At 39.7% G+C, this 123,871-nt stretch overlaps 9 protein-coding genes across 10 annotated transcripts; 4 read left to right on the top strand and 5 right to left on the bottom strand.

The window, feature by feature from the left end:
• Positions 1 to 48,313: 48,313 nt before the first annotated feature.
• On the top strand, positions 48,314 to 53,283 carry LOC105391416. Of its 2 annotated transcripts, none has more exons than XM_011562891.3 (6): positions 48,314 to 48,630; positions 48,723 to 48,852; positions 49,019 to 49,471; positions 49,561 to 49,617; positions 50,612 to 50,736; positions 51,509 to 53,283. In XM_011562891.3, the coding sequence occupies exons 2-6, from the start codon at positions 48,798 to 48,800 to the stop codon at positions 51,776 to 51,778; spliced, it is 960 nt and encodes a 319-aa protein (XP_011561193.3). In that variant the 5' UTR covers positions 48,314 to 48,630; positions 48,723 to 48,797; the 3' UTR covers positions 51,779 to 53,283. The 2 variants fall into 2 exon arrangements, with proteins under 2 accessions (XP_011561193.3, XP_011561187.3); XM_011562885.3 differs by having other exon boundaries at positions 48,317 to 48,630; positions 48,723 to 48,933.
• A 790-nt stretch (positions 53,284 to 54,073) lies between these two features.
• Positions 54,074 to 57,217, top strand: LOC105391394 (28S ribosomal protein S31, mitochondrial). Its single transcript, XM_011562863.3, has 6 exons — positions 54,074 to 54,233; positions 54,307 to 54,599; positions 55,013 to 55,136; positions 55,492 to 55,683; positions 55,988 to 56,208; positions 56,886 to 57,217. Exons 1-6 carry the CDS (start codon positions 54,220 to 54,222, stop codon positions 57,149 to 57,151), a joined length of 1,110 nt encoding a protein of 369 aa, XP_011561165.3. The 5' UTR covers positions 54,074 to 54,219; the 3' UTR covers positions 57,152 to 57,217.
• On the bottom strand, positions 57,214 to 77,055 carry LOC105391405 (glucose-6-phosphate 1-epimerase). The gene is made up of 8 exons (XM_011562873.3): positions 76,934 to 77,055; positions 76,304 to 76,355; positions 64,605 to 64,663; positions 62,305 to 62,461; positions 61,181 to 61,361; positions 60,526 to 60,682; positions 59,932 to 60,083; positions 57,214 to 59,365 (listed from the first exon to the last, which is right to left on the bottom strand). The coding sequence occupies exons 1-8, from the start codon at positions 76,998 to 77,000 to the stop codon at positions 59,357 to 59,359; spliced, it is 834 nt and encodes a 277-aa protein (XP_011561175.1). The 5' UTR covers positions 77,001 to 77,055; the 3' UTR covers positions 57,214 to 59,356.
• A 267-nt stretch (positions 77,056 to 77,322) lies between these two features.
• Positions 77,323 to 84,064, top strand: LOC105391385 (protein disulfide-isomerase A3). Its single transcript, XM_038112893.2, has 9 exons — positions 77,323 to 77,575; positions 77,656 to 77,864; positions 78,118 to 78,346; positions 79,941 to 80,057; positions 80,413 to 80,545; positions 81,065 to 81,225; positions 82,434 to 82,665; positions 83,127 to 83,261; positions 83,621 to 84,064. Exons 1-9 carry the CDS (start codon positions 77,427 to 77,429, stop codon positions 83,720 to 83,722), a joined length of 1,467 nt encoding a protein of 488 aa, XP_037968821.2. The 5' UTR covers positions 77,323 to 77,426; the 3' UTR covers positions 83,723 to 84,064.
• A 180-nt stretch (positions 84,065 to 84,244) lies between these two features.
• Positions 84,245 to 85,427, bottom strand: LOC105392005 (adenylate kinase isoenzyme 6 homolog). The gene is made up of 4 exons (XM_048633264.1): positions 85,243 to 85,427; positions 84,957 to 85,108; positions 84,644 to 84,789; positions 84,245 to 84,452 (listed from the first exon to the last, which is right to left on the bottom strand). Exons 1-4 carry the CDS (start codon positions 85,283 to 85,285, stop codon positions 84,263 to 84,265), a joined length of 531 nt encoding a protein of 176 aa, XP_048489221.1. The 5' UTR covers positions 85,286 to 85,427; the 3' UTR covers positions 84,245 to 84,262.
• Positions 85,428 to 89,373: 3,946 nt separating this feature from the next.
• On the bottom strand, positions 89,374 to 92,329 carry LOC105391374 (elongation factor 1-alpha). Its single transcript, XM_011562844.3, has 2 exons — positions 92,172 to 92,329; positions 89,374 to 91,005 (listed from the first exon to the last, which is right to left on the bottom strand). The coding sequence occupies exon 2, from the start codon at positions 90,993 to 90,995 to the stop codon at positions 89,604 to 89,606; it is 1,392 nt and encodes a 463-aa protein (XP_011561146.1). The 5' UTR covers positions 90,996 to 91,005; positions 92,172 to 92,329; the 3' UTR covers positions 89,374 to 89,603.
• Positions 92,330 to 94,977: 2,648 nt separating this feature from the next.
• On the top strand, positions 94,978 to 108,561 carry LOC105391995 (FERM domain-containing protein 5). The gene is made up of 12 exons (XM_048633262.1): positions 94,978 to 95,266; positions 95,379 to 95,483; positions 95,975 to 96,017; positions 96,798 to 96,974; positions 97,353 to 97,453; positions 97,827 to 97,967; positions 99,205 to 99,357; positions 100,558 to 100,646; positions 101,137 to 101,272; positions 101,633 to 101,714; positions 102,424 to 102,591; positions 105,273 to 108,561. The coding sequence occupies exons 1-12, from the start codon at positions 95,183 to 95,185 to the stop codon at positions 105,647 to 105,649; spliced, it is 1,656 nt and encodes a 551-aa protein (XP_048489219.1). The 5' UTR covers positions 94,978 to 95,182; the 3' UTR covers positions 105,650 to 108,561.
• A 62-nt stretch (positions 108,562 to 108,623) lies between these two features.
• LOC119692424 (STE20/SPS1-related proline-alanine-rich protein kinase-like) lies at positions 108,624 to 110,723 on the bottom strand. The gene has a single exon (XM_048633260.1). It carries the CDS (start codon positions 110,721 to 110,723, stop codon positions 109,242 to 109,244), a length of 1,482 nt encoding a protein of 493 aa, XP_048489217.1. The 3' UTR covers positions 108,624 to 109,241.
• A 99-nt stretch (positions 110,724 to 110,822) lies between these two features.
• On the bottom strand, positions 110,823 to 113,539 carry LOC105391365 (acyl-coenzyme A diphosphatase NUDT19). Its single transcript, XM_048633261.1, has 5 exons — positions 113,174 to 113,539; positions 112,861 to 113,005; positions 112,403 to 112,600; positions 111,310 to 111,517; positions 110,823 to 111,031 (listed from the first exon to the last, which is right to left on the bottom strand). The coding sequence occupies exons 1-5, from the start codon at positions 113,470 to 113,472 to the stop codon at positions 110,823 to 110,825; spliced, it is 1,059 nt and encodes a 352-aa protein (XP_048489218.1). The 5' UTR covers positions 113,473 to 113,539.
• Positions 113,540 to 123,871: the final 10,332 nt, after the last annotated feature.

Raw genomic sequence — 123,871 nt, 5'->3', positions numbered from 1 at the left:
TGCGATAATTTCGCGAAGAGATCACTTTTCAACAGGGAAATGAACGAAAATATAATTTATCACGAAGCCCGCCAAACAAATTATATGAAAAGTAAAATGTCACTTAACCTCAGTCAACACCAGCGCCCCTAGCGGCAAATTCACACGCGTTAGCCCCCATTTAATCAGTAGTCTGTGGATCAACAAAAAAAAAAAAACAAAACAATTGTGGATAACTTCACTCATGTTATGACGAAAACAAAACAATTCAATGTCAAAGTCAAAAATTGAATCGGAATCGGAGAAATTTGAAACTGAAGAAGAGAGTAAAGACTCAAGGATTGAACAAGTGAAAGCAGGCAAACGCAGTTTTATTTACAAATGTTCTAAACAAGAATTAGAACAGATTTGCAAAGAGGAAAAATTGGATTTCTCGGGTCTCAATGTCGATGGGCTGCGCGGCATCCTAAGCGAGCATTATAAGAAAAAGCAAGTGTGTGCAAAAGGTCAGGAAATCCGTATCATGACTAACTACGGCGAATTAAAGCCATTTGATGGGGAGAAGTTTGAGGTTTTCCATCAACAACTCGATTCATTTATAAATTTGAATGACATTAAGGGCGGATTCGGCCAACGTCGAGTAACTGTTTACTCACGTGTAAAGTACCAGTTACTCGCGAGTAAGCAGATTTTGCATTCTACCAAACCTGAAACCAAGATAACTAGCTTATCCCAAGAATAAAATGTTATACCGCCAAAATTGACCGTGTAACGAGCTTATCCGAGAGTAATTTTGTAATGGCGGCAGCACATCAGCTGATTAGAAAACCGTCATAATGACATATAAACACATCTGTCAAAACATAAACAAAAGTACGTTAAAAGGCAAAGTCTCAGAATAACAACAGCGAACAAAATTTTAAAACATAAACAATTTCATACTTTTATAATCCATTCAAACTAAGTTGGCATGTCATTTCTATTGCATGCTTTGAAACGCAGCTATTTTTATTTTAGTTGCATTACAGTTTCGTTCCTCGTTCATTCAATTTAATCATGGTATAACTTGGTAGAATGCAAATGTACTTATCCTAGATATCTACTCGCGTATAATTTTAATCCCGGTATAGTTATTCTCGTGTAACGTGATGTTTGGACGAATTCACTCTAAAGAAGACAAAAAAGTATCCCTGTTAATAACAAAGTTATCACCACGGACATTTGAAACACTTACGCATTTGTGTGCTCCGGCGAAACCTAATACCCTATCTTATCAAGAGCTGTGTGACAAATTAGAAAACAACATCAACTGTTTTGGAAAGAGCAAAGTTTCGACAAAGAAATCAACAGCAAAATGAATCAGTAGAAGACTATATTTTGGAACTTAAAAAGTTAGCTGAAAAATGCCAGTTCAAAGACGTTGATGATCAAATAATGGAAAAGTTCATTGACGGAGTATCTTCGAAGATGATCAAATTCGAGCTTATGAAAACAGGAGAGCTGAAATTAGAAACCTGTATTCAGGTGGCACAGGCGGTGGAGGCTGCATTAGTACAATGTGGAAGTGTGGAAACACAGCCAGTCACAGACATCTTTTACAATCAGGATAACAGGAAAGCTTGGAAAAATAAGAAACCTACAAATAAACCTTCAATTAATAATAACAATAAGCAGAATGGTAGCCAATGCTTTTGCTGCGGGAAATCAAACCATTTAAAACATGAATGTACTTTAAGGAAGAAGTACTGCTCCGAATGCGGACAACAAGGCCATATATTCAGAATGTGCCCAAGGAGGCAGAGACAAACTAATGTAGTTGAAACCGAAACTGTTGAAGATCAGAGAAATGATGTGGAGTTGGAACCAAATCCTTATAATGAATATGAAACTTATTCATTCAGAAGTGTAAGTAGGATACCACCTCACTATATGTCAATAAACATGAACAATCATGATGTACCATTTCAGTTAGATACAGGGTCAGAAGTGACTGTAATATCGCTAAAAGACAAACAAACATACTTGCATTCATTTCAATTGGAAAATTGTAATGTAGTGTTTAGAAACTTTGACCAAACTTTAACTCATCCTTTAGGGGTGATATCAAATGTTACTGTAAAACATAATGATGTTTCAAAAAACTTGAATGTCTTTGTAGTAAATAATGATTCTCCTCGTGTCATAGGTAGGGACTGGCTTAAGGCATTAAATTTATGGCCCCCATACTTCCAAAATAATGTCAATGTAGCAACTAATCAATTGCAAACTGTTTCAGATGCCCGACAAGAAACGACGAAATTATAATAATGGACCTAATTATAATTATTTTTGAAATCATTATATTTAATTAATTATTTGTTTCTGCATGACTGCATGATAGATATAATGAAGTACTTACTATACTTATAATATTTGTATGCCATGTTGGCTGATTTTCGGTGAAACAATATTTTTGTAATTTTACACCTTACTTCTGACCTGTGAATCACAAATAAATGACTTTGAACTTTGAACTTTGAAATAAAAAACCAGTTCGCAGATGTATTCACCCCAGGGTGGGGTAATTTTAAAGGAGACCAAATAGCACTCAAATTAAAACCAGACGCAAAACCGAAGTGTCTACCTGTACGACGGGTCCCATTCGCGCTGCGAGACAAGGTAAATAATGAGGTACAAAGATTATTAAAAAATGGCAGAATATCAGTAGTTGAGCAGAGTGAATGGGGAACCCCTGTGGTACCAATCCTAAAACCAGATGGTTCAGTGAGGCTTTGTGGTGATTATAAATTAACAGTAAATAATTGTTTAGAAGTGGATCACTTTCCCCTACCGCATGTGGAGGATATTCTAAATACATTACAAAAGGGTGAATACTACTGCGAACTAGATTTAAAAGGGGCATACTTACAAGCACCGCTTAGTCCTGAAAGTCAGGATTGTACAACTATTATCACAGAAGTAGGGACATATAAATATAACTATCTTCCGTATGGTGTGAGTTCTGGGCCTGGAGCTTTCCAGCGGTTAATGTTTAAAAAACTAAAAGACATACCAAATACTGTTGTATTTATAGATAATATTTATATAAAAGGCGATAATTTACAAGACACTCGAGAAACATTATGCAAAGTGCTAAAAAAATTAAGAGAATGTGAATTTAAATTAAAGCCAGAAAAATGTAAATTATTTGTAACAAGCTTAGAAGTTTTTGGATACTGTGTTGATAAAAATGGTGTTAGTATTATTCCATCAAATATTGAACCACTCTTAAATACCAAAACTCCTACTAACTTAACTTTGCTGAAGTCCTTTTTAGGCAAGATAAATTATTATAACCGTTTCTTAAAAGATATGGCGAAAATAATAACACCATTGTATGAATGTACTAAAAAAAATAGATTTAATTGGACAACTGAGTGTGAAGAGGCTTTTCAGCTAATAAAAAAGAGGTTGGCATCGGCGGAAAATTTGAGACATTATAACCCAGATTTGCCGCTGATCCTGACCTGTGATGCCTCCGACACAGGGTTAGGTGCTGTGTTATCTAATAGAGATGAGAATGGTACTGTAAAACCAATTGCATATGCCAGTAAAAAATTAAGTGAGGCAGAACAAAGATATTCCACTATAGATAAAGAAGCTATGGCAGTTATTTTTGGTATTACCAAATTTTATAATTATATATATGGAAGGTCATTTGAGCTAGAGACAGATAACGCAGCCTTGGTTAGGATTTTCGGTCCCACCAAAAGCATACCAAAAATGGCTGCCAAAAGACTGCAGCATTATGCCATATTTTTGTCAGCTTTCAAATATAAGGTGAGGCACATTAAATCTTCGGTTAATCCCGCAGATTATTTATCGAGAACTGTAAATGAGTCGGTTTGTGAGGATAAAAATGTACATTCATTATTAACTGATAGTGACTCATGTAGTTTCTTGCATATCAATACCTCTGAAATGGAAATATTAGATTGGAAACTTATTCAGGCTGAAACAAAAAAAGATGTAACATTAACAAAAATTATTAGATGTTTAGCTGATGGTTGGCCAGAGAAAAAATATGTATCTGAAGATCTTTTACCATTCCATTCCAGAATGCAAGAGTTAACAGTCGATAGAGGATGCTTGTTCTGGGGATACCGTATAATAGTACCTACCTCAATCCGAGAAACTTTACTAAAGGAGCTACACAAGAGCCATTTTGGAATTGTTAGAATGAAGGAAATAGCTCGGTCTTACTTTTGGTGACCAAAATTAGATGCAAATATAGAAAATATAGTTAAGAACTGTATTGTTTGTTTAGAGAATAGTAAAAGCCCTGGTAAAATTCAAAAACCATGGCCCGTGCCACCTTCAGCATGGTATAGGATACATGCAGACTTTTTAGGGCCGTTCTATAATAAAATGTATCTGGTCATAGTAGATAGCTATACAAAATGGCCAGAAGTATTTGAAATGAATAATATAACATCTACAAGAACTATTGAGATATTGAAAAGGTTATTTACAATATTTGGTATACCAGTACATTTAGTAACAGATAATGGGCGATCGTTTACAAGCATAGAGTTTCAGGAATTCTGTAAATCAGCACAAATTAAACATACATTCTCACCACCTTACCACCCAGCCACTAACGGGGCAGCTGAACGCTTTGTTCAAACATTTAAATCGACTATAACAAAAATTGTAGAAAGTGGTCACAGTATGTCATATGCTATAAATTTATTTCTGATGGACTATAGGAACACACCTCAAAGGACAACTGGTATCACCCCAGCTCGGTTAATGTTAGGTAGAGAACTTAGGAATAGATTCAATTTGATGCGTCCACCACCCTTAAGGGAGGAAGTAGAGAGAAAAGTACAGAATAGGGAGCAAGGACATAGAAATGTAAATTTTGAAATAGGCCAAAAGGTCATGGTTAAGGATTATAGGCAAGGAAGTAGGCCATGGGTTCAAGGTGTAATAGTGGACGAATCTATACCTGGTGTAACATATCTGGTGGATGTAGGAGGTTGTCAGTGGAAAAGGCATGTAAACCAAATGTTATGTTGTGCGAATAATTTATTAGAATAAATTTAAGAATGTACTATTTAACCTACCTGTTACTTTTAAATTTGTTAAGTACAAACTAGATTAAGCATAAAAATACATTTAAGATTGTACAATATAACCTACCTGTTACATTTAAATTTGTTAAGTACAAACTAGATTAAGCATAAAAATACATTTAAGATTGTACAATATAACCTACCTGTTACATTTAAAACTTGTTACAAAAGTAGATGCCCTAAGCATAAAATGTAATCCATTTATACTACCTAAGTTAATTTCTGGTGTTGTGGGATAGAATTGGTGCGGGAGAGTGTGGTATACTGATATTGCAACGCACTCCTCGTATCGTGTACTGATATTGGAACGCACCCCCATCTCTGCCTCTTTCCGTTTGGACTGTTAATAACCATGTGTGTGCGCGATAATAAAATCTTGATTTAATTAATTTCAAAGATTTTTACTAAGTATATTTTATGTTAAAAATGACGCTATTCGCTTTAGGTTTAGACTTTCGGATAGGATCAATTTTTTAAATTAACTATTTAAAATAATTGACATCTACCCTATACCTATCTGTTGAGGACAGCAAGTGGACTGAGCGGTGAATAAAAATACCGTTTCGATTCTACTCTCCTCAACAAGAGGAATTTATTTACACAATCACATACACGGAACACAAAGGTTAACACAAATACATAAAACAGGCGTAAAAGGTTCACTGAAGGACGGGTGTCCATATCACTGTTCGTAAACACTTTCACTTAGTCACTGTTCTCTATACTGGTGTCACGGGGAGGGCGGGATGCCGGCTCGACCCGTGCCGTGGATTCGTGAGGGGCTGCGGGGAGCGGCGGTGGTTACCGGCTCGACCCGCAGCAGCGGCGTCGGGGCGACGGGCGTCGCGATTGTCAACGACGGGCGTCGCGGTAGCAGCGACGGTCGTCGCTGCTGGGCCAGACGGGTGTCTGGACGGTGGTCTGCGGGGAGCGGCGGTGGTTACCGGCTCGACCCGCAGCGGGCGTCACGGTGGTGGCGACGGGCGTCGCAGTAGCAGCGACGGGCGTCGCTGCTGGGCCAGACGGGTGTCTGGAGTAGCGGATGCTACCTCCCGCGCGAAGTCTGCTCCCTGGCTCGGACTTCGGCGGGGTGACTCAGGGAATCGAGGATTCGCCTTCGTCGGGGTTCCTTCCTTGCGGTCGGAGTCACGCAACCATGTGCGGAAAAGGGGAACACGGAGGTTCGACCCTTTTGGGTGCCTTCCTTGCGGTCGGCTGAGGTGAGAACCGCTAGCTTGCGCTGAGCAGAACTCCGAGTCGAAGCGAGGCTAAGACTGCCGTAGCAGGTAAAATGGGCATCTATTTATACCCGAGAACAATGGGCCTCCATTGTTCTCGTCTCGGGAGAGGCGCGCTCATTGGTCGAGCGCGCCGTGCGTGGGTGCGAGGGAGCGCTGTGCGTGCGAGCAGGATGGATAGCTCGCTGTCCGCAACAGTCTCCCCCCGGCGTATATGAAATGAGCCTTCTTTGGAGGACAGCGAGGAACTATTCGTCCGGTTTGGACTCCTTGTCCAGGGTAGATGCTGTCTCCCGCATTCTTGGTGCGGCTGGGGGTAGTGTGGATAGCCCCTCTGGATTGACGGCCGGTGCGGGCGTCAATGGGCTCGATGAAGCTTCCGTTCTTGGCTGGTTCTTCCTGAAGCGAGTAACGCAGCCGCGTCGGGGCCACCTCGGTGGCGGTCTCTGCACCATAGCTGGGCTGCTGGTTGCAGTCGGCGGAAGCCCGGGAAAGGCTGCGGTTGCAGCGGAGACCCCGCGCTGGCTCAGAGCAGCGGGGTAGCGTGACGGGGAGCCGCGCGCACTGATCGTCAGTGGCACAGGCTGCGTAGACGTCGGCTCTGGAGTTGGCTCGGTCGAGCCAATGGAGACCCCGCGCTGTGTAAATGCAGCGGGGAAATTGCGGCTCGGCGAAGGGCGGCGCGCAGGAAAGTTGCACGGCAAGGGGCAGTGCGTATGGCGTGCCATCGCAGCGGTCTTGCTGACAGGCCTCGGTGCTGGCTGGGGGCAGCCAGTGGAAGTCCCACACTGTACGAGGTGCACAGTGGGACGGTGCCGCAGGGTGCGGCGCTCAGCGGTTGCGAGCGGTGTGGTAACTGGCAGGGTGCCAGTTGGAGTCTCACGGCGCACGGGATGTGCGGCTGGACGGGTCTTGCGCGGCTGGGGGCGCTTAGGACGGGACGCTGGTGTCCCAGGTGATGGCTGTCTGTAGCCAGGAGAGTCCCCACGCTGTTTCATAGCGGTGGGGTGGCACGGCGGGGTGCGGTGCCAAACGAGCACAATTGGTTTGCTAACAGGTGCTGACGGAGGGAAGTCAGCGGAGTAGTCCCCGCGCTGTGAGGAAGCAGCGGGGTGATGCCACGTGGGGCGGCACGAAGGGTGTAGCGGTGCAGGCTTGCACGCTTTCTTCATGGAAGGCTGTTGATAGCCTGTGGTTCGTCTGGGTCCAGACTCGATGAAGCGGCCACCGGTGGAAGAGGGAGGGCTCCCCCCGTCGACGACTCGTGCAAAGGGTCGTCTTGACGTGGTGACGGCGAGGCTGCTCATGGAGGCAGCAGGGCGGCGCGTTCGGGAGCGCGCAGTGGGCCTCAGTACGGCTGGTGTCAGTGGGGCTGCTTGGATGCAGTCCTTGGAGACCCCGTGCTGTCTGTAAGCTACGGGGTGGCGGCGCGATGGAGATCGGCGCTCTGTGGTCATCAGCGGAGTAGGTTTACTTGCTGATCCTTTGGATGACTGGGAGTAGCCAGCGGGTCTGCTGGCGGACTCAGGGTTGTGGTCTCGGCGACCTCTTCGGCCTTGGTGACCTCGGCGGCCTCGGCGGCCGGGGTGGTCTCGGTCGGAGCTTGAGGGGAGGCTCCCCCCGTCGACGACTCGTGACACGGCGAGGAATCGTCGTGCGGGTTCTGCGGCGGCATGGTGCGGCAGAGTGGCAGACACAGGCAGGAGGTCTCCCGCCTTTGTCACTGCAGTGGAGATCCCGCGCTGTATGGTAGCAGCGGGAAGGTGGATGCACGTCGAAGGATGACGTGCGGTTATAGTGGAGACCCCGCGCTGGGTCAAAGCAGCGGGGATGCGGTTGCACGGTGAGGAGTCACGTGCGGTGAACACCAGCGTAGCAGGCTTGCTTGCTGGTGCAACTGGAACTTGTGGCGTGCGTCCAGTGGAGATCCCGCGCTGTGTAGCAGCGGGACGTTGCGGTCGCCGGCGGCGCACTCGGGACGCCTGCGGCGCAGGGTCGGCATTGGAGTACCCGCGCTGTTTCGTAGCAGCGGGCTGGCGCGGCAGGGAGCAGCGCCAAGTGGGCATCAGCGGCGTAGTTGTATCCGCTGATGTAGCTGGAGTTGGCCTGGGGTGGCCATTGGAGTCCCCGCGCTTTTTCATAGCAGCGGGGCGGCGCGGCACTGGGCGACGGTCGTCGTGATTGTCAACGACGAGCGTCGGGCGCCGAGTAGGCTTCAGCGGCGTGGCTGTACCCGGTGATGTAGTTGGAGCTGGCCTGGGGTGGCCAGTGGGACCGCGTGTTGCGTGTCCAGGTTGGTGGCCACGACTCGACGAGGAGGGGCTCCCTCCGTCGTGGATCCACGTCTCGACGAGTGGACGTCTCGGGGCTTTCGTGGCTCGGCTGCTGGATGTAGCAGCGGGATGGTGCCGCTGGGTGCGGCCTTCGGAGAAATTCAGTGAAGCGGGCTGTCTCACTGTCTTTGCAGGAGGTGACACTCTTGTGTCAGTGGAGGCCCCGCGCTGTCTGGAAGCAGCGGGGAAAGGGCAGCGTCTTGGGGACTGACGTGCAGCGGAGAGTAGCGGCGCGGTTCGGCTCGCTACTGTTGGTGGGGCCACGTCATCGGAGGTCCCGCGCTCAGTGGCAGCAGCGGGAAGATGACGCAGCGGAATAACACACAACGGGGGAGGAAGGGCTCCCCCCGTAAGCAACTCACGTGGCTGCGCGGAGACGTCTCGTGCTGTTGGCTGGACAGCTGGTAGCGGCACAGAGACGGAATCCGCAGGCTGCGGCAGGATTGCGGCAGCGGCGGGAGTAGATGGGGGAGTGGATGACGTCGTCCATTGGAAGGCAGCGTCGGTCTTGACGTGTAGCTCATGTGTGGAGACGTCACGGCCGACATCGTGTGTGTCGGCATGGTATCGTGTGTCGGGTACTCGACACACGAGGACAGGTGTAGGCAGCTCAGCGTCGAGGCTTCGGCGCTCGGGATACGATGCAGTCAGCGGTTGCTGACTCAGCAAGATGATCGTGGAATGGTCATCAGGCTGTAGGACGGTGATGTCCCACTCGGGAACAGCGCCGGCATCTTGGCGCTCACCACGAGCGTCGAGGTTTCGGCGCTCGGGAAACGGTGGAGTCAGCGGACGCTGACTCAGCGAGACAGCCGTGGGTTGGCCGTCCATCGACGGGACGAGTGTGTCTCGCTCAGGTACATTGTCAGGGTTGACATGCATGTGGCGAGCGTCGGGGATTCGGCGCTCGGGAAACGGTGGAGTCAGCGGACGCTGACTCAGCGAGACAGCCGTGGGTTGGCCGTCAATCGGCGGGACGGATGTGTCCCACTCAGGAACAGCGGCGGCGTCGTGGCGCTCATAGTGAGCGTCAACGTCACACCGTTGTTGGAAAATGGGCAGAGGTCGACTCACCGCATCGGTAGTAGTTTGGCCGTCATTTGGTTGGACGGCCGGGTCTCGTGCCTCGAGCGTGGCGTCAGGATTGACGACCTCGATGTATGTGTCATCATCACAGCGGTTGGAGTTGTGGCACACATACACTGGCACTTTTTCGCTTGCACTGCACACACTATCACAGGTGGCGGTGTCGGCCCGGTCGGGCGGGTCTCTATCCAGTAGAGACGGAATGGAATGCACAATAGCACACTCATTGTCTGGCACTATGTCAACACTCGCAACACATTCATTGAAAGACACTTTTATCACTGTAGCGGTGTTTATGGCTGAGTGTGAAGGGTACTCGTTCCAGGTAGTCAATGGGTGACTCACAGGGTTGGCGGCGGTTCGGTCGTCGGCGGGCGGAACAGGTTTCAGGTAGTCTGGGCCTGCGGCGGTTCTACCGTCGGAGGGTGAAACCGGTTCCAGGTAGCCCGTGACTGTGCCGCGGCACACAGATGACACATAGTCACTCACATGTTCATTTTCACCATTTTCATTTTCACTGATATAGCAGTAAATTTCACTGTCACTACACTGACGAACAGGAAAGAAATGCCGTCGGTCGACGGTATGCACGTAACTGGGAACGTCACTTTGCTTGCTTGGGAAGTCTGCTTCGTAGCAGATCTCATGCTCGGTGTAGTGGGGCTGGGCCTCTAGCTCACTGCAGCGGAGCTGGGCTTCGTTCTCTCTCTGCCAACATGACAGTGTCTCTCGGGGCAGGGTGGTCTGCCCGGCATGGGACATAGGCGCCGGGATGGCGGCATGTGGATGAGCGTCGAGGCTTCGACGTTCGGAGAAAGATGAAGTCGGATGACTCATCGGTACGGCCGCGGTGGGGCCGTATATTGATTCATTTTCGAAGATTGACTCGGCTTCATAAGCAAGGCGGCGTTGCATGTGAGCCTCTTCTAGCTCGATCAACTCTTTGTCGATTTGCAGCTTAGCTCGCGCAAGCTTGGCGAGCTGCTCTTCAGCCTTCAGCTGAACCTGGCGGATGCGCAGGGAAATCGAGGATCGCTCTGAGTCGGCGATGGAGGTCCCTCGCGGCTCCGTCTCGCGACCGACTACCATAGGGCGGTAGGTCGGCCGAGCTATCCATCCTGCTCGCACGCACAGCGCTCCCTCGCACCCACGCACGGCGCGCTCGACCAATGAGCGCGCCTCTCCCGAGACGAGAACAATGGAGGCCCATTGTTCTCGGGTATAAATAGATGCCCATTTTACCTGCTACGGCAGTCTTAGCCTCGCTTCGACTCGGAGTTCTGCTCAGCGCAAGCTAGCGGTTCTCACCTCAGCCGACCGCAAGCTTGCGCTGAGCAGAACTCCGAGTCGAAGCGAGGCTAAGACTGCCGTAGCAGGTAAAATGGGCATCTATTTATACCCGAGAACAATGGGCCTCCATTGTTCTCGTCTCGGGAGAGGCGCGCTCATTGGTCGAGCGCGCCGTGCGTGGGTGCGAGGGAGCGCTGTGCGTGCGAGCAGGATGGATAGCTCGCTGTCCGCAACACCTATCCCTTGTTTTAAATTTATTGACTTAAAATCGTTAACTTTCTTTTATAATTGTACCCTCACTTTAGAATATTTTCTTCATGAATAATGATTCTGCTTGAGTTAGCAAATTATTATATTTGCTGCCTCTTTGAATGAAAGGTGGCCTTATTATTCTCTAAATCTATGATAAGGCTTATTATGATTAAAAGTATGAAAGATTTTTGCAACAGAAGTATGAATGTGTATGTTGTTTCTTTTAGTTATGAAGAAGTATTAGTTAAGCTGCGGATTTTGACTTTTAGGAGGTCAAAATCCTTGGGCAGAAAGGGGGGTAATGTAACGTTATTTATTTCTTCAAAATAAATAACTTACATATTAGTAAATTACCTTCATAGTTTATTAATTTAAAGTATCGACTTTATCGATAACTTAATCTTCGGCGTCGATAATTCTTCAAATTATCGACGCGTTCCCATCCCTAGACAGCGAAGCGGTCTTTTGTTCTTGTCCCCACCTATCGCGGCAGCCCCACTCGGTGACCGCTGGCTCTCGATCATTCGGCCACGGGCTACGGCATCGACTGCGCGTGACCCTACCTCACGGCAGTCCTCTAGGTGCCTAGCCCGCTCTAAAGTGTCGAATGACCTAGACATTACCAGTGGTATCGTGTGTGTGTCTTCCCCAATATTGGGTAAGTGTGATCAGACTTGCTTAGCTCATTTTAGGAACCTATTTGTGCTTTAAACGTTTACTTATTGTGTTTTAAACTGTTAATTTAAATGTGTCTAACTTAGCTTCCATTTTATTTTATTCGCTGCTTACGCCGCTTACGAGTTAGCAAATAGCTAACGTAACTACTTACTAACTGCGCACTTATAGCAGCCAAGATGGCGGACATGCAATTACGCATTATCATTTAGACTATTTTAGACATTCCATCATCATCAGCTTTTATATTTCTTTTATTTTAATTACGCTAGCTTGCCTAAATGCATTAACGTAGTTTTATCCAAATTATGCTGCAGCTAGTGTACCGCTTTCGGCCTTTCCTAATTGTTTCTATTTTTATTTAATTTATGTTAGGTATTCCGTTCTGGTTTCCACTGCCGCCTCAATCAAGCTAGATTAGGTACTCTGCTGTAGGTCTTGATGACGGTATGTGGAACCTAGACGATAACGGTGTACTGATGCGTTGGATTTCCATCTTTTCCAGGGTCCAAGGTCCACGCTTACATCCACGGTACGGTTTACCGACTACACGGATCTGCTACGTGGCTTCTACGGCTCGCCCTCTCCGTGCTGGTTCGGCAACCCCCTACCTCCGTGTTGCTGTCCACGCCGCGCAGCCGAGCTACACGCCACGCGCACGCAACGGCCACGTGACCTGCCTGCCTACCTACCTGGCCACTGGAGAAGAGGACTTCCACGCCGGTCGCGTTATCGGGATTCCACGCCGATACTCTTCGACTCAGGGGAGTCCCTATCCGTGCCAACTGAAAACTGACTGATCGTGTAGTGTAGGCCTAACCCACGTTGACCTATAAATAAATTTGTGTCAAGCTGAACCCTGGCTTCTCATTTCTACCTCTTCGATAGCTAGCCATTTTTATAAGCGCGACACCTGTATGTATATCTGCAACAAATGTAATTTGACACAAAACATGATCTAAATCTAACCACCTATGAAAAAGTATTGGCTGCAGATCAAAATAATTCTGTAGGTACAGCCTGTCAAAGAAGAGCAGAAAACGAAAATGGGAACTCGATATATTGATTAAACCTATTTTTTATTGATTAGAGAAACCCTTATTTTTGCACAAATCTATTAAATAGAGGTTATCAATCAGAAGTATCATATTTTATATTATCTTAAACCATAACATGGTAAATATCACACAATGATAAAAGAGTCTTTGCAAAATTTCCAAGTTCATTATTTTTAGGGGTCCGTAAGCCTACTAGGAACCCTTATTAGTTTCGTCATTGATTTGTAAATCAATAAAAATGTAGTTTTACCTACCTATTTCACACTAAAGTATCAGAATGGTCTGTTAGATTTTCGTCATGGGACTCATCCAGTTAACAAGGGTATTAATTAATCCTTAAACGATTCTTCAGCAAATCCGTGATTTAGACTGCTGTAACTAACAGAATAATGAGAAACCAGGTCTTAGCATGGTGGGACATTCACAAACCTTAACAGTCCATCATGTAAACAAACCGAGGTGTTTATGGCCTAACCGAATAATGAGAAACTGGGCCTAAGTGAGAAACGTGAAACATACCTATACATAATATGATTAATAACTATGTTTTGATACTCTAGTGTGAAATAGGTAGGTAACTACATTTTGATTGATTTATAAATCAATTATTCATCTTAATCGAATTGAAATTATATGCATCGTTTTTTAAATTCAATTTTCATCCTAAACCACCATTATAAAAGAACACGTTGACATACTGGCTGAACCCCTAAGTATCTTCTATAATAACTGCCTCTTAAATATTTTTTCCCCGAAGATTTTTGTCGTGCCCATCCATAAATCATGATCTCGTACTGATTCAAAAAAATACAGACCAATCTCTTTGCTACCAGCATTGTCAAAAATATTAGAAAAACTTATTAAAAAACAACTCAGTGTACATCTTAACTGTTATAATGTTATACCTACATAATAGGCAATTTGGTTATCAATGGAATATTGGTACAATCGACGCGGTTGACCTGTTAGTTGATGACGTAATTACTAAGTTAAATAAAAAACTAAAAGTGGCAAGTATATTCCTTGACCTTACCGCTGCTTTTGATATTGTTGATCATGCTATTTTGGTAAAAAAAACTGGAATATTATGGCATTCGAGGAGATTCTCTAGAACTCTTAACATCCTACCTTAAAAATAGATAACAGTTCGTATACATATAGATAGACAGCTGAGATGAAGACCGTGAAGATACATTTAAATCAAAGCTGGTTAGTCGAAAGAGAAATTCCACATAGATCAATTCTAGGTGCACTATTATTTATTGTGTTCACAAACGATTAAATAGGTTTTATCGAATAGTCCTTCCCAGATACTAGTGTTGTAGTGTTTGCCGATGACACTAATGTGTCCTCATAGCCGAATTTCGACCACGGCGGCCAATCTCATTTGAGATCAGCCATCTACGCAGGACTAGATTATAGTGCCCAAGTGTGTGCGCAGAACACAGGAGCACTCTCTGGAGAGAGACAGACACGACTGGAGAGAGCTAGGCGCAGGACCGACTGCTTTACATGCCCATCCGACAGCATGGATCGTTTCACTGTTTCGGACATCAGGTGATCAGCCTTCTATGTCCTAACCAAACTTAGAACCACAATTTAGAAACACAAATTGATGGTCCCACCCGGGAATCGAACCCGGGACCTCTGGGTCATGAAGCGAAGCTTCTACCACTAGACCACAGAGGCAGGTAATGGTCAGCATAGTTGCCTTCCGATGACACTAACACACTAACGCTATAGTTAACTCAAATAATATAGAATTACTTAGAATTAAGACTAATGATTTAATAATGACATTTGACAATTGGTTTAGGATTAATAATTTGATATTAAATGTTGATAAGACAAATGCAATGCTGTTTAAAACTACAAGTAGTACTTTTTATTCGTTAATTTTTATTTAAAAATCTATGGATGAGTTTTAGAGCACATGAGCACAGTGTCCATAGTAACGTAAGAACTATTTCTGTATAGAACCATACAATAACAAGTACAGTACTAGTACTTGTTATTCTATGATAGAACCCTAAAAACAGTAAGTAGAAACGCAGAACAAATTCACAAACTACAAAAAGGCAGGTTTGCAGTCGCTACCATGACACTTTCAACACCCAATCCTCGAAAAGTGTATTAAATGTCACAGACATGTTAAAGTCACTCGTTATTTTTCAAACCATCGTGATCGTGGCTTTGGCAAAACCGAACTATGGAAGAGGAGCTACCGTTTCAGACCGTTGCCCAACGGGAACGGTGAGGGTATTGGGGAAGTGCGTTTTGTTGATTAAATATAAGTAAATTATTTAATGTTGATTAATAAAATTATAGCTATTAATTTTTATCCCCGAGTTTTATTCTGCTACCATGGTCTTCTTGGCTTGTCGATGGCAGACACTACATGACTGTCGATAAAATTACGATAAAGTTCCCATCACTATTTTTGAGAAATTAGTTGCAATTACCAGACCCACGGCTAAACAGTAGTTTCATGTGAAATTGGTCGTAGTTACAAGGAGATAAGTGTGACAATCCTATGAATATTCTCTTAGTCTTTGTGTTTCAAATACACAATATACACCACACATAGAAAAATATGGAGATAAAACGATTAGTTGCAATTACCCGCCAGGAGGGGTAATTGCAACTATTTCTGCCTTTGCCGGAACTTTTGGCAATAGCTCTTTATTCTTCAGAGTTTTTCTTTGTCATGATAGTAGAATAAAATCGACATAAAATTTTGACTTTGGCATGATTTTACAGTAATACTATTTCCTTATACAGGGTGTCCCAAAAGTCAACGTCATCTCTTAAAGGGCTGATAGGTCAGCTCATGAGAGGCCAGAATATCACAATATGACCTTAGTAAAAACTCGATAATTTTCGAGATATTGACACTTTTATAAATTTGCTGAAAATCGACACCTTGGATCAGTTTTTTGCGTGCCGCCGGTACAAAAATCCATATTGTTAGAATTTGTTTGGTGTTGCATCACCCTGTATAGCCCTGCTATTGATCGCAGTCAAAAAAAATATCGAGTAATGCTGTATGTTTAAAAAAAACACGGTTTTCAAAGTCATAAAAGGTAATCGTATTTTTTTATAAACAACTTTGACTCTACATACTGTAAAAAAAATATACGACGCAAACCTGGCACCTTATTTGAAAAGATTGCTCATTTAATGCAGTTTCCAAAATAGTATGAAACGTTGCTATTGTTTCAATTAACAAAAAAGTTATTGCTATTTTAGTACAAAACGACCTCGATGTAAAATTGTTTGAAGGAAATTTATCTGACTGAATTTATTAAGGGTAAGTCATGTTGGAATGAGTAAAAGTAAAATAGGTGGTGTGGCCGGGAGTGGGAAAAGAGACAACGTTGTCACAGAATTAAAAAAACGCATTTTGAGTATGTTTCTCGAAAAAAGTGGACTATAGCAACTCCACATTCCCACAGTAGTGCTAATGTGTGATATTGCACAAGTAAAACGCTTACACATGTACATTTGTACATTGTACACCCACAGTATCCAAAAAAGGGACAGATCAGTTTGTCATTAACATTACCTCTAATTACTTGTTATTTATTTTAAAGTTATTGTTAAACAAAACCAAACTCTCAAAATTATGACCATTACTGAGTATTATTTTTTGCTGATTATGTACTTAATATAATAATGTGGTGTTATAATTTTGTGAAATAAAAATAAAAGTCAATAAATGTTTGTTTTTTTTAAATAAGGTGTAAAAAACGCAAAATATGTTTTATAAGAGTTTGGTAAGTTTTTTCTTAGCTATTTTTGCGTCATCTATGTTGCCACGGCTGACCCCACCACCTATTTTACTTTTACTCATTCCAACATGACTTACCCTTAATAAATTCAGTCAGATAAATGTGGGATGTGAGAATGGAACGTTATGATTTGAGTAGAAAGGAACGTAAGGTGAGTGAGTGAAAGGACCGGAAGAGCGAGACAGAATGAAGAGACGAAAAAAAGATGGAAGACTGATTAGGCGCGTTGCTATTTAATAACATTTTAAAAAGAGTTTAAAATAAAGCTTCGGTACTTAAACTGTATCCAAAAGTGTTTGTTCTTGACCACCAATCCCACAAATTTTGGGGGCTCGTCCGGGATTTGGTCAAAAACAGAAAAACGACGGACGACGCAACGACGAAGCACGTGCCCTAACCAACAAGACGAAGACGAAAATTTTTCATTTTGTGTTTTTACGACGACAAAACCAAAATGACCGGCAGAGAAAGGACGACCACGACGACGACCACCACGGATCCGACGGCTACGTACCTCGACGGGATGTTGAGTCTGAATAAATTCGACGGCGAAGACGACACCTACTCGTCAACAAAATGGGCCGAGGACATCGAAGACAACTCTGAAATATTCAGTTGGACGCCGCAACAAAAACTTATTATAGCCCGAAGATCACTATCAGGTACCGCAGCACTGTGGCTGAAGACAGAGAAAGTTTTCAAGACGTTTGAGGAACTGAAGACGGCCCTCCAAAAGGAATTCCCCGACAGCATCAACACCAAAGAAATGCACGAGTTAATGTCAGCTCGTAAGAAGCAGCCCAGTGAGACCTATCACCAGTACATGCTCGTCATGAAAGAGATGGGTAAGAGAGCAAAGTTCCCTGATTATGTATCAATACAATACATAATAGAAGGCATCAAAGACGCGGAGGTGAATAAAACAATCTTGTACGGCTCTACGACGTATCCCGTCCTGAAAGAAAAACTTAAACTATACGAGCAGATGAAAGAAAAGGCGGCAACAACGGCAGCATCTTCAAGAGAGACGACGACGAGCGAGCGGACAAGGAGGCAGCCTGCAGCAGTCCAGCCATCCCAGAGAAGTCCTGCTATAAGATGCTTCAACTGTGGAGAAATGAACCATGCATCGCGAGAGTGTCCATATAAGAATCGTGGCATGAAGTGCTTCAAGTGCAATGAGTTCGGCCATATTTCGTCGGCGTGCGGTCATTCAACATGGCATCAAACTCAACCGAACTTCCGGCGGCGGGAATCACAATTTCCAGCGCAAGTTGGTCAAGTTGGCAGCACTGGAGGCGAGAGACCCGAGCGACATCTGGCGGCGTCACAGGACATACGGAAACGCGCCATGTTTACGAAAGAAGCGGACATGACATTGACAGATTTGACAGATGAAGACCAAAGACTACAATTTCAAGACGTAAACAAACAAGCATGGAAGTCGAACGACAACAAACCGACGAAAAAGTTGAAAATAAACGATGAATGGTTCGAAGTATTAATCGACACGGGTGCAGAAGTAAATCTCATGACGGAAGACGCATACAAGAAGATAGGAAGCCCGGAATTAACCTGCGAAAAGTTATTGTTGTGTGGACTTGGACTTGTAAACATTCAAAGTCGTGGAAAAGTTTTAATCAATGTTTCTATGGATGGACAGTATTATAGTGTTACTTTTCATGTTATGCCGAATGAAAGTATGCCGTATGATGTGATAATTGGGCAAGAGTTTTTGAAAGATGTGACTTTGGTGATGAATGAGGGAAGTGTGTTTTTCTGTTCGAAAGGAGAAGAATGGTTGGGTAAAATAATGTGTGTTTCTCCTGTTATAGATACAATTGGCTGCCATGAGTATGAACAAGAGTTGTTGGACATAGTGGACCAGTATAACCCTAAACAAATCAAGGATGTGCCACTACAACTTAAAATTGTTTTGAAGGATGACATTCCAGTATCTCAACGACCAAGGAGATTGTCATTGGCCGAGCAGAAACTAGTGGAACAACAGGTAACAGAATGGTTACAAGACGGTATCATTCAGGTGAGTTTTTCAGACTATTCCAGTCCAGTAGTGTTGGTAAAGAGGAAAGACGGACGTTTAAGACTATGTGTTGACTACAGGCTGATTAACAGGAAGATTGTTAGAGACGAGTATCCTCTACCGATCATAGAAGACTTGATAGACAAGCTGCAGCCGGCAAGAGTATACAGTGTGATTGACTTAAAGGATGGATTTTTTCATTTAAAGGTCGAGCCATCATCGGTGAAGTACACAGCCTTTGTAACTCATCAAGGACAGTATGAATTCTTACGTGCTCCCTTTGGATTGTCAATATGCCCAAAGTATTTCATGCGATTTGTGTCAATCATCTTCATGAAACTGATAGCCGAGAATAAAGTTGTGATATTCATTGACGATTTGTTAATTCCAGCTGCTGATGAGAAAGAGGGTATCGAAAGACTTAAAGAAGTACTAGCTGTAGCCGAGGAGTATGGACTCCAAATCAACTGGAAGAAGGCAAAGCTGTTATGCCGTGAAGTGGAGTATCTCGGTCATGTGATTGGAAATGGAGAAGTGCGACCTTCACCTGACAAGACTGATGCTGTTATGAAGTATCCAGAACCTCAAACCGTAAAGCAGTTGCATAGCTTTGTGGGACTGACGTCGTATTTCCGCAAGTACATAGAAAACTATGCTCAGATTGCCATGCCGCTAACAGAGTTGTTAAAGAAGGACAAAGAATTTAAATTTGGTGAAGAGCAGAGAGTGGCATTCAACGTGCTGAAGGGAAAACTGAGTAGCCAACCAGTTCTAAAGATATTTAACCCAACATTACCAATAGAACTGCACACGGACGCTTCTTGTATTGCATACTCAGCAATTCTTCTGCAAAGATATGACGATGGACTTCACCCAGTTCACTATATGAGCAAAAAGACGAATGACGCAGAGAAGAAATACTCAAGCTATGAGTTGGAGGCTCTAGCCATAGTAGAAGGAGTAAAGAAGTTCAGGCACTACTTGTATGGATCACACTTTAAGATTGCTACAGATTGTCAGGCGTTCGAACTAACCTTAAAGAAGAAGGATTTGACAACCAGAGTGGCAAGATGGGTCTTGCTATTGGATGAATATGATTATGAGATTGAGCACCGACCAGGCAGCAAGATGAGGCACACAGATGCATTGAGCCGCATAGCATGTGTGACAAATGTCAGCGAACAGATAAGACAAGCACAGCAACAAGACAATGGACTGAATGCAATCATGAACATTCTGAAAGAAAAACCATACGAGGACTACATGTTAGATAATGGTATGCTGTATAAAGGAGAAGATAAATGTTTAGTAATACCCAGAAGTATGGAGCATGACATCATTAAGAAAATACATGAGCGAGGACATTTTGGGAAGAGGAAAATGCTAGAGTTGCTAAATAAAGACTATTACATGAAGAATGTTAACAAGAAGATTGAGGATTTCATTGTGAGTTGTATTCCCTGCCTTTTAGCAACAAAGAAGGAAGGTAAACAGGAAGGATTTCTGAACAGCATTGAAAAAGGCGGTCTACCATTGGACACTCTGCACTGTGACCATATTGGACCATTCCTGGAGACTAAGAAGAAGTATAACTACATATTAACTGTCATAGATGGTTTCACCAAGTTTGTATGGCTATTTCCAACCAAAGGAACAACAAGTGCTGAGACGATTGATAAGCTACTCATTCTGCAGCAGACATTTGGAAATCCACGTCGTTATATTACAGACAGAGGATCCTGCTTCACCAGTCATGACTTCAAAGAATACTGTGAAAGAGAAGAGATACAGCATGTGTTGATAACCACTGGAGTTCCACGGGCGAACGGACAAGTCGAGAGAGTTCACCGAACTCTGATAGCTGTTCTTACAAAGATGTCTATTGCAGAGCCAGGACTATGGTATAAGCATGTAAGCCGTGTACAGATGGCTCTGAACAGCACATTCCAAAGAAGTATCAATACCAGCCCATTTGAATTGCTTGTTGGCACAAAGATGAGATGCAAAGAAGATATAGAAATCTACGACTTAATATTGCAAGAAGAAAGAGAAAATTTTAACCAAGAAAGAGAAGACCTCCGGCAGCAAGCGAAACAGCAAATATTAAAGGTTCAACAAGAAAACCAACAACAGTATAATAAGAAAAGGAAAGAAAGTAATAAATATAAGGAAGGTGACATTGTGGCCATAAAGAGGACACAATTTGGTACCAGTATGAAGCTCAAGCCGAAGTATCTAGGACCATATCGAGTAACAAAAGTGAAACGAAACGACCGTTACAATGTGGAAAAGATAGATTTATCAAAAGAGGGTCCAATAAATACTAGTAGTAGTAGTGACTACATGAAACCATGGCCTACTAATGACTCGGAGGAAGGTCTAGGTGAGTAAGGTTGTTTTACAGAGATGAATGAAAGAAGTAAAGATTTAAGTATGCAAGTAAAGTATAAGTTGAGTTGATGTATGATAGGATAGTATTATTAGAATAAGAATAGGATGTGTAACTTTAAGGTTTACAAGTTCAAGGTATGTTCAAGTAACTGTTATGTTGTAACTTTTATGTTCAAGTGTAACTTATATTACACGAAGTTAATTTTGTTTTCTTTTATTAAGAGTAAAATATGTTTTAACATGTTATGTTTAAAGGTATCATTGTTTTTGTTATTGTAAAAGACTGTTTTCTATTACTGTATAAGACTGTGTTCTATAAATTTATAAGACTGTTTTCTGTAACGGTATATGACTGTTAAAGTATGAAAGGCTGAGGGCAGCCTTTGCTTCAGGATAGCCGAGTGTGGGATGTGAGAATGGAACGTTATGATTTGAGTAGAAAGGAACGTAAGGTGAGTGAGTGAAAGGACCGGAAGAGCGAGACAGAATGAAGAGACGAAAAAAAGATGGAAGACTGATTAGGCGCGTTGCTATTTAATAACATTTTAAAAAGAGTTTAAAATAAAGCTTCGGTACTTAAACTGTATCCAAAAGTGTTTGTTCTTGACCACCAATCCCACATAAATATCCTTCAAACAATTTTACATCGAGGTCGTTTTGTACTAAAATAGCAATAACTTTTTTGTTAATTGAATCAATAGCAACGTTTCATACCATTTTGGAAACTGCATTAAATGAGCAATCTTTTCAAATAAGGTGCCAGGTTTGCGTGGTATATTTTTTTTACAGTAGGTATGTAGAGTCAAAGTTGTTTATAAAAAAATACGATTACCTTTTATGACTTTGAAAACCGTGTTTTTTTTAAACATACATCATTACTCGATATTTTTTTTGACTGCGATCAATAGCAGGACTATACAGGGTGATGCAACACCAAACAAATTCTAATAATATGGATTTTTGTACCGGCGGCACACAAAAAACTGATCCAAGGTGTCGATATTCAGCAAATTTATAAAAGTGTCAATATCTCGAAAATTATCGAGTTTTTACTAAGGTCATATTGTGATATTCTGGCCTCTCATGAGCTGACCTATCAGCCCTTTAAGGGATGACGTTGACTTTTGGGACACCCTGTATATAAAGAATTATCAGATGATGAAGTTACGACTTCAATATTTTTAGTTGCAATTACCGCACTTCACCTTACGTCTCTCAGACGTAACCTCGTTGTTAGTGGCGCGTTTAGGCCACGTCGGCAGTTAAAGGTTAACGGACAATGACATGAGATTTTATCATAGTACTCGAAAACATAATAGTGAAGACAGGACATTTTGTTAAAAATATACCTACTATGTAATATTGTTTTGTACGTGATACGAAAATATGTAGGTATTTTAAATTGTTAGTAGGTACCTACTTTAAATATTTAATAATCAATTATTTTAGGTCATGCCCGTGCCGCTATTTATATAGGGTGTTGCAAAAAGGGTATACTAAGCCGAAACCTATACTATACATGTGCAGCATGTTATGACTTTATGACTAAGCACAAAAATTAAATCAGAATTTCAAAATTCGTGAAAACATTATTTTTTTCGCGAAATAAGTATAAGTACTTATACCTCACATGGAGTTTAATAGTACAAGGTGCTGTATTAAACTCTGCTCCCATATGAGGTATAATCATCCTAACTAATATTATAAATTCGAAAGTAACTGTGTCTATCTGTCTGTCTGTCTGTCTGTCTGTTACTCTTTCACGCCAAAACTACTGTTGCCCGAGCACAGGATTCGAAACCTCCGTTTACGTTGCGTATTGGTTGCGTATCGTCAAATGTCACTGTCAAAATGTAAGGCAAATTTGTTAGTTCCAATAGTGGCATTTGTTTTTTCCATGTTAGGTGGAATTTCACCAAACGCTAAACGTATTTAGTAACCTGTCATACGTCTGTCAGGTAGTACAAAATGTATTTAAAGTTTGATTTAAATACGTTTAGCGTTTGGTAAAAGCGACCCTTCGTGTAGATTCGAAAATAGTATCGAATCCTATGCTCGCGCCTCTGATCAGATTTGAATGAAATTTGGTATACAGATAGTCTAGACCCTGAGAAAGAACATAGGCTACTTTTTATCCCGGAATTCCCACGGGAATTTAAGGGTAGTGTAGGGTACGGTAGTGTAGGGTAGTGTAGGGTAGTATAGGTTAGTGTCGAGTAGTGTAGGGTAGTGTAGGGTAGTGTAGGATAGTGCAGGGTAGTGTAGGGTAGTGTAGGGTAGTGTAAAGTTCAGTTGTGTTTAAAGTTCATACGTACACAGTGGTTCGCGAGCCACTGTGTTCTTCTCGGAAACGAGCAGTTGCCGCCGACCCTGACGCCATTTTGGAATCAAGATCAAACGCATAGACCTAGATTGAAGACCTAGACCGCGTTGAATTATCAGTGAATACTAAGTATATTAGACACAATTTTAAAAGAAAACAACAGTCATAAAGAATCTCAGACCAGTTTAGTTAAAAAACGAAGTTAAACATACGTGAAAATGTAAATTCAGCCGGGTAAGAAACGCGTCATGACACAACTACACGGCACCTGAGCGGCTCGCGGACTAGTTCATACATATTCACATGTCGAACGCTTTTCGTTCACGTAGAGAACAGATCTAAAGCTCTTTCCATTTCCAGTACAGTGCATTTGAGCAACTGTTCCCTCCGAGCTGCTCTGTACAACTGTACCCTCCCTGACCCTAGACTTACGGAACCCTAAAAATAATGAACTTGGAAATTTCGCAAAGACTCTTTTATCATTGTCTGATATTTACCATGTTAAGGTTTAAGATAATATAAAATAAGATTTTGATTATTAACTTCTATTTAATGATTTGTGCAAAAATAAGGGTTTCCCTGATTCAAAGTTATTCAGAGTGACCCCCTGCGTAACGCCCTTTCGGCTTACTATACTTTTTTTATTTACTACTAGCTGTTCCCGCGAGCTTCGCTTCGCCTTAAAAAGTGTTCCCGTGGGAATTCCGGGATAAAAAGTAGCCTATGTTCTTTCTCAGGGTCTAGACTATCTGTATACCAAATTTCATTCAAATCTGATCAGAGGCGCGAGCATAGGATTCGATACTATTTTCGAATCTACACGAAGGGTCGCTTTTACCAAACGCTAAACGTATTTAAATCAAACTTTAAATACATTTTGTACTACCTGACAGACGTATGACAGGTTACTAAATACGTTTAGCGTTTGGTGAAATTCCACCTAACATGGAAAAAACAAATGCCACTTTTGGAACTAACAAATTTGCCTTACATTTTGACAGTGACATTTGACGATACGCAACCAATACGCAACGTAAACGGAGGTTTCGAATCCTGTGCTCGGGCAACAGTAGTTTTGGCGTGAAAGAGTAACAGACAGACAGACAGACAGACAGATAGACACAGTTACTTTCGAATTTATAATATTAGTTAGGATGATTATACCTCATATGGGAGCAGAGTTTAATACAGCACCTTGTACTATTAAACTCCATGTGAGGTATAAGTACTTATACTTATTTCGCGAAAAAAATAATGTTTTCACGAATTTTGAAATTCTGATTTAATTTTTGTGCTTAGTCATAACATGCTGCACATGTATAGTATAGGTTTCGGCTTAGTATACCCTTTTTGCAACACCCTATATAAATAGCGGCACGGGCATGACCTAAAATAATTGATTATTAAATATTTAAAGTAGGTACCTACTAACAATTTAAAATACCTACATATTTTCGTATCACGTACAAAACAATATTACATAGTAGGTATATTTTTAACAAAATGTCCTGTCTTCACTATTAATTATGTTTTCGAGTACTATGATAAAATCTCATGTCATTGTCCGTTAACCTTTAACTGCCGACGTGGCCTAAACGCGCCACTAACAACGAGGTTACGTCTGAGAGACGTAAGGTGAAGTGCGGTAATTGCAACTAAAAATATTGAAGTCGTAACTTCATCATCTGATAACTCTTTATATATAAGGAAATAGTATTACTGTAAAATCATGCCAAAGTCAAAATTTTATGTCGATTTTATTCTACTATCATGACAAAGAAAAACTCTGAAGAATAAAGAGCTATTGCCAAAAGTTCCGGCAAAGGCAGAAATAGTTGCAATTACCCCTCCTGGCGGGTAATTGCAACTAATCGTTTTATCTCCATATTTTTCTATGTGTGGTGTATATTGTGTATTTGAAACACAAAGACTAAGAGAATATTCATAGGATTGTCACACTTATCTCCTTGTAACTACGACCAATTTCACATGAAACTACTGTTTAGCCGTGGGTCTGGTAATTGCAACTAATTTCTCAAAAATAGTGATGGGAACTTTATCGTAATTTTATCGACAGTCATGTAGTGTCTGCCATCGACAAGCCAAGAAGACCATGGTAGCAGAATAAAACTCGGGGATAAAAATTAATAGCTATATTTTTATTAATCAACATTAAATATTTTACTTATATTTAATCAAACAGCCTTTTTACAATTTTTTTGTAAAGTTTTCGGAATTTACCGCAGGCAGGATGCCGGGTGGAATTTTGCAGGTTTTCTAAAAAAAATTATGCTTAACAGATATGTTTAAAATTTGGTATTCAGCCTTTTATTCTTATTTGTGTGTTATATTATTAGTGATTGTATGATTTATCACATTTGTTGAGATAAGTATATGCTTCAATTAGTATAGCCATTAATAGGCAGATCCAAAAATTGTTACTTACAAGACGTATTACTTACACTATTTATACTTAACTGAGGAAGATTTGAACTAAACCGATTTGGCTGATTTGTATGGACGTAGCTATATTTGAACTAGGAGAAGAACATAATTATGACCTTATGATATAATGATTTATCCTGAATTCGAAAAATATCCGGGAACTTTTTAAGTCGAAGCGTAGCTCGCGGGTACACAGCTTATACAGGGTGTTGCAAAAAGGGTATACTAAGCCGAAATATACATGTGGAGCATGGTATATCTAAGCCCGAAATTGAAATCAGAATTTCAAATTTCGCAAAAAAAATATTCATTCTCCGTAATAAGAAGTCAAGTGACCAACTAAATTTCTATGAAAAATGATTTTTTTTTCACGAATTTTGAAATTCTGATTTCAGTTTCGGGATTCTAGATATACCATGGTGCACATGTAGCTTTCGGCTTAGTATACCCTTTTTGCAACACCCTGTATATACATAAAAACAAATGATCACAATCAGGAATTTATTGTATATAATCATGACAATTGGTCACAGATGTGTCTTTATGTGTTTCTTTTTGTCGGGAACCACACAATCCTCAATAATACGTAATCGCCTTTAGTGACAATTTAGCCATTGACCACGACTTTCAATGCGTCAGGCCACACACACTTATGCAATACCCTCACCATTCCAGTTGGACAACGGCGCCCAATCCAGCTCAAGACATCTCGCCTTAATCTGTCAAGCCACACGCACCTCCCCAATTCCCTCACCATTCCATTTGGGCACCGATCAACAACGATATTGCCTGGTCCATAGGCATCATCTCCTTGCCTTAATCTGTCAGGCCACAAGCACTGCCCCGATACCTTCACCATTCCCGTTGGGCAACGGTCTGCAACGGTAACTCCTCTTCCATAGTTCGGTTTTGCCAAAGCCACGATCACGATGGTTTGAAAAATAACGAGTGACTTTAACATGTCTGAGACATTAATACACTTTTTGAGGAGTTTGTGTTGAAAGAGTGATGGTAGCGACTGCAAACCTGCCTTTTTGTAGTCTAAGAATTTGTTCTGCGTTTCTACTCAGTGTTTTTAGGGTTCTATACAGAAATAGTTCCTACGCTACAGTATTATTAGCCCGCGCCACTCCACTGTGCCTGTACTATGGACACTGTGCTCATGTGCTCTAAAACTCATTCATACATTTTTATAATCCAAATAAACGAATTAAAAGGTTTTTACGGATGAATCTCATAAATTGTGAGCATTAGGACACGCTTCAAGAGGTTTTAAGCTAGAAGCTGGCTGGCTATCAGTCGGTTCCCTGATACGAGGGCGATACCGAAATGATCGGGAATAGAAAAAAGTACAAAGATATCATAATATTATTTACTTTTAATGCACTTTTTCATTCGATTAAACCAATCATTGAAACAGTAATTCCAGTCTGAAGTGGATACTGTCAAAACAGCTGATTTGTAAGCTTCGACCGCCTCTTCTGGGCCGCTAAACCGTTGACCACGTAGCATATCTTTAATTCTTGGGAATGTAAAATAATCATTGGGGCTCAGATCAGGGCTATACGGAGGATGGTCCATCAACTCCACGTTTTCCATATTTAAAAACGTTCTTGTTTTGCGAGCGGCATGAGAGCTTGCATTATCGTGGTGAAGGATTATACGACGATTCGGGTTAGTTTTACGAAGTTCTCTTACGACTTCCGGCAAACAAACTGTTGTGTACCAATCAGCAGTAACCGTCCTTTGTTCTTGTAATGGAATCGTAGCCACATGGCCAGTTTTCGATACAAACGAAGCGACCATTTTTTTCGACACGCTGCGTGAGCGAATAACTTTTGTTGGCTTGACCTCACCTTCGAAGACCCAAACTGCCGATTGATGTTTTCTTTCGGGCTCATATGAATAAATCCACGATTCATCACCAGAGACGATATTGTAGACAGCATTTGAACTGCCTCCATTGAACCGTTGCAGAGCAGATCGACACCAATTAACACGAGCCGACTTTTGTTCCTCGGTCAAACGGTGGGGCACCCAGCGCGAAACTAACTTCTTGACACCCAGTTCTTCATGTAAAATGGTTTGAATGGCTGTCATACCAATGCTGAGAGAAGCCCGAATCTGCTCGTATGTCACATGTCTATCTTCTTTTATTAACTGGCGTACAGCATCGATGTTATCTTGTGTTACCGCTGTTTTTGGCCGACCAGTAGAAGGGACTGTGGTAAGAGAGGAACGTCCACGGCGAAACTCAGAATACCAACGATATATAGTCGTTTTACTTGGTGCTTCAAGTTTATAGATAGAAACAAGCTCGGCGAGACATTGTTCTTGAGATAAACCTCGACGAAAGTTGTGAAAAATTATTGCACGGAAATGTTCCCGCATAAGCTCCATTTTTTACACCGACTTGTCAAATTCAAATGGTCAATACTCTTTTATTTTTAACTTTTTTAAAAATTCGAAAATGGAATTATGTTTGAAAAAACACTACATTTGATACACCAAAAAGGTTTCACTCTAATTTATTCCTAAGTATTCTATTCCCGATCTTTTCGGTGTAGCCCTCGTACACCTATTATGTGCGAATTTTCCAAGCTTAGGAAGGAACGTGGCAGTTTTGGGAAAAACGCTTTTAAACGGAAGTTATGTTTTCTTTCAAGTGGCGGCGCTAGCTCTGCCTGCTACAAAAGTACCTCTGGCCTCTGCCTCATTCACAATATGGCGTTCTCGCCTCGCCCGCGACATGACTCGTATCGTGGACGCGGCCTAAAAGAAGACTTCAGTTTCCTTTGAAATAAATTAAAAGTAATACAATTTAACCGATAAAGACTACCTACGACAATTTTTGGATATTGCAAATGATAGGTGATAGAGGAGATCAGGGGAAGTATTTCCTTCTGAGACCTAAGACAAAGACCCAAAAGTTATTCAGTTAGGTATATTTTTTTCTACTTTATCAATAATAAGGTACCCGAATTTTCATATTGTACGAGTCATAAACTCACGCGCACTGAAAAGGTTTATGAGGACAAAGCAAACCTTGTTTTTATTTTGTATTATCTCAAAAGTATTCTGGGCATAATTTTCTCAAAAATTAACTACTTAGCCACGGAAAAAAACGGTGTTTCGGATTCCTAACCATAAGCTATATGTTAAGTTTTGCATTGGTATACTGTGTACTAGACATCCTGTATAACCGTACCACACACATTATAATACCAGCTTTAAAAATATAAAATTTGTAAATTAAGGATAAGGTATACTTAGTTCTTCATATTATTATTATTATTTTTTGTAACTATCTTTTCATACCAAAATAAAATGTGTAATGCTTAGTTTTATATTTCATGGGAAGTGTAATTATTACTAATTAAATATAAAATTTGCCATCTTAAATTTATAAATTTTAAGAGTAGATATCTTTAGTCTTTTTAGTTTAATTTTGTTATTGTTCATTTTGTAACCCGTGCTGGTAGTGGGGCGGAGTACCCAGTAATACAGGTTTTTAACCTAGCACAGGGGCTCTGGCTATTTTATTGTACTGTAATGTTTTTGAACAATAAACTATTTTTCATTTTTCATTTTTTTTCATTTTTCAAAATAACTTTTTTCTTCTTAATTTTTTAAATAGAGAACCCATATATAATATTCTATAATTTTCCAGAGAGGTAAGTAATCAATTTAATAGGTATTTCAAATTGAATTATAGAAAATACATGATAATTAAATTATAATCGTTAAATTAAATATGGTATCGTTTAGGATGAATATTTAATTTCAAAAACGATGTATTATATGTCACAGTCATCTGGTTGAATCTCCTTTTTGATTGAATCACTAGCTCGTTGGCCCCAGCCAAGTCTCGAGCAAAACGGGCACAGCCCCCGGCCGTAACCATCTTTTCTCGAAGCGATTCGCGGCTGTTTCGCCCCCCCTATGTATATCTTCGATATGGACAAAGCTAGGAGTTTATGTTTAACGTGAATAATAGTAGGTAGGCATTATTACAAGCTTAAGTTCGAAATGACATGCCAATTGAATTAATGGTTTAGGAGTTACGGTCAATCAACACCATTTTGTCACTCACTGACTAAATGATACATCATTAAAAAAATTAAGATACTTCTAGCAGACATAGAAACTTCAAATTTTTGCATCAAGATAGGTCATTAGCCACATAGCCACATATAAAGAAAAAAAAATGTACTATTAAATGTACCTACCAATTTTCTTGGTAAAAATTCCACAATCATAACGGATTCTTATATCTTTTAATCCTTATGACAAATGAATCGAACAAGTTACATTCAGTCAGGAGTCACACTCTTCCCATTAATGCGCTGTTCCGGTGGGGCACTGGCTCGCCTCGAATGCAACTTTAGTTCTACGACTTTTAAATAAAAACACTTTTACATTAAAGTAAATAAAACAGACAGCTAGTGAGGTTTGAAGTATAAAATTAAAAAGAATGAACTTGGAAATTTTGCAAAGACTCTATTATCATTGTCTGATATTTACCCATGTTATGATTTTAGATAATAGAAAATATGGTTCTGATTGGTAACCTATATTTAATAGATTTGTGCAAAAATAGGGGTTTCTCTAATTAATCAATAAAATATACCTAAATATGAGTTTCCATTTAAATTTTCTGCTCTTCTTTGACAGGCTGTACCTACAGAATTATTCGGAGCTGCGGGTAACGGGCCAATACTTTTTCATAGTTAGATTTATCATATTTTGTGTCAATATACATGTGATTCAAATATTATTTTTAATAAACTTTGTTATTTCTAAATTATGCCTCCATCAATATTTTTGATTACGTAATTATTTATTTTTGAGCTAGTAAATACCTAATTGTTGCAAAGTGGAAAAAAAACTGCGGTACTTAAATACAAACTTTAGAAACGTCACTCATTTTCTTAAGGCAGATGTGACGTAAAACATAAGTACTTATATGTCAATCTCAGAATAATCTGTCCTCATATAAATGAGCGTAGCCGCGACTGGCTAGAGTCATTATTCTGAGCCGTGAAACGAAAGTGTGACGTCACACTTAGTGCGCCATCATGACGGGCGTTTACAGTGGTCGGGTCGTGTCGGTTGTAAATTTTTAACTTTATTTAAAATACCTTAAATTCCTTTCCTAATAAGCAGATGTAAAAATGGTTACTTACAAGACGTGTTACTTACACTATTTATAACTGAAGAAGGTCTACATTGATCTGGCTGAAAATTTGTATGAGCTAAGAATAAGAACTAGGAGAAGGACATATTATTTTTATCCCGGAATTACGGGAAATTTTTAAGTCGAAGCGTAGCTTGCGCGTAAACCGCTCATGTATACATAAAAACATAGAATAACAATAAAAACAAGTGATCATAATCACGAATTTATTCTATAGAATCATGACAATTGGTCACAGATGTGTCTTTATGTGTTTCTTTTTGTCTGGAACCCCACAATACTCAATAATAGGAAATCGCCCTTAGTGCCAATTTAGCTACGGATCAAGAATCTCAATCTGTCAGGGTACACACACTTATGCAATACCCTCACCATTCCTTTTGGGCAACGGCCCGCAGAAAAATTCCCTCGGCGAGATGGCAAATCCCCAACGCCTGGTTCATAGGCATTGCTTTTCCATAAATTGTTAACCCACTCGCACCTCCCCAATACCTTCACCATTCCAGTTGGGCAACGATCAACATCCCCAACGATATTGCCTGGTTCATAGGCATTGCCTTTCCATAATCTGTCAGAGTCAGGCCACACGCACCTCCCCAATTCCTTCACCATTCCAGTTGGGCAACTCTCTGCAACGATAACTCCTCTTCCATAGTTCGGTTTTGCCAAAGCCACGATCACGATGGTTTGAAAAATAACGAGTGACTTTAACATGTCTGAGACAAATAGGTACACTTTTTGAAGAGTGTGTGTTGAAAGTGTCATGGTAGCGACTGCAAACCTGCCTTTTTGTAGTTTAAGAATTTGTTCTGCGTTTCTACTTACTGTTTTTACGGTTCTATCATAGAATAACAAGCACTTGTTTTCCGGAGAGCTAAACCTAATTTTCCGGAGCGGTAATCAATTATATATTTAAAATTGAATTATAGAAAATACATGAAAATTAAATTATACTCGTAAAATAAAATATGGTATCGTTTAGGATGAATATTTAATTTAAAAAACGATGTATTTATAATTACCTATAATTCGATTACGATGAATGATTTATAAATGAATGAAAATGTAGGTAACTACCTATTTCATAATAAAGTATAAAAAAAATAATTATTTTAATCATATTATGTATTGTATAGGTATCTATTCTATCTATGTTTCACGTCTCACCTTATAGTCAGCCGAAACGGGGTGACTTAGGATGAGACTTTATTTTATGACTTTAAAAAATACGTTAAGTTTTTTGCAAGCAGTTATTTTGGCGAATATTTAAGGTGACTAGGTTGTGACTAGTCGTTTCACACTTTGGTAGTGTATGGGTTGTGACTAGTCGTGCCAAAGCATCTCCACACTGGGCTCGCTAGGTTGTGACTAGTCGTTCCGCACCATTTCCACACTGGGCTCGCTGGGCTGTGACTAGTCGTGCCACACCATTTCCACACTGTGCTCACTGGGCACTCACGTCCGCACTGCTGGGGCACGGGTCTTCTTCCAATGAAGAGCAACTTGTATCATGTTCATGTCATATACTTACAATGCAAATTTAACTTTATTGTGTTGCAATATGGAGCATATTTGAGTGGTTCGTTGACTAGCGAATGGACGTTTACGCGCCTAGTCACAACCTAGCGAGCCCAGTGTGGAGATGCTTTGGCACGACTAGTCACAACCCATACACTAGCAAAGCGTGGAACGACTAGTCACAGGCTAGACACTTCGAATATTTAAAAGTCACACTACAAAGTCTTTAAGTCTCCTCTTTTCGTCTTACTATGCCACTTTTGCAATACCTTGTATTAGCTAAGATCCTACAATGACGAACGGTAAATCAGGTAAACGCCCGCTTCTCACGCCAGAGATGCGGGTTCGAATCTCCCGACGCTGAGATGTACCAATGATTTCTTTGGAATTTAAGTACAATGTTGACCGTCGCTCTTATTAGGTCGAACTTAGTTTAAATTTCGTGAAATGGTATGTGGTGCAATACAGGGTGTTGCAAAAATGTTAAAAGTACTAAGGCGAAACAAAACCTTCGCGAAAAAAAACAATCTCCATTCCAATTAAAAACGTGACCGTTTACGTTTACGTGACCAACAAAATTTATATGGGAAGAGTTATTTTTTCGCGACTTTTGACATTTTCGTTTTATTCCCGGGCTTAGTATGCTCTTCTTGCTACACCTGTATAGTATAGTAATATTAATAATGGAAGCTAAGTTACTTGTCTGTGCCAAAGTGCTATTTTAAAGCTGCAGGCACTTGACAGAGTTGCAAGTTGTAAAGAAAATAAATACCTACCTACTTTACATGTACTAACAAAACACACACACACTCACGCCTTGCGGGGTAGGCAGAGGTGCATTGCTGCACCCACTTTTCGCCAGAGTGTTATGTTAGTCCCAAAGTAATAGGGGGCGGGCCTATTGCCATTTTACGGGCACAACCAAGACCCGAGAACAAATATCTGTGTTTAAACAAATATCTGCCCCAGCCAGGAATCGAACCCGGGACCTTCGGCTCAGTAGTCAGGGTCACTAACCACTACGCCATTCGGTCGTCTAACACTTATGTACTTATCGGGCTTACCCTGAGGGTGGTCCAATTTGAATTTCAAAAATAATCTCCACCTCCAAGATGAAATACTATACTATACAATACTAATATAGAAGACCAAAGGAGTTGAATGAGTGGGTCGTTTTGAAAAACTTTAGTTCAGACTTTTAAATAAAACAACTTTTACATTAAATTCAAAAAAACAGATAGCCAGATTAGCCAGTGAGGTTTGAAATAGAAAATAAAAAATCGGCCAAGAGCGTGTCGGACCTGAAGCCATGATGGGCCGACGACGGCTTGACACAAAAATAATCAATACATTACCATTGTTGGTCGAGTTGTATAAAAAAAAACTATGTATGATGATACAGAGTCGGCTATAGTTTTCGTCGAAAGTACTTACGTGGAGGTACACAGCACATTTTTTTCAGAATTATAGTAATAGTATTTCAAAAGTGAAGGGGGGGGGGGTCTAATTTTAACTTTGTATTAATATCTCGAGGCTGGGGGGTTTGATCCACATGGTTTCAAGGCAATTTTTGTTTTTCGAAATAACTTTTCCCTTTATGGGAGGGGGGTAAAAAAATACAATACAATACAATAATCTTTATTTGCACACCATAAAAAAAACTTACATCTAACTTAAATAAGAGTTTTGCACAATGGCGGTCTTATCGCTAAAAGCGATCTCTTCCAGACAACCGTAGAAAAAATATTATTGTTCGATAATTTTAAAAATCAATTTTTGCATTCTTTGTATACATTTCTCCGCCAATTTTCGTGGCAATCGGTGCAGAAACGGCGGAGAACGAGCCAGAACAGACAGACGGACAGACATGACGAAACTATAAGGGTTCCTAGTAGGTACATAGGTGCACACGTTAGAATTACCCAGCTAAGTACGAGGAATCCGTTCCGTTACCGCCGTGGGTAGCCATCTCTCAGCTTCGAAACCCTAAAAAGTCGGAACGCAGAACGAGTTATATTATTAACAAAAAAGGCAAGTTGTGAATCTGCGTCAAGGCAACAACGAACGGTAACAATAATATTATCCTCGAAAAGTGTACAAAAAGTCTCAGCCGTGTCGGAAATACACACAGAAATAGTTCGTCGTCATCACATGGCGTGGCGATCTCGTCATGATTGCCTCTATAATTACAAGGAAACTATAAAAACCGGCAGTTGCCTCGGAGACCTCCGTAAACTATGTTTAAGTCACTCATTATTGTTCACTGCATCGCGATTGTGGCTCTGGGAAATACGCAGAGAATCCAGCGTGATCACGTGGCTCCGGGCACCCTCGCGCGTGCTGCAGGGTATCCCGGCGCTCAGAAGAATGACGGTGGCCAGCCAGCGCCGGCCCGCGGGTCCGACGGCGCCCCACCGACCTCCGTAGAGGCGTCCACCGCGCGCCTCTACATCTCCAGAGTTGTGCCGGAGCGATACCGCGCCTCGTACCCTTACGTCATAGACGTGGACAACAAGGAGCAGAGCGGCCAGAACAACAGCGTCCATGACTACGCAGATTTCGCCAAGGATACCGGGACAGAAACAAGAAATCCAAGTGTGTTCGTCAGGGATGAAGATGTTCGAACGTATCCGGGGCCAGAGATTGAGGGCAAAACGCCAGGTGCAGCGTGGAGTGACGTAGGCAGTGCAAGTGTAGTGCCGGTGAGCCATCTGGACCGGGGCAATGCGGGTGCAGCGCCGACGGGGACCCAACTGGACCGAGATAATGTGGGTGCAGTGCCGGCATCTGGGGAGGTGACCCTGCAGGACCGGGGGGCATTTGAAGCGAGTCAGTGCCCCACCGGAACAGTGCGCATTAAAGGGAAGTGTGTGACTCCTGACTGAATGTAACTACTTGTTCGATGCATTTCTCATAAGCATTAAAAGATATAAGAATCCGCTGTGATTGTGGAATTTTGGGCTACTTACCTTCTTAAACCAGCTTTGTTTGCTTTAGCCTGTGAGCTCTTTTTGCCCGGCTACTTACGATACATTTATAACGTATGTTACCGATTCTAATAATTGAATTTATTTCACATTATACTAACGAAGAACCCACCAAACTGGTTCAATTAATCATTTGGGATTGAACCTGCGACCTCGGCACCGCCGCCGCCGCCGCCACTTCCGACTTGAATGCGCTAAAAATAAAGGTCGTACTCCGATGTAACCTTTACAGTTTTAATTATTAAGGAAATTAATTATCTTTTGTATAAGTAATAAAGAAATTATGAAAACTGTAAGTTTATCATTATCACTAAAATTACGGTGGTGAATAATAGAATAGAATATTACTTCAATAAAAAACATACTTTAATTGACTAGAACCAAGTACAATAGGCGCCCTTATCGCTGAGCGTGATCTCTTACAGGCAACCTTACTTAATCCTAATATGAGACAGCTTAATAAAAATGAATGTCGTTCTATTTTATTCTATTCCATTATCTCAATCAAAACCTTTGTCCATATAAATATCCGTTATAATGTCTTAACTTACTTGAACTTCTAAACTGCCTATATTAATGATTACTTATCCAATTAGTCACCACATCAGTACTTTCGAGGTTTCAGGACACTTTCGGGTACTTACATTTATTATCCTGTTCGACATTTGACGATTCAATTTCTATGAATTGATGGGGACGTCAAGGTTACATAATTAAAATGTGTTTTATAGTAAATATTGTTTAGTAAGTATAAACAGTAGATACGCTTACTATGTAAAATCGGTCTGTTTACCATAATACGAGTATTACATAGCGATAGCACATGTTACATGCGTGCTGGCTGATCAACTGAAACAAGTGTAGTGTCAGTTTCACACCTAAGAATGTCAAGTTAAGCTGAACTTGATTATGAAATGCAGCGCTGTGATTGTCCAAAATAGTCTTAGGTGAGAAACTGGGCGTAAACAATCTAAACATAAGTACTGTTACTAACATTATTACTTACTAATTCCTATTTTAATGTCCTAGATTGTAGCACTTCCACTTAATTCATGAGCATGAAAAAAGTAGGACTTACATACATATTTATAACTTTAATATATTTAATTAAAACATGACCTTGTCGCAGCCAAATGGGGATTGAATGCGCTAAAAATAAACTTATGATATAATCATTACTCCACGTCCACAGATAAGCTATGGGAATCAGAGCTCGCGCTAAATAAATTGCAAAGTTGCTAAACTCCATTTAGGTTGCGAATCGAATTATTTATTTATCTTCTTCGCTACGTCATCTGTTTTTGTTTGAACTTATTGATGTAGGCCAAAACGCATATTTACCAAAGACCGAAAATTTATATGGCGTCAGGATTCTTCCTTGTTGACATCTACTTTACATTGTCCTTGCTAATTATAGTATAGGTAATTAGGTAGTTAGTTACGTTAATGTTTAGTCTAAGAATTATATAACACTAGCTGTTCCCGCGCGCTTCGCTTCGCCTTAAAAAGTTTTCCCGTGGGAATTCCGGGATAAAAAGTAGCCTATGTTCTTTCCCAGGGTCTAGACCGTATGTATACCAAATTTCATTCAAATCCGTTCAGTAGTTTTGGCGTGAAAGAGTAACAGACAGACAGACACAGTTACTTTCGCATTTATAATATTAGTTAGGATTAGTTAGGATAAGGTACACTCACGAGCAATGAAAAAGGTCCACCTGCCAGTCTATGAATCTTCACCATTGCTCGTGACTCTCGTGAGTATCTATACAGGGCGTCCCGTAAGATAACGTCAAGCCGGCACGGCAGGAGGTTATATAAATCATCATTCTATTCTAAGCAACTTTTGTACTTAGGAAAATTATTAAATTCGCAAAAAAAGTCTCCCATAATAAAAACCGTCTGAAGTACTTTTTAAGTGTTATTTTTACTTAATCGTCGATATAATCGCCATAATAAGTCGAATGGTGTAGTGGTTAGTGACCCTGACTGCTATGCTGAAGGTCCCGGGTTCAATTCCCAGATGGGGCAGATATTTGTTTAAAGACAGATATTTGCACTCGGGTCTTGGGTGTTCATATTTATATTTAATATGTATCTATATCTATAAATTTGTGTAGATATTTTAAATCAGCTGTCCGATACCAATATTACAGGCTATGCCTAGTTTGGAGTTGGATGGCCGTGTGTGAGATGTCCCCACATATTATTATTAATATGTAACTTAAAACCAACCAACTTAATTTATAAAGAGAATCCAAAACAATAATCGCGTTTTTTTATATTTTATTATAAAATTACGAGTTAGGTAGGTACCTACAGTGAAACTATAAAGTCCTGAAATTAATGTTTGAGGAACTAAAATTTTCAGGAGCCTGGCACCATTAGAAAAGAAACATAAAAGTCATAACAATTGTTTATGTCAATAGGCGGTTGGCTGTTTTTTTGAATTTTCTTATTAATTATAAGGATAAACTAGATAAAAGCAACAATTTACGCTTGGTTGCAATTAGGAAGATGAAAAAAAATATTCGTAGTCAAGCTAGTGAAGTTATTTATCGAGTTTTAATACAATGTTTAGCGGAACATCAAGCTGGACACATTTTGTCGAATTTGGAGGATGTTTACGCTCGTACAGCGTCTATGACGGTTATGTAGCATTGTACAAATTGTAATAACTCATTTTTTATTAGTACCAACGCTTCATTTATCGATAAACCTTGGTTTAGAGCCCAATTCGAACATTGTTTACATACCACTGATTGTAGGTTTCATCTGGTTTCAGTTGAGTCAAACTTTAACATTTTGATACTTGATATATTTTTTGTTTACTTACTAAATTCACATTGTGTGAATTTGGGGGGCATTGTGTAAATCAAAAAAAAAAAAAAAAATATTTTATAGTTATATCGGACCAGCGTGTCAAAGAGGGCAAAATATGGAATATTTCTAACTCCTGGAAGAAACAGAACTGGCCGTCCAAAAAGAGAAATTGATGTCTTTACTATGTGTGCCCTTCGTCAACAGATCCAGTTTTTTTATACAGTTGTAATAACGTTATCTAAATAAATATTTATTGGTTTCACTATTAGCCTTCATATTAACACCTTCTAGCTTGTATAAGAGCTTTTTTGTGGATGGTAAGTTGTTTTTAAAATACATAAATAGGTAGGAAGTTAACAGGCAAAATTTCAAGTATCAAAGTCAGTTATGTTTCGCTATATAGGGTTGCTACATGAAAGATAGCAGTGCCCTCATTTAATTTCAGGACTTTATAGTTTCACTGTATATAACTTTCTGCCGGCTTTACGTTAACTTACGGGACACCCTGTATATCATTATCATCACGACCCATCACGTCCCCACTGCTGGGGCACGGGTCACCTTCTAATGAAGGAAGTCAAGTAAGGGTTTAGGTATAGTCCACCACGCTGGCCTAGTGCGGGTTAGTGGACCCCAACACACGCAAGCTTGTGCTGAGAGAGTTATCGGGTAAGTGGGCAACCCGACTGTCAGATGTTTTCAAGCCGCTCGAAGGCCTCTGACTAGGCTTAACGACTGCTGCCGTAGCAGCAACCGGGACCCACGGCTTAACGTGCCGTGCCGTAAGCACGGAAGCATCCAGAAAATAATAATAATAATAAAGTTCTTTATTTACAGGTAAGACCCATTAGAATACAAATACAATAGTAAAATTAAATTAAATTATACATAATATGTTGCCTATGATAACTAATCTATAAAGCTAAGATTAGTTAAAATTTGCCATTCTCAGCACGGTGCACGGCCAACCAGTGTCTAACAAATCCGTTATCAAGGTTGGAACTAATCGTTTCTAGGATCCGGTTGTTAGAGTTCCTAATCCTCTCCCAAAAAGCAGCTGAACGAAACCGAAGGACAGCATAGAAGTCCGGGACCCTGGCGTCCGCGAACATGCCACTCGCGCTGCAGTACCTGGGTAACTTCATTATAATACGGAAGGCGTCATTGTATTGCACTCTTAAGACATTGTAAAAGCGTTTGGTGAAGTTAACCCAGAGCTGACAGGTATAAAAAGTTTGGCAGTACGCTTTGAACAATGTTATTTTGACTTCACGGGAGCAGCGCGCGAATCGCCTGGCGAGCATGTTGCAGCGCACGGCCAGCGCGCGCCGCTCCCGCTCCATGTCCTGTTCGTCGTTCAGCTGCTCGTTCAGGAGGTGACCCAAGTACTTGAAGCTCCTCACTACCCGAACTGGTGAACCCAGCAAGTACACCGGCGGCACCGTCTCCGGACCCCCACCTGCACGAAATACGAGCATCTCGGTTTTCGCCACATTATACTTTAAGCCGTGTCTTTCAGCAAAGGCTTCACAGACTGAAAGCAGCTTCCTTAATCCGTTAATCGAGGGGCTGAGAAGCACCATATCGTCAGCGTAGCTCAAGTTGTTAACACACACGTTATCAACATGGCAACCGATCCTGGTGCTTCTCAGCTCCACGATTAGATCGTTAACATACAGGTTGAAGAGGTCCGGAGAGGTGAGCCCCCCCTGTCGTACGCCACAGTCTAATCTAAAATCATTAGATAGTGCGTCGCCCCATTTCACATTGTTAGTCTGGTTCTCGTACCAATATCTCAACAGGTTCACAACAATAGTCGGTACGTTGGAATCAGTAAGCTTCTGCCAAAGAGTCTTATAGTTTACTAGATCGAAGGCGCGGCTAAGATCTAAGAAACATGCATAGACAGAAGTGTTACGATTGAGGTAGTATTTTACAGTATGTTTGAGCGCGACTATTGCTGAATCCGTCGAGAGACCGGCACGAAACCCAAACTGCGCGTCATCAATCTTTATATTGTTCACCAGTTCGGGCTGCAGGAGCCTCTCGAAGATTTTTCCTATAACCGTACCTAGCGAAATAGGCCTATAGTTGTTCGGGCTCGAGAGGTCACCAGTTTTGTTCTTGACAATCGGTACCACCACCGTCTTCATCATGTCGCTCGGCATGAAACAAAAACGGATGCACTGATTGTATAGGATGCTCAGAAGTCTGAACACCCCATCCCCAGCATACAGGATGTGCTCAAGACTGAGAAAAGAACCACTTGAAATCGGTCACCCATCCAATGGCTGCTGACCGTGCCAGTTGTTGCTTAACCTCAGTGATCAGTTACGAACACTGAAGCCCGCTCGACTACGGACGCCTCTCAAGGCTGTAGGTATATTATTATATCATAAGTACATTAGATTATTTTAGTTAACATTATAATAAGTATATGAGTATGAGTATAATAAGTTAATAAATTATAATAAGTAGTACTTATTATAAGTTGGTAGCCCCAACCTTTTTCAGTGTCAGTAGGTACATACTTATCATGATCAAATAAAATACGGTATCCGTTAATCATAACGATAATAATTGATAATAATTACTTATGATAACTTTCTAGGCGACCCACATTCGTGACCTTATTTACCTTCTTGGCTTAATATTTTATTTGCAATATTGTGTGTTTTCCATCCATGATTATGATACGATAGTAAACATAGCATACATTTTATACCTATTTAATGATATTGATAAGAGATCGAGTTGTGGTTTACCCGACAACTCTCAGCACAAGCTTGCTAGGGTTCACCATCCCGCACTAGGCCAGCGTGGTGGACTAGGCCTAAAACCCTTCCTTCATTGACCCTTACCCCAGCAGTGGTGGGGACGTGATGGGTTGTTGTGATGATGATATTGATAACACCCTATCTGCGGTCCTCGCTATAAACCTGCTATGCTATAAACACATATTATACTTACCTATGTGTATCTTATCAAAGTATCATCTGAAACTGGCAATACTTTCGGAAATAATTTAAGTCTCTGTCCTCGGGCTTCCTCATCCAGCCGCTACAGGCTATCTGTATGAACGTCGGTCCGGCAGGATGGAGGGAGTATCGTCCCATGCCCATGCCAACGACAGTGCGTCGAAGACTCGCAAGATCTCTCAACGATATAATTTAGTAAGCTAAGTCCAACACTCCACTTAAGAACTTTCTGATTTTCTAATCTGACACGAAGTTCATCACTCAGTTTTTTTAGCTCAGGTTATTCCAATGGCTACAATGCAGTATGCAAACAGTGTAAACAAGTATAAAATGGAAAGCGTTCCTATATACACTCACGGGCAATGAAAAGTTCCCACTGAGAAAAGCACCAAATTATTCGTAAACGGAAATGGCAAGCTTAATAACGCCTTGTGCAAAATTAAAGTACATTTAACAGAGCATCAAGTTATTGCCATCATTGAAAAAATTGGGGTCGTTTGGCGCTTTGGCGTCGGAATTTTGTAAGTGGAACTATTTCATTGCCCGTCAGTGTAGTAGGCAAACTGTTTGCCGTCGACTGAGTTAGGAGGGTTTAGTGTGCCGAGTGTTCACAATTTGCTAACTTTGATCTCACTGTCACCTATAGGTATGAATGAGCAGTTTGTGTACTGTGAAGGCAGCCTAAAGAGGCTAAAAGAGTCGTTTGTTATGACTTATGATCTAGTAAACAGGAATCAAACTCAAGTAAGTACCTTGAAAATCTAGCGCAAACTCCTCATATTGACAAAAATGCGTTTTACTACGCAAGGTGTTTAATAAATTGAACTTCTAATTATAAACAATGTATCGATTTACAAAACTCAAATTACACTAATATTAACTACAAATAATCGATAAATTTTCAATAATAGGTAGTTAAAACGCTGATTGAGATTTTACTATGTTGTTTACGAGACAAATGATGCAATATTTTATTTATTATGATCAATCTCCAAAATTGAAAATTTTATCACTTCTATTATTTTTACAGGAACCAAACCAAACTTGTATTGTGTATACCTCTTCAAACGATTTAAGGGTACTTAAATATACTTTCTTAGTTAGTTAAGTAATATAATTATGTAGGTACTTATAGGTACCTAATTACTGCCTACACTACCTACATAGTTACGTGCATTATGAGACTGAAAATGAGATCAACCATGTAAGAACTTACTTACATACTTAGTACTCATGTCATGTATCAGTTGTGTGAGGTGATAGTAAGTAAGTATTCTTACTCTCACTTTGAATAACGGGTAAGGTAGGTTTTCGATGTTATTTCAGGGTTCCGTCGCGTCGTGGTATTATATTGTATCATTTATTTCTTCAATCTAGAGGTAACTCAGGTAAGTACTTACTTATATTTATTTTGGCACTAAAACTGATGATCCCAGTCTCACGACCGTACCAAGTGATGGAATCTAATTTATTGCCAATCAATAATACTAAAATAAATCGATAAGGTTTATTATAATAAGCAAGTATTATAAGTACTTAATTGGAGGTATTAATATACACACTGTCCACACATTGGTACTCAACAATTTTTTATTAAGGGTCACAAACACGTTTAAGTCATGGTGTCGCGGGCCACAAGCAAAATTTACCGTGGAAGAGCCACGCTCCGGCATGAAGGGCCCGTCCGCCGGAGTAATACCAGAATACCACGGCCTCACAGAAAACCGACGTGAAGGAGTGAAATTAGGCCGTCTCTTGCGCTCACTGGAACGCACCGACCCACCCTATTCGCAATTGTTTTACTAATGAATAAGTTAAATAAATGTTTGGATCGATTGTATGATAGAATTAAAAATACACATTTAAAAAATACATAAGTACCTACAGACGAATCGAGAACCTTTTTAGAAATCGGTAAAATTGTAAGTATTTACTAACTATTAGTTGATAGGTAGACTTAGCCGTAGCTACTACGGAACCACTCATCAAAGCAGAAGGCAATACATTTTGCTCAATTTTAAAATCCTTCGATTCATCATCTGACCTACTAACCAGAGTGTAAACTGAGCAGAATAACGGTGAAGGAGTTATTGGAGGTAGCTGACCTCCTTGCTGTACCGTAACAATGACACTGGCCGGTTGGCCACCGATGAATTTGGTGAAATTTAAAAACAAAGCAAGACCGGAGAAAATTTAAACTTTTTCGTTCTGCTTAATTAAATTAAGTAATAACCAGTGAGTGGTAGGTACAACGGTGCAAGTACATACTTAGTTGTATTACAGTTACCGCTTTTGAACGAGTGTAAAAGGAGTAGGAGTAATAAGTAATATAATAGACACCTACTAAAGAAAACCTGGGCCAACTAATTTTAGCATTTGTTAACTTTGTGTAGGACCGGCAAATAGTTATAAACACCAATAAATTATATTGTCAGTTGGTTTTTTCAAATTCATAATTTTCCGCTGAAATGGTCTCTTCTAAACCACTCATGGGTGTTTTCGGTTAAATATTTTCGCTTAAAATAGTCTACGAGAAAGACTACTTTAAACTTATGTAATTTTATTTTAAAATATAAGTACTTATACGAGAACATTAGTTATTGCTGGATCATCTATAAAAACCTTCTCAGCTGTCGAATATGCCTGCCCCATATGGGCAAGGTCCGCGCATGCTAGAGAAGTAGATGTTGCTCTTAACGACACAGTTCGTATAGTTACGGGATGCCTCAAACCGACACCGCTCCACAAACTCTACTCTCTGGCTGGGATAGCACCCCCTAGCATACGGCGTAAAGTGGCATGTTCTGTTGAGAAAGCCAAACAAGAATGCGACTCCAGACATCCACTTTACTCACATAATGCCGCACCTTCCCGCCTTAAGAGCCGCAAAGCGTTTCTAAATAGTGAGATGTCCTTAACGGATGAAAACCCACAAAACGCAAGGCTAAGGCTCTGGGAGGAAAAGCAGCCCCAGGATCCTTTCCTACCTCTTGAGGAAAAACTTGCTCCCGGTAACAGTCTTCCCTGGCACATCTGGAAGACTCTAAATCGGTTGCGAGCAGAGGTAGGCTGCTGCAAGGACAATCTCTGTAAGTGGGGCTATACCGTTGGTACCAACCTATGCGACTGTGGTACCGCCCCCCAGACTATGGAGCATTTATTCTCCTGTCCCCTGTGCCCTTCCACCTGCACACGGGAAGACTTACTCCAGGCCAACCAGAATGCTATCAAAGTTGCTTCTTTTTGGTCTGGACAAATATAAAAAATCGCATTTCACTGACACGAAAGAAGAAGAATCTATAAAAAATAAATCTTTCAAGACTTAGAATTTCCACGTTATGCGGCTCAATTTACATTGCGTGTATGACTAACTCACATACTTACCTATGTAGATTGCTACCTACTGAAGTATTAAATACACACAATTACACATTAATAAAAAATGTAGGTACCTAATTAAAGTATTGTCTGCCGTGCATATGACTCAGTCCAAGAGATTTCTTAGTAGAGTTTCAGTTAGGTAAGCCCGAACATGCGATTTGGGTAGAATTTGCGAAGTTGCAAAATATATTTTTTCTGAGTAAAAGGCTGAACGCTCATCTAGTCACATAGGCACATGGTAATCTAGGAATTTTAATATTTCTCTGAATGCTAACTTTTTTTTTCAATAACCTACATTTGATTATAGAAAACAATGCTTGTTACCAACGACGTAACATTTCAATAATACTGAAATATTCAAAGAATATCTAAAAAATAAAAATAACTCATTTCAAAACGAGTAAGTAGGTACCATACCCTATCTTATTGTTAGTCGACCACCTAGGGTCCAGGATAACTACCGTTTTAACGAAGGTCGCTGAATCACCATCCTAAAACTTTCAACAGCCTCTCTCGCAGGTGAAATTATTTCACAATAATAAATTTATTTGCACGTGTTTGTTCCTTCCGGGTCACAGCGCTCAGCTGTCTCAGATGAGTGAGATGACACATGAATCACACGATGTAAAGGCGCCTGGGGGGTCACTCACTAAAGCCGCCCTAAATCGACAAACGAATGAACCAGAATGATCACGCAATCGATACGGTTAATGCAATCGAATAGAGTCGTAGTTAGCGCAGTCGTTTTGTTGTCCCTATAAGCTTTGGAATTAAGCTTAGCTGTCAAAATATGCAAGCTGAAGTGGCAGTAGGCTGGTTATATCTGCTGAAGAACCGATAACCGTTGGAGTAGACGCGATCTCGAGTGGAGACCACTAACGCAGCGTGGGACGCCCTCCTGCCCGCTGGACTGACGACCTTAGGCGAGTAGCCGGTAGTGGTTGGATGAGGAAGGCCGAGGACCGAGTATTGTGGCGCTCCTTGGGAGAGACCTATGTCCAGCAGTCAGAGTTGATGATTATTGGCTGATGATGAAGCTTTGGAATGCAGTGCTAACCAGAACCCTATCGCGTTGTTTTTGGATTGCATGACCGCTCTCGTTCGTTAGTTCGTTCGACTTTGGTAACCCCCCTGTTACTGTAGGTAGGCATAGCACACATGGGCGTTGTCATATAAAAATAAAAGACCCAGTTACTGTAAACACTACCATATGGAGAAAGTGGAGCAATGGCACGAGCCAATTGTAAAGAAATTAGTCGTAGGCACTTAGTAAGTTTGTACCGTTACTTTGAAACCTGAATCGTTTCTATTATGATTTTTCAAGGTCTTTGTCAAATGCTTTATGATGTTATAACTTATTAACGATATATAACTAGTTATGCTGCTACTGCGTAAGAAATCTAAAAAAACATAGATAGGTTACCTATTTTTTTTATTGTATTTGCTTTTATAGTCCGCCTAGGATCGTCTTAGATGCCATGATGGTGAAAAAATAACTATGGCTCAGGGGCTCAGCACTCATCAGCCCGAATCTAAACTGCTCGACATAGGCCTTTTACAAAGAGACTCGTCTACTTCATCGGTCATCATCGGCTCTTCAGCAGCTTACGGAATTTATAACATCACTAGCTGTTCCCGCGCGCTTCGCTTCGCCTTAAAAAGTTTTCCCGTGGGAATTCCGGGATAAAAAGTAGCCTATGTTATTTCCCAGAGTCTAGAGTTTAGACCATCCATACCAAATTTCATTTTAATCCGTTCAGTACTTTTTTCGTGAAAGCGTAACAGCAGGCAGACAGACACAGTTACTTTCGCACTTATAATATTAGTTAAGATTCCTACTGAGTATAATGGTCGGCGCTTATCATCCTTCACTCTCATCCTATCACTCACTACCATTATCACTTTCTATGAACACATATCTTTGCATTTTCTACGTTGCCGTACCGCATTCCTTTGCTGTAAACTTTTGGTACCTAGTTCGGGAAGGTAACTTTAGTTTAAGTTTGCTTACTTAGTGATATCATTATGGATCGAATGGTTGAACTTTAGGCCCCTATCGGTACCTATCATATTTACGCAGTAGGTATTTGATGGATTTTGTTATTGATTCTGTTACCTGGAACTACGAACGCATTTTCTCTGTCATGACTCATGTTCATGATTCAGTATGTCCCATATTTGGGTAGAATTTCACTACACTTCTACACTCATAAGTACATTTAAACAAAATCCACCCTTTGCACGATTCAGCCAACATGAAAAAAAGTTATTCCAAGGGAACCTTTTTATAGTTTTAAGTACCTACTTACTACGTTTTGCTATTGTAGGACAAAACAATACAAGTTCACAAAGAACCTTGAAAATTATTATGAAAACTTGTGTTCAGTTATCTATAAACTGAATATGCTTGGATTGTGTAGCTTCCGTTTAGGTACCTACTTACCTACTGAAATTCGGAGGCTATAAGTAACTATATAAATGTAGGTTGGTAACTCTGCCTCTACTTTACATAATGGTACTTAGGTGATTATTTAATGATAATTACATAAGTATTGAAAGTAATAAAAGCCTAAGTGATAATTATTTCCTATTTATATTTATACATAGGTATATTACACAGCCATAAAACATAACATAATGTTTCCTTTTGCCAATCTCTTCCAGAAGATTGCAGTCGCATTCATAGTCGAAGCTATGCATATTGCATACCAAACTTCGCAAATGTAATCTCTGGAAGCGCGGGCTACTGCTTCGTAAATAGCATGAGGCTAAATTAGTCCTTCGCATATACCATGATCCTGCGAGCAGCTGGCACACATAACACATACCACGAACACATCGTCTCTCAAACTTTGTCATCCTTTGAAATATTATGGGACTATGTACTACGCAGAGGTAGAACTTCAATTGTTATTTAGGTGAAGATAGATCACGTTGCAAACATCAAATTTAACGGACACCGTATCTTTTAATCGCGGTGCTACCGTGTTATGGCTTTTAGGAACTGTAGAAGTAAATGGATAGTATGATAGTAGGTAGATTTATGTAGGTACTAGGTATGGTACTTTCGAAATGTCCAATCAAGTTTAGTAAAATCTATTTCACAACTTATTGAAAATCAATAATCTCACCTTTATAAAAAAAAATATAATGTTTTATCATAGAAGATAGAAAAGAGGGGTGATACCTAGTTAGCATTTTAAGAATCGTCGTTACGAAGAATAAAAGATAAGTAGATATACTTACTTATTTTTTCAAACATAGCATGTGTTAATATTTGCTTAGCAAAATTCCTAGTACTTTAGGTAATAGGCAATCAAGCAACCTATTTCGAGCCTATTTCTTAGATACTTACTTGAAAGATAATTAATTTATAACTGAAAAGTGTGATGCGCATCGCTTCAGTTAGGAGCAGAAGTTATCGAAAGTTTGACACAGCTCGGCCGGACTTCGCGCCACTCGCCCGCCTCCCTCACACCGACAAAGTTTTGAATTTGCCGCGGCAGTGCTCCCGCGCCCGCGTCTTGAAACGAACGAATCGATAAACTTTACTTTTCCGCAGCACTGACTGGAGGCTGTATGGCGCGTGTTGTTTTGTTTTGTTTTGATTCTCGTTTTTATTTTAGTGTTGATTTAAAACTGGATTTTGAAGAACTATAGCTTTGTTAGTGGTGCGAATCTATTTCTATTTATTTAGTTTAAATGGCCTAGTGTTCAGTTATTGCCGGTATGTATAAAATTTACATATTTCCGTCAGGAATTTGCGGTTATCTGGTGGTTGTGTTAACTTTACTTTATAACATTGTTTCCTTTGTTTAGGGACGTCGACGCCCACGCCGCATGTAGCATATAGTACTACGTTATCGTAGTATAGATTACGTTGTATCATAAACTATGGATGGGGACAGAAAAATAAACATAAGCGAGGGTGTTCCCCTCAATGCTTCAGGTGCGGCCAAAATTTATATGAATACCGGTAACAATACCAAAGTTAACTCTCCAAATGGTACTGTTATTCATCTACAAACAGGTGATTATCAGTTACTCAATCTTACTTTATTTACATAATTAAAAACGCGACAATCAGCATATTCATTGAGTTGTATTTATTATAGAGAAGCGTTCGCCGGCCGATGTGGACCTGCACATCAACACCACCTTCTCCATCGCGTCGTCCAGGAAGATCAAGCTCCTGTTTGTGCTGAACTTCCTGCTGAGCATCCTGTGCATGGCCATGAGCTGCTCCGTGGCCTTCTACTACTGGAGCGAGCTGTCCGCCATCCGCGCGCAGCTCGACGCCGTCAAGGACCAGCTCATCATGTACAACCTGCAGGGCCTCGGCCCCAGGCAAGACCCCGTCCAGGCTGATGCCCTGGTGTCCTTCCCCCGCCCGCAGCTCCGCCCCAGGGACAGGGAGGCCAGAATGGATGGAGATAAAATACCAAATACTAAGAAGTTTTATGTTGAAGATCTTGGAGATGACATGCTCTTTGTGGACTCCAGGAAAAAGAGCCCGGACTCTAACAGAGTGCCCGATGACAAGTTACCATTTGTACCGCCCCAAAGAGGTACAGCCCAGAACTTTATCTATTGTATTTATGTTCACTATATTTTTATGTTAAATAGAGTTAAACCATGTATTTATTTACATTTCCAGATTTGCTAGTTGCACACTTCAATGGTGCTATGAATGAAGTGAACCTGGGAACCAAAGGTGAGATTAATACCTACAGTAGCTATTAATAGCAAATTAATATTTTAAAATCATACAACAATATCAGTTTACAGTTTGTATCATCACTTCTATGATAAAGCACTTGTTGGAAGTGGCTGCATTTATTGTTTACTCAAGCACTTGTTCTACATTTTTATATAATTTACAATCACCTGCATTCCCACTCCATATGGCTTCAAGTATGCGAACTATACCTACACAGTAATGTCTGACAGGATATACTTTATTATTATGCCGCACAATGCATAACTATTTACATAAAATGTGCTTGCCAACTATCAGACTTGAATAGAACATTGTTTACAAACAATTATCAATCTTAAATCTGTGTCATAAAGATGTTAATGTTTCGCCACATGGCAATTACATTTTAGCTCAGCTGACTTGGGACTTTATAGAATTGTTTAGTAATTTACTAACTGGACTATGTTTCTTGGAGTCTCAAGGGGTAATTAAAGTCCAGACATTCAGACAATATCCTTTTTTTGTTAAATTCCAATGGGGAAAGAAAGGGGGTTATTTTCAGCATGTTGATTCAAACAAGTAACTGTGTCGCAACACTCGCAAAATGGAAGGGTATGCACTTCTAAACTGATTGCTAAATAATTATGCCAGTGCCTGGCTAGATTAGAACTTGATTAGAACAAAGAAAGTCAGATTACTTTCAAGTATTTAAACCTATTTGTTACAAACCTACTTAACTTTCTTGTCTGATCAATTATTATTATCTAAGTGTGTCTAATGAACATTTATATCATTAAGATTATATGAGATAAGATTAGGTAGTTGTGAGTAAACACCATAGGTACAGTTGGCCAAATGTAAACTTTTATGTATAATTATTATACTTTTAAATAAATATGTATCAAGTCAGAGCAAAACTAACATAAAACTTACACGAAATCTACAATTCAGTCATTGGGTGCTCTGGGTAGAAAAACTATATTAAAAACTATTTTATTTTTTATTTCAGCCATAGTGGGACCATGGTACCGGGATGCCGACATCTCCTCCAAACACAGTGAAGACAAGATAGAGCTGACTAACTATGAATATGTCACCATCAAGGAAGATGGCCTTTATTTAATTTATGCCCAAGTAAGTAAAACATTCTTATATTCTAAAAACAGTCAGTTATGACTTTTTACTTTGCCTAATCTTGTATATCTCTTCATGACATATTCTATCCTTTAGGTATTCAGTCAAAAAATAGGTAGTCATTTTGCTAGCTATGTTTTTTATAAAATAATTTTGGAAGTTTACATTTAGTAGAGGGCTTGTGTGTACAGACTGATAGTCGTCGATAATATGTATAATAATAATACATACTATCACAAAGAGGATAATGTATTATTATTATACATACCTATAATACACATATCTATCATAAACAATGTAATCGGTTACCTCAATGCTTCACTACTTATGAATCACAAATTAAATGCAATAACAGTAAAAACAGAGTCATACTCACTACGCGTCGGATTGGAAACAGACACTTCAGCATTGTACTTGACCCCATAACATGTCCGCTGGTCGCGATAAACAACCATAGCCTTGAGGCGGCCGTCCTCATGGCATAGACAACAGACAACACTGTCCAATCTTGCGCATGTTTGTCTTCGAAGTTCGAAGGCTCAAGACTGCAAGGTTTTTCTACACATACAGTCCATCGAAAATTAATGGATTGGAGAGCTATGTTAAATACCTTACATAATAACATTTTGGTCAGTGGACATCTTAGCCGTTTGGATTAGACGCATTCCAAATCGACATGAAAATTATGCGATTCCAAAGCAACATACAAATCCACCACCCCTTTTAAGACTGTTTCTGCCAGGTACCTCACAATACCGTTCCAACATTCCAGGTAGTCTACCTCAGCCACGCGCCAAACTCCTACTTCATATTCGCGCGGCAAAACCAGTCCAACGACAAATCCCGCCTTCTGACGTCATGCGCCACTGGAGACGACTCCAGTAAACGACCACTCATCAACTCTCAGCTATCCTGCTCGGTGCAGACCGTGGCTAGGCTTTACAAGGGAGATATAGTTAATATAGCACAGAGAGAACAAAACAGAACACTCTGGTTAAGGCCCGGCTACACATACTTCGGCTTTATCAAACTTAGTTCCTAATATGGCTGTGTTATTACTTTAAGTGGACTTTGAGTTTGGATCTGTTGCGCGATCGGTTTGGAAGGTTTGCTGTGAAGGGAACTTTGTTTATATTGTTAAGATCTACTTTTTGAAAATACGTTTTCAGAATATGTGGTCTTACGATGTAGTTAAACAAAACAGTAAAGATATCTGTGACTATATTATGTAGGTTTGTGTGGAATGTATGAAAGTAAAGTAGAGACGATGCTACTTAATTTGGTACACTACGTACCCATGTATTTTTAAATGAGTATTTGTGAAATGTAATTGAAATTATTACGCAATTGGATGTTGTGTTAAATGTGCCATAAATAAATAATTGAATAAGAGCTGAATGGATTACCTAATAACAAATATGTATCGCGATTTTAATGTGGTATTTGGAGATTATCATTGCAAAACAAATTAATCTCGTTCAGATTGACGGTATTTCATAATAATTTACATGCCTAAGATATTGGGTTTGATACTTGTATATTTTGAGAACTTTGATAATATTTTTTGATATTAGTCTATTTATAAGTTTGTGATCTCCTCATTGGTTACGGAATCCCACTCAAAAAGTACCAAATTAGATGTATGATGATGTTATTGCAATATCTTGTTAATTACGTAGTACAACCTTATTATGCATCTCTCATGACTCTTTAAGCCAGGCATGAGCTTAACCTCTCTTGGGCCACCCTGCCCTTGTTTGGCTACGTTCATGCATGTAGATGTCTGATAGATATATGAGATAGTTTGCGTGGCAGTAAATTAAGTGTTAAGTTGCTCAAAAACGCATTTGCTACTAGTACTTCCATTTTACTATATTGGTACACTTTTATTATTTTTAAGTAATTAAGATCATAGATCTTCGTAATTATTGTTAAGTTTGGCGTAAAATGAATGTCCTTGTGATTAATAATAACAGTCTATTTGTAATAATGGTGCTGATTTGTATAAATAATATGTTATTGTTCGTTTTGTCTGTACTATACTAATGCAAGGAAATATATGCCTTATTTTTAAAATACTTGGTAGCTGTGTTTTGTTAACAATAATTTTGTTATGATCATGGAGTTAAAATGGCACCCTAAGACTTGAGTTTGAGAGATTAGCTAGTGCTATTAGTCCAGTTTTATATGTACCTATTATATCCTCTCATTATTTGATAGATATTATATTCTACTTGAATAGGTGCATAGAATGAGGTGCAATAAAATTAAGCTTCAAGTATTTATGTAGGTATTGCCATATCACATCCAGAAATTAGTCGTAAGTTTTTTATGTGATTTAGGGTTAGCAATCGTAGTTTCGTCTACATAATAATGCTAAGAATTCATATGCATATCAGTCAATATATGTAGATTTGTAATTATAATTGTACAGTCTTCTAGCTTGAAGTCTGTAATTGTATCGTGGATAATGTTAAATATGTAATTGTATTGAAAGTTGTCAACTTGTTATTCAACACCCGTCCACGAATAAAGCGACTTTTCTTATTCTTGTGTTTTTTATGTACTTATTAGATTGTGACTGACCTGACATTCCGTACCAACTTAGTTGTTAATTATAATCTTGTTATAATAAAAGAGCAGGTACTACGCGCATTATACTTAATGCAATGAAAACTAAATTGGTAATTCTTTTAGCTTATGTGATGCTAAATAAATAACCTAAGTGGACATCGTGGTGAAAGGATACGAACCTAGAATGTAGAAAATGCTAAAAACGGCCGTTTCTGGCGGAAAACGCAATTATATTATGTGAAACGTGGCAGTTTTAGGAAATAAAGTAGATGTAAGATGTTCATCAATCTATTGGCTATTTTAGAATCTAAATACTCTGATGATGTGGTATATCTCCACATCCAATACTGCTAAATTGTTCTATCGTGGAAATAAATAAAAACGTACCTACCTACTACCTACAGTGCGACAAACTTATCTGTTCCAGTGACAGCGAACTTAATTGATCCATTTCTCATTACTTACTAATGAATTATATATTGTAAAAGATTAAATGGGTTTAGTAACACTGCGAGAGCGAATTAACAATACGAGCAAACTTAAAATCTTATAGAATTAAGAGATATTAGACATTTATGTGAGCTGTCACCGGAACAGATAAGTTTGTGGCACTGTATGTATCTGTAAACCATTTTTTTTTTTAATTTCACCGCTATTTTTTAGTAAAACTTACAAAGCGGAAACGGATACAACACGGCCACCATAGAGAAAAGAACAAGAAGATCCTTATCATTGGTTGCGCGGGGTCCGTTCATTTTTACATTATCTGTGTTTTTGATAGTGACAGAAACCGTCGTGTCAATCTGTGATCACATAACCTTAAAAACTTTGATTTCGTGTTTACGGAAATAAGTTTATTTTTATTCAATAAAATTTTCAATAATTCATATTAAAAGCACATAAATAAACATGTTATCTACGAGGTAAGATCTTTGCTAACCGTAGTTTCGTAGGGTAAAATTGCAAAGATTATAATACCGATGTTTCGAATTTCAGGCTGGCCCTGCGTCGGGACTTCAGGATATTTACGAGATGTTTGTCAGACAAATCTTCGGATGCTGATGGAAAACTCCCTGATGTTAAGAAAGGAAAAAAAGCTTTAGAGAACAGCGACAAAAATGACGATTCCATCGCGAAGACGGAGAAAATTCAAAATTTACTTAAAAATATGATGGTTGAGAATAAACTTAAAGAGAATGAGTACAGAGAAATGTTTGCCACGGCACCAGAAGTTCGTAAAAAACGACAACAGAAACCTGATGAAATTGAAGTTAAAACAGAGCAAATAGGTAAGTTAAGCTGTAGTTCACCAAGTTTGCACAGTCCATTTGCCAAGACTACCTAGTTAGTTAACCTTTAGCTACTCTTCAGGTAGTAAAGTCGGTGTGCAGTTGATTCAACTTTTATGTCCATGAAGTATAAATTATGCTCACACTTGTATGCAACAGCTAAGAATGTGAGGAACTATGCAACCAGGCTAACCTGCGGTCTTCTGCTCATTGCAGCAGATAGCATAGCAGTTCTAGCCTAAGTCTCAGAGATAATCATATTGTATACACATGTGGAAGTAATTAAAGTACATAGGGTTACATTTGGAATAGATTAGTGCAGATTTCTTCCCAATTTTTCCTTTAAAGTATTGTACTTTTAATGAATTTGATTCCTATATGGGTAATGTATATTGGTATTTCTGTGATTACAGAGGAAAGCCTGACAGAAGCTGCAGGACAAGTGGCGCAGGCCATCGGAGGAGATGTGAAGCAGACAGAAGCTGAACTCCTGTCTAAGGTTCTGGGGAAAATCAACCAATCATCAACAAGCTTGAGGTACCCATCATTACTTTCTCTACATAATATTTCTTGCAGCAGGAATAAATAATAACTGACAGTTTCACATAAAGTTCTGGTTGACCGAATGGTAGCTGAGTAGGTATTAACTTCATGCTTATCTAAAATTACCCAAATGTGAAACTGGGTATATGTGATCAGCATAGTTTAAAAGTGGAACTACATACTATATTTTACTGTGCTAGCTGTAAAACTAGGGGCTAATTACTCTACCACTCAACAATCAACATTACCTACCTAGGTATTTACATTTATTTCAAAGTTGATGCAACATAGGTGTAAATAAAAAAAAATTGTTCAGAAGAGAATTTAATTTTCATGGTTTATTTTACAGTGACTTGATTCTTGGCATGAAAGTGGATCGATCAAAGGACACAGATGGAAGTATGGAACCAGAGACAAGAGGCCAGCAAGTGAAGAGATTTGTTTCTAAAGCCAAGGTGCAAAGGGAGGACAACCAGAACCAACGATACAGCAAGGACTCTGTAAGGCCCAGATCCAAACCTACTACTAGAGAACCAAGAAGGTATGATATTTTTGTTTTATAAAAATAAATTACTATTAAGTGGTATGTCCATGCTGCAATTATTATTATGCTTCAGGAGTGTTTTTTTTAATAGTCAACTACTAATGTTACTCTTTAAATAAAAGCCAGATAAATTCTTTCATACTAATAGTGACCAATTTATCTGATACTCACATGTAACACAATCACAACTTCACACTATTCTGTGGTCTTACATTTTGACTCCATTCCTGAAAACTATAACCATTATGGATACTCCATCCTCAATGATACAGTTATAAAAACCCTTACTTATTATTTCCAGTGCATCACAACCAACCAAAGTAGACATATTCAGCGGAGAGCCCCTCGGCATCTTCACCACCAAGTCTGAGAACTACGGGACCACCCTGGAGGTGTGGGAGGCGCTGAAACAGCGGGAGCTGACGCTGGCGACCGCGCAGCCGCCGGCCAACTACTTCCAGAAGATGGCTCTGTGGACCAAGCAGGGGAAAGTGTGGAAGTTCCCTATTGATAATGAACAAGGTATGTTTAAGCCATCCAGCGCTATAATTATCAGGTAGCAATTAGATAGATAGATAAGTTATTCATTACTAATTACCCATTCTAAGATAAACTTGGACACATTGTGTGACGTTAGGGCCAAAATAAAGTATTTTATGTTTACCTATTTACAACAGTCATAGGTATATACCATACCTACTGCACAAAACAGTCCTGCATTATTACAAGGCGTGAGTGCATTTATATTCCATTTAATACCCATGGACGACCGAATGGCGTAGTGGTTAGTGACCCTGACTACTGAGCCGATGGTCCCGGGTTCGATTCCCGGCTGGGGCAGATATTTGTTTAAACACAGATATTTGTTCTCGGGTCTTGGATGTGCCCGTAAAATGGCAATAGGCCCGCCCCCTATTACATTGGGACTAACATAACACTCTGGCGAAAAGTGGGTGCAGCAATGCACCTCTGCCAACCCCGCAAGGGAGTACATTAGTACAAGGCGTGAGTGCGTGTTTTTTTTTTTTAATACCCATGTCGGTGGTCGATTCATTCAAGCTTATTATGGCCTACCTAACCCTATTAGCCACCATAGTGCATAAGAAGCGCTCGCTCTTGAGGCTGCGCGATGCAAAACTTTTGTCACATCTTAATTGCGCCCTGTGCTACATCTCCTTACATTTCGAATTACCTTTTAGGTTTAGAAGAAGAGAACGATGTCCACTTCTCGGAGCACATATTCCTGGACGCACACCTCGACGGCTGGTGCCCCAGCAAGGGACCCATCCGTCACTTCATGGAGCTGGTCTGCGTAGGACTCTCCAAGAACCCATTCTACACCGTCAAGGAAAAGAGAGACCATATCCTGTGGTACAAGGAATATTTTGAATCCAAGAAGGCCGTTTTGACTGAAGTGGGCGCATGGCCGATGAGCCAAGATAACAAAGAAACACAGACGCCGTAAATTATTATGAATTAGTTGTATTTTAGTAAGTATTACAGAGTATAGAAATAAAAATTCATGAATTGATTTATTATTTCTGTTTATTGCACCTATGGAAGTACACTTCGTTGTCGATTTTCGATGCTGCGTTACATACGTGTTAGTTTACATTGAGTTTGTCCTTTCCTTCTTACATATAACTACCTGTTTAAAGTGGAGATTATACATAAAAATACAAAGAATCACATCTTTGCAACTTACAATTGTAAAATACAAATACAACATGCATCTTCGATGTCTGAAACTACCTAAATTATATAAAATACCCAATTATATCATATTGAAAGAAGGAACTCGTTATATCTAAGTACATATTCTTACATTAGTCATCGTATACTTCATAAGCCTCCAAAATGTTTCACATCAAAAGTCGATACAAAATAAAAACAAAATTATGTTTAAAAAAATCACTTAAATTTGTACAAAGTTGTGACGGCATTTCATGATGCTGATTATCTACAAAACTTTACTTTCGTATGTGATACTTAAATATACAGTCTACGGTACAAAAATGAGTTACGGTGGCCGGCCTCACGCCACTACAATATTGTCAGGGCAATGACATTACATACATAGGTACTGAGAAAGATCATATAAGTAGGTACCTAGAAAATCTTCAATCCGAATTAATATTGCAATCCATTGCATTGCAACACATTGGACTATGTGCAACTTTTTCTTACGGACAGTTTCTATATCTCTATCTATCCATAACTGGCAGTTACTTTCATACGATTTTGACATAATCAAAAGTAACAATCTGTCAAAATCGTATGAAAGTAACTACCAGTTATAGATAGATAGTTATAGAAACTGGCAGTTAGATATTTCTAAGAGCAGATCTAGGGATAAACTAACACATAGTCACAGGTTATATAAAATACCTACATTATTATGTTATAGTGAGCAAATCTTTATCAGTTTATTTTTGGAAATAACGAATGAAGTGTATATAATTTCAAAAGCAGTGCCGAATTAAAAACAACAAGGAAATAACAGAATAATAAGAACAAGATTCAATTTTGGAAGACAGAAAATAGTAGGTACCTTAAAAGTACTCCGACCAAATATAAAAACACGATTAAAGTATCACTCCACTGAATTGGCACCGTTTGCAAAATTTGTTGGCTTTTCACGTGATAGTGATTGGTATAAAGAGTAAAACAACTTTTGTCGCTCACTATAAATACAACCGAAGCCAAAATAATCAACTTATGAAATAATTTGTGCATGAGCATTATCGTAATAATTATAAAACATAATAATGGAAAGAATGTAAACGTACAACTGGCAAGATTAGTGTCAGAATAAAGTAAGAATACCACAGTACAGACAGTAGCAGTGAGAAATATTGAGACTGTTTTGGGTCATGGATTTAAAACGATTTCTCACTATTACTGAATGTGATTAAATTAACAACCGTTTATAAAATAAATTGGTGTTCTAGCTGCCTTCAGTGTAGAATTGTACAAAGCAGCCTAACTCTTACTACCACTATTACCCATTAATCGAACTAATTGTTGATATTATCAATAACAGATCTTCAAAAAATGTTTCCTTATTCTGCGACCATTTATTGATACAGGATTAGGTATTAGTTTTTGTGGTCTTATTGTTTTCTTTTTCCTAGATTATTCTTCAGTTTGTCTAAATTTCTAAAATAGACATTTTTCATTTAAAATTATGATATCTAGGATTAATTGCCTACTTTCTGATGAAGAACCGGTCTAAATCGGATCATGTTTTTAAGTGCTTACACTTTTGAAGATCTGCCTTTTATTATAAAAAAAATCTATCCTACTCATAGCATTGTAATTAGTTATGTACTAATTATATTATTATTATACAACAACGGAATGATATAGTCAGGTTGCGACCGGAGCCCATTAAAAAAAAAAAGTACTGTAATATGCTAAAAGTAATATAGTCGTCTGTATTGAATTGAGCGAGTACTATAATTAGTCTTAACGTTTGTATTCAAAATGCTTACTTTGTAAATATCGTGGCAATTATTCAATTAAACTGGAGAGTAATATGGTTATTATTATGGATACTTTTAAAGATTGCTTTGCAGTAGGCTCCTGCCAACATATTGTCTTGGAATGGATGTTGAATTGACATCGCATCTGTGGACGGCTGTTTACGTTTCTTGGCGCCCATTTCAACTTACATCACCTGAAATTATATAAACATTATGTTTATATCAATTAGGTATATTAGGATATTTCACGGGCTTGTGTCGAAATATAAATAGGTGCAATCATTGACAAACAGACTTGACTCGATAGAGTATTAGAGACTAGTTATATTCATTGGACTTCACGTCGCCATAATAGCGCCAAAAATAATCGCGGCACAGTCGAAACGTCCCCCAAGGAGGCTCCTTTCGTGCGACGTAGTCCTTGGTAAAGCGGATGATAGATGTAGGATCAACCCGGGATGGTAGTCTATAGTTTTCTCTGAAGAAGTAGGGTCAACTCGGGGCAACAGTATCTATGCTACCAATAAGGAAAGAATACGGGGCATTGGTCCGGACGTAAGGAATGACGATTGTTGTCAAAAGCTGTGAGGTCAACTCGGGGTGCAAGTATATTATCGTCAACCGAAGTAGGGTCAACCCGGGGTGGTTTTCTATAGTTTTGTCTGAAGAAGTTCAGGTCAACTCGGAGCAATAGTTGTGTGAAGAAGTAGGGTCAACCAGGGATGGTAGTCTATAGGGTCAACCAGGGGCAACTACTCACCTGCAGTATCTGGCTGGCCTCGAAGGCGGTGCCGGGCAGCAGCACGATGGGCGCGGCCACGCGGCCCGCCTCCACACACACCATGTTGGGGAACTCGTCGTCTCCGAAGTCGGGGATCTCTTTCGCGAACTCGGACCACGGGTTCCAGATCACTGTCACAGGTGAGGTAGATATTTGATTTATTAAAAATATAGAAATTTCATTCTAAATCAAATTCACAATTGAAGTGGGTAATAATTGATAATATTGCTTCCGACTGCAAAATTACCTTACATAAATAGTAAATATGTTTAATTATGACTGTAATCCTCGAAGAGTTAGTCAGTGGTACTTGGAGTATAGATGGTCACAACCCGTATCGCCGTTTTCGGAATGAATACATCTATGACAGAAGTTTAGTATCCAGAGCTATTGTGACTACTTATCAATTTAAATGAATATAAACCCACAGCAGATCATTTTAACAGTTTTTCCATGCAAACGTTACCTGCTAGAGATTGTTTTAAGCAATAAGGTCGCCTGTATACAGTAAGTACTGTTTTTAAGTATAACTTTTGTATTATTCTACTTCTAGTGCAAATGTAATCCACATACCGGTATCCGGAAAGTTGTACTTCTGTATCCGCATCTTCCTGCCGCTCACTACATTAGTGATGATGTGCTCCTGCATCGTGTTCTGGTAGATGCGGTCCGTCCACTCGTTGATGGTGACCACCTCGCGCGTCTCCTGGTACACGGCGCCGTCGCGCGTCTGGAATTATGGGGGGGTTGGGGTGAGTTGTGGGGTGTGTTTAGGGGTTTTTTGGGGCGTTTGGAAGGTGGAAATTTGGATTGAGTGTGAAGGTAATGGTTTGATTAAGCTGGCTAAGTATGTATAATGTAGAATATGATTGTATATTGCAGAAATTACAAGAAAGTTTCGTTAAATGACAGTTCATGGTATATTTGCTTGACGAAATACATTACCTAAATATATGATTTATATTTGTATATATTTGTAGAGCTGTCATACAATCGGTACGATCAATGCAACAATATAGTGTCGGAGTGCAATAGGTACCTTACTTCGTGTTTCGTCAAACTAGAGAGGAGCGTCAAACCTACTATTAGGTAGTTTTGTCAGTAAACTTCATAATTATATGAAGTTTTTAGTCTCAAGAATGAACTCTAAGGGTGCGCCCCTAAGCGTTTTTTTTTTTATGGTGACATTCCGTTTCAGGGATTTTCACCCACAAACAGCAACACCCACCTTATCAATGAACATGCAGCCGTGCATGCCGGTGAGCTGGCAGCGGCGCACGTCCGGCACCTTGAAGTACGTGTGCAGCAGCAGCTGGCACGAGAACGGCAGCTCCTTGCTCGGGTTGTACACGCCGATGTTGAAGTGCAGCTCCTTCTCGCGGAGAATTAGTCGGTAGGTCAGGCGGAATCTGCGGGGGGAGAACATGTACTGTGTTGGTACCATCAAGAATCCATGCAGAATAGATAAATATTGTAACAACTCGTGTTTGCCTTCATTGGCAACGACGGATTCCCCGATAGTACTTGGTTTATGCTTTTTTATAAAAGGATACATAAGACATTCTAAACAACTTTTGCTCTACAACTGGAGGTACATTCGAGGAAAATTAAGTAAATGATATGTAAGTATATCTAAAATTTATAAATTAAATTCCAAGCATTTTATATACACCCAGTATACCTATATTTACATCCGGTGCAAGTGCAGTATTCAACTCCAGCTTCTGTTTACTTTGTAAGTGGCCATATAGTTATTAAAAACTTGCAAAGCTATTTTTAAAGGCAGCTCCTCAAAGGAGGTTTTCATTATAACCAGTTTGACGCGTTTGTTCTGAGACGTCAGCAGCGGGTGTCCAGCGAGTAGGTGGAAGAGATATGTACAAGAAATGTAATGTAGGCTTGAGGATATACCGGATGTACTTTTGTTAGTTACATAAAAGGCCCTTAGGCTGTTTTCTACATCAAGTGATGTGATTAATATCTATAAGTCAAATCAATAACGAATCTCTACAAACCATTACGATCTATGCAATAAATGCGGACATGAATGACAATTACCAGAGCTGGACTAGCTCTCGTAGCCGTGGTTAGGCACAAGAGACCAGACAAAAATTACTCACATCAGATTAGACTGGAAATGGAAGATTTCAATCTCATTCCTGTAGCAAGCAGTTTTGCCCTTCCGAAAGAAGCATTCCGATATTCATGAATAAGGGGGTAAGTTTATACATGTTAAACTCACGAACAGCGATTGTTTGCTGCCAAGAAGCGACTACAGAAATATGTGGTGTGGACTTAACATGAGGAAGCTTCTACCTCAAAGCTATATTATATTATGAATCCTCTACTCACTGGAAGTGCCACATGGACCTGGTGAAGTCGCTGTCCATGAGGCTGAAGACGGCCTCCACGTCGCCGCTGGGCAGCCGCTCGGGCATCTTCTCCACGTTCCAGCGAGCGATGCGCGCGAACCCGTGCTGGGGGCCGAACGCCCATTGCCCGAACTGAGCTGTGGGGACATAAGGTATTAGAGTAGAGGTTCTCGAACTGGGCTGTGGGGAACAAAAGGATTAGAATGTGCATTGACGACCGAATTGTGGTTAGTGATGCTGACTGCTAGGTATGCCGAAGGTCCCGGGTTGGAACCCGCGATCGGATGGCAGTATGTGTCGCTGTAAGTGTCCCCACATACCTACTATTGTTGTTTATTACTGTGTCTGTGGTCTTCGTCTTGTAGAGACCTCTTAAACTAATAATAAAAGTTTGTTTTCACCATACTATTTTATTTAATGTAATAAGTATTATCAGGGTGTCCACTCAGAATCCTCCAAAAAATTCCCTGACTTTTCCCTGACTTTCCCTGACCATTTCAAAAATTTTCCCTGACCAGAGATCAAAATAAACAAAAGTTTGATTTGAAAGTTTTTAGTGAAGTAAAATATTAAGCCGAAAGAGACAAGAGTGACTCGGGCAGATCATTTTGAACAACATGAAATTCTAAAAAAAAAAAAGATTTTCCACACAAACTTTGCTAGACAGGTGAAGTTATATGAGAAAAAAACGCGCGTTTCAAAAACACGTAAAACAAAAGTTGTTTAGAGTGATCACCTGAGTCACTCTATTTCGGCTATGTACATCTACCACTATTGCAACATTATGTATAGAAAGCAATGATAAATAAGTACCTACTTATTTTTTTTGTACAACAAAGTTATAATACCTACTTTTATTTTGCCATAACGTGTAATTTTTTTTTGTATTTGCAAAATTGAGAATATGTATATATAAATATATACCTATTTCTCATACAAGGCTAACTAATAAGTTTAGCTCAACTATTTATGATTAGTAGTAACATTATTTACTTAACTGTTATTTTATGTAATACTCATAGCATATTGTAGGTTGTATAAATAATATTTTATTTAGCTTAGTTTAGTTTCGTGTTTCCAGTTAGGTTAGTATGTTTGCATACATAGGAATCATTTGTGTTATACTCTGTTACCAATTAGTGAAAACTATTAATTGGCTTTCAACTGTTTATATTTAGTGTAAAACTGTTAAATTTTAGCTGTAAGTTTTCCATAAAATAAAATAACCAAAAATAAAATATATATTTTTTTTCTATTTTCAAAATGTCATTTTACTTTTGAAAAACGTCATTTAAAGTTTGGAAACTCAAGCTGGATACACTGATTATTATTGCAAAAGAAGTTAGTTAGACCTAGTTAATTTTATTTAAGCACACTAATTGATGGTAGGATTAGTACAGGGTGCTTTGAAGAAATACGCCTCCTCATATATTTTTTTTCAAATGAGAGTTTGGAATCAGCTTGTACTAGCACCTTGTAAAGTAATGTTAGGACTTTCAAACCCGAAATAACTCGAGTAAAGAGTGTTAAGCTTTGTAAATACCGTAATTAATTAAAATAAAACAAAACCAAAATCAAATATTTCCGTATGGGCGCGATGTTTAAAAAAAAAAACATTAGGTGCCGCGTGGAGGAAACGCTTCTGCATGCGCTCCTGCTGCCGTGGCAAATTATGAGAATTGATGAGTGAAATGAGCGCCGATACAGCGCGTCTGCACCAACACGTTATGTGGGGACTTATTTTTCATCACGAACTCTTAAAACAAAAGTTGTTCAGACTGGCAAGCAGAGTCACACTCTTTTGAAAAAAAAAATATTAAGGAAACATCATTTAACTATTTAACAAACTATGAACTGAGTCTGGAATCTCGCCTACGAGATTTTATTTTATAATTTACGTCTTTTACGTTTAAAATAGAAGAAGAAAAATAATAATTAGTAAAGGAAAGAGCTACAATTTTGCAAAAATATATGCTTTACTAGTCATTTTTCCCTGACTTTCCAGGTGTCCCATCAATTTCCCTGACTTTCCATGACCACCTTGAGCTTCCCTGACTTTTCCCTGACTATCCCTGACTTTCCAGAAAGTGGACACCCTGATTATAAGGTGTACGTTTTTCAGAAAGTTGCAAATTACCTAAATCATGGCATAGTGTTAATACTGCTGGACGGACGAATATAGTATTGCAATTTTAAAAGGACAAAATATATTTATTTTTATTAGTTACTGAAATAATATATTTCACAATAACTTTTTAAAAGTTGGGGTAGAATACTTACGAAATACAAACGGTATTCCTCCCCGTATCGCTCTTTTGCCATCAAAGACGGCTTGTTTACTGAAACCAAAAGAAAAACAAGAATTAGATTTAAAACATTTAAAGAAACCCTTTAACCGACGACATAAAAAGAAAACCAAAAGAGGAAAAATATTTCATAACGAAGAAATGTACAAAGTTTAAGAAAATGAAAAACTTCGAAGGTTTTTTGCAAAGAAACTGCGCAGACAACGGGCAAGTTTCTAACTAATTCGTAATGAAAAACTCGTAATTAAAAAGGGAGTTTGGCGTGGAAGTTGGTCGCTATTCGCACTTCGCATTCCCTGCCGCGTCGCAGCTCGGTGCATGGAGATGTATAAAATTCATTCATAGAAGCAATAAAAGGTAATGGCAGAAAAAGCTCCGTGTCCATCAGACGTGCATATTGCTGCACAGTATGCGGCGCACGTCCCGACGCCGCGCCGGCCCGCGGTGGCGTCCACTATGCGACCATCAGCATTAAGCTTCGCCTCACGTGGAAACAAGATCAATTTTAGCGGTTGCATTCCAATGCGGCCGGGAGACACCGCAAAAAGCACCCTTATATTATAAATGCATCAGTGGACAGCCCGGCCCGAACAAAAACGGACGTCAACCGAGCCGAGTATAAATTATTTATGCCATTTTTAGCATTTCGGCTGCGACGGGCGCAGTTGGACGTCGCGGAGACGCGTAGATTCGTATCGGGACACCGGTAGCTCATCGCTCACAGGCAGCACGGTCACGACGCCATCCATCAACAAGCCATCCCCATTCATCCACGTGATGCTCAGAATAACTACCAGCTTCCAATCTTCGCAACTTAACAGGTTCCTATGTAATTAATCGGCCTTTAATCTCCACTCGGCGACGTAAACAAAAGCAACAGCCAATTAAAACGCCTATATTAGAAACAAATGACCGGTAATGTCTGGGTGTAATCATAAATAACAGTAATAAGACAATGGCACATCGCACCGAGAAATGACGAAAATGGCGATGCAATTTCCATTACTCATGCTGAATAGCCATCAACGTCGCAGCATGCCAGAAGAAATTATCCATGATCTTTATGACCATCCCTGTATAATGAGTTTGATGACACCTCGTTAAAGATGTTAAACAAAACAAATTACAAACTAAGGAAAATACATTCAAATGAGGAGTTCTAGATTGCTTCTGTTCCTGTCCTAAGTCGTCCGTAGACAATCGACATTTCTTTTTGAGCGGGACTAGACAAAGTTTTAATTACGGATTCCAAACTGGATTCCTGGCCGTGCACTCTTTGCCGAACATTCTTGATTCGGCCGAGCTACTTTTTGCCGCTCAAAATGTTGGTTTAGCAAACCGGAGACACCGCGTCGGCCGCATCCTGTCCAGTTTCTGAAGGAATTTCGGGACATTTGCGAAGTTAATTAAAGATTGTCGATTCGCGCCGAATATAGATAGTTGTTAATTGAATAATTGCAGTCGCAAAAGATCCATCCATTATGGTCAAGTAATTTGATATAATGAGTGTGGTTCTGATAACTCCATCAATGGGTTAACTGGTGAAGATTAGAGACAATAAACAATTAGCTGTGTGTAATTAAGTTTGAACCGCGGCGCTAATCCGTTCACTATTGACAGGGCCCGCTTGTCGTTGATCACAATATTGTACAAAAACCGGCACCGTTGTTCCCGCGGTGCACTCCCAGCCTTATTGTTCGTGTCGTTCATAAAAATACATAATATACTTAATACATTATTAATTTTATCTTATTCTGGGGTACAACGCGTCTCTACTCCGATTCTAGTAGATGACGCCTCAAGAAAGATCATCTTCGAAGTTTTGCACCATAGAACAAGGCGGACTCGGTGTACTTTTTCACGGATCGTGTTCGATACACACTATGAAGATAGCATCATCAGCAGGCAATGCCAACATGATGTAGAGTTTATGTATACAGTAGTTTACATGCAAAAAATAAGTGACAATCGTATGGCATCTTCCCTGAACCTTGCAGTAGAATAGTTCAACTACATCAGAATAAGCGTTTAAGATATGAAGCTGCTCATAATTCCCAACATTGTTGCTGTTTTCTGTGAACCGCTGTGGGATGCGCGGGCGCACCACGACGCGCGATAAGCTACCTTATAATTACTACACAGAGTAATTTACAAACCATTGCAACCTGTTCTGCCCATGAATGGAGCTCATACATATTGATTGAACGGTTTCTGTCGATTTGTTCAGCGGAGAAAAATGGAAGCTCAGTGCAAATTATAATCCTTAATTAACTCTGCATTTTCTAATTATTTGAATTAATAGACTGCAGGGAAAAACTTGATTAGATATGGTATTTAAAGTTCATGTTAGTATCTACATAATTGTTTAGAAGTAGGTAGGCAAAGCAAACCGAACCGCCGCGCCGACGGAACCTATTGACAACGACCACGACGACGTGAAAGAATCAAATTGACTAGAAAACGTGTAGAGTTTTCTCTCAGATCAAAAAAGTTCAGCTCATTTTCCCAGGCAATATTTTCAGTTTGATAATGTTAAAATTAAATTTGAGCCTTTAGAATCGACATCAGTAATTAATTTCCATAAAGGCTTCTAATAGATCTAGTGATACTCGTAGTCCGTAGAATTAGATAGGCATTCCAGAAGTATGCGTTTACAAGTGTTCATGATAATTGAACAGCAAAATATCGTTATCAGGCTATAAAATACTTCAAAGGACAAGTAACTCGTCAAGTTAGTGTCTGAGCCTCATTTGTTACAGTTATAATTTTATCTCGATATCGCATCGCAGGCAACAAGGTATTTAATTAAACATTTCAGATGCTCCCTAATACAATAATTGGATTAACTTCTCACGCGACAGCAGCGCAATAAGTTTAATAAACATTATAATATTAAAAAGTGTATAAGGGTTCTAATTATTTTAACCATCGGACACTCGGGAAGGAAAAAAAGAGGTATGAATAATGCAACAAGAATAGAGGAGCTACTGTAGGCGATGGGAGTTAATGACTCGGAGCGTGTTACTTTGACATATTAAGAGAAGACCTCAAACTGGTTTCTAGAAAAAACTGAAGGGATGACTGCGATAAAGGCTGCCTACTTGTATTGTAAGGCTCGCGACAAACCAGCGATGTTTGTGTAGCAACTATTTTTCTCGGTCGGGTCGCTAACAGAGAGTAGCACCAACCCCTTGGCCACAGAAAGTGACAATACATAAGGCGACCTTCTGCCCTCTGTTGGCCAGAAAATAGAACGTAGCGCTTTGGTAACCTAGGTGCTTGGAGTGGTTGCTGAGATTTGCATCCCGGCTGCGAACATTGAAATGTGCCAACTAATCCAAATATTGAGCATATTCGTCGCTGAATTTTTAACAGATGTAAAAATCGCAAAGTTTTTTTTTCTTTATTTACGTACATTATAATAAAGGAATATTGCATAGGGATTATTATTATATATGATTATTATTATTATAGGGATTATAGATAGGTACTATTAGAGATCATAGAAATGAAATTAATTTAATGCAATTTGTATGCATGTATATGTCGCAGGCAACTGGTTTAATCTCCTGTTTGATTGAACCACTAGCCCGTTCATTGGATGGCGCTATTCAGTTGTATGACTAAAGGACAACTCGTCAAGTCGTTGATTGTAACGTTCGACGTCTTGACTGAACGTCATTCAGCGAAGTCGTTGAATGGGATATAGTTTAGCCACTTTGTAATGTCTGGTTAGGGTGAACATCACCAGACAAGAGTCAACAAAAAGACTATGTTACAAAGCTCTTACTCGTATCTCACAAATTAACTAATAACAACAATAACAATAAACGTACCTTCATATTGTTGTTCATAATTATCCAGATTCGCCACTTTTTTTCTTTGAAACTATTCGCCCGCGGCGTAATAATAGGTAAATCCATGTTGTCACACTATTTTAACACAAATAACGCACTTTAAAGCTAATTTATTTGCAAAAAACTAACAATATAGGTGCTTTTTGTGTCAGCTGTTAGCTGTTAGACGCCATATTTGTTTTATTCACCACCTGACTGATTTTAAGTCAGCTAACTAGTTGGACGTTTTGTGACGCTTGTACAATCAACGTTCGGCCTAGTCATACAACTGAACAGCGCCATCCAATGAACGGGCTAGTGGTTCAATCAAACAGGAGATTAAACCAGTTGCCTGCGACATATATAAACTTAAATACATACCGTATTTCCGTTGCAACAAGGGACCGTATCTGTCGCTAAGTTGCTCAATAAAGTTGCGCGTGTGCCGCCCGCCCGATACAAATTAAAGGTCGCGTTATTGATGGGGACTTTATGCGACAAGTCTATAAACTAGCAATTAATGCGAGCCAACACGCAGCTGAGGGTATCAAGGTATACATGGTACCAAGTATATTTGATGAAAAAACCCAATAAAAGTGAGCTGAACTAGTCCGGCCCGTTAGAACAATTGACATTACAAGCATGCGCGCACATCCATTATTAGATTGACATTCAGTAACGTTAGTTCTCAGAGAAACAATTGAAGTTTAATTAGTGTAATTAAGATACCAAAATACTAAGTGCGACACGTGTAATAGTTTTTCGAGAGACTTGCATAATAAGGTTAACAGGATATGCTGTTAATTTTGTGACTTAGCTTATTTTGTTTTAGTAAAGAGATTTTTAATTTTTATTATATTTGTATTACATTTTGTGTTTCCGACATAATTATCCTGTCTACCATTATAATTTGGTGATAAAATATTGGAAACTATGAAATTCTCCTGACGGTTGAGTGATCGTCTATCGATCCATCGAGAGTCGATCGTCTCGTTAACCAATCTCATAACCAAGTCGAGTTTCTTTAGTAACCTTCGGAGTCGCCAGGGCCAATGAAAGTCATTTAGGCCAGTAGTCTCAGTACGCCTACTTGTCTATTATATTATAACAAAGGAACGAGTGAGTACTATGTAAGTACCATGGATACGAGGATAAGCTAAAGAAGAAGACTTCATAGCAATTTTTACTAAGTAAAATATTCGCTTAATACAAGCAATACAAGATCCGGTATGTTACTAAAATTACCAAAACTCTACTAGACCCGCATCGCTTTGAAATGAATTTTGAGTAACAATAGCTGATGCTAAATTTCTGCTTCAGCCATCTTGTGGTCTGTTGTGTGCATTGATAGATCAATCACGTTTGCCTTTTTTAAATAAAGGCTTATTCATATTATTTTTATGACCTTACTTTATACGCTGAGTTTTTTGCGGATATCGGCCCCGGTACTTATAGTAGTTCATTAGCAATAAGAACATACATGACACTCGATAAATTTCATACAAAAATCACCAAAATAATCGCCAAACTGTAATCGCTAATGTAATCTGTACTTTTTTGAGTCCACACTGCGTTGTTTGCACAAATCTTTTACCGCATGTGCAACGAGTATCATGTGTATTGTGGAAGAGTGTACATCGAATACATTTATCTGAATGATACATACAAACCGTCACTCTTGACTCTAGCATTACGAAAACGATACACATTTTCTGGACTAAAGATTCACCACTCTATCGCTATTCTCTCATGTCATATGTCATGATATTTAAAAATATAGTAATCATTACCTAGAGTGACCCTCCGGAGACAAGACCGCGTGGGCGGCGCACGTGCCACCACATTTGAAGGGAGCTTCACTGTTCAATTGAATTTCCGTTTTGTGTTTGGAAATCATTTTTCTCTATTATATAGTTTAGGACTCTGTACTTTTGTATTTAGGCACCCAAAGCCTGATGGATTATAGCGAAACATGAATTCAATTTTAGCGTGGGACGCCCTTTGTACGTTCTGGGCTAGACAGACGAATTTGGAAAGTAGGTGGTAGTGGCAGGATGAAAAAATTCGAAGATAGGGCATGTTCTTGCTATAAAATTATAATTTCTACAAAAAACTTTTATTTTATTTAATCCTATAGAACCATAAGGTATCTGTAAGATCTACAAGAGTATTTAGAGTGGAAAACATTTTAAATACGACCTTAGAGATTGAATTTAATTACTCAGTACATTTGATATATTATACTTGCATTTAAATTAAAACCAGCCATAGATAAAGTGGTTGAAATACCACGGTGTGAAGTCGATTCTGTACGGATAAACATCACGCAACGCATTTTATCTTGTGTGTGAACAAAAACATAGTAATACATAACCTAAAGCTGGGTATACAGTATACACTATGTAATGCTCTGACCTGCCAACGATTATGGAAAATGGTCGCATTATCGCATAACTTTCGCTGAATCGATTTTCATGAAACATGACAATTAGACCAATTATAACGACCGATCAGTGTGCTGAAACTGATGACTTTTCAATTCCCATTCAGGCAGACTATATTTGTTTAAAGACTGATATTTTCAGTCGAGGATTGTAAGATTTGTAAGTGCTTGAAGGGTTGCAAAATATTTCCCTCCTATAAGGAAAGCAATAACAAAAGGCGCAAGTGAGAGCAGAGATAAAAAAACCTAACCCCTTAATTACTATCAAGTGTGTGTTAAAGGTGAAGTTATGGATTATTATTTCGGTACCTAATTAATCATATTCATGAGATACATAAAGCTGTACTCCTTATCGAGCCCCGTGTACTTATTGATACGAGCAGATCTGAATCATACATATATAATACCAACTTCCTCATACATACATAAGTACGAGTACCTACATAACATTAATAATATTGTGGCAACGTCAATACGTGTATGTAATTACATAACTTATTTTAGTCAGTAATGGCAGGTCGAGATGTTAATGTTGCTAAGCAATCAGAGGTGAATGAAAAAACTTATAAAATTTTTCAAGAGTCGTTAAATTTTTCGAGAATATTGTTGGTAGATAAGTATATCTTTAGACCATTGTAGTTATAGCCTAGATCACAGTCTGTAAACTTAGGTAGTGTGCGATAAGTCTACAAACAAGCAAACGAATCGGAACGGTAGGATATGAAAACACTTGAAATGGCTTTCAGTGTAACAGTTCCGGATTAGCATTTTTCCAGCAGAGTAGAAAGAGAGTGCCCACATTTGGCTACCTCAGACAGGCTATACAGATACTTAACGAAAAATGCACAAAAAAGCGTTATCTTGTCCAGCAAAGCTAAACAAAGCAGACGCAATCACCCTAAATAAATGTGAGCTAGCAAAGACAAGTGAGTCGCTAGCCGAGGCTGGGTCCAAGCGGCCGGCGGGGGCCGGGGCGGGTCGAGGGGCGGGGGTCACTGCGGCCGCAGATGCTCCCGACAGCCGATTAATGAGGCACCCACCCCCCTCGGCCCAGCACCACCATTTAACAACACCAGATAAGCCGATTACACCTCAACTTACGGACAAGACTAATGTCAACCTCTTTGTCCGAACTGTTAGGAAGCTGTAGCGTGTACCGGATGTTAAAATCCCAAGTCGGCCATTTTAGGTAATGCGGCGCGAACTCACGCTAAATTATACAATCCGTCAGCTGTTCCCGAGCTCTCGCGATAGATCATACGCGCGCCTTGTACGGAGCGCGCGATGATGTCATCGCGTGCGCCGCGAGACGAACGCAATTAGCGAGCGCCCAAACAAAAGCTATCACGAACTGACGAAAATTATAACCAGGTAACAGCGTGGGACGCCCATGATGAACACATTATGTGTTAAATAATTTAGATCTAGATAACACCAACAATCGGAATTAATTTAAAACATACGTGCGTCAATCGTGGATCCACCAGATCCCGAAACAGATAGGATAATACCATAGGATAAGCATATTTGGGTATAAAATTAAAATACAATGTTTAAAGTCTGCTAATTTACCAGGAAATTGCGTCAAACCGTGTAAAGAAGACACTTAATTAAGATGAATTATTTTCCAGGCAATAATTACGCGACCCGGTACGGTTAGACGACGGCGACGCTCAGATAAATCATGTCTGAGTTAGCGAGCCTGGATGATAATTGTACTAAATCACTGCAATCAGACAATGAATATTTCAAGTGGGCGTTGCTTGGATTATACTAAATTACAAATTGGTCCAAAGCCGAGGTGGGAATAGATAAATCTGCGAGATTTACGGAATCGACTTGTTCAAAGTTTATTCCGTAAGCTAAAAGGTCCACTTGAATATGCGGCATATGTTTCGGACAATCGGTGTTAGATGTCACTGGAGAGGGGCAAAAAATAGACCCACATGTGTTGGTAGTTCGGGCGGTAATGAGGCAGCACATGCAGACTTGTGGACGCTCTCAAACGGAAGAAATTCGTGCGAACTACGTCTGTTTCAATCACTTTAGATTTTAAGAGGCTGTGATTCGTCTGTCTCGCTGTGAGGAGGCTATTGAGAGGAATCAATGGCGTGTGACCGGCGGATGACGAGGTCGCCGGGCCGTGGGTGACGACGGCATTCTTTACCGGTAGTCTTGTTTCATTTTGTTCAACGTTTCGACACGAATCATCTCGACGCCATCTGATGCAAATGACGGAGCGATCGACGAGCCAATATGCGGAAGATTCAACTCACTGTAAGAGGATGTTTTACAAGGAATATGTGCTGAAAAGTTGTAGAGATATGAAAATGGGCCATAATCAAAATATTACAAATGAAACTTAAGATAGATATTTGTCTTTGTACACAAAAACAAGGACACGTAACAAAAAACATCATCAACAGTTATGCTCAAATGCCGGGCTTATCGCTTAAAGCGTTTTCTGCCATACAACCTTTGGGTAGAAAGATATAATAATATAATCCATGTCAAGTGCGACAATCTCATTGAACGCAGGGATCAACGGGCGACTGTTGGCTGGCATTGTACAGCAGCAGCATAAAATTATCTGAGCATTAGCGGGTTGCGGGCGAGCGGCCGGCCATTTGTCATCGCGGGGGGACGGCGGCAGACGCGCTCACAAAAACAAGACGCGGAGAAGAGGGGCGGACCGCAGACCTTAGGGATGGGCACGGAGCTACCGAATGTATGTTTCACAAACGGGTTCCGAGGCGAGAGAGCTTTCGCAACGATATTGCGGTTTAGCTTCCTATGCCAAAGCAAATAGACATTATGCTTTTTATAGCTTAGCTTAATGAGAGTCATAAGGCGAGGTAAGAAACAATTTGAGCGCGGAATACGGTGTTGTGCTCAAAAATGAGCAGACAGACAAGGGTCACGTCACCACAGAAAAGGCGCAAAAAGCACAACTACAAACTATATCTGATATTAGAGGAGCAGCCAGCGCGTGCCGCCGTTTTTGTGAGACCGAGGACCGACGACGCGATGCGAAATTAATCTACGGACTCTCATTCAGACTGAGAGCGGGTTATCACACTCGGTGACCGGCCGAGCATTAGCTGGCATAAAATCGGCCCCATCATTCTTTTCATCAACCCGACTCGGGCATTTTAAACATTCACCATTACACAAGAGAAAAGTTACGAAACAGGGGCGTGAAAACCGACATACCGATGTTTTCAATCTGTATCATTAATCAGCACAAAATTAGGAGGGTCTCGAAAAGATTGTAGGCCGCAGCTTCCGTGGATCTTGTGTGCCGTATAATAAAAACAAGCTATTGGCACACTACTTATTAAGTTAAACTGTACACGACCTAAAATTGCCGACATTAAAAGTGAGGAGTTAGATTAGAAACATGATTGCAGTTTTCGACAATTAATTCTGAAAACGATGTTCGCACAGCGTTAGCGTGTGGATAATTTAATTTCCAGTCCCTTTATTAGACGTGTGGTCCGTGTAGGAGGCAGGGGCTGGCAGGGGGGCACTCTGTCTGTGTGGAGTCATTAGCAGCAGTCGTTTGTTAGAGCCAGCGCAACCCGGAGACGAGTTTTTGTCTCCGCCAAATTGCATTTGCCCAATACGCGGCTACCAAATTGATTCCGCATTAATTGAAATAAAATTTCTGCGCGGGATTGGATGTTCTAATTATCAGCAGTAATTGCTGAGAAGTGTAGCTATAGGTGGGGTAGTTTATCAGGGGTCGAGGTATAGCCGCCTTTATCAAGACGATAAAATATTATCTAGATTCAGATATGTATACGTCACATCAATCAATCTATCCTATCTTAGTTTACTGCTGGATAGGCATATGGCCGCAGCCAGGCCTAAACTATGTTTACCGGCGGTGTCTCTAATGCATTTCACCTCAATTTAACTTTATCCCAACGGACTTAAGCTATGAAAGAAATTCATGCTTAATAAGTCTTACAAAAGAATTCAGGGGTAAAGTGCAAGTCAGCTTTATTTTTCTTTTAAAAATCACGATGTAGAATGATATGATAGATGTACTTATGATAAACTGATTAAACCTAGTGGTGAATCATTGCGCGTATTTAAATGAAACAGCATCTGATTTAGCATAATTGAACAGATGATCGTAAATTTGGATTGAGCAAGGCTTTCAGTCAGAATTTTGAACGCGGTTCCTTTACAAGAAACTAGTGGGAAGTACAGACAATATCTTGCTGTTTAACTTTGCTCCATAAGTTTCTATTTAACTTTGAACCATGTATCTTTGTAAATTCGTTTAATATTTAATGTATTTTATGCCAAATGCAAGTCTGTACATCATTGAACCCTTCAAAGGGTTTGCAAGCAAAAGGGCACCTCTATTGTATCGTATGCAGAACGGATATTATAGATTCACGGTCAAATGCGATACATTACATTGTCTTACGAGTAGATGTTTATCAGCAGGATATCTGTTGCGGTAATGAAATTTCGATTAGGCGTTGTTGTTGGCTACTTGGTTCACAGTAGGTATTATATCGTATATTAACTTCAGAGTTTTTCTTTTGAGGGTTTATTATTTGATATAGGATTCACTTTGGGGCCATAAAAAGATATTTTATTTTACATTAGAACCCAATAGTTTGGGGCGTTTAGTTTCAGTGTGCTAATAAAAGACAAATAAGTAATTTCTGAGAAATATTGTTAGCTGTAGGCAAATTTTAGTTAATTTTACGTAAATCTACTTTTTTACGTTTAGTTTACGAACACATGTGACTTTAGACTTTTAAGAAAATAGTAGGTAATCATTATGATTATTCTTTACTATTTTATATTATGCAAAAAACTTTTTATAAATTTCCACAATAGCATTTACTACTAACTATTTCAGTTTTTTCAGGTAAAGTTAGGAGACTTGTATGTATGTACTATGGAGTGCCAGTGCCATAGTGTGGTAGGAATCTACATTTATTTCAATCTTGACACTGTTGCTGTTACCTTATGAAGTATGTGCTGTAAGCATTTTCTACCGGTCAACCCACATGAGGTGCAAGATTATATCTTAAATAATTATTGTAATTTAATTTGTGGAAAAAAATCTGAGTTCATTATATCAAAATAAATATAAGAGAGTAAACCATGTGTTGCATCAATGTATGTTGCCTCTCTAACCATCTTTTACATTCAACACTATTTAAAAAACAATATTTTTGAAGCAGCATGGGGATGATGGGATGAATCTAGGAAAATCCCTCAAATTCTGCGGTGGCTAATATGGGTAAGACACAACAAAAAATTTAAGGAAGCAATGATTAAATTGATTCACAAGAACTGTAGTAGTACACTCATTAAGGAGGAAGGAATGTACCCTTTCAGGAAGTAAATAAATTAGATTCTTACCTTACAAATAACTGTTCTTGATTATTAACTCTCCATGATACTACCGTAGCTCCTAAAAAAGAAAATCAACCTTTTAATATTATTATAATGAAAAATTTAGGTTTTCGGTCCAAAATCCTGAAGCGAATGTTCATTATCTAGCTAGTACACTGGCTACTAGTAGTGAAGTATGTTCATATAAGTTTAAATTCTGATGAATTAATTAACTGTATGATGGAGTTATATACCTATGGATATTTTTTGTGTGTTTTTCAAATAGCAACCTACAATTTAAAAGTAAGTACAGCATTACTTCCTGCAATCGAATAGTCAAGGTCAGTAAGTCTCTCATACAACTTTTGGTACTTCACAAGTTGAATGAAAAAAATACTTAAGTGTAAAATAAAAGTTAAATGAGTTTAGATACTTAAATAACGTCAGTAGTTAACGATGGCTGGAGTAAAGGTTAATTACACCGAGTAATAACAAATTCAAATATTCCGCGCATCTTCAACTTAAATAAATAATAATAAAACTTGAGGTTATGGAGATGTTTGGGTTTTTTCTTGACACACAGGGACATAATTAAATTAAATTAGCAAGCCGATTATATGATTGCTATGGTTTTATTAAAGTGGTGCAGGTACTTACCGAAAAGATTTACGGTACAAGTTGTATTGTTGCCCCTATCAAGAACGACAACACTCGTCGCTGCCATTTTCCGTTTGACAGAAATTGACAGGCCGAAACACAAACGAAGCCTACTACTAGTGAGGGGAAAATGCTTGATGTTTCAAGAACCTTCGATTATGATTATGATTAGACTATGTGAATCAGTCGACGTGAGAGTGAATAGTTTCTTATACCTGTACCATTAAAAAAAATCATTTAATATTAGGAAATGAACATAATATGCAATAAATGAGCATCAGTTAACGTTAAGATATTTTATAAATTAAACCGGTTTTACCATTTTCTATGAACGCAGCCATTATCAGCCAATCACAAAGAGCCAACGCTGTGCCGGCAAGTGTCATTTTCGGCATCCTACGTGTATTTTTCCGGTTCTTGTTCTTTCATTTTCTTAGCTTCAGTTGGATAGGAAATACGCTGAGATTTACAAGAAATACCAGCGATATTCATAATGTTTAATTCAATTAAATTAGTTTTACTATTAAGTGTAGTTTACCTATGTAGGGCGGCTGAAGAAGATGTATTAGATCTCACGGATTCTGATTTCTCATCAGTTTTATCTCAGCATGACACCGCTTTGGTGATGTTTTACGCACCATGGTAAGTCTCATCCCTTTATCTCCATATATTAACGTCCTGTATATTATAGTTTCGTATATTAAACTAGTGTTAATTCATAGGTGCGGCCACTGTAAGAGATTGAAGCCGGAATACGCGCTGGCCGCGGGGATATTGAAGGGCGATGACCCGCCGGTGACGCTGGCTAAGGTGGACTGCACGGAGGGCGGCAAGAGCACCTGCGAGCAGTACTCCGTGTCCGGCTACCCCACGCTCAAGATCTTCCGCAAGGGAGAGAACTCTCAGGAGTACAATGGACCCAGGGAGTCCAGTAAGTTGTATAGCTAATGGGAATGATGACAGTCAAATTTACAGAGTTGAATGACCTTTCACTTTTGAACTAAAACTTTATAACTACCCACTTATGTTATGATTGAATGAGTAAATACTTAAGTAACTTCTTTTTATGATTGCAACAAACAATAGGCACTAATAAGATTAAAAAATATATATATTACCCACTGCATCAAAATTTCAAACAAGTTTTAAAACAATCAAAACTAACTCAATCTGTCACCCTCTAGATGGCATTGTCAAGTTCATGCGTGCTCAAGTGGGGCCGAGCTCCAAGGAGCTCAACTCTGTGGCCGACTACGAAGCCATCCTCAACAAGGACGATGTGGTGCTCGTTGGCTTCTTTGAGAAGGAGTCGGACCTGAAGGGAGAGTTCCTGAAGGCGGCCGACAAGCTCCGGGAGCAGGTCAACTTCGCACACACTTCCGCCAAGGATGTCCTGGACAAGGCTGGATACAAGTAAGTATATTTTATTGTCTAATCTATTAAGTAATATTATTCTAACTTGAAAGTATATTCTTGGATGAAATAGAGCCATAGTGGTGTAATGGATAAGATTTTGTCTGTAAGACGATTCAAATCATGACATGATGTTTTGTCTAAGAAAGACATGTATAATGTAGCAGCCATAACTTGGGCATGAAATTTTTATGTATACCCTTTATGATAGTCACAATACATGTGATCATGATCAGCTTTGAAATACTCAAAACTTATTTTATAGCCCTACTAGCCTTCCTATACTCATGCAAATCCTATACAATGCTAAGTTATTCAGTTTCTTAGAAAGTAAGTAGGTAATTACTTTTTATTTGTACAAAACTTTATTTATATTGGACAAATAAAGATGATGTAAAATTATGTTTGCTATCAAATTAACAGAATGTGTTCAATGTTTATTTAATAAACTTACAGCTGTTCAAACCATGCAAAGAAAAAACTATTGTCATCTAGCTACCTAGCTAGTGTAACTTTTCGGCTAAGGTGACTTCATAACCTTGCTAATTTGTAGTAATATACAGGATGCCCCACGGCGATGCCACATGAGGCATGTGAGCCGTATAGTAATATAGTTATGACAAAAATGTTTGTTGGGACATGAAGGGGAAGACCTACCTTAAATACTTATGATGAATCATTTTACCGAAAGCAGACTTCACATGGGACAGGTATAAAATAAAATAAATTCATAGTAATGTAATTATATAGGATTCTCTATTTTTTTTACTTATAAAAGTTCATAAGTTTTGCAGTCCTGATAAAATGCATGTAGCTATAGCTACTAATACCCTGACAATAAGGTCTCGCCGTTCGTGAGTCGTGACTTGTATGCAATATAAAAAAATTAATACAGTAGAAGTTAACAAATCCTAGACACGCATACGTAAAACAACCTACTACTACCTAGAAAACGAACTTTTTATATCAGATTGATATCACAAACTTTGTATTGTCACTACTTAAGTACTCATAAATCATACTCTCTTTTCACTCTGTGGTGATAATTAATGAAAGATTATTATAATGATAAGGGCCTAAAACCAGCCTATCTTTTACAAACCTGTGCACCTGCTTTTTATCTCACCAACATGGAATAACTATAAATAAATCAAGTGTGATAATACCGGACACAGTTACTTGCCTGAGCGACATGAATGTGTAGGTGTAGGTAGGGAAAGGGCAACAGAAAGGGGACACATAGGTACATAAAATTGTGTCTGTACACATACACTTAACGAACTATTCATTGCAAGCTTTCTGTTGAAGTCTGCAAGCATTTGAGACTCATGTTCGATTTTACATACATACATAATGCATGAGTAATTCGTGATGGACGCAAGTGAGCCCCCTGTTCAGTTCTCGATTATAGCCGTATCGCCATTCGATTTTACAGCTCTACATAACCGATAGGAGCTTACTCCGTTACACGTGTAACAAGTAGCAACCCTTACAGGCACGAGTGTAGGGCTGTCACTCGCTTCTATGACTTGCCTTCCTGCCACTGCTGACGAAATGTTGTTATTGCAAGTGCTGACGTCATGTGGTTTTCCAGGAACGACGTGGTGCTGTACAGGCCCAAGCGGCTGCACAACAAGTTCGAGGAATCCTCCGTCAAGTACGAGGGAGAGCCCGCCTCATACTCCTTCAAGGCCTTCATCCAGGAGCACTCGTGAGTATACTGTTTAGTACTGCTAGAGATACTCTTCTTTTGTTTTTAAGGCACCTCAATGCCTTTTCACATGGCCAGCATACCAATCATACGTGCAATAAAACGTGACGCGATTCAGACCTTTAGTCTGAATCGCGCTTACTCATATCGTCCGGCGACGGCGAGAGCGAGCGCAACGGACAACTTTTGTCATTCTTATCGTGCGCGCTTGCGCCCAATGCTAGGTATGCAGATTTACGCTGATCGTGTATCGCGCCCTGTAAAACCAGCCTTTCTTTTATAAATCATTTTACCTCAACACAATAATCTTCTAACTACAGCAGTATAGCAACTAAGCATGTACCTCCCGCCACAGGCACGGTCTGGTCGGCGTGCGTCAGAAGGACAACGTGCAGGACTTCACGGGGCCGCTGGTGGTCGCCTTCTACGACGTGGACTACGTCAAGAACCCCAAGGGGACCAACTACTGGAGGAACCGCGTGCTCAAGGTGAGGGAACTGTTGGTTTAGGTGGAGTTGAATAAAGGCGTAACTAGTCTAGGCTAAGTAGACCCATTCCACTGGGACATCTGATACAAACAAAAACTACCCTTACTTATTCAAATGTAATAAGGGTTCTGTCAGATATCTTTTCCCGTGGAATGGGATATAGGAGTAAGTAACTAGTTTTGGTAAAAAACTGGTTTACTCGATTTTCGACCTTATGAAGCATTACATCCGGCACGGACATTTTGTGATAGGAGTACAGAAACATATTTTAGTCACTCAATCGTTAGTAAACCGTTTAACTATGAACAAAGCTTATTTCAAAATACTTGTGTTATGATGGCACCATACTTGGCTATTCGTATTTGATCTTTGCTGTGTTTGCCATATACCAAAAATATAGGCAAATTCGGCAATAATTTTGGAGAATACACCGACTTATTTCACGATTTCAAAATACGAATAGCCAAGTGGGGTGGTAACATAAACTATCCAATCATGAACCCTAAATCCTCCCCACAGGTCGCCAAAGACAACAACGAGGTGACCTTCGCAGTCAGCGACAAGAACGAGTTCACGCACGAGCTGAACGAGTACGGCATCGACTTCGGCAAGCGCGACAAGCCCGTGGTCGCCGGCAAGGACGCCGACGGTAACAAGTTCGTCATGGAGAAGGAGTTCAGGTGATTAATGATTTTATTTACTATACTCGTCGAAATATAATAGGCTCGTTTGGACAGCTCCAAAATGTATGGGATGACAGCTGGTGTCAAACCTAAATCATAATAAATCTAAACAATAAGTAACTTTTGGTGCTTTAAAAGTTCTTTTTACTATCGGCCGTTAAATAATAAGCCAGATTATGTGTCTTTTTATGTATTTCATCAACTAAATCAAGAGTAAATAGCAAATTTGTGTAGCTGTCCAAACGGGCCTATTATATATCGACGACTATAGTATACCCTTTTTGGACCCTGTATGAAGGGATACTAATTCTAGCAAGGACGCGGACGACAAGTTTGTCATGGATAAGGAGTTCAGGTAAACCGCGTACATACATATGCTCACCATCAAGCGGGTCACCCGCTTTTCCCTGTATGTTTGTACTCTCGTGATAGGTCGCGAGCTGTATCGCCGTTTTTTAATTACTACAATGCACTTAGGGTACGCAACTAGGTAAACCACCAACTAAAGAAAATTAAACTGGAATGAATGATTTTTCAACCCTCTTTTCATACAATTCTTAGCCACTTTCGGAGCATGAGTATTTTGTCTATGATTTGACGAAGAAGCAATTAACTCTGAGGTAGATGATTACCAGTGTGGAATGTCCTGCAGTATAATAGTGCCTTTGTCTGCAGCTCTCTAGTAAGAACAAAGGTGTGATAGAGAGGCAAAGTTAATGCTTGCAAAAAATGATAGCCTTATCAGGATAGCTGGGAAGAACCTAACTGGTCTTTAAATACAAAGTGGAGGAAACCGTTGTATTCAAGTGTCCTATTTCAAACTGTGCATCGTGTTACAAAAATAAAAACTCTTTTCATTGATGTTATCAGTTGAAGTTACACTTAACGCTTCGCTTCATCATGTAATAGAGGTTTATCGCCCATTGTTAAGTAACAGGCTGATAACAGCCCAACATTATGATAAAAAAATCCCGCTTTAAAGTTTATAAATAACTACTTAGATTAGGCTCTGTTATTCCACGCAATTTTCAGCTCAGTCTAAGCAATCATGAATTAGCTACTGTATGTGAGAAAAATACTTTTATGAAAATATTATTAGTGAGCAATAGCTTCACCGAAGTGATCGTAAACTAGCTCCAACCTTAATTTTCATGGGAAACAATGGGCATTTTACAATAACTTAACCAACGCCATCTACATTCCAGCATCGACAACCTCGCCGAGTTCGCAAAGGACCTCCTTGCCGGCAACCTCGAGCCTTTCGTCAAGTCCGAGGCCGTTCCTGAGAACAATGACGGGCCCGTGAAGGTGGCCGTCGGCAAGAACTTCAAGGAGCTGGTCACCGACAGTGGACGGGACGCCCTGATTGAGTTCTACGCGCCGTGGTGCGGACACTGCCAGAAACTCGCGCCCATCTGGGACGAGCTCGGTGAAAAGGTATGTGGCGCCATCTAGTGACCATTTTTTTTTTTTTGCGAAGTAAGGAGGAATGGATAAGGAGATTGTATTCGGCTTCTACGCCTAATGGATCTCTATTGTTGTAGTTTCTGATCTGAGATGGCCTCAATGAAAAAGAGTCGTGATTCAAATCAAAGTAAGGGTACGAAACAATGTTGGTTTGCGTGTGCCGTGTGATATTTACTACTATTATATCAATCAATAGAATCCAATAGATAAAGTATTATAGTAACTTCTAGTAACTAATCCACTCTGTAACTAATGGTATGATGTGTCCCTTTAAACAAATAATGTTCGTTTGTACCCGAACCGTTTTCAATGCATAACCATGACACACTTTCCTGACTTATGATTATCCTAAAAGGCCGAACACGAATATCAACTGAGGAAGCTATTATATTAAAATCCGTCATTACTCAACAATTTATTCCTGCCAACAGCTGAAGAACGAGCCCGTGGACATCGTGAAGATCGACGCGACCGCCAACGACTGGCCCAAGTCGCAGTACGACGTGTCCGGCTTCCCCACCATCTACTGGAAGCCCGCTGACGGCTCCAAGCCTTCCAGATACAATGTGAGTGTGATATCTGTGTGGAGAAAGGGTGTAGAAAAGATAGGTGTTGACTCAGAAGGTTATTTTGAAGGATTTGTTCAGATCAGAATAAGGTTGCTGAGTCACCCCCTATCGACTTACTATAGCACTTTTGCAAAATTCTGTATATGGGATCCATATAGATAGTTCAGCCTTAGGAGTAGAGGCCCTCTAGTAGAAGGGACCCCTTTGTCGTTCATTCATATTTTTAATTTAATTCGTCACTTTCGTAACCAAAACCCACTTAGACGCTTATCTTGGCGTCAAGCTAGCACTTTTAATTACCTACAAAAATATCTGTAATATCCATCTTGTGACACATTTTGAATTCTATATTCCAGGGTGGCCGCAGTCTGGATGACTTCGTGAAGTACGTAGCGGAGCACTCCTCCAAGGAGCTCGGCAGCTTCGACCGCAAGGGCAACGCCAAGGACGAGCTGTAGACTCGCCCACAAGTGATTCAAAACTTTCCATGAAAGATCTGTGAGTGAATGTAATGTAAGAATGAATGAGAATGAGTTGTGTTACATCGTAACGTTACGTAGCGCTGACCTACAAGTCTTGGAGTTAGTGAATCAATGTTTTCTTGAACAGTATATGGGTTGTCACCAGTGATAGTCATCAGTCGCTGCCCGCTGTGTTACAGAAAAGCTGAGATTTTGTAATCAGTGATGTACTAGATTAATTTACAGAAATACAGTAATTTTTAATGCATTTCTTTATATACACATAATAATATATATATGTCAGTGAAAACTACGAATAAATTAGGTTGTATTTGTAAATAATGTTTTTTTATACCTATTATCCCTTTTTTTCACTACCATAATAAAATTAATTTGTGGTTTCATTCAATACCTATACATTTTTTACTCCATCTAGAATTACTTTTCTTCAGATATAATGACTGATTTTCAGGTACTTATAACAGTTATAACTTTAACAATAAAATGAAAAGATTCATAGAAAAATAATGCATTTATTTACATGGATTCCTCTTTCCATCTCTCTATCCATTGGACAATGTTCTCAACATTCTTCTGAAGTTGTTCCTCGGTATCATTCTGTAGTTCTGTTACTATTTCTGGCTTGTAAGAGGATTGCGCTTCCTCCAGTAGTGTCTCAAATATCTCGCACTGTATGTTGTCTTCCAATTTTTTACCGGCATAACCTCTGAAATAAGATATAATAAAGTTAGCTTGAATATTATATCTATGACAGAAGTCTTTTTAAATTAGATCTATCTTGTTAGCAAGCAAGTTGTCTTCTGAGCCATATTCCTACTAGTTAATATCATGAAAGTACTTTTGCTATGCAATGCAATACACAAAGTTACGGCAGGAAATACATTTTTCTATCAATACCTTGCTGTGAGTCTGTCAAACAGTATTGTATTATTTGTTCTTATAACAAATACTGCATCAAACCACCTTTCAGGGAAGAACTCGCAGCCGTGGTAGTCTACTATATTGCCACCTTTAGCCATCTGGCCTTCCATAATGTCCAATAACTGTAAAGAATTAATTTTAATCACGAAAATACCTACATTATATTAATTAATAATTGTCAACTATAAAGTGTCCATATCAATGACTTAATTTTGATTGATTGATGGTTATGTACTGTAAATAGCATGTAAATAATAAAGAAATATTGTGTTATTTGAAGCTAGCCAACCTTATCTTCATTCAGGAACGGGCACTGGTATTCTGGGTCATACTCGTCTAAACAGCTGTATTCCTCTGCAAGTTTTGACACTTCACGCCAGGTAAACTTGGTTCTTTCTGCCAACAATTTACATAATGTGGATTTCCCTACACCTGGAGTGCCTGAAAAATTTATGAGTATGAGCCTTTACTCCTTTTTAAGAGATGAGATTGTGAATAAACAAAATCTGATATTTTTTATGCAATCTAGTCTACATTAATAAGTTTTATGGCCTGACAAATAATACTTAACTTACCTGTTACAAGTATGTTAGGTTCTGTTCTAGGGTGAGATGCCATGATGATAAAAGTTAATAGTTGAAATGTACATCAATTAATAAGTGTACAAAGTAGTTATTTTAATTCCTGTTCCTGTTTATTGATCAAAAACAATCTTGAATTTTATAACCTCCAAAAAATCTGAAAACAAGTCAACAGAGAATAGGATTTACACACATGTCACCATTGTCACTGATTAGCTATGGCAGTACTCTGTGAACCGTTTCAAATCAAGTATTTTTTTGTCATTTTTCTGATGCTACAGAACGTTTCATTTCCTGAAATAAAACATCTGAAACAAAAACAAATGTATTAAGACGCCAACACACCAGCGGGCGCGGCTGTCAGCCAGACAGTTCGTGCCAGATCGCTCTCGGACGTCTGAAAGCTGAACGTCAAACGACCGTGCACACTATCAGTCGCGGCTGACAGCCGCATCCGTAAAGCTGCGTACAGAGCGGCCGAACGGTTTCCGTTGACCTTCGTTGTTGCAATCTGCCCTGTATAATGTATGATAAATATCCATCGTTGGGCGTTCGTTGGGCCGGTCTGTACGCAGCTTAAGCCGCGTCCGCTAGGTTGTCGGCGCCTTGACTCACCACGTGGATAGTATTTTTTCCTCTGTGATCATGTTCACCACAGAGTAGGTCATATCACAGAATACAGATGTCACTGTCTGACTGTCAGGTACTGTTGACATTTTTGGCTTATGCCTAAATTTTCTAACCTCAAAAATAAGGGTTAGCAAAATTACATCATCAATAAATAAAATAATATTCAGCTCCTTTAGCGCTTAATTGGATGAATGTTATTATTGCGACTAGCTTATTTATATATAAAATCTACTGCAGTATAAATAATGCGCATTCGTAGACCGAGAGGAATAACGAATGGGCAAATCGTTTTAGTTTCAATTCTAGGTGTCTTCAGTGGAGTGTACATCTGGAAACCGCTCTTCGAGCAGTATTTCCCTAGAAAGAAGGCAATTGAAACTCCTGCACAAGACGAAATAACGCCGGTGAGCCACTAAAGATGGTGGTAACGAGATTTTTTCAACAAGCAAGCCCGGTGGTCAAAGGATTGATGTTAATTTCTATAACCTCAGCTGTGGTTGTACTTCACAACGTTTTTTATAAACCATACGCACGAAGACACAGATATGATGAGGCTGAGATGTACGCTAATATATTAATTAATGAATCTTCTAAACAAAACGATGATGATAATGAAAACATGCGTTTCTAATTTATATTGTAACTTGTAGATCCGAATGTAAATAAGTATCTAATAAACTGTAGTATAAATACATAAAACCCAAACTTTTCATTTAGATTCTAAGATCCCAATCCCACTAACAATGTGAAAAATAGGCCTTGTATGTATGTAATTTATGATCTATGCTATGTCCCCTATTCAGCCTTTCAGTATCTACAGGTTGATGTCTCAGGAGTGTGAGACTGGCAGAGATAGTGCATGGATTGCATAGGTAGCCAAGGGATATAAAGTTAGGTAGTTATCTAGGTATTTAATCCCCTTCATATTGTGTACCGACTACAGTAAAGCATTTCACACAACACTTAGGTTGCATTAAAGCATGATAAATTTTCTATACAAAAATGTGAGATGTATAATGCTATAAACTAGGTACCTTCTCTACATTACCTTTGTTCCCATCGAGTCTTCATGAAAAGTGTGCCATCTAGTCACAGTGTTACTCGTTGGGAATGATTTATTTCTGAATTCCAAAACAGCCGCTGTAACTGGATGGGACCATAAACTAGAAAATTCCCAACTGTTCTCCCGTTACTCGTTAAGATTTGTTCAGTGATGATGAATGATGATGATGCCTAACCAGTGATAGGTACTGTGACTTATACAGTGTGTTGTTTTTCGGACCCGACAAACTTTAAGGGTGGATTCTACGAGTAATTTCATCGAGAAAAAACCCCCATATGTGGGTTCAAATCTCAATATTCTAGAAATGGCGGCCATTTTAAAGTTGCTTTGGACTTTTTTAATGTAACTTTTAAGCAGTTGTGAATATTTTAAATGAATAGAGATGACTTTTTGCGGATAATAGCATTTTATTTCATGTCCGTAAGGCGTTTAAATCTCGAGATGATTTTCTAAACGAAGAAGAAAATCTAATTTAAGTGATATATATATTCAGTTCTCGATGATATTACTCGTAGAAACCCTTAAAGTTTGTCGGGTCCGAAAAACAACACACTGTATAAGTATTTAATATTACGATTTTTTTTTATTTTCGTTTCTTGAAAAAGTATGAAAATAGAAATAATTATTCCGAACAATTAAATAAGTTTTATTAAACTAGTTAACAATAAAATTATAAAATCAAAACCGAATTGTTAAATCCAATCATTTTTTTTTCTATGAATGATAGATAGATACTGGGTGGGTAGTACAGCAGTAGCCACAAAATAATAGAGAAAATGAAAACTTTCATTTCCCAAATTTTGCGTGGAGGTGACTTTATGGCAGTTTGATATTTACTTATCGACTCATATCTGCTCTGCTTCACCATGAAGAAATAATTAGGTACTTCCGAAGTACCTACCTCAGATTAATGATGATCTGGCGCTTACACCGCGGGCGCGCCTCGGACATAGACGGAAGATGCAGATGATCTCAAAATAATGGCGAAAATTATGGGGACCAACACCGATCTAGTACTTACGTACTTATTTATTTATTTTATTCTTAAAACTTAAACTAGTTAAAACTTAATATTACTAATTTGCATAACAGCCATGTAGTAGTTATAGTTATCGCATATGGTGGAATTCAGATCCATTGGACTCTTGTATTGGCTCAAATGATGAGGTTTCACTAGCGCCATCTACCTTAATCTCTTATTCCCTCCATCCAAAGGTTGTCTGGCAGAGATCGCTTTTAGTGATAAGACCGCCTTTTGTACCCTAATTAGGTTCATCATCTTTAGCCTATAGCAGTCCACTGCTGGACGTAGGCCTCTCCCAAAGCACGCCACTGGATGTGATCTTTAGCTTTCCGCATCCAAATTAAGTAACAACTTGTAATATTTTATTATTCTTTTGGGGTGTACAAATTAAGTGTATTCTATTCTATAATCGGTTTTTGTCTATGGTGGAAAATTCTTCATTGAAAATCCCAACAAGTTACTGTGACTTGTTGGGAATTTTTATTTTCATAGTCCCAACTAGGGCATGCAATACCGTAATACCGGTATCGGTAATACCGGGATCACGGACAAAATCCACGCTTTTTTCAATACCGGTATTGAAAGTTAATACTGTCCGATTCCGGTATTGAATTAATACCGGAATCGGACATTTTTTAGGCTATAAATCAAGCGATTAAGATATAGTTAGCCTTGTGCTCCTATATACTATGAAAGTGCACTTGTTTTCAACCGTTACATGCGGTTTTTGGCCTTTGGAAACCTACTTGTTGTCCATGCGTTCTAAAATTTTAACTCTAATACTCAATTCTCGTAAAAAATATGACATAATACAAAATTTGATTGCTTTTTCTTGTTGTATTTTGCCCTATACGACCTTTTAACAAAATATATGCCATTTATAACAAGGAAGTCTAATACCGGTATTAATACCGGGATCCCGGTATTGAGTTCTAATACCGGAATTGAAAATATTACCGGTATTGCATGCCCTAGTCCCAACTAGTTACAGTGTTACAGTTGTATGTGACACGTTGGGAATGAAGGAAAAGGGTGTTTCAACGAGTAACAGAGTGTGGACTTAATTTTGAACATAAAATTCCCAACGAGTAACAGTGTGACTGGCTGGGAACAAATGCTACATTACCTGCGTGTGGTTCAAAAAACATTAGTCTATGGGTGTGTGAAATGCACATACATGCAATGGTACACAGGGGGGAGATACCTCTTTACATTAGGTAGGTACCTACCTCATTCTCATCATGTGAAACTTGTTCTTATTCTATTTAATTCCAATAGTGGGTTTTTTTTAACTTACTATCCTACTACTAATATCAAGGGAGAAATAAACTTACTATTTATTTAAAAAAACTGTCCTGATTATAAGATAAGACCTACCTACCTACTAGGATTTGGAAAGAAAAAAACATTTCTTCTGGAGGCTACTTTATTCTATGAATTTACACATGGAGTCATTTATAACAAAATATTTCAGATATATGTATAACCTTATCATAAATTATAAAATAAATGTTACAGTATAAGCCTTGTAAAAAATAGAAAAGGAATGAGTTTGTAGCCCTTTTTCCTCCTGAACACCTTTCGGTGAATGAAGTATCGCAGATAAATAAAAAATTGTGCTGGTATCAGTGCTAGTAGCTACTTCTTGCCACCCTTCGCCTTCTCAGCGGCCTTGGTGACCTTTCCACCTGAGGGGTCCTTGAAGTTGACAGACTTGATGACTCCGACAGCCACAGTCTGCCTCATGTCACGCACGGCGAAACGACCCAGAGGGGGGTACTCCTGGAAGGACTCCACACACAGAGGCTTGGAGGGCACCAGGATGACGATGGCGGCGTCACCGGACTTGATGGACTTAGGGTTGTCCTCAGTGGATTTACCAGTACGACGGTCAACCTTCTCCTTGATCTCGGCGAACTTGCAGGCAATGTGAGCAGTGTGGCAATCCAGCACTGGGGTGTATCCGTTGGAGATCTGACCGGGGTGGTTCAGCACAATGACTTGAGCAGTGAAGTCAGCAGCTCCCCTGGGTGGGTTGTTCTTGGAGTCTCCGGCGACGTAACCACGACGCAATTCCTTGACGGAGACGTTCTTGACGTTGAAACCAACATTGTCTCCGGGCACAGCCTCCTGGAGAGCTTCGTGGTGCATCTCCACGGACTTGACTTCAGTGGTGATGTTAGCAGGGGCGAATACAACAATGGTACCGGGCTTCAGCACACCAGTCTCCACACGGCCGACGGGCACCGTTCCAATACCACCGATTTTGTAGACGTCCTGCAGGGGAAGACGCAGGGCCTTGTCTGTGGGGCGAGCGGGAGGGAGGATGGCGTCCAGAGCCTCAATGAGGCATTTACCGTCAGCCTTGCCCTCTTTGCGCTCAACAGCCCATCCCTTGAACCAGGGCATCTTGGTGGATGCCTCCAACATGTTGTCTCCGTGCCAGCCAGAGATGGGGACGAATGCAACAGCGGCCGGGTTGTAACCGATCTTCTTGATGTAGGAAGAGACTTCCTTCTTGATTTCCTCGAAACGAGATTCGCTGTAGGGAGGCTCAGTGGAGTCCATCTTGTTGACTCCGACGATGAGCTGCTTGACTCCCAGGGTGAAGGCAAGGAGCGCGTGCTCGCGGGTCTGTCCGTTCTTGGAGATACCGGCCTCGAACTCTCCAGTACCGGCGGCGACGATGAGCACGGCGCAGTCGGCCTGGGAGGTTCCGGTGATCATGTTCTTGATGAAATCTCTGTGGCCGGGGGCGTCGATGATGGTGACGTAGTACTTGGCGGTCTCGAACTTCCACAGGGCGATGTCGATGGTGATACCACGTTCACGCTCAGCCTTCAGCTTGTCCAGTACCCACGCGTACTTGAAGGATCCCTTACCCATTTCCTGGGCCTCCTTCTCGAACTTCTCGATGGTACGTTTGTCGATACCGCCGCATTTGTAGATCAAGTGGCCGGTGGTGGTGGACTTGCCGGAGTCGACGTGTCCAATCACGACAATGTTGATATGAATCTTTTCCTTACCCATCTTGGATTATCTAGAACAATGCAAACACAAATTGATTAGAACTTCTATTCATAACATACAAATAAGATTCTGATCGAGACAAGGTCGTAGCGAATGAACTCTACTAGGGTTCGAAGTATCGGCGTCCGGTATCGATACCGAGTACTCATGTGGTATCGAGACGAGGGTATCGATACCGTAAAAGTATGGGTCCAAAAGTATCGATACTACTCAGTATCGAGTACTTGCGAAATAGTTAAATTTTGGACCTTCACCAGCTTCAATATCTACTTTTCCATTGCATTTTTTAAATAATTTTGGAGATACTAGTAAATAAATACAAAAATATGCAAGATTCTGAGGTTTTAACGCATCGGTTTTGTTTTAAGACCTTTTGAGAATTCTAAGTGTACGTATGTGTTCCTATAAAAAATCATAAAAGATCGATATAAAAATCATAGTAGATCGTTCGTAGGCCTATCATATTATAATGTGATGAAAAAGTACTCGATACCAGCGATTTGCGTATCGAGACGAGGGTATCGATACCGAAAAAGTATCGGTTCAAAAGTATCGAGTACTCAGTATCGAGTATCGCGAACGAAAGTATCGATACCTACTCGGTATCGAAAGTATCGTTCGAACCCTAAACTCTACAGAAACAATCGGCAGCCGGCAATATGGCCGACGCATGGCCGCCTCGCCCTATCTTGACATTTCACAATGGATGTCGGCCATTTCACAAATTACAGAAATTCCTTAAGAATATCCTCAAATTTCAGGGGAAAGTAGATAAATTAAAGTGAAATTGGAATGGTTTTGCTAAGGGTATGAACTGGAAATGCAAAAAACAGAAGTACGGACCACGTGGTGCGAAATCTACCGGTGTGCAAACGTGACGCGTAAGCACATGGAACACTTTCGAAATTCAAATGCTGATAACTGCACAGAAGTTAAAACAAAAGATTTAACTCAAGCTTTACAAATGATTTAACAATGAAAGGTAACAGAATATGACAACGGGGCCGGATGGAATTAAGTTACACCACGATTTCAATCCACAAAGCAAAACCTTCCACGTTTTGGTATTTCACTAACTTAAACCGTTAAAACTACACAAAACTTTATGAGAAACTAAATATTTTTTAAAACACTTGTTTGGCACTGCACAATTAACTATTTCTTCTTGACACTCACCACGGATACAGACAACGTGTACTATCCGAGAAAGACTCCAACAGAAAATGGACGAGAAATGGATTTTCCTCCGACTGGAAGGACGTGAATATTTCCGGGATATAGAGTGTTGCCAGTATTTATTTCTTATCGCAATATTTGTGTATAATGTAAGCCCACACGGCTATCATATAGAATTTATTATGTTAAACACTTACGAGCTTCACTCCGCATTAAAATGTAAAAAATTCCCATGATAATTCTACTACTACTACCACCTAGGACAAAATTGAATCCTTACCTACCTTACAAAAAAAACTATCTTTATGTTTATGAAGTAGATGCAAGGACTTTGTAATCTTTGTATATATTTTATTATATAATACAAAGACCTTTAGTAGAAGTGTACCTACTATTTTATAAGTTGCTAGCTTAACACAGCTCAGCTAGAATAAGCTTGAAAAACTAGCTCGCACTTGGCCGGTTAGTACTTTTGTGAATTAATTAAAATATTTTTAATAAGAGTGCTAAAGTGGCCATCAACTTATAAAGTATAAAGCGAGTCAGATCTGGTCTCTGGCCATTCTCCTTTCATCACAGTAGGGATGGCCCATGGATGATGGATATCATTACCGGACTTAAACAAATATGTATTTTTAATACTTAGGTACCTACTAAACTAGGGATTATGATAAGAACCGGGGCTGCCTAACCTAGGTAATAGATGATATAGGCATAGGTTATAAATATAAAATTTGCTGAATGTATTATTTTTATTATTATTTTATAAGATGAAAATAGTCAATTCTTTCGGTAAAATGATTTATGATCAGTAAGTAATTTATAATGGTAGGTGTACTTAGGTATAATTATATTTTTTATTTACGAGAATCTAAATAACATTTCAATGGCGTGAATGATGATATTTTCTAAAGGTATAATCCCTGCAACCCGAAATTTGATAGACATTTGAATGACAAATGTCTAGGTTGGCGCTGTTATTTTTCCATATTATTTTGTTTGTGTAGTATCGTACAAATAAAAATCAATTTTCTTTACCCGACTACGGCGAAGTGAAAAGGAGGGTTATGATCTTCCCTACTTCATTTTACTTTTTTGTATTTATGTATTTTTTTAAATTAAGAATTGGCTCGTATTTAAGCCTAATAAATTCGAAATCTTCACCAAAACGGATAAATCATCACCGAATTCTGTTTCCTATAATATTTTTGAAATTAACCAAATTATTTTTCTACTGCATACCTTAAAACTATATTAACACCATTAAAGTTTATTTCAAACCAAATAAGATATTATGTCGCCAAGTAGGTATATGTAACCAATATATTATTTGATGCGTATCATTTCAATAATCCTACCTAAGCAAAAAAAAGTAATAGTGAATCGAAAAAATAATGTTTATACCAAATAAAAATAATACATACATTGTACTTACACCAAAACAAAGTCACTTGTTCAATTGCTTTATGAATCCTACCTGTTAGAAATACCTGCCTGCCGGTCTGTCCACCCGTCTGTCCATCCATACATCCATATATCCATACACCCATCCATACATCCATACATCCATACATTCATACATCCATACATTCATACATCCATACATCCATACATCCATACATCCATACATCCATACATCCATACATCCATACATCCATACATCCATACATCCATACATCCATACATCCATACATCCATACATCCATAAATCCATACATCCATACATCCATACATCCATACATCCATACATCCATACATCCATACATCCATACATCCATACATCCATACATCCACACATCCACACATCCACACATTCATACATCCATACATCCATACATCCATACATCCATACATCCATACATCCATACATCCATACATCCATACATCCATACATCCATACATCCATACATCCATACATCCATACATCCACACATCCATACATCCATACATCCATACATCCACACATCCACACATCCACACATCCATACATCCATACATCCATACATCCATACATCCATACATCCATACATCCATACATCCATACATCCATACATCCATACATCCATACATCCATACATCCATACATCCATACATCCATCCATCCATTTGGTGATACTAAAGAAATTTTGAACAGTTAGTTTTAGTGTCAACTTTTTTATTTTAGTATGGTATGATTTGGTGATGATTTATCCATTTTGGAGGGGGAAAAGATTTTTTTAAACTCACAATTATTTTGATGCATGTATATTTATTTTGGAACGCAAACGTTTTCGTTTGAATATCTTGGTTTTGGAGTGGGTTTAATAATAATCAATAATAATGACTTCATAATAATCTTAATGATTTTTTTTGGTGTTAAAACTTAGGGTTAACATATTTTTTTTGGTGATGGTTTAAATTGTACCCAAAAAGTATAAGTAACGTCACTCGTGGAGGCTTTTATTTGCCAGAAATCCCATTTTAAAGAATAAAACACTGCTGAAAATTATAGTTTTATCTTCTGGCAACTTTCAGATATTTTATTTCAACGTCACTTCCGAGTTGGAGACTGGTTCAGAAATTGTAATTTTATCTCATTTAAATTTTAATAAAATTTGTATAACGTATACGAAGTTAAGCTAACAGTTATTAGATTTTATAGACTGCATAAATATGTTATTTTATTAGTTATAAAAATACCTAAGATTTTTCTTAAATTTATAAAAAAATAAATGAAGGAACTGAAAATTAATGAACGTATCGTACAACTGTCAAAAAGCTTTGTATACCCTTCCGTCTCACCCCTTTCCTCTTCCCTTCTTCATCCTTCCTTGGGGTTGAAAATGTTGAAATGAAAGTGAAAGAAAAGAAAATCATTTTCATTCACAATTTTCGTAGGTGTGCTATGAAAATCGATGTTTAAATGCCGCTGTACAGTTATTTATAATCAAAACAAATGACAAATGTCTGTGTCTTCATAGTGATATTTCAAATTACGAACTCTACTTCAAAAAATAGACTCTGAAAAAAACATGTTTAAAAATCGAGGTGATATTGTTTATAAATGTACAGTGAGACTTTTGGAGGATACAGAAATTCTAGAGTGTGAATTCCACGTAAGTGTGATTCCTATGTACTGTATAGGGCACAATCCCTGAACACCTCTAAACTTGTTATATTATTTAATTTAAACTGACTTTAAATGTTTTCTATGTTTATGTTTTCTAGCCGAGCTATAAGGGTAAATTTCTACTGGAACATGTTTGCCAACAGCTCAATCTCACTGAGTCTGATTATTTTGGCCTACGCTATGTTGATGGAAATGGACAGCGAGTAAGTATAGAATACATTTTACAATTTCCAAATACTTAATCTTTTGCTGCAGTTTTATGAAACTGGCACATAGAGAATAAAATAATCCTACATTTGTAAACCCTCCAAATTAATGTAAATAATTCTGAAGCTTGTGAAAACATGGAGTGCCTATCTATGACGCCTTATATATTTTGGTTCAGCTTGGCTAACATAAGACACATACCATTATTGCTAATATCCCTATGGATAAGTTGTCCTTATGTCCATGCTGACTATTGGTCACTCATGGCTTCTCAAGGTAGGTGGGGCCACTCAAGCTCACCTATATTGAAAATTAAATGATTTTGTACTTGTTATGGGCACAAGTACTCTGAGCAGTTGTGTTAGAGATTTTGGCTCATTCAAATCTTAAAATAAAAATATTTTAGCCCAAGTATTACTTAAGAAAGTTACAGTACATTTCATAGACAATTTTTTTCCATTTTGAACCTGTATAATCTTAATTTCAGCATTGGTTGCATTTGGCGAAGCTGATATTGAAACAGGTCAAAGGTATGTTGTCTTTCTGCATTTTTATTTGTCGAGACTAACTTTAAATATTTTCCTGTGAGAACTCTGAGATATTTTTTTGCATTATAATCAAATGCCTTTATGCCTCCTGTATGGGTGCGAGACATGGCTCATTAAGAATGAAGTAACCAGTAGACTTCAGGTGTTCGTGAACAAATGTCTGAGGCGCATACTGGGGATCTACTGGCCACGAACCATATCTAACGCAAGACTGTGGGAGATGACTGACCAGACACCCATTGACAAGGAGATCCTACTCAGGAAATGGCGCTGGATTGGGCATGTGCTGCGGAGACCAGACAATCACCTGTCTAAACAAGGGTTGAAATGGCAAGTGAAGGGGAAGAGAAGGCTGGGCCGCCCCCGTACCACCTGGAGGCGGTCAGTTGAAAAGGAGGCTGCATCAACTGGTCTCGGCTGGGACGACCTGGAAGATGCCGCGCAGGATCGGGAGAAGTGGAAATCCTTTCTTCGAGCCCTATGTCCCTGATGAGGGATAAGAGGATTTCATCATCATCATCATAATTATATACATTGCCCAGCAGTAAGACAGTAAACAGGCTACATAAAATATATATATATTTTATGTAGCCTGTTATAATTTTAAAATATATAGTATATATATATATACTATATATTTTAAAATTGGTCAATGATTTTAGACTTAATCTATTTCTTAACAAATAAATAACCAAATCTATCCTCTTTATAAAATTTCTGTAGACTGACATTTCAGTAACCTCCTGTTAAATTAAATTCCAGACGCGACACCGATACTGTTCAGTTTCCGTGTGAAGTTCTACCCGCCGAACCCACTGCTTCTCAAAGAAGATGCCACAAGGTTCCAGATCTACCTGCAGCTCAAGCGGGACCTGCTGCACGGACGGCTCTACTGCACGTCCAATGAGGCCGCCATGCTTGGGGCGCTTATTATACAGGGTTAGTGTTGGTTATTGTTTTAGTCTTTTGTTTTAGGATTTGTGTAGTAGTGTTGATTTTGTTAAATATGTCACTGTTAGTGTAGTAGATTAGAAAGTAATAGATAAAAAGTAAAGAGTGAAATCACAGGACCATGAAGGTTGATGACTCACTGAATAGACAACAAAAGATAATTAAAACACTACTGACCAAGAAATACTCAAAAGTATCATCTTAGAATATAAAACCCAGCCCCTTTCACCATTCACAGTGTCTGTAAATAAAATAAGAATTCGTTAACTTGACAAACAACAAAAACCTGACGCAGAGTACGCTAATTGTCTCCTAACTAAATGTAAATTAGAAATATAACTTATATTTATTGTACTTCTATTTCAGTGGAACTGGGTGACTACGATCCCAACATCCACGTCGGCAACTATGTGACCGAGATGAAGCTGCTCCTGAGGCAGACTGATGTTATAGAAGCTAGAATTCAGGTAATTTACAAATACCTACTTATTCAAGTTATTCATAATCCTTAAGGTTGCTTCCTTGGCTTTCCCTAATCAGGAGCGATAGGCCTCATCAAAATTTAAGTTTTTGATAGTACTACAATATAATAAAAGTATGTAATTTCAGAATCGTAATATTTACCTAAGAGTGAGGCTCTATTGGTGCGTTGCGTCGCATCGTCCCAAAGAAACAGTCATAAAAAATATATGTCACCGGCCAACCTAGCCCATCACTAAATTAGACCCCTGGACCACAATTATTCAAAGTAGTCCTCTGATTACTATACTGCATTTAAAATCCACATTAAAAAAAAAAATATGTATGGAACAAGTTCTAAATATCACCCACATTCCTCAGGAGATCCACCGCGAGCCAGTAGAAGGTACACCCGGCGGCACGGGCGGCGTGCGCGGCATGAGCGCGCAGGAGGCCGAGCGATCGTTCTTGAAGATCGCCTGCCAGCTCGACACGTATGGCGTCGACCCGCATCCGGTGAAGGTGAGATGACCGCAGTGGGTTCCGCTCATCTGGCACAATCTTTATTGACCAAAACTCATTTCGCATAACTCGTATGGTCTAAACTTTTTTGGCCGAACCATCACTTTGCCAAGACTTATGTGGCATAAGGCTCGTTATGTCTAAAACTCTTTAGGCACAATCTTTAAACACCTAAGTTTCGTTTGCTCAAATTTATGTTCGTCTATATCTATGTATAATCTTGTTTCTCTTAATGTTATCTTAATAAATAATATATTAAGTATGTAGTAAATGTACAAATTGTGGTATTTTTCTCCTACATCCCGAAAATCACGATATTGAATGATCAAAGAATCGAAAGTTAACGACCAATATAATTATTACAAACCCCATGAGATCGAAACCTAAAGATAGGTGCGATGACGAGCAAAGCGAGGAGGAGCGTGTTAGGTGCACATGTTCATAAAAACCAAAGCGGAGCGCAGCGGAGCGGAGCGGAGCGTTTTCCAAACAGCGGAAACAATACAAGGCACCAGTTTGCGTTATGTAGGGAGACGCTCCGTCAAAGTTAAAGCCAAACGAATATTATTACTTTGTATAAACCTATGCCATAGCATTATTAGGCTATTCAAGATTTGGCCATACCATTATTAGGCTAAACAATGTTATGCGAAATAACTTTTTACTAAACGAGATTTATGCCATACGATTTTCGGCGTAACGAGACTTTGACCAAACGTTACTATGCAATACGAGATTAGGCAAAAAAATCTTATGCCAAAAAAGGTAGAACCGACCGCAGTAATCCTGTAGTAGGTCAAGTAAATGTTTCTGTATGTTAATATTAAATTTTAATATGTGTAAGTAAATAAAGGGAATCGCTAAACGTTAGGGAAAATTCAAATAGCAGAGTTTATTGCTGTGGGTTGCGGTAAAACGTTTATTAAATGTGGCAATAGTATGACCAAAGTATACCGTTACCTGTGTGATAACCGCAAAACTCTGTTGTAGGTACACAACGGATTTTAGCAACAGAAGGTTATTTGTGAGATTCATTAGCTTTTTAGTTTTTATCCAAGATTTCTCATGAATATTTTGTGTTTTCCACACCTGAACGTATAATCGATGATTACCACTATCAAATCACGTGGCGCCGATTAAAATAATTCTTTTTGTAAACAGATACATAAACGCATCGCAGGCTACTTTGTTACCTTACCATTACCACATATTTTAATCCTAATCCCACCTCCCGCAGGACCACAGAAGCAACCAGCTGTACCTGGGCATCAACCACAGCGGCATCCTCACGTTCCAGGGCAGCCGCAAGACGCACCACTTCAAGTGGAACGAGGTCGCCAAGATCAACTTCGAAGGACGCATGTTCATCGTGCACTTGAATTATCCTGAGGTGAGTCTCCATCATTAATCAATCAATCTTTTGGTTGTGGCTCTATGCCTATGTGTGACTAACACAGCAAATTCCGCCGTAGGAATTCGTGAAGGGAAATTTTAAGATGATCAACGGATCCTCCGCTAGTACCGCAGTGACATACAGAGCTAGATTCATCATCATTATCTGTCCGCTCCTGAAGCCGTATCAAGAATAACATAGGCACTGAATTGTCGATTGGTAACGTTATAAATTAACATAAAATCCCGGTTAACCACCATCAAATATCATCCCATCAAATTATTCGCGATACGCCACTGGAAATAGCCTATTCTAAGGATATTCAATCCTTGGCCTTCCTCATCCAGCCAATACTTATTTTATTTATTTATTTAATGGTGAAAGGATTGACCAGTCGGATTAGCGTCAGGCGCTGACTGTCAATTATATCAATTTATATCACTGAAGGGAAAAATATTGTCATTTGTTTTATTATGACCCAGAATGTTCTTAGCTATGTTTTACGTAAATCTAACACCCCACTTGCATCTTGATGCATTATGGTAATTTGTAATACTTTGTAAAGTTATCTTCAGTTTAGGTTATCTTTAGTAGACTTCTATTGCTGTAGCATAATGTAAGTGAATATCTGTAATTTTGTTTATTCACGTGTGACTCGTGTGAGTGCATGGGTTTGAACTTTATTGAGGTTATCATTAATATCACATTTCACTATTATATTTCTGCAGTGATGTGCAGGTTAATAATTTAACTGTAACTAAGCATGTTTGCTGTCTGAACTTAGATAAATGTATGTTTCAGAACTTTCTCATAGATTTTTAGCTACGTCAAGGTTATGTTTCTGTCTGTCGACGCCTATACCTGTTTACAAAATTCATATACCAATACATTTTCTGTATAGCCAATAATGGCTGCTGCATAAAATCATTATCCTATCTCTGCAGTCTAGGTGGACATGTATCTCTTTTGTCATCTATACTCTTCTGCTTGTGTGGTTTCAATGTGCAGTCTAGGTAGACATGCATCTCTATTGTCATCTATACTCGTCTGTTTGTGAGGTTTTAATCTGCAGTCTAGGTAGGCAAAAGACATGCATCTATATTGTCATCTATACTCATCTGCATATGTGGTTTCATCCTGTAGTCTACGCGGACATGTATCTCTATAGCACCTGTACCGTCCCGCTTGTGGTTTCAGAAGAAGCACACGGTGGGGTTCAAGTGCCCGAGCGGCGCGGCGTGCCGGCACGTGTGGTGCTGCGCCATCGAGCAGATGCTGTTCTTCACGTGAGTCTCTTCAGCAACATCATAAGCTGTCCGTAGTTGTATGCTGCCTCTCCTAAGAACCGCTATAAGGCCAGTTTTACAGTCACGCTGATGCTACGCTGATCATCAGCCCTGGCTGATCAAATGTATATCGTTCCTGAGCCACACTGATAGCTCAGCGCTGAAGCTTCATACAAATTGTCATCACATCAGCGCTGAAGGTCAGCGCCGAATCAGCGTGACTGTAAAACCACGCTAACACTCTATCCTCGGCTTGATTTGGCGTAGACATTCCCATACTTTTATACCTTATAGATAGAGAAATAGCTCCTTAGAGCGACTACCTGCTGTCCATTCGGCACTGGGAGCTATATGCTATGCTATCCCCGACAAAAGCTGTCTCCAATTATTTTTCAACTCGTAGGTTCGACAACACCGTCAGTATGTGTTTTGTTAGTGACACGAGAATGAAAATATATACACCTACTTTCATAAAAGCCTCTCTCCCCAGCTTACCGTCAGCATCAGACGCGTGCGTGTACACGGGCGGCGGGCTGTTCTCGTGGGGCACCAAGTTCAAGTACTTCGGACGGACAGAGAGGGAGATACTGGAGAGGGATGGATTGCTGCCTCCTAGGGATCATCCCGTGAGTTTATTTACTATTTACTCCAATTTTTCCGGGAGCTACGATTCTCCTTAAAAAAATTACCCTGCGCGAATTCCGGCATCAAAAGCCTATGTAGAGGGTGCCAGATTTTGACTTGCTTCTCATATTTTTCATTGAAAATATAAAATAACATCCATACTTACAAACTTTCGAGTTGAAGTATAATTTAGTGGGATTCACCCATCATAAACCTAGGGCTCGAACTGATGACCCCCATCGGCCATCTAATGCAAATGATCCTAACAGCCCTTTAATAATATACCACTGTGTTTAATCTACTGAAGTACGTACCGCCATGTTAGATTTTACTATTTAATATTTTTTGGGTTTTTTATACAGGAGGAAGGGTCGAGTAGCGGTGGTAAGAGAAAGGCCAACAGCGTGCCCGCGACGCCATCCACGCCTATGACCAGCGATTTCGGTGAGTTTACCAATGTTATAATTACGAAAAATACATCGTTTCGCTGTTAGACATAATCATGCGCGCTTTATCAATACAGGGATGCTCTTGTATAAAAAATATAACACAGACTCTATCTAAAGGTCTTCGCACATTAGAACAACTCACTGGCGACTCTACTCTATGCTAGACATTGATATTTATGCCCTGTGTCATATCTTCAAGGTTTAATTTTAAAAATGATTATAAAGTAGTGTACAACGAGTGGCCTACGCATCGTACACTAAGGGTGACTTGCATAACAAAGTTAAACATATTTATATCTATGACCTCTTGCTCTGACAGTATAATGTCAGAGCAAGAGGCAAACTATTTAATTTTGATTAACTTTGTTGTGCAAGACGCCCTAAATGTCATTTTTTGAATTTAAACCTTGAACATATGACATAGGGCTTAAATATCAATGTCTAGCATAGAGTCGTTATAATGTGCGAAGACCTTTTTGCATGACAGCCCTACCAAACTTCGTATTTCGACAAGCAAAAGTAGTTAATTTTTCAGGTTTTTATTGATCAATGGTCAGATAACCTTTTAAGGGTCTTATTGTCTACAGCTGATGCCTTTTACAGCAACCTTTTAGGTTACTCTTTGTGTGTTTTATATTGTTTCGACACAGACCTGTCCTGCATTTCTTATTAAAATAAATCTATCTTTTTCCCTCCCCCCTTAGGCTACAGCAGCCTCCCCCGCTCCACCCACAGCGCTCCCCTAGGCGACAATATCTGCGGCTCGCTATCCGCCTCTGGGTCCGCTTGCAACGGCGGCTGCCTGCTGAGCGGGCCGGCCGTGGACATCGCGCTGGCCGGAGACCCCCTGCGCGCGCTGCCCGAGGAACATAGTGCTAAGAGGGGGACCACGCCAGGTGGGATTAGTAACCTTTCGAGTCTACATATGCTTTAGCAATTACAAGAGCCGCCGCGGATTTAAATCATGGTGGAAAAGCGGGGTGTCACAAGATACACAGTTAGGTACACACCGATCCGATTTTCGTTTAGTTTTATTGCCATAAGGATTAGACGACCTTATATAGGTAGCTCAATAGCATAACCCGTCAGAGCGTATAAAGAAAGAAAGCTGGAAACTTAGAAGCGCTCAATTTAGTATGCATATTTTCCTGCGCTGGTTCGACAAACTATGGTAAAGTAAGTTACCAGCTTCCTATCTCTATACGGAGGGTGCAATGCGCTCCGCTCGCCCCCCTGTGCGGCTCGGAGTCCGCGTCGGGCTCGGCGGCGGCGGCTGCTGCTGAGCGCCGGCCGCGGACATCGCGCTGCCGGCCACCCCCCAGCGCGCTGCCCGAGGAACATAGTGCTAAAAGGGGGACCACGCCAGGTTAGAAACCTTTCCACTTTATAAAGGACGTGTGAACCATGTTAGGGAGAATAGCAATGGAGCCGCAGTTTAGATCATGACGGAAAAGCGGGGTTTCGTAAGATTCATGTGTCTTTCTATACTCCAGATTCACAGTTAGGTACACACTCGGGCCGTAGCTTCTAAAAGGACGAACTGATTTTCGATTAGTTTTATTGCCATAAGGATTAGGCTACCTTATATACCTATAGGTAGCCAATTAGCATAGCGCGTCTGGCCGTATACAGAAAGAAAGTTGGAAGCTTATAAGCTCATACAGCACTGGTTCGGCAAACTATGGAAAAGTCAGCGCTTATAAGTGTCCAGCTTCATTTCTGTTGATTAGCATAGCCCGTCATACCGTATACAGAAAGGAAGCTGGAACCATATAAGCGCTTTCTTTAGTATAGATACTTATCAGCGCTGGTTCAGTAAACTATGGAAAAGTAAGCCAGCTTCCTATCTCTATACGGCGGTGCAATGCGCGCCCCGCGACCCCCTGTGCGGCTCGCAGTCTGCGTCGGGCTCGGCGCGCGGCGGCGGCTGCGGCTTTAACTGTTGAGGCAGAAGCGGGGTGTTATGGGTTTAAGGTGTCTGAATGCACTGCAGTTACAAACTTGGGTGGTAGCTTCCAAACGGACGGACCGATTTTTGCTTAGTTTAATGGCGTAAGGATTAGGCGACCTTATATAGCTCGTCAGGAATACGTCCGTATACAGAAAGAAAGCTGGAACCTTATAAGCGCTCTTTACTATGGATTTTTTTCCTGCGCTTATTAAACAAGCTATGGAAAACTAAGCGCTCATAAGTCACCAGCTTCCTATCTCTATACGGAGGGTGCAATGCGCTCCCCGCGCCCCCCTGTGCGGCTCGCAGTCCGCGTCGGGCTCGGCGGCGGCGGCGGCTGCTGCTGAGCGCCGGCCGGGGACACCGCGCTGCCGGCGACCCCCCAGCGCGCTGCCCGAGGAACATAGTGCTAAGAGGGGGACCACGCCAGGTGGGTTTTAGGAAGCTTTTGAGTCTATACTTTAGCAATTACAAGAGCCGCCGCGGTATTTAAATCATGGCGGAAAAGCGGGGTGTCATAAGTTAAATGTGTCTTTCTGCAGAAACACGGATAGGTACACACTCGACTCGTAGCATCCAAATGTGCGAACCGATTTTCGTTTAGTTTTATTGCCATAAGCATTAGACGACCTTACATAGGTAGCTGAATAGCATAGCCCGTGAAGAATCTTGGCAGAAACTTATACCCAGAAGAAATCTAATATTGGCTGGTGATATGGAGTGTATATTTTACTGTAAAACATTGATGTATGTCTGGTTAAACATTTAAATACGAGTAGAATAAATAATGAGCATTAGACACACTAAGTTTTTCCATGAAACATTATCAATGTCAACGACCTGATTAACTACTTATGGAAGTGGAAAATGCTTTATCTCTGACGTCAGAACATAACCTTATCGCGTGGAATCAGTACCTATTGAGTCACGTTTAGTACGTAGAGGATCCAGTGCCAAGGCATGATGACTCCTAATACCATACTATAAGAGTTGTGGGGACTTGCGTGATATAAATTAAAGTGTGGTTTATAAAATATGGTTTATCAAACCAAACAAAGGAAAACTATATCAAGTAGCTACTTGAATATTTGTCAATGCAGTGTTTGCTCCAACTGTGTAATCTTGATAGCGACAATGTTGATCATTAATATTTAGCATTTTGGCTATGACGATGAGGTAATTCGTTATCGGTCATCATTATTATAATTTAATTATGTAGGTAATTCATGGAAATTAATATGAAATACTTTTAAGAATTAGCTCAATTTCATTCGATAGAATATACTTTTTTCATTAATGCGAACGAAGTAACTAGACCAAGTGACTATTACGGACTAAAATATGTATCTAACAAGTTCTCAAGACATTGCTTTATCATTTATCGTACTAGTAGATGGTTCTAACGTTCTCACTGACCGAGTTATCGTAATCCATAACTATTACCATAGATAAAATGAGACCAAGATCCAAATTTGATCAGTTTATTATTTCAGGACATCTTTAAAATATAATTTTATATTTTAATTACAAATGTTTAATTATTCTTGCGATAAAATACCATTACCATCACACTAACCACACACCCTCTCTCCCCAGTACCAGGCGGCGACCACGAGCCTGGCGAGTACAACTTCCGGGAATCCTTCGAGCATTCCTCTTCAGAATCCGCCCTCACCACGCACACCACCGAGCCGCGCCCGCCCGACGACTGGTCCCGCCCTTCATCAGTGGAACACACGCCCCACGCGCTGACAACGTTGCACAACATGCCGCCCGCCCCACGCAGGTTCAATCTACTCCGTACCTTTGTACCCTCGTTCCTGTTCGTCTGTCTCTCTCTAGTCCTCACGACCATCCTGCTCTTCGAAACCGATGTGGCCCCGAGTTTAAAGAAGAAACAGGAGATGGTGACGTTACAGTATCACTATTACGCGCCGCTAAAGGAGTACCTGAAAAGGAAAGTTGTGGAGCTTTTCTGATCTGCTGAGAATCTCGCATTTAATGACTTGCATTTATTTCGTTTTAGTTGTAAGCACAAACGCGTTTGACTATGTAAGTATGGAGTTAGCACAAATTTTATTTTATATACAACCTATGTATTCTTGTTGGGTTGATGAGTTATTTTATTGATGTTACGAAGGTTTTAATTAGAGTAGCACGGCGACGTTATTGCTGAATTATTGGAGTCGGACTGAATCTACTGGACGCTGAGCACAATGGAATTATTTACGCTTTAAACTGACAATTATTAAATTATGTCTATTACATATACTAGAATCTCGAGAATTTCTTACTACAGAAGAATAATTATATATAATGTATAATAAAATAGCTATAGAGAGTGAAGGGTGGACATTGGACCCTCAGCTGACTGCGATTCTGAAGTGTCAAATTTTTGGGACACGTTTTTATAGATTTTCCTAGATTTAGCATCTAGTTGTTAGTTTGACTAAAGTACAATTAAGTAGGACTGACGAGGACATGTGTGGTTTCCGGCGACGATGACTATGGTCGTTAATGTCCACGTTATAAGTGTTATTTTCGTTTATCCTACGGCCGGCCTCGTTGATGCTATTTTCTAGTTAAACACGTATTTCTTGTTAAGGCTGGTCTGCACTTGCCTATTCTACTCGCTTACAATGACTTGAGCACAAATTAGTATGTATAAGATAAGTGATTATGTTTTTAAGAAATTTTCTTTACCTAAGGTGCGACGGTCTGCTCCGCCATACTAATGTTTCGGCGCAAATAACAAGACAAAGTTATGAATATTCTTCTTCTTAAGATTTGTCACGGTGCCGGTGGTGAAAGGATTAGCGAGTCAGTCACTGACTACCCAAGGTGCGCCGGACGTACCTGTTTCTACCTATGTAAAGTAGTTATTACAAAAATAATAATATTTGCGCCGCAACATTAAATTTGTAGCCAGGCGTTACACCTTACATTCTGTTTTATACATATAAGTATGTGATAGTGATAAGCTTACTCGTGTACCTTCAATCAGTATCAGTTTTACTTTACATTCCTATTTTATAAAGTTTTTGTAGTCTTCCAATATTAGAGATTTTATTTTTTATTGCACAGAGGAAACAGATTTGTATGTAAGTTAACCCAAACAAATGATGAGTTACTTAAATCTGATTGAGCTGCTTAATGTAGTCAAAGTTCAATTAATAATGTGCCATTACTGGATATTGTCTAAACTAGTCATAATAGATATCTTAAGGAATCTCCTAAATCTTTACTATAATCGTTTATTTGATCTGCATTCTATTTTCAATCTACCAACGCATTCAAATCTATAAAAATATTGTTAACATATTTTGACAATGTAATGCTACACCTCATGAAACTACATACATATCTTGCTTTCAAAGATGTATATAAGTTATTTATGTAAGAACTTACAAACATAATTTTATTTATTTAGTTGTGTAATCAAAATAGATTATAACTAGCTGAAACTCGCTATATCCATGAAATATTGTTAAAAATATTTCCAATATTTTTGTCCTTCGCATTTTAAAATGTTCGATATATTACCTATCGCCAAACTAGATAATTATATTCTGTTACAAATATTTCTATTGTAGATGAACAATATTTATTATAACTCATGGTTTAGTGACTGATTTTCGAGAAGCTTGAAAATAGTGAATCAAATTAGAGTGTGTGTTTGGGAATCGTCTTGAGCTTGTCAAGCAGATCAGAAAGGAAGGACCCTTAATAAAGGCCGCCTGTCTTAATTTGGGGTTACCCTCCGTTATTGCCTAACTAAGTTTAATTTAGAGGGAAATAGTTCTGAAGATTCTCAAGATATTGCGAGGATCACTGCTAAATTCTTGGCCATTTCTGGGTACTATCTGGATCACAATAATGAGATTTCGCGATGGAAAATGTTCTGGCATTATATTATATACGATATATACGTATCTCTGATACGTATCGTATAATATATCGTACCTACATAGAAATATTTCAAAAAGGTTTGAAGGTAAAGCTTGGGTTTTATCTAAACTGATAATGATACCATACTGTTATACTTTTTGGTTATACATGCTTATTTTTTTATAACCTGCTTGATTATTGGTTATGCACAAACTGGTTCCTAAACGAAAATCTAATTGTTTACTTTATAACAACAAACCATTTTAGTTACTTATGCCAAGTTTTCAAGATATTAATGCCTTATTAGAGTGAGTGTGTGTTATTAAATTATAAATTAGAATTTAAAGATGAGATGCTTCTCTCCTGGCTAGTCATAATACTACTTCAAGTACTTACTACTTACATTTTGACAAAATATATATTTATTTTACCTATATTTTTTACTTATTACAAATTTTTCTCTGTTATTTTCTGTTCGTTTCTAAGCACTGTTAAAGTTAATGAGTTGAAGGATTGTTTAACCATTTGCCATATTAGTAAGGGTGAAAATTGCTTAGCATATTCAATTATGTCAAAGAACTAACTAAATACAGATACAAAAATTATTATGTTATTCTCATTGACTGTACCTATACAGGGTGTCGCAAAAGTAGGTATAGTAAACTGAATCACTCAAGAGGTCAATCTGCACAACTTTTTTCCTTCGACTTTTGAGAATCCACGTAAAAATATGTACCTATACCTACTCCCTGCAACACCATGTTGATACAATTGCAATATTATTTATGCAGGTGCAGAAAATGTTAGCAAATTTATGTGAATTTCACTCAAAATATTGATTCCATGTCTGTGGACCAACCGGCTACTCAGTTTAAAGTTTACAAGAAAATGTTATTTTTGTACTGTTATTGCTTTTTATGATGTTTTATCTAATCAGCCTTTCTTAATACTGTAATAGTAGCTCTTTTAATATGCTATAGTTTAAATTAAAGAATGAAATTGATCAAAAGCTTTCATTTTTCGTACACCTGCAGGTCGCTCAGCTTAAGAAATTAAAAATGAAAATATTGTTTCAGATTTTATTTTCAAAAAATATTTTTAAAACAAGCAACAAACAAATAATATAACAAATAGTATAAAGAACATTTTAAATTATCGCTCACAAGTGGTTCAAATACAATAATTGATTAAAATTAACTAATTCTCAATCGTTATGGGTGCCTAGTTAAGTTTTCAGTTTGAAACCATTAGTCGATAAAAAATATGGCACTTATACTTAGGTTGAATACAAAAATACCTATTTTAATTTTGGTGTGATACACTAAGACGCACTAACTTCACAAAGCCTTCTGAAGCGATAATCTTTACTGAAGCGTTCCATTAATTTAAAAACATAAATATTTTAAAATAATCATAACTAATAATGATATAATGAAATCATAATTTCAGATTCGCTATGCATCTATTTGAGCTGTAAAACATAAAATACACAACTATATATAAATCCATATCCACCCATATGCTAACATTAACTTTAAATATGTAGTAGTAGGTAGCGCTTACAAAACTAATTACACACTAGAGACTAACACTAAGCGGACGCGGGTCCGGGAATATTATTGTCCGTCTTGAAGCTTAAAGCGGGGCAGTGCGGGTGGCGGCGCGGGGCGCGGGGGGGGGCGGCTAGTCCACGATGGAGATCTGCGCGTGGCCCAGCAGCCCCTTCTCGTCCGCGGGCAGCGCCGGGTCCGCCGAGTTGAGCTTGAAGGTGACGGAGGTGAGCGGCGCGGGGGCGGGGGCGGGGGCGGCGGCGGCGGGGGGGAACAGGTAGCCGTCCACGAGGCGCGCGAGGTGCGCCGCGATGGGCTGCGCGTCGCGCGCGTCCACCAGCCCCGCGCCCACCAGCTCGGTCGCGATGCCGTCCGACGAGTCCTTGCCGGCGGCGAACTCGAACCGGATGTCGTTGAGCTCGTTGCGGTCGTTGCGCATGCGCAGCACGAGGTTGATGACGGGCGCGTCGGCGGCGCCGGGCGAGCCGATGGTGAACTCGGGCTTGTCGTCGCTGTCGTCGTCGCTGGAGTCGGCGCGCAGCAGCGTGTTCATGGGCCGGCCCGCGGGCGCCGCGTCCTCCGCCTCGTCCTCGTCCGAGCTCTCCCACACCCACTCGCCGGTCTCCATGCGGTGCAGGCGGCCCGACGCGCCCGGCTGTCGGCGGCTCGCCTTGTGCACGCGCGTCTCCATGCTAGGCCCGATGGACACCAGCGTCTGCATCAGGTACTTGCGGTCCTTGGCCTTCTTGAAGAACGAGTGCTTGAGCAGCTCCGTGGCGCTGGGCCGCTTGGCCGGGTCCTTGTGCAGGCACTCGGAGATCATCTTGCGGAACGTCTTGCCGTACGCGCGGTACTGCTCCTTGTCCTCGGCGCCCGTGTCGAGCGTCGGCGGGTCGTTCTGCAGCGTCAGCATGAGCACCTTCATGGGCGGGTACTTGTGGTAGGGCGCGGTGCCGGTGGCCATCTCGATGGCGGTGATGCCGAATGACCAGATGTCCGCCTTGAAGTCGTAGCCGTGGTTCTGCTCCATGACCTCGGGCGCCATCCAGCAGGGCGTGCCCACGAAGGTGTGGCGCACCTTCTGGCGGCTGATGTCGCGGCCGGTGGCGAGCCACGCGGACACGCCGAAGTCCGCGATCTGCACCGTGCCGTCGTCGCCGAGCAGGATGTTGCCGGCCTTCACGTCGCGGTGGATCTGCCCGTTCTGGTGGAAGTACTCGAGCCCCTTCAGCACCTCCTTGAGCACGGTGGCGATGGTGGCCTCGTCGAACACGCCGTGCTTGCAGTTGGACACGCGCATCTTGTGCTTGATGATGTCCAGCAGACTGCCTCCCTCCAGCAGGCGCAGCACGAGCCACAGCTCCTCCTTCACCACGAAGCTGGTGTAGTAGGTGACCACGTTCTCGTGGTTGCAGCTGGACATGGCCTGGATCTCCTTGAGCAGCTCGTCCATGGAGGTGTTCCACTTCTCGAGGTTGATGCGCTTGATGGCGCACTTGTCCCCGCGCGGGCGGCAGTAGGCGGCGTGCACCACGGCCGTGGCGCCGCAGCCGATCACCTCCAGCAGCTCGTAGTCGTCCTGGCTGTTGGGCCACGTGTGCCCGCTGCCCGCCATTTTGTAAACTTCTCAATAAAATTACAAGTGTAAGATACGTATACAAATCGTACTCCTAGTAAGGCCAACGGCTAAGGCATGTGGGGATCACGTTGTGGTTTATAGATAATTCCTAAGGCTAATGACTCTGTCGTCCATGCTGATATGGTGCGGGGGGCTGAGGTTGCGGATGACGAAGCCACTGCCTTCCTCAGAGTGCTCGAAGCGGTGCAGTACGGAGCAGTTTTCTCTCAGCTGTTCCACTGTCTGGTCTTCTTTTAAGATTTTATCGTTATTGTAGTCTAGTTTTGTTGGGTACAGATCATCGCCTGAAAAACAACAATACAGAACATTCAAGTATTTACCATAATAATAGACATTTATGAACAATGACACGAATTTTACATTGAATTATAATGGTTATGATGTTTTCAGAACTAAAACCACTTGTAAGTAGTGTTTAGTGGTTTCATGATCGAATTGGTGACCCTATTCTTTATGAAAACATTAGACTAATATTAAAAAGATGTAACATGCAGACATCATAAACAAAAACTATCTATCTAAGTTCAAAAGTGTGACCAAATAAGAAAAAAACTATATTTACCTGGCAGCAAGTGTACCCATCCATCCTTGGCCCGCAGGTGCACCGGGTAGAACAGTTCATTACCGTGACAGCTGATCTCTTGCGCAAACTTTACAAGCTCTTCTACGTCTTTCACATGAGTTATTCTATTGAACTCATATATCTGCGGCGGGAACAGAATCACTTCACCTTTCTTCTCTTTCTCTAATATTTTGGTTGGATTTCCCCACTGTAAAAAGATAGTTAAATGATTAAAGCATATGGAGGAGAGGTATTGGGTGTCAATTTTGATAGAATTATGTCTTAGTAAATGACTAGGGTTGTAGTAGACCCAGATCTATACTAGTATTAAGAAAAACAAAAGTCCAGTGCAACAGTTTCATAATCAAAATTAAATTATTCATATTCTTATCATGTTGTATAGACATTATTTAGACAAGAGCAATGTGCAAATATTGTAAACTAAACTATGCAATATTTGGCAAACTTAGGCATTACTTTGAAAAGCAGCTATGGAAGCAGGAAATTCTCAATTGGGCTCTGATAACAATAGGTACAGTCATTTAGGAGCAATGGGCACAGTGGGTACTGCCAATCAATTAACTAGTTAGAGGTAGCTTCTCCGCACTGTGCATGCTAACCAGTACCCATGAGTTGGTTTAACCAAACACATGATTAATGAAAACATCAGAGTTGGGAACTGCAAACTGTAACAAGTTTCAGAATCACTAGGTTAAGCAAAAAACATATTGTAAACTTTTGTAATTATATAAATAACTAAAACTATCACAACTAAGTTAGATAAAAAGATTCTCAAGAATTTTTGTTATGAAGATTTGGAATAATTTTAATTTATTAAAATGTCCCCAATAGACATACAAAATTTAATATTATTCAAACACAGTTCAGTGCAAGTGGTTAGTAGGTTAACACCTACAATACACATAAATTGCTGGCATACAAATACAATGTTTTCATAACTTAAGAATCTAGTATGCCCAGCAATATATGTTTTATAATCACTGTACTAAAGAGTGTGTGATTCAGTCTCTACCTACAGACCCCTGTTTTTATTGCCGGGTTAATAATAATCACAATAAGGAGAATTACAAACCTCTATGCTAGAAACTTCGTTGCTGCCAGTGACATCCACTACTTGATCTTTCAAGGCACAGATGAAGAAAGCTGTATCAAATCTCTTCTTTAAAGTGCTTGGCGTCAGCCAGTTGCTCCAATAGTGAAGTGACCAGATGTCAGGGTAGCAGTTCAGCTCCTGACATAAATTGAAAAGCTCTTCAGGATTCTTGCTAACCTGCAATGTAATTAAGTGTCATTTAAATGTATGTTTCATCAGTAAATAGGTTATTCACTTTAACTGAATTGAATCCTATTTGAAAGCGAAAGTGAGTAATATTTTATTAATCATGAAAGTGTTTTGATTATGTCACCAATACCAGTAGGCCTTATCACAGTAATCAACTTCTGTGTAAGTGGTTAGACATATACCTAATAATACAAAGTATACATAACAAAAGGTACATTTGACTAAGTTTAATAGAGGCTCTACCTTACCTTATTTTGCCAGTATTTCACATCAAAGTTGGTGACATACTCGGCCCAGGGGCCGGTCCTAGCCGCCTGCTTCTTCTTACTGCAAATTAGGACTCCCACCTCCTCAAATGTCTCCCTTATTGCAGTTATTCTCAGCGACACATGCCTAAAAATTTACAACCACATAATTATCTTGAAAAGATTACAAGCAAGCAGTTTACTCTGGTACTTTAACTGCTGTGTACAGAATGTATGAATGGAATGCTGTGTCAACACACACTGTTTATATTTACTTAGATCATTACAGTAGGATTAATAAGATATATGGGCTTACTTTTGCAGAGGGTCATGTTGAAATATGGGTGTAACAATAGATTGGGAGCAGTGGAGGGCGTCGAAATGTGTCTGCGAGTATCCGAAGGACTTGATGAGTGTCACCCACTCGGGGCGCGCGTCCGCCGCCTCCGCCACGCCGCCTGGAAACACCACACTGCTCGCAAACGACGACGCTCCCTGACTACGGGTCTGAAGCAACATGTCGTAGTTCACTCCGCCTCGCTCCTCGCATCGAGATAGCTGCTGCTTAGCAACTACAATAAGCGACGAAGAATCTCTCCACGTCTTTCTAAGCATATTTGTACGGCTCACTACGGAAATTAGGCGAAAATTACACAGCGGGGTTATAAAGAACAAAGTTTATACTTACAGTGTTTGGTGAAACGTCACGTTTTTTACCTATACAAGCGTGGCTTATCTAAAACGCAAATTATGAGGTGCTTTTGTTATCTAAGTTAACGTAAACGTAGTCAGAATTACAATACAAAAATAGCACAAATTGACGTTTGATCACTTCGCCATTCTTGACTTATCACAGATTAAAAAAATATGTCCAGAGTAGTTTTATTTGATCCATCACAGGCTAAAAAAATATTCATCACTGACTCCGTTTTACCATTCTTAGAATACGGATTTAAGGGTAAGTAATGAAACTCCGTTTTACCATTCCTAGAATACGGATTTAAGGGTAAGTAATGAAAAACTGTCGGAATGTATTCCATGCTTTGATCAAAGATTCCATGTGATTCCATGGTCGAAGGTGATTCCATGATTTATTATGAACTTATTCTAGAACATCATCATCATTATCAGCCTTCTATTGCCCACTTTTGGGTATAGGCCTCCTTATTTGTACACCCTTGTGACGCTCTGATCCACTGCTTCCCCGCAACCCTGCAGATGTCATCGAACCATCTAGCAGGTGGTCTGCCAACAGCTCTTCGCCCGTCTCTAGGTCACCTTTCTGTGACCGCCTTTGTCCACCTTCCGTCCTCCCATTTCAGTTCGGCGACCCGCATAGCTCTCTGCGCAACTCTGATTCGATGCACAGTTTCCTTGGTCACTGTCCATGTTTCGGAACCGTATGTTAGTGTGGGCAAGACACATTAGTTAAACACCTTGGTCTTCAGGCATTGTAGGATCTTAGATAGATGTATGAAAATGAAAAATGAAAATATCTTTATTGTAAGAAAGTAGGTACACATTGTGTCCTGGCTCCCAAACTAGGATACCCTGTACTATGGGTAGCCAGTACCAGTAGCCAAATTTACATGATAGAGTACGCACAAAACAACTGACTAGTAAAGCCGAACGTCCACTGTTGGCTAAACTAAGTTAGTTCGTATAGTTCAGAAAGTTTTTCATACATAGTGCATAGTTTGCGGTGGACGCACAAATCCGTAAAAAAATCGTTATATTGTAAATAGTTCATTATATTGTAGTAGCATCGTGATGCGGCCTACGGGGCGTGACGCTGGATGCGAAATACGGCATAAATAGGAGACTCGGGCCTAACTAGTTACTTCAATATCAAACGTCACGGTTTGTTTTAAGATTCAGGTTTGAAATAGTATCTAAGTAAATCAATACTGTTTTTAGGGTTGGCTGGGCTATTTCCTTAAAGTTTATATCAACTTTAGGGTCAAGAAAACACCCGGTAGGTAAAGGGATAAGAAGGGACTACTTACCTAGTTACAGTCAAACTAACCAAATGATTTGCCGGAACTAACTGTTTAGGTATTTACCAAACCCCAGGACACCGTCCTCAGATGTTTTGGCCTAAGTACCTACTAACTATGTATCTAACTACCTAATTAGTTTAATAATAATAAATATTATGTCTTTGTGAGCTTTGAAGGCGACGAGATATAAAATTAGTTAATTAAGTAGGTACCTACCTATAATTGGAGCGATTGCAAGTCTAGCGTCTACCGAAAAATGTAACCATCGTCATTCTTGCTCTCATTCTACTGCATAAGTAGCTATACACTTTTGAACCTTGTTTAACTCACTACTAAAGCCTATATATTCATTCATTCGTCGTTTTGATTAGTAGGTAGTTTGACAACGTACAATAGTGTATGGCTACTTATGCAGCTGACTGTACCGATGTCGTACCTAGAATGTGCTCCATACATGTAAATAAGAACGTGGACCGTAAATAGGTACATACTTAGATATATCTACAATGACCACAAACCTTATAATTTACGCTCACAATAAATATAAACTCGGTGGGATTTTTCATTTAACTAGGTAAGTACCTCTTGATTTACCAAAGTAAGCAAATAAATAAGAATGCATATCATGATTTTTCATTTAATTAACCTGTAGTTACAACATATTGTACTTATTTATAAAGTAACATATAACAACACGGACTCTGGTGACCATTCATACTCAATGGATTGTAATAATCCCATCGGTGGTGAATGTGATTACGAATTCTCTTTGCAGCCATCATGGCGGCTTATGAAATATTCAGTGACGCTTCAGTCGTGCCCACCAAAGCCGAAATATTGCCTCAGAGTTATTACAGGAAGCCAGATCTCGCATATCTGAAACGGAGGTATACAGTCGGAATTACTGAATTATGAGAGTGTATAAATTGGAATACCACACTGTTTCGCTCTCTATTTAACAAATCGATCGTGTCGTTCGGTAGGTTCCTTGATGATTTTAATATGAAACTTGAACTTGGATGACTTATATTAGAGGCGTATGTCTTTTTAACCGACTTCGAATTTACTTGTAGTAAGTACTATCTAGGTATACTACAGCATTATGTATATAAGCTTAGACTAGTAACCCACCACAGCCGCCAAAGGTTTGAGGTTTAATTATCCCTATAAATATAGTTTCTCCATAGTAGTAGGTTCTTCCTAATTCCATGGTTTGCGAAATAACAATTTGGGAATACATGTAGGTATTATGAGTAAAATACTGAGAGGACAAAGGCTGATGACCACTAATGAAATCTTCGCTCCCCGGGAAAGTAGAAAAGTTTTCCCGCAGGCGGAAAATACCAACGAAAATAAATGTGTGATCCGAACACTTGTAAAAGCGCCCTTGTGAGATAATTTTTCGTGCGAAAATATATATTTTCCTTACATTACGGAGAGCTTTACTGTTGCGGAAAACCCTAAAGTCAGTAACGGCATTTCGGTTCAGTTTTCCCCGAGTCGCGAGTGACGAATCGCCACTTTATTCTTCCGGGTGCGTGCTCCAGGCCCGCTAAGCGGGGTCTTAGGGAACTTAAGAGCTCTTCTGAGGCTGTCGGATGTTGTATGGAGCAGGCCTCGGCTGCGGGCTGGTGGCCGCCGTGCGTGGCGCGCAACAAGTGCGCAGGTGCGGGGGGTATCGCCCTCATTGATCAGCGCCTGTTGCTGCCCCCTCCCGCCCCCACCCCCGACACCAGAGTCTACCAACATTAGAACAAAGCACAGAGCTACTTTGACCGCAACGGCGTCCTGCCCGGAACCGAATGTCATTATCCCCGGTGCAAGGAAGTCGTTAGTCGGAGCTCCCAGGTCACCTGGAAAACGGCGATTACGAGGAAAGTAATAATCATTTGAGGAAAATTATTCCGAGCGGCAGTCCTGAAAGCTTTTATGAAGCGGAAAGTCGGCTGAATGTTAAACTAGCGGACGTGTGTTGTGTCCGCGGCACGCGCCCCAACTTGCGCTGAAACTTTCCGTCAGTTCGCACACTTGATGAAGGCTCATTCATATTCATATCGTGAGCCGTCACGTACCTATATATTCATAAATTATTTAATCAATCTTCTGGCAACTCGTATATTTATAATGAAAAGTTACAGTAAAAGTAAAGAATGTTAAGTTGGATTTTATTCGAATCTCACTTTTAAATTAAAGTTATTCTGTTGAAGTTCACGGTCTAATAAAGAATTACGTACATCTTGTCCTTTAGAAACTGGAGCGGGCACTCCATAACAAGGTTATCTCGGAATGTAAATTTATATTTTCAGCGTGCTTCGGACAGCTGAAAGAAAATAAAAATAAAATAATGTTCAGAACAAATAGGGGCCCAGTCAATTACAGCCGCTCAATTGAGATTGTTGAGAACCTCTCAATGTGTCTTTTTTTTTCAATTTAAGTAGGTAATGCTTATTTACTAGATAAGTTTAGGAAAACCGTATAAGTACCTACTACTATACGTACTTATTAACTTTAATCAGAGCCTACCCCTCACCGCACAGTCCCTGAAGGGGAAAATTGAACAGTTCATTTCTGAAATTCATGTTTCTAGTCGGCCAATTTTGTTTTCTGAAGCAATGCCTTTTCTTCCGGCGGTAATTTTGGATGAAAACAGACATCTAGTAATAAAGTAGCAAGCGGGGTTAGACTTGTAATTTAAGGCTTAAAATTTGTTCCCTAAAGCTGTAACTTATTTTTCCTTTGAAAAATTCCTTTGTAAGAAGAGCCTTTTCCAAATTATTTGACCTCTAAAAGTAGAAAAATCTAATTAATTTTCCCGCTTCGTTTGTGGATGTCCATTGTGAATAAGTAGGTAGTAGGTAAAATCCTTTGATAAACAATAAACGAAAGTAAAATCAATGAAAGAAATCAATGTAAAATTGTTTCAGTACAACCCTTTGAAAATGGTTGAGTTCATTATTGAGTTAAAACTTCTCACACCATACAACATAATCTATAAGTAATACGAGTATATAGTACCTAAATATAACCTACTTACACGGAGGAAAAAACACTATGACTCTATGAGGCTCACTCTGCATATTATTGCGGTTACGAAAACGGCCTAAACGGTATGACCATAATTAGGTATATGACACATCTGGTACCTACCTCATTAATAAACTATGAAACTAGACTAGGCCATCATGAGCGCACATTGAATTGTTTAGAGAATGGATGGCCCGGAGCGGGTTCCGACCGCTACTGATGTTACAATACATGTTCGCTTCGTGTTGCACTGTTACAATACATGTTCGCTTCATGTTGCACGTAACACCCGACAACATTACGGACAGGGGTGTGCTTTGAACAACAATGAACATATTATTGGCTTTTCATTACACGTATAAAATGGCTACTTCAGAAATAGAGTTTATGTTATATGTGATTATTAGGGGATCGTATACTTGAGTATACGAACCTAAATGGCTGTAATGGTCTGTATTGATTGTATCTATGAAATCTCTTAGATATGTGATACCCACTGCCTTATTTTGTAACTAAGGTGTTACATAGTTACCTAAATATGCCGCGTGGCCTTTCGAGTGTCCTTATGAGTGGTACGTACCTATATAGTTTTGTATGATTATTCTTACCTGTTATAAATAGACATAACAGCTGATAGGGAAGCTCCTCAGACACAGCGACAATCCGATTATGCAACCGAGCGTAGGGGAGGGATAAAGGTGAAGCTACGATACACAATTAATCTCACACTTAGTATGCACCGCATCCTCATTATCACATCATTATGCCCCAACTATGTATAAAATTTAAAAAAACACAGAAAATTTGGTCCATATTACATAATCAGCCCGTAATCGTCCATAGCAGGACATAGTAACCAGGCATCTCCCAAGGAACGCCTGCAAACTCTGCTGTCCTCTGCCTTCCTCATCCAGCCTCTACCGCCTACTGGTCTAAGCTGGATGGTCAGGTGGGCTGCAAGCAGCTGCAACCTACCTATTTTATGCCAATATTTATGCTAATGGTAGATAGAAAGGTTTTCAGTGTAAACAATCGATATTTTTTTAAATTTTCTTAGGCTTGTTGGAGCTTTATAAGTATTTAATATACTGACCAGGCAACCGGAGCGTCACTGACAATCTCCCACTCTGTATAAGCTAAATCAGTTGATCGGAGGACGGCGCCTACTCCAATGAGGATGGAGATGCGGGTAAAGAGATTACGCTTCAACAGTGAAACACCCCGAGGAAATCTGCCGGTTAAACAACACGCCCTTTGTGCTTTACGGAACGGAAGCAAGCACATATTAAATCCGTAATTATATTCTTTTACTTATTTATATCATCCCGGAAATGACGCACGCCTTTTTATCCACCCGTCAAAGAAGACAGTGTTGTGTGTGCAGTGTGTACTGTGTGCCAAAAAGAACCAGATATATTTTTACCACCGACGGATAAAAAGGGGTGTTATAAGTTCATTGTGCCTGAGCCAGATACCTAATCTGACTGTGGTAGCGTTAGCTCCCAAACGGCCGAACCGATTTCGTTTTTTTTATGTTATTTTTTTAAGTAGTCGTAAGCTAGCATTGTGCTTGCGTATTGTTACGTGAACGTATATTGCTATGAAATCATTGAAGGAGGGTTCTTCAGAATTTGCGTCGTTCTATGTAATTGCCGGCGGAAACAATACGGTTAACAGCCGGTGCAACGGTTTTCTTGTATTTTTCGCTAAAAGCTCATTTAGCGTTGACTTGCGGTTTACCACACTGGCAAACCTGAAAGGCTGTTTCGACCCATTTGGGCGATAACCAGCTATTAAGTAAGTACATAAACTATTATGTGAAATACATGAAACAGAAAATATAATTTTTAATTTTACCTTCCTGTTCATAGGACGGGCAAAGGCTGTTTAACTCTTTACTAGGTAGGTATACTTAACTTTGCAACACCCTGTTATATTATGAAATTTGTAGATCACGTTGACGTGACGTTTATAAAGGCCAAACTGAGTCGTGAGCACAAGTTTCGATCCTCCGTTAACGTTGCGTATCGTCAACTATCACTGTCAAAATGTAAGGCAAAGTTAGTTCCAAAAGTGACATTTGTTTTTTCCATATGTTAGGTGGAATTTCACCAAACGCTAAACGTATTTAGTAGCCTGTCATACGTTTGTCAGTTAGTACAAAATGTATTTAAAATTTGATTTAAATACGTTTAGCGTTTGGTAAAAGTGACCCTTCGTGTAGATTCGAAAATAGTATCGAATCCTATGCTCGCGGCTCTTTACCGTTTCTCGTTTAAAATATATTTTAGTTTACCTGGCATCTAGGTAAGTTCTAGTAGTACCTTTCAACTTCAAGAGTAGGTAGGTAATTCGTAGGCAGGTACTGAAACACAGGGCTCAAGCCTGTGTTAAACTGCACAATGCAAACAATCACTTTACTAGAAAGAGTTTAGTCTGATTTCTGATCCCAGATTTACGTACAAAAGCAGCAAAATTTATTGCAGTTATCCAGATTTCAAGATCTCTTTTGACGTACGAGTTAGAAGTTGAAGCGCGCTACTGGAAACTTTCATTCTTTCTCGTGTATAATGAAATTTGAAAAGTTTCACAAACCCCAGCCGCTATGATACTCAAATATACCTACTAGGTACTTTTAAATCTAGATCGTTGTTTGATAATATAATTTAAATTGAGAAAAGTTTGTTATTTACGACATTATTTGTTTATTCTGAATTGCTTTTACTGATACACATTAAGATATAATTTATAGCTAATATTCATGACTAGGTACTTATTACCATTTTGCTTGAGGCTTTTAAAAGCTTTGTTTTTATTAAATGTAAAGTGGAAGTTTATAGATCTTTTTTATGAGACAAAATCTTTAATACTCCATGGCATACCTAGCCCCTGCCCACCTTGTACCACTGCGGGTATGTCAATTCACGTATCGGAATTTCTTCATTACGTGACAGTAGGTGAGGGTGACCCTCGTGAGCTCTCGTCAATAAACAATGAGAGTAATACGGTGTTATACATCTTATATTCATGGGAGCTGGGACTTTCGAGGCTAGTATATAGTACTTACGGCAAGTTAAGGTAGTTAAGTAGGTACGAGTATAAAGGTAGGTACAAACAGTATCTCTTTAAGGCACACCTAAAGGCAGTTCTCACACTGGCCCGCGTCACGCTGCATTTGGACGCATGTCTATATGTAGATGCGTTTTAGGAATGGTCATAAAAAATAAAAATATACCTAGGTAATACCTAATATTATGGCAGCGACGACGAAACGCACCAATGGGCCTCAGGCTCACTCTATGTGTGTTGTTATAAATAATGTATGTAGGTAATTGTACACTGTACTGTATCTTGTGTTGAATAAAGCTGCCAGAATTAATACACGTCCCCGCAATGTTGTTTAGTAAATGAGAGCAACTGAGCAATGTGAGCAGTGTCTCAGTTCAGCGTGGCAATAATAATAAGTGTCCTCATTTGTTACCTACAGCTGTAAGAAAGGAAGTCAGTACATAAATAGAATTTACCTACTTTATAAATATAAGGGTGAATTTCTCGCGGCCAAAAATTGCGTGGCATCAATGAAATCGGTACTAAAGAACCAAGTTATAATTTTCTAATATTTTTTTCCGGTTAAGTGAAATAGTTATCTATGTGTAGCACTAAATATTTTATTAATGGGATTAATGGATATTTAAAAAAAAAATATTAAACCCCCAAATCTTTCATTGCCGTGTCTGTCCCCACGTTACCACGTTTTGTATTATTCTTCATTGATGAAAAAATATTGAGTATTGATAGTTAAACTTAGTTTCATTTGATACATTAATAGTTAAAGTATTGTCACGGAATACATTTATTGAAATATATAATGAATATAACGAACGGTAAGTGAAAATTCATGTGTCCCAAAACTTCTGTTCATTGCCGTGTCCTAAACGTGATCAAGGCTATTGTTTTACCTATGAACTTGGGTGCCCCCCTCAGTGCGCTAATCGTTTCTTACAAGTGTCGCCTAACTGCTCGACGTGGAAGGAGGTACATCGGTGCCCGCGTTTTTGCGCTATAGTGAAAATCAGTAAAAATTTTGGGGACTGGACATTGCCGTGGATAGATATAACTTCTATAAAATTAAGTTTGTCTTCTAGAGTAAGCATTCAAAAGAAAGCTTTTTGAAAATATTTACCTTATAAAGTGTTTATTTCTTCGAATAGTTAATACTTTTTTAGTTATTTATATTTAATGCCTTGATTTTCATCGCCATGCTTTCATTTCCGTGGCTTCCGTGGCCAATATTTGCTATGGCAATGAAAAAAAAGCCACGGCAATGAAAAAAATTTCATTGCCATGTCTTGTAAAATAATTTGTATTCATTGCCGTGGTTATGTTATTCATTTCCGTGGCCAGGTTATTCATTTCCGTGACTTATGTTTTCATCGCCGTGGTATGTATGATTAGGCAAAGTAACATATCTTTTACCTGTAATACAGGTAATACCGATAACTGACATTACCTACAGAACTAATCAAATTACCTCTTTTTGCAGTGCGTTAAAACGGGTGCGTATCGCGATGTATAAAAACGAAATATATAATATTACATTAATAATATCAATTACAACATAATTATAATGAACGTTATGTATAAATAAGACCGAAGGTAGCTCAGTCGGGTAAGCGCCCGCTTCCCACTCCAATAATGCGGGTGCGAATTCTGGCGCTGACATGTACCAATGTGTTCCTTTGAATTTAAATACAATGTATACCATCGCTCTTACGGTGAAGGAAAACATCGTGAAGAACCCTGCATATCTACCTATAGATTTAGCACATCTAGATAATATGTGAACCCACCAACTCGCTGTGGACCAGCGTGGTGGGAAATGGTCCTAGCTTAGACAGGCAGCAGCTTAGACCTTGGGGATATGCACATTGCACAAAGGTCCCATTCGAGAGAGCCAGGTGCAGGTACTTACACCTCCCACAGATAGTAGAATAGAATATAATAGAACATACATCTCTGCAGGAACTCATCTGGATGCTAAGTGGTGGTGTCCAGTTCTAGCTGGCGTTCCTCAAGGCGGTGTCCTTTCTCCTCTACTTTTTCCCCTGTTTATCAACATTCTCGCTAGCAAACTTACCTCTCACTACCACCTATATGCAGACGATCTCCAGCTGTACACCGGTGTAACACCTGAAAGTTTCAACGCGGCAGTTACTGAGATAAATGACAACTTGGAGATCATCTCTAAGTGGGTAAAGTCATTCGGTCTGCTGCTGAACCCTTCTAAATCACAAGCCATCGTTCTTGGGAGTTCTCGCATGCTCAGCAAAATTGATTGGACAGCTGTTTCAAGGATCCAGTATGATCAGTCAGACATACCCTACGTATCGGCGGTGAAAAATCTCGGCGTGATCATGGACAGCACACTGTCTTGGATACCCCAAGTAGATGCTGTCAGCAAGAAAATATTTGCCTCCTTTCACTCGTTGAAGCGCTTGCAGAACTTTCTCCCATTTAACACTAAAATTACGTTGGCACAGTCTTTACTGCTTCCTATTCTCGACTACGCTGACGTAAGCTATCTTGACCTCACTGAAGAGCTACTCAACAAACTCGAGCGTCTCCAGAACTTGTGCATCCGATTTATTTTCGGATTGCGCAAATACGATCACATTTCTGAGTATCGTGCTCAACTTCAGTGGCTCCCAATTCGCCTTCGCCGGAATACTCATACCCTCTGTATTCTATTTAATGTCCTGAATAACCCCTTGTCTCCCCAGTATCTCAAATGCAAGTTTTCATACTTGTGTACTCACTCTCAGGGTCGAGCGTTGAGGTCTATAGATAACAAGTTGTTAAGTGTACCTCAACATAACGCGGCCTCATACAGCGATTCCTTCGCTATGAAGGCCGTGTGTCTATGGAATTCACTTCCAGAGAGCGTGCGACAGTCACCATCGTTTGCAACCTTTAAGAAAAATTTGAAAGAA

This window comes from Plutella xylostella, chromosome 5 (assembly GCF_932276165.1).
Source record: "Plutella xylostella chromosome 5, ilPluXylo3.1, whole genome shotgun sequence".
NCBI classification, from domain to species: domain Eukaryota; kingdom Metazoa; phylum Arthropoda; class Insecta; order Lepidoptera; family Plutellidae; genus Plutella; species Plutella xylostella.
The sequence above is the reverse complement of the archived record's forward strand: the minus strand, read 5'-3'. Positions and strand labels throughout refer to the sequence as shown.

Bases quoted from the DNA above. Each gene is read 5' to 3' on its own strand.
- LOC105391416 (XM_011562885.3), top strand. From the start codon at position 48,798: ATGGATGGGGACAGAAAAATAAACATAAGCGAGGGTGTTCCCCTCAAT. The intron at 48,934-49,018 runs GTGATTATCAGT...TATTTATTATAG, and splicing joins TGTTATTCATCTACAAACAG to AGAAGCGTTCGCCGGCCGAT. The intron at 49,618-50,611 runs GTGAGATTAATA...TTTTTATTTCAG, and splicing joins AGTGAACCTGGGAACCAAAG to CCATAGTGGGACCATGGTAC.
- LOC105391394 (XM_011562863.3), top strand. The intron at 55,137-55,491 runs GTACCCATCATT...TTTATTTTACAG, and splicing joins CAATCATCAACAAGCTTGAG to TGACTTGATTCTTGGCATGA. The intron at 56,209-56,885 runs GTATGTTTAAGC...ATTACCTTTTAG, and splicing joins CCCTATTGATAATGAACAAG to GTTTAGAAGAAGAGAACGAT.
- LOC105391405 (XM_011562873.3), bottom strand. From the start codon at position 77,000: ATGGCAGCGACGAGTGTTGTCGTTCTTGATAGGGGCAACAATACAACT. The intron at 76,356-76,933 runs GTAAGTACCTGC...TTTCTTTTTTAG, and splicing joins TTGTACCGTAAATCTTTTCG to GAGCTACGGTAGTATCATGG. The intron at 60,683-61,180 runs GTGGGTGTTGCT...CCATAATTCCAG, and splicing joins GCTGCATGTTCATTGATAAG to ACGCGCGACGGCGCCGTGTA.
- LOC105391385 (XM_038112893.2), top strand. From the start codon at position 77,427: ATGTTTAATTCAATTAAATTAGTTTTACTATTAAGTGTAGTTTACCTA. The intron at 78,347-79,940 runs GTAAGTATATTT...GTGGTTTTCCAG, and splicing joins CTGGACAAGGCTGGATACAA to GAACGACGTGGTGCTGTACA. The intron at 82,666-83,126 runs GTATGTGGCGCC...TCCTGCCAACAG, and splicing joins GGGACGAGCTCGGTGAAAAG to CTGAAGAACGAGCCCGTGGA.
- LOC105392005 (XM_048633264.1), bottom strand. From the start codon at position 85,285: ATGGCATCTCACCCTAGAACAGAACCTAACATACTTGTAACAG. The intron at 85,109-85,242 runs GTAAGTTAAGTA...TAAATTTTTCAG, and splicing joins ACCTAACATACTTGTAACAG to GCACTCCAGGTGTAGGGAAA. The intron at 84,790-84,956 runs GTTGGCTAGCTT...AATTCTTTACAG, and splicing joins CGTTCCTGAATGAAGATAAG to TTATTGGACATTATGGAAGG.
- LOC105391374 (XM_011562844.3), bottom strand. From the start codon at position 90,995: ATGGGTAAGGAAAAGATTCATATCAACATTGTCGTGATTGGACACGTC.
- LOC105391995 (XM_048633262.1), top strand. From the start codon at position 95,183: ATGTTTAAAAATCGAGGTGATATTGTTTATAAATGTACAGTGAGACTT. The intron at 96,018-96,797 runs GTATGTTGTCTT...ATTAAATTCCAG, and splicing joins GATATTGAAACAGGTCAAAG to ACGCGACACCGATACTGTTC. The intron at 96,975-97,352 runs GTTAGTGTTGGT...CTTCTATTTCAG, and splicing joins TGGGGCGCTTATTATACAGG to TGGAACTGGGTGACTACGAT.
- LOC119692424 (XM_048633260.1), bottom strand. From the start codon at position 110,723: ATGGCGGGCAGCGGGCACACGTGGCCCAACAGCCAGGACGACTACGAG.
- LOC105391365 (XM_048633261.1), bottom strand. From the start codon at position 113,472: ATGCTTAGAAAGACGTGGAGAGATTCTTCGTCGCTTATTGTAGTTGCT. The intron at 113,006-113,173 runs GTAAGCCCATAT...GTAAATTTTTAG, and splicing joins CAACATGACCCTCTGCAAAA to GCATGTGTCGCTGAGAATAA. The intron at 111,032-111,309 runs GTAAATATAGTT...GTTGTTTTTCAG, and splicing joins ATGGGTACACTTGCTGCCAG to GCGATGATCTGTACCCAACA.